Raw genomic sequence first — 144,179 nt, 5'->3', positions numbered from 1 at the left:
CACGCACACTACCTCACTTTACTGGGACAGGTCATTGACCCATCAAGTTTTTTTAAGATTGCGTTTTGAGTTTAGTGTTAACCACTGACCTCTTTTGAGGAACAGAAACTGTAAAACGTTCCATTGAAAGAAGAAAGAGAAACAATACATTAAATCTTGCTCTCCTTGTCTGTTCATGTCACACGTGACGTATTTAAATTCTAATTTAATTCATTTGATTGTTAACTATTTTCTGCATATTATGGCTTTGTCGAGATACGCGTTTTGTAAAGTTAAACCGAATAAACCCAGATGTCATTAAGTCAGATGTAAAATGTTATTTACTACTCTATACGGTTATTCATAAGGCGAAAAATCAATTCAATTAAAAATTTAAATAAATAAAGTTTCGGCAGGGTGGAAATTTAATTAAGGCCGACAAACTAAAATTTAATAATATATGTCGGCTGATGTACCCCTAAGATCTTTACAGATTTACTTGTACGAGTATCCTATATTCGCTATTTATTTTGCTATTAAATTTATAAAATTAAAATAAATAATTAAATATTATACTGGCATTCCACCGCTATTATTTCAGTGCTGAACTGATTATCTTCGATCGTAGCCTTGATGATGTAGTTGTACTTACACTTACGGCGGTAGAAGCGGCAATGAACCCCGCGCAGCGTAGAACGAGAGGTGCGTTGGGATAAGTGCATATACATATAATTCTTCGTGCGTCTGTCTGTCTGTCCGTCCGTCTGTCACAGTCTATTTTCTCCGAAACTACTGGACCAATTCAGTTGAAATTTGGCACACATATGTAAATTTGGCACACAAATGTAAATTTGTGACCCAAAGATGGACGTGTAACGTAAATAAAATGTATTTTAGAGAATTTGAAATACGGTAGCCATTTTTGGGGGGGGTAAATGAAAAAATTAAAATAGTAGTTTATGCAACAGTGATATAATAAGGGTTCTTAAAATGCAAGGGTCGTAGTTACAAAACGAGACGTAGTCGAGTTTTGTAAAAAAAGACCCGAGAATTTTAAGAACCAATTATGAGCTGTTGCATACATTACTTTTTCTATGACAGCTGCAAAAAAAAAAAAAAAAAAAAAAAAAAAAAAAAAAAAAAAAAAAAAAAAAAAAAAAATATTAAAAAAAAGAGTTATTATTAAAAAAAAGAGTTATTATTAAAAAAAAGAGTTATTATTAAAAAAAAAAAAAAGATATTATTAAAAAAAAGAGTTATTATTTAAAAAAATTGAGTTATTATTTAAAAAAAAAAAGAGTTATTATTGTAAATGAAAACATACCTCTTTCAATCAAGATGATCGGAACTTGTATCTTTAAAAAAAATAAAGCAGTTGTATTATACTCATAAGATGACTGCTAGCAGTCATCTTATGAGCCTATAGACAAAGCATTCAAATGACATTGCTTTAGATATCACTGTCAGTCATTTAATTGACACATTTAAGTGCTGGAGTAGAAAAAATATGTTTTTTAAACTATATAGTGTTACATATCAAATAAAAGAGCTCATTGTAAGAATCTCAAACATAACTTTTTTTATAATTTTAGGATTAATAGTTCAGCAGTTATTCATGAAAATAGGCAAAAAATGATCATTCTCCGCCCACTTTCTCCGAAACAACTGGATCTAAAATTTTGAAAAAAATACACAAAGTAGTTCTTTACCTATATATGTCAGGAAAATCTATAAGAAATGTGCAGTCAAGCGTGAGACGGACTTAATATACGGAACCCTTAGAATGCGAGTCCGACTCGCACTTGTTTTTGTTTAGCTCTTATTAGGTTTAAGGAGTTTTATGAGTGAAAAAAGAAGTTTTTTGTTTTATGTGCCCGCGTTATTGCCGATCGATTGTGTTTTAAACGATAATTAGACAAAAAAACTTGTTTTTCACCCAACGAATATAGATCCCCATGACACATCTTCCAAGTCGCCTTTGGATAGGCTTAATTTTAAAAATAATTGAAATAATGTTCTATATCATTCATACTTGCAAAAAAAGACTAAAAATAATTTACGTGACCAATGCTTATTATTAGTAAATATCTTACAATTTAATGTCTGATATATCACACGATACAAAAAAATGGCCGTAAAGTTAAAAGTTTATTTATTTACGTTACTAGTCCATCTTTGGATCACCGACTCTTTGTCATATGTGAAAAATGTGTACCAAATTTCAATTGAATTAGTCTATTAGGGGCAGACACACGAGTGATCTTAAAAGGGATTTTTTTCTTGAATGATTTGTATGTACTTACCCCAACGCACCTGACGTTCCACGCGGCGCAGCGTAATCAGTAAGTACCTAATAATTAGTGTCCGACCGAAACACAAATTTCTGTATATATAAATATTGTTGTCCTACTTGCTCGCCAACTTTTGGTCTTTGTCACATAGTTTAGTTTCATAATACGAAGTACTATTTCGTATGTTTCGGCCAGGCCGAAAGATTCGGCCGTTTTTTGGCCGAAACCGAAACTACGGCCGAAACATGATTTTATGGCCGAAACCGAAACCGAATCTTCGGTCGGACACTACGAATAATCACAATGGTCTTAAGTACCACAGACCCTACTGTCGCTTAAGTCCTTTATGACAATCTCTGCCTATTAGAACTTATAAAAAAAAAAGAAACCGAGTAATTATATCCAACTACCGAACCTGCTTACAAATTTTCTCGAGATATTTGAGAAATGTGATATGCAAAGGAGAACATTCGAACAAACGAAAGTATTTTTGCCCAAGCTGAAACGGAGACCTTCGCCTACGCTCGGTCAGTGATGGTTTAGGTACAGTCAGCTGCAGGTCACCCCTGCATAGAAGATTGTATGCAGGGGTGGTACCTTTTCTCTGCAGCTGACTGTACACCTATAAAAAATTGTTGTACCTGCTGCAATTTTATACCGGTACCGTACTTTATATTTCAACAGGTATAGTACCTTCAAAACGAAGCGGTATTGATAAATAATAACGGTACCGTACCGCCTATAAATAATAATAATAATTCAGCCTATATACAGGGTGGTCCAAACCTTGACGTCCAAAAATTTTTTTTTTAGATTCCTCACGTCGTGGGCTATCAGAATATACCCCATGTATGTTAGCCGATTTTTCGTAGTTATCGAGTTATGATTTTTTTTTACTTTTAACTTTTCATATGAAATTCCGGGGTTCCCATACAGAGTGGCTAAAAAATAACTGCATTTCCGTTGCCAGGGAGGTTTTGGGATTATACTGAGCAACTTTTACAATGGGGCCAACCCCGAAACCGCGAAAAAAAATTACCCTGCCATAGAAAATGGACTAGCCAAAATGTATAAAAAGCCAATTTTTTTTTCGCGATTTCGGGGTTGGTCCCATAATAAAAGTTGCTCAGTATAATCCCAACACCTCACTGGCAACGGAATGCAGTTATTTTTCAGCCACTCTGTATGGGAACCCCGGAATTTCATAGGAATAAGAATAAGAATAGAATAAGAATAAGAATTGTTTATTGCCACATACATGAACATAAAATAGAGTTAGAATTACTTACATAATAAAATAAAACAGTTGTTATCATATACAAAACAAAAGTGAGAAGATCTTTGTAGTAGGCAAAGGGTTCCAGTCTCAGCGTGTGCCGGGCCTAGGTGCCCGGCGCTGGTTTTCAGACCGGTCCCAGACTAAGGACGGTCGGAGAATATTACCTACATAGGAAAAGTTAAAAGCTTAAAAAATCATAACTTGAAAACTACGAAAAATCGGCTAACATACATATGGGGTACATTATGATAGCCCACGATTTTTGGACGTCACGGTTTGGACCACCCTGTATAGACAATAATCTCAACGCTAGCCCAATGCGGATTGGGGACTTCACACACAGCTTTGAATTTCTTCGCAAATGTATGCACTACGAGTATGCAGGTTTCCTCACGATGTTTCCTCCTTCACCGAAAAGCTAGTGGTAAATATCAAATGATATTTCGTACATAAGTTCCGAAAAACTCATTGGTACGAGCCAGGATACCAATGAGTTTTTCCTTACCGCTTATACCGTAAAGAAATAATGCAGTCTCTGCTTTGCACGATTATTGTGTGGACATAATTCTTATAATCACCGAAACATACATACCTCTACGCACAGAATGTCATTGAAATAAAACATTGTTTTTTATAGTAAATTAATATAACATTCGATTTATACACATAACAATAAGCAGGCCAGGCCGCAGCGATATTGGCCTGTAAGCTTCATCTCGGTCTCCAAATCCGCAAAACTCGCTGGTACTAAATGCTGGTCTTGCCGTTATTAATTATCTTGATTCTTGAAGATTATCAGAACAGCACGTTACGTAATCGCATACATAGACGGAACGAACGTCAACAAAGTAGGTGTAGACACTGCAAGTCTTTAGGTATTAAACGAATTACGCTTCGTATTAATAGATGAGTAATATTTAAATGAACATATAATATTCTCTAACATAAATACAAGATTACAATTAATTGACATCAAAAGTCATTGACGTACAGAAGTCATATACATTTTTATAATGACGCAAAATTGATACCAGCATAATGAAAATCAATCCCAATCAGTAAAACGAATCTTTAAACTTTTTTCATTTTAAGCGGGTTTTGAAGGAACAAGTTACTTAAATTCGATTGTAATCGTATTGTTTTAGGATAATTTACTGCTGTTTTCGACCGTTACGACCCGTAAATAACAACAACTCACATTTAAAATTTGACTGGAGCTCGACGTGATTATATTTATTTACCCTATTTTATGAAATACAATTTATCTACTGGTATACATTTTCGTATGCGTATATGATGAAATGTCTTTATTAATGTCAAAAACGAGCTATGACGATGTACACGTCTGCTTCGATGCAAGGCCAACGGCCATCTGACTCGAAGAAGAGTTTTGAGTGATGTCGTCAATGTATGGAAATTATACGAAAGTTTACATTTGGGATTGAATTTCTGTGTTGTATTTGTGAGTAAAAATATAAGTAGATAATAATCTGGTAGTTTAGTTATCTAGCCTTCAAAATCCCACAACAACTCAATTACTGTCAAAGACAAAACTGTAATGCGTCTTGCTCAAACGGAACTCCATATTTTGATTTTTGGACACTTTTAGTGTCGATTTGTAGAGAATTACAGGAAATAAAAAAAAATATGGCGTGAAGAGCCGGTACACGGCTTCTTCGTGAACAGATTTGCGTATAATTTAATGCAGTTATTAATCATTCATTGAACAAATTGATTGCACAAAGTGAGGTCTAAATCGAAAACGTCATATACCGTCCCCTTAAATCGAACATACCTTAGCGGTAGCGAAACCATTTCGAAATTGAGATATCTTTTTTAACTAATGTTGGTGTTCCAAATAATCCTGTTCGATTTCATTTCAAAATTATTACAAAAAATGTCATAAGACTTGACTCCGTTTCAAATATATCCGTTTATAACACATAGGTATTTTGCAAATATGTAAACAAGGCAGAAGGCACTAAAACGGGGTCGTATCTCGTCGCATAATAATTGATTGTCCTAATGTAATGTTACGCATAAAACTCTTTTCGCATAATTTTTCTCCAGCTGAAACAGAAAGTAGGTACTTTCGAAAATATTTTGCATAGGTTGTGTAGAACAGGGTAGGTTAGAGCCCGTACCATGAGTCACTGACAGTGTCAAAACTGACATATACGCTATCGAGAACATAATTTACTTTCTATACATCTCGTTCCCACTAATATGCGAGTACAAGCGAGATGTATAGGAAGTAAATTACGTTCTCGATGGCGTTTATGTCAGTGCGAAACTGATGGTAGCCGTATAGGTTAGGTTTCTTTTATAATTTCTCAGAAATGTTAATAATTTCAGCCCAATAACAATTCTGCGAAAAGAGTTTTATGCGTAACATTACATTAGGACAATCAATTATTATGCGACGCAATATGGACCCGTTCCAATGTAACATAAATAATTATACCTGTAAATAATAGCATGTATCAAAATCAGTATTTTTTTTGACGTCAACAACAACAAAACTCCAATTACAAATGTCAAACACGCTTACCTTACACTTCACCTAGAGAATAACACAGCTTAGACAGTTCCACGTAAATCATCGACTATAATTGTATGTCGGACAAGTATTTCCTAGCTAGCCTCCAAGGCTTGACCATTAAGAGCAACATGAATTAACTCTTGCCTAACCTGTTATTTATTGTTACGAGTGCTAATGGGGAATGTGTCACCCGAATTCCCATTATTGACTACTATGTGACCTAAATACTTTGACCTTCGATTGAATCACTATCACTACATAGTATAAAACAAAGTCGCTTCCCGCAGTCTGTCTGTATGTATGCTTAGATCTTTAAAACTTCGCAACGGATTTTGATGCGTTTTTTTTTAAATAGATACAGTGATTTAAGAGGAAGGTTTAGCTATAATTTGTTAACCCATGCGAAGCCGGGGTGGTTCGCTAGTTTTTTAATAACCCCGTAGTGTCACGAGTAGTGTGTCGAGTTTTGCCGCTCATGCGGGTATAAGGGATCATTTAAACATTACTGGGTGGCTACGACCAAGTCGTAGGAGTAACTCGCGCAGTGTAGATAAGCCTTAATACATACTAGGTATACAAATCTACCTCACACTTGACTAAATCCGAACAATGGGCGGCAGCGAACGGACGGCGAGATGAATCGGGGGAATCTGCATATCCGAGCCAGGGATGTTGCGAACATCCGCATCCGCAACCGCGGAACGTCCGCATTATTTTCAACATCCGCATCTGCATCCGCATCCGCATAAAATCGATGCGGAGCTTATGCGGATGCGGATGTCGAACAAGTCGGTACAGAAACGTCTTAGCGGCGGCGTATTTTGTATTTTGTAATGACCAATTTCCTTTATAATTTGACGATGCGTGTTGCGGATGACATATGTGACAAAATGCATTTTAATTTGACGAAGCCTGAGGTGGATGAGCTTTCTGTATGATTTGCTTTGTTATGAATTTCATTTCGCTTCGCAATAAATTCTTTTTTTTTCAAAAATTGTGTAATTTTATAGTAATAGAGACAAGAATATTGGATAAACATAAATATTGTAAACAATAAATGTTGTATTGTGTGTGTGTCATAAATTAGTGCTGTATGTTATTTTTTCTGTATTCTTTTTCATTATGTGGTACACAATAAAGAATCATTCTCAGCTCTCAGGTTAGTTTGCCAAAATTTGGAGAAAGCGTACGTACCAAGTGATTATATTCTCTTTGGTACGTACCTACACTGAGTTTTACTAGGACAGTATAAATTACCACGTGTACTTATACTTATAAAATAAAATCACCAATTTTAGATTAATGCCGACTACCGAGCTCTTGAAATAAAAACAACTTGCCTCAAACCTGCATACTAGAGTCTGTGCAGAAAGAGTAGAGTCGTGGAATGTATTGGGCCCCATACATTCCACGACTCTTCTCTTTCCGCACAGACTATAACATCGAAATATGTGAATTTCGCATCCGCAGTCCGCACCTCCTAATTTGATCGGTAACGTCACAATCTTACAATCGAATCAACCACTTTTCTCGTCACATTCATATAAATCGAAATCGTTTGTGATCCCTTTATAATTATCACATGGGTAGTTAGTGCAATATCTTACATAGGTATCGAAGTTATCGATATCATTTTATCGACATATTTTTTCTTTGCTATTCCTGGTATCATTTTATCTGTCAATTTCATGTCAATTTAGTTCGCGAGTTTTTGGAGCCGACTTTAGTGCGACCTGCCGGGCTAGCACATTGGCGCGACAGTATCTCGCGGCGAGACCCGTCCCTCTTTTATTAATATAGTTAGAAAAGGACAGGTAATCTATGTCGCTGCGAGATACTGTCGCGTCAATCATGTGCTAGGCCTACTGAGACTCCTACGCTACACGCGTTAATAAACCACGGTAGCTATCCACCATAAGTCACCGTATGCTTGTTTAACGTAGGTAGAGGTAGTATACACCGTGGTCTCGGGTAGCCCCAAAAGATTTTAACCAAGCATTAGCAAGGTCGTAAGGAACAAAAAATGACAAATTCTACGATAAAAAAAAATACGCGTGTGTGTATGTTTTCGGTACACGACACGTTATATCTTTTTAAATATTGGCGAAAAAAACCTTAACAACGAATAAGTTTTTTATACTTAAGTTGTGGAATTCCCTGTAGAGGTTTTCGGTTCTCGGTTTCTTCAAAAACGGTTTTTAAAGAGTCGGCAACGCACATATAACACCCCTATGTATATGCTGGCGTGCTGGCGTCCATAGACTCCATATGCTACGGTGGCCGCTTACCACCAGGCGAGTGGTATGCTTGTTTGTCACCAACGTCGTATAAAAAAAATCCATTGTTCTGTATTTACCCTAAAAACGACCTGTACATAGCCAAACTTTTGAATCGAAACATCAAAGTATTTTTTAAAGAGAAAAACTTTTACATTCATTATAATTAGTGTTGATTGTCATTATTTTTGTACTTTAGGTACCTACTATTTAGTTAATATGAGGCTGTATTATTGCGTCTATGTTTTCAAACAGACTTGTCATTCTCGCGCTCGCGCATGACAGACAGCTGAAGTGTGCGAAAGGGAAGCCATCAAGTATATGAACATCGCATGAGTGCGAAAGAGTCAGACTACAAATGAGAAAACGTGACCATTTTTGAGTTTGACGACGGCCGCGGACGGCCAAGAGCGTATCACCGTAATTTTCAATTTGAAAAATATACACAAATTCGGAAGAAAACTATTTGATAAAGTAATACAATGAAGATAGTGTCTTGTAGTGTACCGGATTTCTGTGTCACGGGGCCAAATAAACCTAGCAAATACTCATTACAGAGGAATAATGATATACCGAGCGAAATTTTCTTAACGATATTTTGTCAAATTAACAGCATAAAAAGTGTAAGAAGCCGGTTTATACAGTTGATTATAAGTTTTTCTTCCTTTATGTGCTAATATTTTATCATATTACTCAATAATTTAAAATATTTTGTGTAAAAACATAACCTGTTACTTTACGCTAGGGCTTGACAAAATGTTCAGATGACAGTATCGATCGGTATATTACTAGCTATGTAATCATTTCTTCACAAGACATAATTAAGATATTAACCTTTATAACCGACTTCAAATAATAACGATTGTTATACCCTTTTTGAAGGTGCAGATGTTTAGCAGTAAATTTAAACTTCACTTTCCAACACAGTCCAATCCAATCCAGTCAGTACAGTCCAATTCCGTAGCCACCTGGAAGGTAAGGCTAAGCTGGCATCGAAAAAACTCGGTGTGCTCAATAAAGCGAGGCGATACTTTACTCCGGGGCAAAGACTGCTGCTTTATAAATCGCAAGTCAGACCCCATATGGAGTACTGCTGTCACCTTTGGGCAGGAGCACCTGGATGCCAGCTTGGACCCTTCGACTCAATCCAAAGGCGCGCTGTACGAATCGTCGATGATCCCAAACTCACAAGCTAAGCTAAGTGCTAGGTAATTTCGTCATTATTAATGAAATCTATAATGAAATCGTCTAGATCCAGTAAAGTCGGCCAAGTTACTGTTTATTAAATATAACGCACCTATATTCTTGCTCAAATACTAAACGGTTCGTCTTTTTTAAATACAAAAATACTAAAAATGAAATATTTGACGTTTTCTCACTACCTAATCTTGACATCCGCATCCGCATCCGCGGATGTGAGCCTTTAAATATCCGCATCCGCATCCGCATCCGCATCCGCGGATGTGAGCCTTTAAATATCCGCATCCGCATCCGCGGATGTGAGCCTTTAAATATCCGCATCCGCATCCGCGGATGTTAAAAAATCTGCATCCGCAACATCCCTGATCCGAGCGAAAGGAAGACATCAACAGTGCTAAGTAACAGCAGATAAATCTCAGTCGGAGTCGGAGTCAACGTTTCAATAGACCATAAGTTGCATTGGAACTTTAATAATGTAAAAAAATATATATGCTCAATATTGAATTGAATCATTACTAATAGTTCGTACATACATACATATAATTATATCGTAGTTCGTATGTATTGATAAGTGCGAAATGTGCAACTGTGCATGAAAAATACGAAAATTGCTTCTAAAATGCGCAATTTTTAGAGCACTCATAGATTACATTTTTTTGTTGAAATTTGGAAAAAAAATTATAATTCAAAACATGATATCCGCGGTCCCGAGCACGCACATCCATCTTGCTCACGATTACGCACAGTGAGAGTAGAACACAAACCTACGGGGCCTTAAATGACGCTGGTACAGTCACGACACGGGATTTTTATACCATTTAGGGTCCTAGCTAAATTGGTTGTTCTTACTTACGCTATGGAATGTCAAATTTAGCTAGAACCCTAAATGGCGTAGCGATCGTGATGGTACATAGGTACCCGAGGCTCGACTTGTATCTCCTTCCTGATCTAAACGGAAACGTCAGTATCGATCTAAACTCGATATTGACGACGTGTTGGCGATTACCCATCGATTCACTTTCACCTCAATTATCGGCCCATCGAATAATCGTACCTTTCAATCGTATCTCCGGTGTGATAACGTATTCAACGCCTCTTATAATTATTAGGCTAGGCTAGACTAAAAGAGAGTACTAGTACTCTAGTCAAAAAGATCACGCGGCCGCGGTAGGCCTAAGAAGCGCTGGCTGGACGTCGTGACAGGGGACATGCAACAGAACAATCTCACACCTGAGGATGCCGAAGACCGGGCAAAGTGGAGAAGAGTAAGCAGGAAAGCGGACCCTGGCGCTAGGCCGGGAAAACGCTAGGTTGAAGAAGAAGAAGACTCTAGTCAAAAAGAAGTAGAGATTACATAAACATGTACTTATTTTCAAGCGTAGTAATTTATAAAAGGAACGATGCAGAAATGATAAACATGATCCTTGCGGCGGTAGCACAGTCGCATTTTTATCACTTGTCACCATGCCTGTCACGTTCTAACAAGTATGTAAGTGACAACGATTTGGTTCGCAAGCGAAAGTGACAGGCGATAAAAATAAAACCATATGCATACTATTTTAACCTTAAGAACAATGAAAATGGATCACTTTGAAACTACATACATTGTGAACCGTCTTCGTTGTCCTTGAATGTATATTAAAAACCTCATAGTGGAAAATCGACATCAGGTGTCTGTAGAAAATAATCTGTTTTTTACAAGCTTTTATTTTAGTTTCACCTGTCGGTCTGTAATCAAATCTTGCAAGTTAAATTTGATCCACTTCCCGGTTTCCGATTGAGCTGAAATTTTGCATGCATGTATAAATCGGATGACAATGCAATATTATTATGACATAGAGCTGATCTGATGATGGAGACAGGAGGTGGCCATAGGAACTCTGTGATGAAACAACGCAACCTAATTGTGTTAGGGGTTTTTAGAATTGTCTCGATGAGTATTAGTTGTCTGTCGTAAGAAAAGTAGGTACAGTCAGCGATAAAGGCTTGTACCAAAAATGAAATTTTTGCCAAAAACTTATTTATTCTGCAGAGTACAGACAAGCGTCCACCCAAGTGAGTTCATTCGCTTGTAATGCCAAAAAAAAGGGTTTGGCAAAAAAACTTGTTCTGCAAGTAACTTAAATCTTTCTCTCGAGTCATGGGGAAAAGACATTTTAATCAAGAGCACTTGTTGATTAGATACGCTTAAAAAGAAAACGAAGACCCATCCACATTACGTAATTAATTAAGTGGCACCCAGCCGTTGCATCTATCTAATTAATCTTACAAGCATAGATCAAACCGATCAAAGAATTACATCTGTAAGGCTGTAATCGAAAAATTCTTTTGTACTGGTCTTAAAAAGAAGTGATAGAGATATGAGAATATGTTTGCAACTACCTAGAGCCGCATTCGAACGATAAGTGAACGATAAATGATAATCATTTCAACAAGATTGAATGTTCATTTGATATTATTCAGAATAATCATTTATTTACAAACAAGATATATACAGTGTATTACTAAAAGAAATTAGAATGCATTTCGATCGTACTTATATATTGGCGACACGACTAGATGGGTTTGGCAACTGTCAAAGATACAAAACATGAATTTGACATTAAAGTTATGCTGGCGCCATCTGTAAATTACCTCTAAGCAATAAATAAAAAAGTCTACTACCGACAGTCCACAGATGGAGGTGATTTGTTGTAGCCAGGCGCTATATGCAACGATACATTGGGTGTGCAAAATTAAACGAACATCATGTGATCATGCACCTTACAAATAGGCATGTACCTATACAAAGCTAAGCAAAGCGTCGGGCAGGGTTACAATATTTTGATTTTACAGCTACATATACTTAAGTTTACATTCAAACTTCTAAGTAACACGTACACGTGGTTATCCATAGTTTATTTCGCAATTCAAACGTTTTCACGAAATCATAAAATCTTATCATACACTGATGACGTCATTTAGTTCAAATGATAAAACGTTGTGAGTGATGTGAGTAACCAGAAAATATATGGCGTATTTCAAAATACCATTACTACCATTAGGTAGGTACAGTCGCCATCAGATATATCGGAGCGGCCAAGGTGTTCACAATATCTGAACACGCACTCTGACGCCCTGACAATAGAGGAGTGTTCAGATATTTGTGAGCGCCTTAGCCGGTCAGATATATCTGAAGGCGACTAAGCTGTACGCAGCAACACTGACAGAGCAGTTTGGTAATATAATGAATATGAAACAGTACCTATCTACATTATGGCACATTAGTCTTAGATGCCGATGTAAATTGAAGATCAACGAACTCTGAAAGGAGGGCACTATTGCTTTAAAATTGTAAGATTGATTAGCTGCAAGATATCGCTCTTTAGCGTTAAGACCCCCTGTTGTTTAAACTCTAGTAATGTGTCTATTCTTTGCATAAATTTACTTGTTGCTTGAGGAGTTTAATTTTTGATTAAGTACGTACTTAAGGGGCCCACTGATTATCAGTCCGCCGGATGACATCAGCCAGTTAGAACCAAAAGTTGACAGTTCCGAACAACTGACAGGCTAATATCATCCGGCGGACTGATAATCAGTGGGCACCTTTACGAGTAGATATTGTATTGAATACAATATCGATTTTTTTTTTAATTAATTAAACACGATTTTTCAGTTATAGGCATATATGGGTTAAACAGTACAATTCTGTACGTATTATATTATATAGTCATTGGTATGGTGCACCGAGTTGTAGCTATGGCAGTGTCGACACAGTTAACCTGGTTGCAGCGTATATGGTACGGCAGACACTTTGTACCGCCGCACGTATGTGTTAGATGCGTGGAATACTTCATTAGGCACCATTAGGGTGTACTGCAAATGGAACCAGAACCCTTGTACCATCGCTCACACTGTTAACTTGTTCGTAAACCTTATTACAAAAGGCATTTATGGTCTACCGATGGACAGGTTAAGGGCTCATTTAGACGACGCGCGAACTTGCGATTTTAGTTACATTGTGGACCATTGCGATTACAACAATTTAGCCGACCGATCAAATGACGCAATGTAATGAAACTAGCATGCGAGCTCTCGCACCGCACCGTCTAAATGAGCCCTAAGAGTGTTTCTATTTGTACGAGTACACGAGGTAGAGGTAGAACGTTTGCCTCGAGAATAGGGTATATGACTGTATTTAAAATAAATTATTTTATACCATGCATGAAATAAACCACTAGAAGATTAATAGAGAAACGCTGATGGCAACTGTACTTTTATTTGAGGTTCGCTAAATACAACTCAACCGTAAATAATCGAAACATTATAGCAACCAAACCAACCTCACGAATACCATTATCAGTATTTATTGTCACGAGATTGAATATCCAAGAAACGTCACCTAGTGGACAATTGCTTTTGGAGAACTTGCAAGGAAGATCGTGGCTAATAAAAAGTGAGATGTACACGAATATTGAATAAAAACTATCATAGATGTTTAAGTAGTTGAATTGAAAATTGTTCCTACTTAAACGATTTTTTTTATCAAAAGCAAAGGAATACCCCTGAAGCGAGGTCAAGTGTTCACAGGTCTTCAACCTGATATTCATTATTCAGAATTAGATTAAAAAGTACAATTAAATTGCGATATTTGAGAGCGTGTGATAATTGAGTTTGCCGTTATGGTATAGATAGACAATACATTTACATGGTTCTGTTTCGCTTCAGAAATATTATTATTAAATGCCTAAATCGCCAAATCTGTTTTTAAACTTAGTTTCTTATCTTCTGTTTTGTATAACTTTCGTCTGTTCTTAAAAGGTTTTCTTTTATGTAATAAATATACAAAAAGACATTTACTTTATTAAAATCTGAATTTCAAATGTGAACATCGTCTCTAAACTCATCGCCACTGAACATAATTCAAAGTGACATAAACACTCCGCCTGAAATGTTGTTTACCATATGGCTGATGTTATAAAACTATCTACAGAATAGGTACATTCCCGATTTGTATCCACCGCTTTTTGGTGTCTTCCGCGTGCTATATTAGGAGGGATAAAAAAGGAATGAGGTCGCGGCGAGAAGACATCTACCGGTGAAGTAAAAACTGATGATAGTATAAATTATAATAAGTAAAGCGATTACTTTGGAAATAATAAAAACAAAAGAAGACGATCCGCAGATTATTAGTAACCAACTTCCTTAAGATTAAGATATAAGTGTTTAGATACATGTTAAGCCTTTTAGTGGCATTGGCAGGCAGTCCGATGATGTTGAATCGAATTAATTGGCAAAAAGTTGTTGTTCGAATCGCTAAGGGAGGGGTTTAACAATCCATCAATGTCTCGTGTCAAAATTCTTGTCCGAAACATCAGATGATAGTCGCTACCCTTCTACGCCAAATCTTACGGTTTACACAAACAACCGGGTAAACGCTCCAATAGGACAGTAATAATAAACAGCACTGGTTACCAGAATAATGTATAAGAAAAACGCTGGAGTCAACTCCGGAGAGGATCCCATCCAGAAAGAAAGGAGTGAGTGCTGAGATGACGCAAGATAGAGGAGAATGGAAGAGAAAAACATATTGTGCCGACTCCACATAACGTGCAGGAGGAAGAAGAAAAAGAGTTCATGTACTAAACGGATGAAATTGACACATATATACATGTAAATGAAATGATGATGAAGCAGATGCAAACTATTAACCCACATTAACGCCAAGTGATTACTAAAAGCGCATCAAAAGATAATGGAATTACCTCCAATAGTCGTAACATTTAACGTCACAATTTGATGTGCAATAAAGAAGGCCGTAAAATGTTTATTGTAAAACGTCTGACCGATTCATTAAAGAACATGTATTATGACCGAAAACGATTTCTCCGTTAATGTTCGCTTTTGATAATAAGGTCTTGATGTCTCCATAAAGCTAAGTTTTTGTGTTTACTACATGAGTGATTTTAAGTAAGTACTTTTACAATACATTAATAAAATAAAAACATATTCCAAAGAAGACAGTATACATAGGTAAACGTATATAAGTAGTTATGATTTTGAATTGAATTAATAATGGTAATGAAACTAATGAAGCTAATGAAATTCTACTTAATCTTTCCGGTTTGACCCATTGGTTGAATGGTAGAGAATGTCTTAAGGCATTAAGTCCGCCATTTGTACCTTCATGTATTGTGCAATAAAGATTAAAATAAATAAATATATACGATTATGTCCGGATTGTCCGGAGTATTTTCTTAGTCATATCTAGGAGGCCTCTATACTCGTACGACGGCCTGCGGGCTGGATCCGGCCCACGAACCCTTACTTTTGGGCTACCGCAAATGGAATGTGCTAGACCTAGACCCAAAAACCTGGCCGAGGCCAAAAAGTTTGGAGACAGTGAAATAGATACCTATACAACATACATAAACAAACTTTTTCTAACTTTGAACCGTTGACAAGATCCGATGGGATCAAGATGATATCAAGCTGGTATAAGATGTTATCAAGGAAATTGACAGTGACAACGCCCACAACGCTACAGCAGTAATGATAACCTTAGGGTTCAAATCAAAACCCTAACAATTACAATAAGAAGCATCATGAAATGCAAATGTGCAATGCCTTCCGGAGCCAGTTAAGGGGCCATAAAACGCCCAGGCCAAATCTTAAACGATCAATTCATTGTTTATCGCCTCATCTAACCAGTATAAAGTGGCCCCGCAGCAATCGCTATTTTTATTGAAGTGATTAAACGTTTCGCTATAATTTTGGGCCGATATTTATTTTGTGTTCCTTTTTTTTCAATAAGCGGTGGTGGCAGAGTGGATATGACGTCCGACTTTCAATCCGGAGGTCGCGGGTTCAAATCCTGGCTCGTACAAATGAGTTTTTCGGAACTTATGTACAAAATATCATTTGATATTTACCACTAGCTTTTCGGTGAAGGAAAACATCGTGAGGAAACCTGCATACATCTGCGAAGAAATTCAAAGGTGTATGTGAAGTCCCCAATCCGCAGTGGGACGTAGGTATATAGGCTCAAATTATTATTAATAAAATTTTTTTTCAGGTTTCGATAAAATTTGGCAATCGTACACAATATTAAGCGCAATTTGACCGCAGGTTTGTCTTAAAAAATCTTCCGTTGAGTTTCGAAAATGTATGGTATGGTATTCATAACTCAATTGTAAATCACAAACATTTTTTTCTGTCCTAAGATAGGATTTAAAAATCCGACAGCAAAATAAAAATCTTCAATACCTAGATTGAAGAAGAAAAGAATAATAACCCAAAAACATTGATACCGATTAATGAATGATCAATCGTACTTCAACCTGGAACGTCGCCTGAGCTGCAGAGATAGTTGCTAGGGGCACGGAAGTTTGTTTGCAGGGGGATCAACGATTGATCGTCTAGCTAGGGGTCTCAATGTGCCTAATTAATCTTATTTTGGGAACTCGTGAAGGATCACGTAGTCATAAATGCAATGGTTCACCAGAAGCGAAACTCATTGCAAAGACAGCTATTGGAATAAGGTCATGCCAATCATAACGATCAAGTCGAGCTAATGCATACCTTTATACAAAAAGGTCTTCAACCATTAGTGTCATTCACACGCATACGTCATTCTCTTTCTGTGACAATGTAATGATAATGGCAGCTATAAAACGTACGCGGATGATGTTATTGATTTCAGAACACCCAGTCGTCCATGCGGAAATGAGTTGAAGGGAAAGTGAGTGTTGGCAGTTATTTTAATATGCAGGATAAGATAGCGCAGCCTAGTTTTAGGACAATAAAAATTGTCATTATATGTTCGTGATACGTATTCAAAGTTTTTTTTATAAATATTGAACGCCATTTTAAACTTGTAGGTAAATTTTAAGCGATTTCAAAGAGTTTATATGAGAAAATAATCCGTAGGCCGGTACCTTACATATACATAGTGCATATTTAAACTGATGTGTCCGCCACTTCAAGCAATAATATACACACATACACAGTAAATCGTAGATCGTAGCTAGTGGAAATCCGTGGTGTGGTCTCTGCCTTCCCCTCCGGGAAATAAGCATGATTATATGTATGTATATATGTACATTTACAGTTGAAATGGAGTGATATTGATATGAATATTATGGAAACGAGATAGACATCACGGATTAGAGTTTCTAGATTTCCCTTTAAATGCGACGAGTCATATATGTTACTCATGTCACTAAAGGTCTGAGAAATCGTATAGTCCGTCTAGTCTAAATTAACTCTTAACCGACTTGGATGTGACAAAATGTGTGAGCACCATGATAAACGTCCGTTGTTCATAGAAACTTGACGTTATGACACTTTCACACTTTGTGCTAGCTTTGTATTTAGTAAATACACTGCAACATAATGCTGAACTGAGACTATCATTAATACACTATACTAGTCTAAATTCAAGGTTTATTTTACTAAATACCTACCTATCCTACACTGTTTTTAAGCATTGCCATTTCATGTGATATTGAATGTCAGTCTTTGCAGAGTTTTCAGAGTTTGGTCTGAATCTATTTAATAACAAGTATGGATCTGTCTTGGCGATAGGTATTTTGGTTGTTTTTTTTTATTCGATGCTTTTATGTCTTACTTACACATGATAATGATGCAGAAACCTAGTTTTTCTCGGTCACAGAGACTAATATAACCATAAAAAACATTGTATGGCGTAACCTTCAGAATACGGAACAACTGGCACAAGTAACTTGTTCACCCACACTGCGGTTCGAATTTTCTCTCACCATGTCGAGTTAGATCCTATCAAGGTTTACCTCACACAAATGTTGTGTGGATGTAAAATACAATCTTTTCGGCGAAGAAAAACATCGTGCGACCGGTCCCGTACTTCTGCTAAGAAATTCGAATGCTGCGTTTTATTTGCCATAATCTCCTTATATTTTTGTTATATGATGTTGCTACATATTTTCGAATATAACTACACCAAATATTATCAAATAAAGGGCCCAATGCCACATAGAATATTCACCGCAACCGTTTCAGCTTCATTGGGCAGATTAAAGTTCCGTTCTGACATGTGGCAGGCAAGGTTAACTATATGTAATTTGAGTTGACCAATGCTTACGTTAACTTAACGTATTGACAGGAGAATAATTATAATAATTATAATTAATAGCGAGTTGTGATTAAACGGGCCCACAGATTACCTTTTGCGTTTAACTGGGCGTTTATTTTTTAAGTTGTCCCCAACGCTTTTTTTTTCAAATTTGGGATTTTTTATGTTATTTCTACTCAGAATCACGAGCTCTTTCTATCCCAATAGGAGAAAAAAAGTGTCCCAAAAATTCCATACATTTTTTGATCTTTCCATTCCGCGACCGCCATACAAAGTCTACGAAAAATGGTGACGGAATGGAAATAAAAACCTTAGGACACTTTTTTTCTCCTATTAGGATAGAAAGAGCTCGTGATTCTGAGTAGAAATAACATAAGAAATCCCAAATTTGAAAAAAAGTGTAGGGGACAACATAAAAAAAAACGCCCAACTGACACAGGCTGATTTCGTCCGGCGAAGTGGTAATCTGTGGGTCCCTTAAAATATAGATAAAAAAAAATGGTGTGTCTTGGAAGTTGGAACACTCGGTTGGAACGAAGTTAAGAAAGACTGGTGACGTGTTCATGATCATGGTTATGTTATGTTCTTCGTGTCGGTGTCCGTCATCCTCATTTTCATTCTCATTAGTCTCACTACATATTTCTCAATAGCACACAATAGTATGGTCTGTGACGGCAAAATCTTACACTTTTTTTTCCTAGCCCCCATCCGTACAAATATTGTATATCACTTCTACGGTACACACGCTCTATGGTCGCAACAGTCGCAACATTGTCTTCGAGGAAACGCTCGATATATGTACGTAAATGTAATAGCTATTACAGAGAATATCGAGCGACACTTATCTCGACCACATTTTCCCTGTTAACTAGGAAGCCTAGTTAGTGTGGTCTATCGTTCTAGATAATGGTGCACTCTGGGAAATGGCGCGTAATATAATCATCAGTCAATAAAGCATGTCATAAAACTCATAGGTAATATAAGTGATATAATACGTCGTTTGGGTAGACTTTCGTTTTCGATTGAGACTTTGTTTATACGAGTTGTAATATTTTGCAATAATTCCTGAGACGACAATAGCCGATTTGAATATGCCTAGCCAATATGCCAATCGTTTGCGCCGCGCCGTAGCGAACGAAACGCTAACGTCTCTCTGCCTCACTAATATGGAAGAGTAATAGAGATCGATTGCGTTCGAACCCACAACCACCGGTGTCAAAGCATTTCTACACTAAACCAACTGCTTTTGAACATATACAATTTAAATTTCCGAGTTAACTTATTAAGTTATTAACAACCGTTCAAGTGTAAATTTAATATAATCACGGGCCCATTTTAATTAAGTAAATAAACGACCGGACAAATTCACATGTCACAGTCTCGTCAGAAATTAATCGGGCGACAAAGATCTCGTTATAATTAAACTAATGATCAAACGCTTAGATTATCGTTAAAATTACTCAGTCAAGGCTGGCTGCATATTAATTAGTGTTTGACTTTGCTGATTTGCATAAATAGACATCAAACTAGACAACAATGCGCGAGTTTCTTAGCATATAAAAAGGCAATTGGGGCATTGTGATACTTGCTGGTGCTGGTACAATCGCCATCAGATATATCGGAGCGGCTGAGGTGCTCAAAAACATCTGAACACGCACTCTAACGCCTTGACAATAGGGCGTGTTCGGATATTTGTGAGCACCTTGACTGCTCCAATATATGTATATCTGATGGTGACATCATTAGACAATTTTGTGTTCTAAGCACCTGTATAGACTAATATGTATACACACTATTAGGCATAGGTACGTACAGTTAGAATCTCACCGAGTGAAGGGAAATTAAAGAAATACTAAGTACTTGCAAACGTAATAAACTGGTATTAAAATTGTTAATTCCCTGTTGGAATTCATTGATTGGCAAGCTTTCTCATTAATTGGACAAGGATGTAGAATGAAAAGCATTACTTAGTGGGAAAACTGTGGAATCCTGAAAAGAAAATTGTAGGAATTCCGCATTACATCAAGCGTTTTATTTATTAACAAGCAACTTTAGATTAAGTACTCTATCAAACAAGAATGATTGCACGTCTTTGAATTAAATTAATTCGCAACCTCCAGTTTAGAAGCACCTTTATAGTTCGGCACTTTGTGGAAAAATATATAAACAGTATGTCTGGTCGGTCTGGCTGTCCGTCGTGAACTGATCTTATTTTGTCGTGTCGTTGTCATGTCTAATTTTGAATTTAAATGTCTGTAGTTCCAAATATGTATGTCAGTCAGCCAGTCAGTCAGTCAGTTGGTCTATTTCAGGTCGCCACGGAGGTTGGAAGCCACGACAGTAAAGTGTAATCAAAGCAAATGGGAAGGAAATCATCAATCAAGTCACAGTCCAAACATTATCTCGTTGAAAATGCGCAAGTACCTATTTCCGACAGCCGGAATTTTATGCAAATACAAAAGATTTCGTTACAATCTTACCTTGCACCTGTTACCAGCAACATTCGTCAGCCTTGCCAACCTGTTCGGGTTTCTGGGCTATTCCCACTGTTTACAGCCAATTGTCGTTGTAATATTTTAAACAGACTTCCAAAAAAGGAGCAGGTCTTATGTAAGTTTCAGTGTGAGGTTTGTTCTGCTAATGGAAATAGATACATACATATAATCACGCCTATTTCTCGGAGGGGTGACAGAGACCACGGTTTCCACTTGCTACGATCCTGACATACCTCTTTCGCTTCCTTCACTTTCATAACATTCCTCATACACGCTCGCCGGTTGAGGGTACTCTTGACCTGGCCTTTCTTCAGGATTTCCCTGATCTGATGAGAGAAAGTCCGCCGAGGTCTTACCCCTTCCAACTGCGTTCTATTTGCTATTGGAAATATTCCGTAAATTCGGATGTTTTTTGTTTTTCAAATGGAACGACCTCTCCAAGTGTTCCAAAAAGGTCGCGAGCTCGAGGCTCGGAAGTGTTAAAAAAAGGCGCGAAATTAAAATTTTCTATGGAACGATATCCCTTCGCGCCTACATTTTTAAAATTTGCCGCCTTTTTCTACTGACAAGATCTGCTTGACCAGCTATACTTACCATTATATATTATCTGGATCAGATCTAATTTTCAATGTTTACATTTATCAAATGTAATACGAATAACCCAACAATTCCTATTTCTTAGAGCAGGTGCGAAACTGCCCATTATCAAAAGCCTATCAACTCGTTTATTAAATCGTTATCTCTCAAATTTAAAGTTACGATAGAAACCGCAACATTATATTTTCAGCAACCTCTTATATCCAACTTTCTTCATTAGGATTTGTACTTTATTTTAATTGCGACAAGGTTGAGTTTAAAATGTTAAGAACGAGACAGAAAGTAAACCCTTTTATAGTTTGTGGTTACGCTTGTACTAACTCTTAAGTCTTAAACTCTTGAACCTTACGTCTTTCCAATAAGATTCACAATCAGTTATCAGTGTGATCGATGGTAATGCGCAGTTTCGCAAACGGCGCTAAAGGAATTCTTGACTCCAATTCCTCAATCTCTGAAATTAGGAGCGATTATATTATTTTATCGGAATTTAATTACAATTAAAACATGCTGCGTGAAATCCTCGTCTGATCGGTTTCTTGGAATAAAATTTGAAAGAATTATTGCATGAATTTAAAATACATCCCGAGTGCTGGTAAAAGCTTGAAATGTCGGGATGCAATTTAAATTCATGCACGAGATATCATTAAAAATTCACGAATTGAAGGAAATACGTCATCAATAAATCATAATAATTTCAATAAGGCCTTTTCATCTGGGTTAGGTTAGGTTACACTTTTGCACTTTACTCCTTTCTCCTTTGTAATAAATAAGGCGAAAAATGTAAACATCATCTTTGACGTCGACTGTACAAACCAACACTCCTAACTGTACATCGGTGGACCTTATTACAAAAGGCATAAGGGCCACCGATGTACAGTTGTGGAAGATTACGATACGCTTCAATAGATACGCACGCTGCTCTGCAGGGTAGCGCGATACATGTAAGATAGAGAGATTAAACTAAAGCATCCAGCACTAAAATACCTAAATGAGATCATAATAGAATAGTCGTTTATCTAGCTGGTATGGTACCTCATTAAAATTCAGAATTATGAGCCCACGTTAGACACGACAATGGGCCGATTTGTGTGTCCTATATGACGAATGGGCTGAGCTATTGTCATATTTAAAGAATAAGGTCGACTACCTGTTTAGCATTGCTTCCGTAAATTGTGATCATTGTTAACGATGGCAACATGTCAGAGGGTGACTTGATGTTAGATGAGATCAATGTCTATAATATGGATATTATTCGGTTTTTACAGTTTTAACCTTTTTTGGCTAGTTTAACTTTCCCGTAGCAAAAACCCCGATGTATGATCATCACGCGGTTTTTTTTCCTTGGCCAGGGCTCAAACACCATATGCTCGATAGTCTGAATTGTGTTTAACAAACATCATTAAATATTTCTACTAAACTAAATTCATGACAGTACAAAAATGACTTAAAAACTAGAATGACAAATGAAGCTACATCAGTGAAAACCAAAATGCTAAAGACCTGTTTCGATAGTGCTCAGCTAAGTTAAACCTAGTATGGGCGCCAATGTGACGTTTAGCGTCGCAGTTAGGGTTGGAAAGAGGTAGGAAGGAAATGAAAGTTGGAAAGAGGTAGGAAAAGGAAATGAAAGTTTAATTTAGAAAAGTTAAGTTAAGTCTTTAATAGGAGGCACTTTCCTGGGACTCTACTTCGCAGGCGGGCAGTTGTAGATGGCTCCGCTGAACAAAGCAGGCATCGCAGTCGCAGGTCCAGAGTATTCTAAGATGGCTCCGCACTGTGGTCCAGGATCCTCAGCTCGGAATGGAAACCTTCCAGATTGTGGAGCATGCGCATAGCGCAACCCGGGGTAGTGCAGGCTAGTGGGTTTTCAGAGTCAACCCCAGACTTGATTCCTAGCAATATTGGTCTTATTAGAATATGTACACAACGGTGACTGCGACATCCGGCCCGCAAGGAAAAAAATATCAGGAAAGTTAACCTTTTAGCATTTCTTTAGCATCCGTGAAGGATGAAGCAGTCAGAAAAGAACAGATTAGTTAACAGTATAAAAGAATACAACGTAAAATTATTCCCATTAGAAACTTAAATTAAATATTCGCAACACTTACCCGATCCGGGGAAATGCTAATAGGGCACGATCTAAATAATATCAAGTTAGATAAATTATATTATTTTAGAGATTTTTAGTATCTCCTTTGCATAAAATTGTCGACGATGTCATTAATTTTCTTCAAGTGACAGACTTCTGAAAACTATTTCAAAATGTATTCTAAATTTGTACAATCCGCCAGCACAAAACGTTTAGCGCAAACGAGGTTTTATAGCAAACCGGTACAATATGAACACATCTGTACAAGATCGGGTTCCACGACTAGTATATATATATACTAGCAAAAAGCAGAGCTTTGTAAGGGCTCGCGGAGTTTTTCTACCTAAACGTACCGTACCGGACCGCGACTTTGATACAGTCAGAGACTTGTTCCATGTTCGATAAGTCCGTTAAGGACGCAGCTATAAGTGAGAGCAAGAAAGAAATATACCTACTAATTGGACCCCAGTCGCTGTCCGGTACGCCTGTCTGTTACAGCTTTTACTTTGTCCATTAAAACGTGTCCATGACGACAAAATCAAATTGCCAAAATCATCCACACGTAATATACAATTTCATAAGCGCCTATACATCCTGCGCGGTCGCCCAGTAGTTTTTGTATGGAAGCCAACTGGCTTTCCTACATTATGTTGGGTCAGCGAGACAATGTCCTTGAATTTATTTATGCGTCCACGCCACACAATTGAGCGTAAAACTATCCCGTCTGGACACCTACTGGCGGTAATCATGCTGCTCCGCACATAAACTTACGTATAATTTGCTCTCTTAAGTGCTCATCAAGACGAGTGAGATGACCAAAACAGCGTGTGCCTATGTTACAACAAACGTGAGTTCCACTAAATACCTACTGTCAGGATTCAGCTACAGCTCTATCGTGCGTATCTCCTAACTGCGCAAAAAGACGAGTCCAGTCGGATGACTAAAATAGCGTGTGCCCATATTGTATAAAACCCGAGCTCCACTAGGTAGGTACTTACTGCCAGAGTTCAGCATCAGCTACCTTGGGTACTACTCTACCAAGTGATCATCATGACGAGTCGGATGTCCAAAACAGCGTCCCAGACCCAAACCCGACCTCCACTAGGTACTGCCAGGGTTCAGCATCAGCTCTATCTTGGGTAGTACTCTCCTAAGTGCTCATCAAGACGAGTGAGATGACCAAAACATCGTGTGCCTATATTGCAACAAACCTGAATTCCACTAAATACTGCCAGGGTTCAGCTACAGCTCTATTTTGGGTATCTCCCAAGTGCTCAAAAAAACGAGTCGAATGACCAAAACAGCGTTTGCCTATGTTGTACCAAACCTGAGTTCCAATAGGTACTGCCAGGGTTCAGCATCAGCTCTATCTTGGGTACTGCACTCCCAAGTTCTCATTCTGACGACTCAAATGTCCACAACAGCGTGTATCTATGTTGCACCAAACCTGAGTTCTACTAGGTACAGCCAGGGTTTAACATCAGCTCATCAGCTCTATCTTGGGTACTGCTCTCCCAAATGCCCATCAAGACGTGTCGGATGACTAAAACAGCGTGTACCTATGTTGCACCAAACCTGAGTTCCACTAGGTACAGCCAGGGTTCAGAATCCGCACTATCTTGGGTACTGCTCTCCCAAGTGCTCATCAAGACTTGTTAAATGACTAAAACAGCGTGTGTCTATGTTGTACCACTTGCACCAAACCTGAGTTCCAATAGGTACTGCCAGGGTTCAGCATCAGCTCTATCTTGGGTACTGCTCTCCCAAGTGCTCATTCTGACGAGTCCGATGTCCAAAACAGCGTGTATCTATGTTGCACCAAACCTGAGTTCTACCAGGTACAGCCAGGGTTTAGCATCAGCTCATCAGCTCTATCTTGGGTACTGCTCTCCCAAATGCCCATCAAGACTTGTCGAATGACTAAAACAGCGTGTGCCTATGTTGCACCAAACCTGAGCTCCACTAGGTACTGCCAGGGTTCAGCATCAGCTATCTTGGGTACTGCTCTACCAAGTGATCATCATGACGAGTCGGATGTCCAACCCAGTGTGTGTCTATGTTGCACCAAACCTGAGTTCCGCTAGATACAGCCAGGGTTCAGCATCAGCTCTATCGTACTGCTCTCCCAAGTGCTCATCAAGACATGTCGAATTACTAAAACAGCGTGTGCCTATGTTGCACCAAACCTGAGTTCCACTAGGTACTGCCAGGGTTCTGGGTCATTTTGTTGAACTGCACGCCGACGTTGCAATTGGCGTGCAGTCGGCGTGCAGATTCCATACAAGTTGCAGTCGGGTTGTAGACCATCTGTATTGTTAATACAAACTTTAGTGATTTAGGGCGGATACAGACGGCCTAATATGCTTATCTTTATTTATAATTTTGGCAGTTCCAAGCACAGCAATAGTAACACTAAAACTGTTTCTCGAACTGAAAATACCCGATTTAAGGTTGCTAACACAACATGACTGATCAGTTCATCGGCGTCACAGAACAGAACATACGAGTAAAACCTCCGCAGTGAATATACAGCAAGATTGAATGTTCCCAATTCACAGAAACTTAATTGCTAAATTGGGAATCAAACCAGCGAAGCGAGATGGGTCAGAATCCAAAAATTTTACCCTTTTTAGGGTTCCGTAGCCAAATGGCAAAAAACGGAACCCTTATAGATTCGTCATGTCTGTCTGTCTGTCTGTCTGTCTGTCTGTCCGTCTGTCTGTCCGTCCGTATGTCACAGCCACTTTTCTCCGAAACTATAAGAACTATACTGTTGAAACTTGGTAAGTAGATGTATTCTGTGAACCGCATTAAGATTTTCACACAAAAATAGAAAAAAAAACAATACATTTTTGGGGTTCCCCATACTTCGAACTGAAACTCAAATTTTTTTTTTTTCATCAAACCCATACGTGTGGGGTATCTATGGATAGGTCTTCAAAAATGATATTGAGGTTCCTAATATCATTTTTTTCTAAACTGAATAGTTTGCGCGAGAGACACTTCCAAAGTGGTAAAATGTGTGTCCCCCCCCCCCCCCTAACTTCTAAAATAAGAGAATGATAAAACTAAAAAAAATATATGATGTACATTACCATGTAAACTTCCACCGAAAATTGGTTTGAACGAGATCTAGCAAGTAGTTTTTTTTTAATACGTCATAAATCGCCTAAATACGGAACCCTTCATGGGCGAGTCCGACTCGCACTTGGCCGCTTTTTGTATTCATCGTTGTTATTGCACGTAGTACATTAGCACGAATTTTAATTCATAATTTTTCGAACAGATGGCGCTAGTAGTAATACAAAGTGTTATTCCTTTATTTTATTTTTTTAGGTTTATAAAATGATATTTTTATGTTTGATAACACATCTAGACATGAATTTAAATTACTATGTTAAATTTCAAACCTATAAGTGCGATTGTTTTTCCGTAAAGTGTACCACAAGAATGCATAGTTTGTCGAATAGTGATAGGGCTCGCTTCGCTCGCCCTAATTATTGGGGTGGTATCGGGCCTTTGAGTGTCACGTCGACCAAGTATTGATCTATTGTGACGGCCCTTTAAAGTTCATTACTAATGCCCGTTGCATCCAGAAAATTACAGATGCTTTGGGCCGTAACGTTCTGTAGTAGTTCTGTAGTAAGTAGGTACTTCTTTTTGACATTAGTGGTCCACAGGAACAGAGAATGTGCATTGCAGTCTCCTCTGACTCCTGGCAGAACCTGCATGTCGCATCTTGTTTCTTGCCAATTTGAAACATGTGCTTGTTCAACTTACAGTGTCCAGTCAGTATTCTAGTACGACCACGACTAGTAATCGCCAATTCCTAATGTACTGGGATTGATGCAACTTATTATACCACATCGGTGACAAAGAAGCATATGACCCACCTGATTATTAGTGCTTACTGTTGTGACTGCCCGCCTATTTTTCAAACCCTTAAAAACCTGTCACAAATATTACAAGTATCCTCTATTGTCAAGGTGTTAGAGTGCGTGTTCAGATATTTTGAGCACCTTGGCCTCTCCGATATATCTGATGGCGATTGTGCACTCATTTTTTTAAGAAGACCACAGTGTAGTTCCTGAAACTCAAAACAACTTCGGCAAGGAGTTCATACCACGAGACCAAAGCCGGAGCGTTCGCGGAAGTAAATGTACTTGTATTGCTAAATACTGTAACCATAATGAAAAGTGAGTTCTCATGTTCGCCCTTACTCCGCAACTTCTGATTTTCTCCTCACACGGTTTGTTATTATGCACTTACGGACTATGGGCGCAAACGCAAACCGTGCTCGGTGGGTTTCAATTTATTTTGTACTTTCGCTGTATCTTGTACACGAGAGTGCACTTAAACTAAACGGGAATATTATTAACAGTATCTTGACTTAACGAAGTTTGTACCTGTAGAAAAATATGTATTACAATAACTAAAGTTCCGGCACATTAAGTGAGGCCGCTAAATAAGCACGAAGAATTTGGTTCATTGACAGTGACATGCCATTTCCTATCTATATTGTATTGCATAAAATATTGCTGTCCCGCCGATGATCCGGCGGTCAATACTGTGTGAGCGGGACAGACGTTTCAAATGTTTCAATGTCCGAAAGTCTTCCTGCTTATCGTCCTTACAATAACAAGCAACGCCTCTGCTCCAATTACTAGACTCCGTTATGTATGGTGATTGGTGTACGCTGTACGATTTAATGGGAGAATCGTTACCTGAAACAAGAAAAAGTTTTTTATTAATATTATTGTTTAAAACATGGCAAAACTTCAGATAAGACTTAAAGTTTATGGCTCATGATAAAATACCAGTAACGTGAACAGACAGACCGCTAGCCAAATGTGACCGCGCTCTTATCAAATCATGGTCATGTCATGGTGATCTGAGGACTGGGTCTTCAATTTTAAATTGTATGCTGCGCTTGCAGCTCGACTCGTGATCATTTCCGAATGAATATTTAACTGAGTTTCGAAAGGGAAATGAGCGAGCTTGTCTTGTAAACTCTGTAAATTAATTACGTTGGTTCTGTAACGAGCTAACGACACACTCGACACAGGCGGGGCAACTGCAATTCCTCGTCCTTTAACCTGCGCCGTAATGAATTTATTAATAAAATTAACATGAAATGTGATTTAGAATAGAAATGAGTGCGTGGGCCTTATAATTGATTGTGTAATATACTTAGCTTCCGTTACATAAATTCGGAATTCATGTTTATCTCCATTCATAATTTTTTCCTATAGGTACATATATTTTTCTTAACCTAACTAGTAACTATGTTGTTATCGTTGTGCTTGTAGAACATAGTTTGATTAAAAAACCGGCCAAGTGCGAGTCGGGCTCGCGCACGGAGGGTTCCGTACCATCAACAAAAAATAGAGCAAAACAAGCAAAAAAACGGTCACCCATCCAAGTACTGACCCCGCCCGACGTTGCTAACTTCGGTCAAAAATCGCGTTTGTTGTATGGGAGCCCCACTTAAATCTTTATTTTATTCTGTTTTTAGTATTTGTTGTAATAGCGGCAACAGAAATACATCATCTGTGAAAATTTCAACTGTCTAGCTATCACGGTTCGTGAGATAACAGCTTGGTGACAGACGGACGGACGGATGGACAGCGGAGTCTTAGTAATAGGGTCCCGTTTTTACCCTTTGGGTACGGAACCCTAAAAATGATTAATTTCGTACGTTACTCACTCAGAAGAGACCTGATTAAAAGGAACTTAACCTTTCTCAAAAAATTATCACAATTTTATCACAATATCATATGGCTTCCTGAAAATTAGCAAGTGCAGTTCTAGTTTCAATGGCACTACGAGTAGATCCACTGCTCACAGCTCAACAAAGACGTAAGCCATTAGTATGCAATTGAGCATGTTCCGTGGCCACTCTCATTCTGCTCTTGCCACTTTATTCATCGTTGTCGTAGATCAGAAAAACATTCAACATTCAAAATAGGTATATTTATTTCAAGAAATACAGAAGTTTCAATAAAAGTAATACAGTGATCCCCACACTTATTATTATTTTTTCACCTCAGCAGCTCGAACAAGGGTACTTTGATTCTTAAAAACAGTGAGCAAAATAGCAAAATGCGATTTTGCTCACTGAGTGAGACAAAATGACATTCAAGTGACCTTTATAGTCAAATGTCATTTCAACATGCGGGGTCTAATAAAAGTTCGAAATACTTGGGTTCTATTATCTCTGTCCCTTTCACACTGTTAGCAAAAAGAAACAGACAAAAAAAAGTTAAAACGACATTCAACAGTATACAGTGTGTAAGTCAAATACGGGCAATAAATTAAACCAGATATAGAATTTACCCGTCTTATCATTAATTAAGATGTTTTTTTAAGTTACACTTAATTATGACCCCGTGATTAATTTTTTCCACATGTACCGAGCAGCAATGTACTGTAAACATTAAGAAACAAGATGATAATGACATTACGAGATACGAGCTTTTCATAGTAACTGCCAACAAGCGTTGACAGTTACTTTAAAAAGCTCGTATCCCGTAACGTGTGTGGTATTACATTGCGGGCCGAATTATTTTGTATGGTTATAATTTTCAATGCATTTCTAAGTAAAATCTATCTCAATATACTTTTTAGGTCCTATGCTAACCACCGTTTAAATATTCGCCCGTATTGGATTTACACACTGTATTCACGGTTTATAATAGACCCCCGAAAAACTTCAGACCGCATCGTTCCAAACCACGTACGAGTATGAATTCTTAATAATTAATAAATAAAAAAAAAGTTTAAGATTTAATAAAAACTGATAAAATACTATATTTTAGGTATTTTATTGTACAATTAAAATATCGAACTCAAAAAATACACAGATCATCACGCAAAATTAATTATTTTACTTTTAAGAATTTCTACCATAGTTGACAAATAGTACGTATCCGCAATTCGGACCGTATCTTACAAAGATTTTTTTTTTCAAAAAAGTTGTCGATTGAAGTGTCAGTTAATGTTTGTTATTTCTATATTATTTTAATGGAATTTATTATTACGTTTTGTTTTTGTGTTCCATTGCGGTAATTAAACTTAATTGTTTGTATATCTTAAGAAAACATGAGTGCAGGTATTAAGTGATGAACAAGGATTACATTTTTCAAGTTGTCTAATAGGTATGTTCTCACTGCGTTGAGGTGAAAAATGTTGTGTACTACACGAGATCAAAGTTATTTACATCTCGTGCGCTTTTGAGTCCCTTACTACGCTCAAGATTCTAAATTAGATTCACTCGCTACGCTCGTGAATCTATTATAGAATCTTTCGCTTGCACGGGACTCAAAATAAGCACTCGAAGAAATATCAAACTTTGATCACTTGTTGTACAAATAACTATTGACGCGTGTCGAGTTTTCATGAATGACAGCAAAAATTCTTTATAAATAGCACTTTGTTAAGGGTTTCTTAAGGTTAGTTTTTTTTTGCTTTTGGTAGGCGCAGCATGATACCTAATAAATAATCCCAAATAAAAATATTGTATTTTACCTACTCGTCATTTATTACAAAACAAAATTTCGCAATTCGCAACACCTAATAAATTCTACTGTCAAAAAATGTTTCCACACGACTAGTTCATTACCATAAAAACAAAGGCGTTTTGTTGGATTAAAGGCGTGAATTACATTAACGTTTGCTGCGCCTAATTGCATAAAAACGCAACTTTTTGCTTGCAGACTCACAGCTGACAGTCGTTCCGCGTTCAAAGTAATACTACAAGCTTAAATATCATAAGTATATGTTGAATGTTATAGGCCTCTGTCCTTTCGGTTCTGTGTTCGAGGGTAGGAATTCTGCACACACCCAGTTTGGCTGAATCTAGAGTAGTACAGAGCATTAAAAACTTATAAGGCTTTTATACCAATGTTTGTCTAGTTTTTAATGAAAAACACTAATTTTTATGTTCCGCATACCGTTTGAAACCAAAATAAACCCCCCCCCCCCCTCTTTTATTTGGGTTATATGATTTCGGGTTGCATTGAGGGTTGGTCATCTCAAGGTTAAAATTCACGACAAAAAAGAAAAGATCAATGACAATCTGTGACTTCCTTCTTCCTTGGTACCAATCACGTCCATCGATTTAAGGAAACCGTCACTATAAAAAGGAAAAATGCAGTAACTGGCTACATAAATATCTCACACACTTGTAAAGCATCTACGGCATATACCTCTATCTCAATTTCTGTAAATTTTGCTTTCAAAAGACCATAAATATGGGGAATAAATTTTGGGATTATACGATCAATACGGTCATTTTCACTGAGTGATGATCACAATTCACAATCGCCACAAAACTGACGGTCAATATCAAACACACTTCAAATCGTAAATCGCGCTTTTGAGGTATAATATCTTTAATATTCTCATATAAAATTTTAGGACTAATCAAATTTAGATGGCATAGTTACATTTTTCAATATATTTTTTATAGGCGCAGTTTTCTAAAGGACTTCAATAGAGTCCGATTCCTGCCTCTCGCAGCCCTTTTAAGTAAACTGCACGCACCCAAGGAGGTCAACAATTCTAGCCCGTTGACTGCCGTGAATAACCGAGTGAATAATGAATAAATAAATACTGATGAATACCTACTGTTCTGACCGCATAGAGAATTACAGACCAGTTCAAGCTTGAGCTCCGTCTAAGAATATTGATTAAGAAGTTAGGGATCAATTTATGATGAGGATGTTGAGGATGGGCTATAAGACCAAAGGTTTTTCTGAATAATTAGGTTGAAGTGGATCGCAGAGGTCAGTCCCTTCACTGTGACATGGGTGTCTCCGATGTGATTTTAAAACGACGTATGTGCTCGGGAGATTTAGAGATCCATGTAATGTATTGGAATTCGGAATGTGGGAGTACTTCCCTACGTAAATTGAGATGTTTGGTCAAGTACGTTTAGGTTATAAAATACGATTATAAGTCGACAAAAATGTTTAAGGTTATAAATTTGAGATTACGCATAAATGTTTTGAGATATGTGATAATGATGATTTGATAATTAGAAATAATCCTTTATAATTTTAAAATTATCATAGGTCGATGAAGCGGAGCGAAGTGTTTGTAGATGTACCTTATCATTATATATTTTTTTATTTATATGAAGAAAATTAAGAAAAGTAGACTAATCTACGAGTTTTTTTATGCCTAGGTACACGAATACCTAAACGTTTACGTCTTTGCTAGTCAAAATCGGAGATTCCGACCACAATGACAAATAGCAGATGACAAAATCCATGTTTGTTAACATTCAAAACTACTATAAAAGGAATGTAACATCTTACGCAACCAAAAATCAATTTAACTCTGACCGATATTTAAAAAGTAAAAACATATAAATCTGTCGTATGACAAGACAAGTATCTGTAGGTCCAAGTACATTTATATCGCGCTTGGAGTTTTATCGCGCGATCGCGACAAGCTTTGTCGCCGGGATAAGTCGAGTGAAAGTAACGTGACCGATGCCACCTGTCACTTTTAATGTGTAAACATATTGTTCTTACTTTACCAACCTCGTATCACGCGAATCTGAATATTAAAAAGCAACCTTGCTCGTTGGAGATAAGGTCGAAATTTCTGTGTCTAGAGAGATATGAGTTGGATTCCATAGTTTATACCATCGCGTGCGCAGTTCAAAAAGCAAAAAGCGTTATGTAATGTTCGGTAATCATGCGCGGGCATGTCATGATGGTTGTTTGTTTTTTAAGCGATTAAGCTTTAATAGTAGTTTAATTGGGTTATTTTTTACGAGAAAGCTTATTTTTGCGTGAGTGACATAATGGAGAACGTTTAAGCACATGATTGTCAAATTTCAATGGATTGGTTTTGATTTTGACATAATAGAAGTTAAGAACTCAAAAGGACATAACCGTCGATGGAACGCTACTAGAGTACGTAGACAGCTATATTTACCTGGGTAAGCAGATATCATTCAGTAGTCAACGAAACGAAGAAGAAGTAGACCGACGAGTAAAAATAGCTTGGAATAAATACTGGAGCCTAAAGGAAATCCTGAAAAGTAATATGAATATGAAAATCAAGAAAAAAGTTATGGATATATGTATTTTACCTTCACTGACTTATGCAAGTCAAACCTGGCTGTTCACTGCAAAAATTAAATCAAAAATAACTACATGCCAGAGAGCGATGGAGAGAAGCCTGCTAAACATAAAAAGAGTTCAAAAAATACCACATATAAATATAAGAGCTGTAACAAAACTAATAGACGCTCTGGAACACGCCAAAACACAAAAATGGAGATGGGCTGGACATGTTGCCAGGCTGTCAGACTCGCGCTGGACCTTGAAAGCTACCACCTGGAAAGGACCTGCAGGCAAACGACGCTCCGGGAAACCTAACAGCCGTTGGACTGATGACATAAATAAAACAGCCGGTATAAACTGGAAAGATATAGCTACAAACAGGGATAGATGGAAGTCCTTGGAGGAGGCCTTCACCCGATGAGGGGTTCTTGTCCACCACAAATAATTAATACTTTGTATATTTATAATATGTGAAAATTGACTTAACAATAACAATAAATAATTCTAATTGACATTATACCTAAAATAAATACTTATAAATAAATGCTAACTTATACTGTTGTAATGAAATGAGTGTAACAAATTGGACTTGAAATAAAAGGCTTTTTTATTTTATTTTATTTTTATTTATAATAGAAGTTAAGGTAAGGTCTCAAATCGCCGCTTTTAATAGTATAATCAGTTATGACAGTTTTATGTGACACCGAGTTCATTGATTACTTTGGCCTAATGAGCCTATTAAGACTAAATCAGAGGTCAAATTAGATCAGTGCCCTAAGCATGTAACTTGTAATACACGTGGAAGTCCCTTTCTAACAAAAGCTATCAAAAAGGGACTTCCACTTGTGTTACAAGATTTACAAGTTACAAGCTTTTGATAAACAGGGCACAGATAATCTTTAGGAGCAATCACATCGGAAGCTTCGTCAGAGTTATCGCCTCCTAACTTTTAATGTCTTTATTCGACACACAATGACATATCATAAACCCTTTTAAGTACTTATATACCTACGTTCAAAAACCGCAAATTACGGCCAGCATAAAGATAAATATTTCCAGAGAGGAAAATAGCGACTACGTTTCTATGAAGCGGTCGTCCCCTTCCCTCTTAAAACACTCGTGTGATGTACAAAGTATGCCAACAATCTGATGCTACATGCCGTTGCATTGCAACTAGCAGCCAATGAAGAAACCTATTCAACAATGGGCGACATACTTGCATGTCACTTTCGACACCATCACAAACGATATTCGAAATTTTAAACAACAACTTAGTAACATGACTTTGTGAAAACTGGTGTCAAGTGACATTGGAATTATTGAAATATGTAAACTACGTGTTGAATTAAATTCTTCTGTAAAATCATATTCTAGAAAATCTAGAACAAAACCAGACATCGTGTTTCCTTAAACTGAATACATAGAAGGTCCTGAGGCCTGTGTTATAGCAAACAAACAATTTCAATGGCACCTTTATCAAATTGTTACACCAGTTTCTGATGTTCCAAAGAGCCACACGTGTTGATTTGAAGTGGTATAGGTAATAATTATTTCAGGAAAACAAAGCTCCCGAAAGAGACTCATGCTGCTTGCAAGCCGTTATACATATAGCGACCTCTGTTGTCTAATCATTGTGTAATGAATAATGAACTTGTGAGATACATATTTCAGAAACTTCCTGTCTCGCACAGGTAAACTGTGGAATGAACTGTCCGCCGCGGTATTTCTGGACCGATACGATATTCAAACCTTCAAGAGCGATCTTGCAACCCCCTCTGGTGTTGCATTGCAGGTGTCGATTCGTCTTCTCCTTTGTGTTATCATAAAAAACTGCGAGACTAGGATTAACAACCGTAAAACCTCCCAACTATAGTCCAAAGCTCCCAACGGTGGTCCAAAATTAACTGTATTTTTTTCGTTCAGGTGTATTTTACTGGAAGGAAGAATGGAAGAAAAAACTGAGTAAACCAAAAAGAACATTGGTATTTATACTTAACTAGCGACCCGCCCCGGCTTCGCACGGGTTAACAAATTATACATAAACGTTCCTCTTGAATCACTCTAATATCTATTAAAAAAACCGCACCAAAATCCGTTGCGTAGTTTTAAAGATTTAAGCATATAGACAGACAGACAGACAGGGAAGCGACTTTGTTTTATACTATGTAGTGATTTCCTTTTGAACTTGTGGATCATAGTTGCAGTATTCGACTAATAGTTGAGAGGTTTTACGGAACTTAACATTAACAGACATACTTCATTAGCAATGTCACCACAGCCTTGCAGAGTTGCAACACCAAGTCGAATACCGCGGCAAGCCGATAAGTGCAAATTCGAGTAAGCAGAAACAATAGGCGAGGAAAGACTTGTTGGAAAGCATTGTGCTATTGAATCGTCATTTCGACTTGTTCAAGGTCATTGCGACACCCACTGTCAATTTACGATAGATAAGCGGTAAGCGGAACGGATTTTCTGATCTTATTGTGAAATAATTGTAATTGTTGTGAATAGCAATTGATCGTGAATACTTCTGAACTTCTGAAAAGCGTTGGTAACCTAGTGGTACGGTACGCGACTTTCAATCAATATTATAATCATTTGATATTTACCAATCGCTTTTCGGTAAAGGAAAACATCGTGAGGAAACCAGACTAATCCCATTAAGGCCTAGTTTCTCCTTTGGATTGGAAGGTCAGTTGGCAATAATAGTCGCGTCGCTTTCTAAAAACTATAGTGCCTAGGCCCTGCAAAAATTTCACCCACAGCTAGACTACCACGTATGAAAATTACAAAATGTTGGACAATAAGCTTTGAATAGTGTCATATTCACCTGTTCGTTAAGATTATTTATCTAGGACATTCTCTTGTAACTTAGACCAACTGTATGTATAATATCTATAACATCACATCTCTACTCTACTTGACGTGACGATCCTCCCCCTTTGGCCGGTTTCGCTGTATTCCATTATGTGTTGAAATTGACATTGAAATACTTGCATACATCTAAACTGGCAGTAGTATTATATAGGTACAGATACTACAGATTGAATCACATGAACTGGCTGAAGAAATCACTTTATTTTATATTACACAAAAAATTTCCAGATTTGCAAAAAACGCTTAATTATAAAGTTTTTTACACAAATTTTCACGACGAAATGAGGAAGAACTACGGAAAATTTGAAAGTACGCACATTGGCGGGGAATCAGAATCAGAGCAAATGGAAAAGCACGGCAAAGTAGGCCAATACATAGAAAGAATAGTAACACCACAGGGACTAGATAAATCTTATTCATTTTTAAAAGAGGTACATCTACAGTTCTACACTCTACACTTCTGGCAAAAGCTTCCACAATTTGATTGAATTTAACACATCGAAAACCTTGCAAGAAAACTCTTCCACTCCGAGAAAGCAGGAGTCTGCGAGACATTCACCGTTACCCAGTAAGCCGCATCATTCTATCGATCCTCCATCACACACCCTACAATCTATTAGCAGTGTTAACAAGGGACAATCAACCTCCGATAAACTATAGCCCGCTCAGGCAACTTTCACGGGCCCGCTTCCTCGAACATCGAAATACGAAATTTCCTCTCTCTATCGCTCTTGCTTCGAAGGATAGAGAGGAATGGTGGTTCGCTGTTATAGCCCATGCCCGCGGCATTGTGCAGATAAATGGACAATTTAACACCATGCAGACGTAAATTTACATTTCATTACGGATAGTTATGATACTTATGATAAACTCTTTCATTAGCGGGTGATGAATGTTTCGCTCGCCGTTTATTGTGATTGAAGTTCGCCTTCTTTGTAAGACTGTAGGTGCCGCCATTTTGAATATACATAGGTAAAGTAAATTAGATGTGAAGACGTTTCTCAAGAAGTGATTTCTCACTTTTCTAGTCTGGTATCCAAGTGAAAAATCGGGATACGTTAAAAAAGTAAAGGTTAATAATGTATAATTCATTCTTTAGGAACAACCCGGGCTAGTACATCTCGCGACATAGACTATCCGTCTTTTTCTAACTAAGATAGCTTATCTCGCCGCGAGATACTGTCGCGCCAATCATGTGCTAGGGGGTGCATGATAGTGTTTTTGACCAACCGGATCTGCTTAAAGTTTGTTTATTTATTTAAAAATCATGGAAGCGACAGAATCTTTGGAGAAAGGAGACCACTGGCCAGCGCCAATAGAATAACAATCAATTTTATATCCTCGTGCGTTACGATGCCTCATTTTGCACTAGTGTTGTAATTGTAAGTGTGAAACATCGATAAACAAGGGAACTAATCAAATTACTATATTACATATTTTGTGTTTTATTTTATAGCAGTCACACATATAACTAAACAAGTGACCCTCCGGGAGTCTCAGCCGATACTATTATGACACCAATTACAGTTTATAATCAATAGAAAATTGCAACTCGTATCGTACTAGATAACTGATGTTATACTTAGTTGTTGTGTATACAACTAGCAGGTAAAAAGTGAATGGGAATGTATTCTTGGAAAACAAATTGAAGAGAAACCAGAACAGAAGAATAAAGAAATTGACGAATAGGTAATACGGCGACGTGGAAATGTTGACGGTAAAAGCGTCTAGGCTTGCCGTGTAGGTTCTAACACTTATACTGTGATTACTGTGTCTGTTCTATCGACATTTATATTGGATCGTTCCAGCCATCACTAGGAACGTCTGCGATGCTCGTGGAATACGTAACATGTCACAAAGCCCGAAGGCCGCGGCGCCGTACCGATGGTGATCACAAGCGATGTGGATATTTTGACGAAGAGGATGCATCGCTTTGCAGTGTAGTTATTAACTCTTATACTGTGTCTGTCCTATCGATATTTATATTGGATCGTTCCAGCCATCACTAGGAACGTTTGCGATGCTCGTGGAATACGTAAAATGTCACAAGGCCCGAAGGCCGCGACGTGCCGCCGAATGGAGGTCACCGACGATGCGGATATTTTGACGGTAAAGGTTGCACATTTCGTTTATTACAGAATCTTAATGAATGAACGCAATATTAAAGCTGCTACGCTATAATGTCAATATGCGATGCAAAATAATCTAAGAATTAAGACGTCAATTCACGAAAACATCATAATTTTAAGGATAATTAAGGAAAAAGAATTTAGACACAATAATTATACATAAGATCTGATGTAAATAAATAACGAGATATTTCAAGAAACGGCTGTTATCAACGTTATGTACTTTTAAACATTGAATACTTGTAGCAGAAAATAGAAGCAACAAAATTCATGTTAAAGATTGCTTTTAAGGAGCGACAGACGAATTATTCTTATTGCTACCAACTGACCCTTTGAACCCTGGGTTAGGCTGGTAGCTGGCTGCTATTGGTTGGTTCCCGCACGTCTCCTCTCATCCCCGACTCAGGGAAAAGGCAGACTTACACTCCAGAGTAAGCTGAAATATGTCATATGTCATAGATATCCGCCCAGGACAATATTATTAAAGCATCACAGAAATCAATTTCCTCAACCCAATGTCCACATCTCGAATAAAAAAAAAACAAATAGTACAAGCACCAATATCCACTCACCTATCAAATCGGACGCAGCATAAAACGGGCCTAAATAACAATTTAAGGTCAATGAGCCACGTAACGCTGAATAAACTTAATCCGATCCATTCTATTCGTCACGGCTACATAACAGCTAGCACAGACTTATCCGCAGATAGATATGCTATGAAAACGTATAATCGGGAAATCTTATTATAGTTCGTTTTTTTTAGCATTTGAATGAAGGTAAGCGATTTAGACATGTCTTTTAATTGAAAACACTTTTTAAAAATCAATAACTATTACTTATGAAAGCAGAAGACTATAAAAGATCGTATTCGATTCATAATTGTTACATATTTACTGTAACTTATTTTTAAAATGTGTTTTTCAACTAAAAGACACGATCAAGATTGTTTACCTTATTTCTAATGCCAAAAAAAACGAAGTATAGTGATCCGTCAAAAGACGTTTTCACAGTGTCGTTACTAATTAGGAAGCATGTTTACGTGCCAAACATCTCTATATAAATAGAATATAGCTGTCATATAGATACTAATTAATAAATGTCATTTCCTTATTATAGGATTCTACATTCTAGACCGCATCGGCACTTACGGTCAGGTGACTCAGGTGAGATTATGGTATTTATGGTCAAATGCTTAGGTACTTTCATAGAGAAAAAAATAAGTACTTTCATAGAGTCCGCTACTCGATGCTAGATGTAGGTAGACTACGAAAACAATAGTCTTTTTGGTACTAAAACTGATGTATGGAGTGAGCAGAGCACTCAATTCTTACTATACATAGTATACATATATTTCTCTATGGTATTTTTATTCAATAAATAAATATGACATCTATTTTCTGTTTTTAGTGTTCAGTACAAAACTTTGTTCACGGAACACTTATGGGATCACTTAAATTCGGTCTTTATTTAACCTTTTTGGTCGCCACTGCAACGACGGTACTTATGCGCTCTACTCACTTACATGTCTGGCACTCACACAGCATGTAAGTTAATTACTGCTAATCAATATGTAGGTGAAAGTGATGCTTGCACCATTTAACAGCAGTTCCTATTATGTGACTCGGTAAAAAGGAGTTGTATTTGCTAATGCTTTGTGATGTGCGAAAGGTTTAATGGATTATGCAGAATATGCAGAGAATATTTAGTCTTGTGTCATATTTCCTTTAATATATTTCCAAACAGTCGAGCAGTCTGAATATGCGTTTGCGTTTTACCCTCTATTTATCCAGGATCTCATCAGCAGATGTCCAGACTACAGACAGAGAGCTGTCACAACCCAAATATCCCGACAAATTGAGAAACTACTACTAATTTAAAAAGCGGCTAAGTGCGAGTCGGACTCGCCCATGAAGGGTTCCGTATTTAGGCGATTTATGACGTATACAAAAAAACTACTTACTAGATCTCGTTCAAACCAATTTTCGGTGGAAGTTTACATGGTAATGTACATCATATATTTTTTTTAGTTTTATCATTCTCTTATTTTAGAAGTTACAGGGGGGGGGGACACATTTTACCACTTTGGAAGTGTCTCTCGTGCAAACTATTCAGTTTAGAAGAAAATGATATTAGAAACCTCAATATCATTTTTGAAGACCTATCCATAGATACCCCACACGTATGGGTTTGATGAAAAAAAAATTTTGAGTTTCAGTTCGAAGTATGGGGAACCCCAAAAAATTATTGTTTTTTTTCTATTTTTGTCTGAAAATCTTAATGCGGTTCACAGAATACATCTACTTACCTAGTTTCAACAGTATATTTCTTATAGTTTCGGAGAAAAGTGGCTGTGACATACGGACGGACAGACAGACGGACAGACAGACAGACATGACGAATCTATAAGGGTTCCGTTTTTTGCCATTTGGCTACGGAACCCTAAAAATCGGTAAAAACTGAAAAGCGAGCTCCTTAAAAACCTCTTTTGCAAACAACCTGTTTTAAAAATCCGTCTGCTTAATGAATGACCTTAACGTCTTCATCTTCTAACCATCATACCCATAATCATAATCATTTCTTTGCACATGTATACTACGGTCGTAATATCACAAACATATTTACAAAAATACACTTACACGACTTAATTTTCAGTGTCTTAGAGGCGTGTCGAAATATTTTTGAAGTCAGCTGCAGAAGTTGCTAAGCGGGCCAGGTGTTCAAAATGATCTTGACGCGACTGTATTTTTATGAGAATAAGAGCGTGTCAAGGTGAGTTTGAACACCTCGCCCGCTTAGCAACTTCTGCTGCTGCCTGTACAAGGAAATCCATCCGCAAACATGTAGGAAATAGTCATAATCCATATTTATTTCCAGGTACCAATAAAATTAGTGTAAATAGTATAAATTCACTAAATGCAATAAACTAATAATATTTGGCAATAAAGCATCGGAGTCGGACGTCCGCGCCGGCTTCCTGCTCGAACTCGAAACAAAACACGGCGCGCGCGCGCAGCGGTGAATCACACGCGGGCCTATTCAAGTGTAGCGTATCGCTGACACTACTTGTTTTTGCTACTTTTTGTTGTTTTTTCATCTTTCATGGAAGTACGTAAGTTTGACGTGATTAAACTCATATCCAGAATAACAGGTTGGCTCAAAATTATGTTGACTGAACATTTACTTAAGTATACGAATGTTATTATTACTAACGCGACTTTTACAAAATGTCAGTGAAAATTAAAACTACAATCATTCAACTGACACAAAATGTGTTATCTTCATAGTTTTCTACTGACTCTACTCTGATACACAAACGCAAACATTTGTTAAAATTATTATGCACAGTAAAAAATCTTTGTCAACGTATTTCGGGCCACCCTGTAGGTAGACTGCTGTACCATTAGTCTTTGCCTGTAATAACTGGTTAGGCCTAAACTTAACTATTTTATCTAATCTTTTAATTCTAAGACTTACTGCATCACCTACTCACATTACCTACTTGTTTTTTAGGGTTCCGTAGCCAAATGGCAAAAAACGGAACCCTTATAGATTCGTCATGTCTGTCTGTCTGTCTGTCTGTCCGTCCGTCCGTATGTCACAGCCACTTTTTTCCGAAACCCCATACTTAGAACTGAAACTCAAACATTTTTTTTTTCATCAAACCCATACGTGTGGGGTATCTATGGATAGGTCTTCAAAAATGATATTGAGGTATGTAATATCATTTTTTTCTAAACTGAATAGTTTGCGCGAGAGACACTTCCAAAGTGGTAAAATGTGTCCCCCCCCCCCCCCCCTGTAACTTCTAAAATAAGAGAATGATAAAACTAAATAAAATATATGATATACATTACCATGCAAACTTCCACCGAAAATTGGTTTGAACGAGATCTAGTAAGTAGTTTTTTTTTAATACGTCATAAATCCCCTAAATACGGAACCCTTCATGGGCGAGTCCGACTCGCACTTGGCCGCTTTTTTTGCCTTGTCTTCACTACCCAAAAGTTGTCTGCAATAGATCCCTCCTTAGCGATATTATATGCTTAATTTGTATGTCATGTTTCTTTTTTGATATTGGTGAGCAATTAAGAATATAAGTAGTTTTTATTGTATTTTTAATGTACATATTTAGTTTCCAAAAAAGTTTTACAGGTCTATTACATTTATTAAAACGAGCACTCACGTATTTTAAGTCGAAGATTGCTCAACATGTTTCACTCCTTAACCAGGAACTTCAACGGGAGCACGCATTGGCACATTGGCAGACAGACGTGACGTGAGTGACCCGTTTTAATACACTTAATATGTCTGTGTCTCACGGGAGTTTTGTTATTTCACAGGCCATTGCATTTTAACCTCCGTCCACCGTTATAAAATTCATTACTTCCCATTGAGTTATTATTACCCACAAATCCCACAATACCCACTATACCTGTATAGAAGCCATACTAAACAATGAAATTGTCGCAATCGCAACCTGTACCACGCGACTGAAACGTCGTAAGTGCCGCAAAACTCATGGCGCTTACGCGTTTAGTTCACGAGAATCACGCTCCGCTTCTATGGTTTGTTCAGTTTGTTGTCAAAACAACAACAACTCCTGGCGCAAAATACTGGTTCTGGCACAAAATAACCTAAACTATCTAAACCTATATTTCTGTTCCACTAAATCGTAGGTACCAGTTTAAACATTGTAAAGTAGGTAATTTATAAATTCAATCACGTTCAAGCTACTTGACCATAAAAACAATAGAACACTGATTATTAGCCATCATTCCCAAGTTCGGATTAATGAGTGAAAATTATTAATATGAGTTTCCGGTGACCATACATTTATGTTAACTACACACGTACAAAACGTTCCGATTCAAGGCCGGACGCCGATAATCGGGGTGATAAACAAAATACTACACAAGTGAAAAGGAACAAGAAGAAAATGCCAATAAAAAGGAAGTAAACTCCTTAGAAAGTGTCCCAAAACACAAACGACAGTTTAGCGACAGACGGATCTTTAGTACACCCAACGGCGCCAACCACCCAAGATTGAAAAGACATATCTCAGCTCGACTTGCAACCAAAAAGCAACTTTATCACAGAACAAATAAAGTCTAAAACCAAACAACTTACAGCTTTAAGGAGTAAATCGACGCATGAGTCATACAAATAAACGTAAACATTACGGCTAACGGAATAGACGTCAAATTTATTTGATTGGTGGAGCGCACGTGCACTTCCAGCTTCCTCTGAGCTTCTTAGATATAGCACATTCGGAGTAATAGGGACACGTGTGACTGTGAAGTGTTGGATAGATTGATGCTAGGTGATGAAGATAAACAGTCAGTCCGGTTGCAAATCATCTGGAGTATTAAGCATTGACGCGGCGCAGTGTTAACTTAATAATAACTGTCACTAGAAATTTAGATCTCTCTCAAGAGAGTCTCGACGCACATCTCCATATGTACCTACTCAATTATGTATTCACTTGACTCCAACAATCGTTTGAAAAGATATTGCGTCCAATGATGATGATTCTCTCCTTCTCTTCTGAATCATAACAGCCAATAAGACATACCTTTATAATCGCTCTTAACTACACATTAAGTAATTACAAACATCAATTATAATACGCAAAAACAAGACGCGGCTGGAAGCAAACTTGTACTTGTACAAATTAGTCCAAGGGGGCAATTATGTCACTTATGGAAGGCGAGAGGTCAGTCAGCAATGATCACACGTGTAGGTGATGACATCCGTGGAATAATTAAATGTACCCAAATGTTTCAAGATTTTTTAAAATCATCTTGTTCTCTTGTTAGTTAGACACATTACATTAGATTGAGAAAGTCAAATGAAGACAGCGAAGGGGCGAAAGGATATAGAAATTTGCAATGATGAGACCGGAATATTAAGAATTGCTACGGTATTTATAGAGAATGGATCGAAGAATTCTAACAAAAATAGCATGAGAGAAAAAAAGGAAAAGCTAGCGATCACGAATTATGTGGAATGAACACTAGAACTAGTCATCCTAACGCAAAATTTACGCCTCTTAAACAAAATGCTAAAGATGAAATACTGACAGAATTGTACGATTCTCGGGATCTAAGCAAGTATAAATCCAAAACCTCTAAAACATGCGCTAATACAAAAATCGGATATTTTATGTGCCTTTATTGAGAAGCCAAAAGTAAAAAAATTGGAAGCAACCTTTGCCTGAACAGTCATCGTACCGAATTAAATTAAAAATGGTGTACCTAATACTAAGGTAACTTGTGTGTATTCCATTGCACCACATGACACGCGTCCCGACCACGACCCTTAGACATAGTTAATCATGGGGTTGAAGACGTAAGGCGATATCGTCGCAACAAGATACGTCGCACGTTAAACCGAGACATATCTAGTTAGAATTCCTATAGGGTTTCTATTGTTTTCATGCCATGGACTAACTACAGTGGTTGAGGGCAGCGAGTTTGACGGTGAACTGAAAAATAAAAACCTGCCTGATAATATAATTTTTGTTGAAAATTAATCACGTTATTAATAAACGTTTATTAAATGTAGCAAACCGTTGATAATCGTTTGTCAGAAAGAGACAAAAGTTAACAGATGATTTATGAATAAGGGGGTAAATGAATCAAATGATAAAGCGTGAAATTAGTTGAACTAGTTGTAGCTTATTTGATAGGTGAAATTGATGCCATATAGTGTAACAAAAACTTGTAAATTGTGACACGCCTCGCTGGTCAAACTCTAGTGTTGTTGACTTTGATGATTGCATGTTATGTTACGTGATATCAGTAGATAAAGTTAATTGCGCTGATACTAATGGTGACAATGTCCCACATGTACTTAAGTACAATGGCACGTGTTACCAAGCAAGCATCACATGGCGAATTTAGCCCTAAATCAACCGGCATAAAATGGGGATTACTAGGGAAAAAGACTTGAAACGTTGTCAAAGACTCTTTATAAAAAAACAAAACCCACCCTGAAAACAATCAAGAGATGGCCCTGATTAAGACGATTAATCGTATGGCGTTTGGTATGACAGTAATCAGAGAACAATATCGAATTGGGCATGCCATGCCACATCATCATCTCCCACAGGCTAAGCAAAGGCCATCTCCGAGTGGGTTTGGTCCAAAGAATATAATACTCACCCTAGTGAGTTCACCACCAGTCCATAATCCATAAACTCACAAACACAATTTATTTACAGCCTTTCGCAGATTTGCGGGTTTCCTCGCGATAATTGTGACGTTTTCCTTCACCGCAACTAGTGAATATTGAATAATATTGCGCAGTATCCAAGTACCGAAAACTCATTGGGACGAACCCAACAGGTTTGGAAGCCGAATGCCTTACCGCTACCAGCTTTAACGATGATATGTTGAAAAAGTAAACCAAATACAAGTTTGTCGTTCGACCAGAATGCGTTTAAAATCGATATTACTGCATTATTCATTACTCGCATTTCATACAAATCGTTTCGTACGTCGAAACGAGAGTAAATAAATTAAAGCTGATTAAAAACGAGTACCCAATAATTAACGAATGCTTGGAATATCTTAACGTGGCTTATTCCGAACACGATCGTGCAAAACGCGACTGGTCCGTCCAGTTGTTCGGCAAAAACGTCTAAATTGAATCACGATTATCACGGACGGGTCATTCTGCGACATCGGCAGTCGGCACAGACCACCTCAACTACTAGATGGAGCGCATAAGACAATCACACGGAAATGAAGATGTATAGGAGATACTATTCGAAGAGGGGAACAGACTAACGCAACCATCGCTTTCGGTATCCAAACCGCTGGAAGGAAGCCATGGCTCTGGGCGTCGTACACTCTTGGCGACGGTCCGTCGAGAGCGAAATGAAGCGAGGCCAGAAAGGTCACTGAAGATGGGAAAAGGCGTGGCGCGAGCTGGTGAAGGCCCTGGTCACCTCTGGGAGGCACCCCAAGGCATTAGGACAACAATATAAGACAATCGATATCACCTCCCGTAACAATTTTAGTTCGGGAGGGCGACCGCTTATTTCAGTTGCGCCATGTGCGCCCACAATTACGACCAGTACCCTACTCGTGTAAATTAAAATTAATTACAAAAATTAAGATTTAGGGGTATACCTGGGCTGTTGTAGTATAAAATGGTGTAGAATACAACTCAGTGGGGTTGCTGAGAATCTGAGATCTAACCTCGTGTTCTTTGTAAACGTTTCATATGTCCGAGTAGTCTGTGGCCATCGGGTAAGAGCACAAAAACTGGATAATCCTAGTGCAAATAGAGAACTAAGCAGTAAGCACTGGGATGCCTGATAGCTGCATTGTCCTCGGTAAAACACTAACACTTACTGTGATTAATTATGAACGTTTAAGACGTTTTAAGAATACTTAGCATGTTACACGGGCATTCTGCAATATATTGATTCATAAACTATCAATAGAACTTCATAATAAACAATAAAAATTCCTTAAGAACATAGTCTAAGGGGCTCATAGACATTCTGTTTTTACTCTTATTAGTTATATTAGTCTTTACAAATATAAACAGCGAAATGAAACAGATTAGATGAGCCCCTTGAACTTTGAAGGTCTATGATGGTGCCACTTTATTCTCTATCGTGACATGTTATTAGAAAGTGGCGAGTAACGACCACGATGATAGATGATAAGCGCAACCATATGTAGGGATAAGATGATCGGCTCTTTATCATTTGTCACCATGGCTGTCACGTTCTAACAAATATGTAAGTTCGAAAGTGACGCATAGCATGACAGGTGATAAAAATGCGACCATGATAGATCTGCGCCCGAATTTATTTCAGACTAATTATACATAAACCTTCCTCTTGAATCACTATCGATTAAAAAAACCGCATCAAAATCCGTTGCGTAGTTTTAAAGATTTAAGCATACATAGGGACAGACAGACAGCGGGAAGCGACTTTGTTTTATACTATGTAGTGATAGATCTTCTATTATCAAAAGGCGCTAGAGTACATGTTTAGATATTTTTGAGCACGTCGGCCGCTCCGATATATCTGATGGTGACTCTACAATACTCTACATGTAATATAAAAGTATAGAGACACATTTTCACATACTTCCGTTTAAAAAGTACGAAATGTTAGAATACAGCTGTTTAGTGCGGTTCTAAATAAAGATGTTGAATAATCAGGGTGAATTGGGAAGGTCAAGGACCTCGCGAACCGGCTCACCGAAGTGTTCTTCATATACAGGGGTGAGCGAACACCACTGACACTTCATTACGCTTTAAAATTCCAAATATGTCAACAAAATAAAATTCGTAAACTTTATAGACATAATAAGATTAATAAGTCCAAAGATGGTCAATTTTGTGCTGTTAGTAGTGTTAGTACCAACAGCAACACTAACTGTCCATCGGTGGACCTTATGCCTTTTGTAATAAGGTTTACGAACTGTCAGTTAACAGTGTGGGCGATGGTACTTATAAGCCGAGATAGGCGTAAACATTAATCAATCAACTTCAGCTATAAAAAGGTCTGTTTTTGTTCGGATCGAGACATTTTCGGGCGATAACCTTTTGGTTTTGGGAATTTTAACAATAGCTCTTTATGGACCTAATAGGCTACATGACTAATTTTCATTTATGGTATCAATCGATCGGGTTAGTTTTTAGGATCAAATGTCTATATGGGACCCATTGCATTAAAGTAACACAAAAGTCAGAAATTGTAGTCAAAGGCCGACAGTCGCACTTCACTCGCGAAACGCCCTAAACAAAACGATAAGGGAACGTGACGTCAAGGTCTCTGGGCGCCCATCTTGTAGTATGGACAAAACAAGAAAATTGCGTTTTTGTCGGTGAAATATTGCGTTTATATAGTTGCTATACAATATTTTTTGGATGAAATGTAAGGAATCACATAGTACCCTTACTTTTATCGTTTTTGGAAGTTAAAAAAAAACTTAAATTTTGAAACTCAGGTCCTGTATTTTTGTAATTTTTCAATGTTTTATTTTAATATCCACATTATTGTGATAAATTGCTCGTTTGCTATCTATTCTACTAGATTTTGTTATAAAATTCAACATATGTCATCATCCCTATTTATTGGTTGTTTTATGACGTTTCTGCTAATTTTCTTAAAATGAAGAAACTTTTATTGTTAGCGATTCTGGAAACTTTAAATATTTTTTATGGATGTATGTCACCTCAGCGACAGATATAGCTGAGCTAAGCGGGCCTGGAGGCGTATTCTAATTGTAATAACTGGTTATAACCTACGTGTCAAAAGTGACGTTTCTGGTTGATTGAAATGTCACTATTGACAATTTGACACATATCAGATCCAGAATAATCCAGATCAAACTCATAACCTGTCCTGTTGAAAGTTTCTCGCCTCCTGGACTGTTCAAAGTTTCTGTATACCAATATTATTATTGTTGAATTTAACGTCCCATCACATTAGCTGTACTCTTAACACTTTCAGTGTCAAGCAGCCGACTGCCAACACAAAATGAACACACCTAGCGTGTTCTTAGCAGTGAATGTGTTAAAAAGTATTACTACAGTGTAAGTGTAACCAATAAGACAAGGTCAGTTTTTATCACCCCGCTATCATTAATTTATTTGACGAGTTACCCTATTATGGTATTGCATTCGTACAAATAGAGACACTTGGACATGCAGTTATCTGCATAAGGAAGCGTCGTATCCTCGCTAGTACATTTATAGGCTTGGAGGCGTGCCAACGAGTCCTTATAGCTATATCACGCCTTTGTCATAGGTCTGAGAAGGAATGAGTTGGTATCTCACGAGGTATCAACTAAGTTTGGGTCAAGTGCAAATTAATGTGATAAACGAGGGCCGATCGAGCTTTATAGTCACGAGCTTAGCAATTTATAATCTTTTCCTGATATTCTAAAGAAATCATTTCTTTTTCTAATCAGATATTTGTGGGCATTCCAAGTACTAGATATTATTGGAATTACCCGAATTACCTGACATTCGGATATACCTTACCGTTTTACAAGATACCTATCTTTCGATAGTAAGATTGGCAAGGCTGACTCACAGGAGTGAGTAACGTGGGATTATGCCTGAATGTAGCAAATCTCGGAACATGATTAATCTGTGCCAACAGTTTTTAGACCTGCCTGACTAATTCTGTATCTATTTCCTCTTGAATTAGACACCTTTTCAGGGAACCAGAAAAGTAAAGATAAACAAACGTCGACAGTAGACACCTTTGCCGTGTTTGCTGTTTTTTGTTATAATACTTAAGTAGGTACAGTCAGCAGCAGAAGTTGCTAAGCTGGATTTCAAAATTACCTTGACGCGCTCTTATTCTCTTAACAATAGAGTCGCGTCAAGATCATTTTCAACACCTCGCCCGCTTAGCAACTTCTGCTAATGACTGTAGGTGGCAAACAAGCATGATGGTAAGCCATCAATTTTGCCCATGTACACCTGCAAATTGTGATGTCGAAAAGGAATGAAACTATATTTGTTTCACGTACCTAATCCGCAAGAAAAATATTCATTAACACACATGATTGACTAAAACGTTTAAATTGCCCACATATGTAACAATACATGTTTAAATTTGAAATGCGCAAAAAAATATTCCTTAATACCTACACATGATCATGATTTACTAAAATGTATAAATTGCCCACATATGTAGCAATAAATGTTTAAATACGTATTTAGAATATTATATTAGTCAATCCCACAGGGAAGGAAATATATAAATAACCTTTACCTACTAAATTATCGCGAACCAAACTGACATAATGCTAACATAGTGTAATTGTATTTAGCTCGAAGTTTTTCTGGCAAAAATAAGATCTTATTTAAAAGCAACTCCCTCGGGATGACATGTCAGGATTTTTAATCGTTTGTCAGGTTTGCAAGCGAACTTGGCGAGTGTCAGGGATTTTTAAAGACCTCAAAAAACCATATGGATGGCGAATTAAGGGGCTAATGGCCCATCGAGTCATTTTTGGAGAAGTATAACCATCCAGAAAATGTCAGGATTTTTAGGATGAAGCCCGGACTTTTGTCAAGATATTCGATTTTTTTCATATGACAACGCCATCCGTAATTCGATTCATTCAATAACATCATTTACCCCATTCGCCTAGCTCCACTTGCGGGACCTACACCAGTATCGTTCCCAATAACCCATTGATCCGATTAGATAAACTGCCATCACAGAAAGGAAATAGGCGTCTGCAGACTGCCATTACCAATAAACAGATATAGGACAACGACAAGTAAACTGTAGTACTGATGTTCCGTCGGAAATTTTCTAAAATTGCGATTTTTCCACATGAAATAATTTCGCAATCTGCTCATATTTTTGTAGACCAACCTATGCTTTTCTACAATGAAAAATATCTTTGTTTTCAGTGAAACTTTCCTGAAAGTTCGAGAACATTTCCAACATTTTGTAAACTTTCCGCAACTTGCACATCTGATCCATATAAATAGATGACCTGAGTTGACCTAACCAAATACATAGAAGAATTCAAGCCCTATGCTAAACCAAAGTACGCAAGTAATTTACCGACGATCGAACTGCAACACGAACCGATTAACAATAACATTACCTCATTTCAGCCTGTACCGACCACACACAATGAGGTATGTGAGGTTTGGTGTTATTACAACAACACTTAGCAAAATATCGCCGATTACGTGGCCGATTGTAACCTGACGCTTGAATGGAATCATTCTTCGATCGAACAAGTTTATATTTCCGTTTTGTCAATATGCGTAAATAAATGTATTCAATTTCCAATATGTGCGTACTTACGATACGAAACGACAACTTTTTCCTAAACATTCTGGAAGGCAGAATAGAAAAGACAGCCTGAATCATATATCTCAGCCAAGTGAAAAAGAATGCATCATACGAGCAAATCAAAAGACTGACCCATCAGGAAAGAAAGGATTAAAGCGAAGATAAGGAGCAAAGCTCTTAAGTTATGTGCTTTTCTCCAGAAACTTCCTGCCTCGCACAGCTCAAGCTGTGGAATCAGCTTCAATCCTTCAAATCTTAAATGCCGTGAATGCACTTGGAACCTCTGGTGTTTCAGTTCTCCATGGGCGACGCGACGCTGACGGTAATTCCTTGCCAGCCGATTCGCCTGATGGTTAGCCTCCTATATCCTATAAACAATCTATAGAATTAAGTATTGTCATTGGTCGAATAACTGAGTATCGTCTAAATCGTCTATCTTGTTTACTTACATTATTTTAAGATGGACTATTAATAGCTAAACTATAAGCTGTATAAGCAAGATACCAATTCGTTTTCAGTAATCAGATACAATTGTGTATCTCGCAAACCGAACGTAACACGAGCCTTCCGTTCCTGTTTATTTCTCTTGGCAAAATTTTAACGTAATAGGATAGGTAATATGGTATATCAGTAGAATTTCATTTCCTTATTCATATTCTTAACCTTTTAACCGCCGTAGACTGATATACATATAAGACATACAAATCAAATCGGGCTCATTTCGCCGCGGTCTGATAAAATAAGACAAAATTTCGTGTATCTTCTTACCCCCCGGCGACACGAGCACGCTCGATGACAAATTCTACGGCGGTTAAAAGGTTAAGTCGAGCAAAACAAATAAAGCCACACCCGTATCATCCTTTTTACCAAGCCACTCAGGCCATTTTCGATCCCTTTATAACTTGCGCTGCCATGTGTCAGGATTGCGGGGGAACTTGGCGCGTGTCACCTTAGCTTAGCTTGGGTAGAAGAAAGGGAAGGTTATGTATGTACAGAATAGAATATCATAGTGGCCCACGAAAGGTTTTGGAACAAGTGATAATGGACGCTTCTATACTTAGGTATACCTATTCGAAATTTTCATGACACCTTGTAACTTTGTTCTAAATAAAGTTAGAAGACCAATTTTCTGTCAACTAGGTATTTTACTTAAAGTAACATGGCAAGTGGCATGAATACTCAGTATTATTTACTTGAAGCAGGAACGAAGCAGCGTAGTATACCTGGTTAGGAAACATGACGTCACCAACCTGGCGGAATATTAATTTGGGACACCGGAATCCGATATCCCGCCTCGACTCCGCTAAAGGGGTCATTCATCCCTCAAACATTCGTGCCTGCCTACGTAAGTACGTACAGTCGTTATCTGATATTATATCGGAGCGGCCAAGGTGCTCACAAATATGTCAACACAGTTAAGGCGCTAGAGTGCGTGTTCAGATATTTTTCAGCACCTCCGCCGCGCCTATATATCTGATGGTGACTGTACGACATCCACTATTGGCCGAAAATAAACCTTATTGCAAAGACAATAACGTCCACTTACGGTCTAATGTGGAGTTTGTACTTAAACTTGAGCTTAGGTGGTTTTAAATGCCTTTTTGGTTCATCACCATCAGCCCTCGACAATAATTTCAGTTCTTTTATTTACTTTGTACGATTTGTGTTGAAGCTTTGATAAAAATGGCGAAATTGTCTTTATTTAAAAAACTCAAAATTTCTAAGGATCAAAGAGTGCAACTCTAAGAATCTCAATGTAATAGGGTAATTTTAAGAGTTTCAAATAATAATACACCTACAATTCTACATGCCAAATTTTATTAAAATCGGAACCTATTTTGTCGGAACAATATGTACCTGGGCTATAACCGAGAATATCGAAGTTCGCAAATTGCGAGCATTTTTCTCTGTCACTCTAATTTACGCCTTCATTGGAGATTTGGAGTAAAAGAGAAGGATCCCCGCAATTTGCGATTTTCGGTTTTCGCGGTAGCCCATTGCAGTGAAATTATTCTAACATCACATATTTGACAGTTATGAATTCACCCTTATATATACATATATGACTTTAAGGCTATCAGTTAAACGGTAGATCTTAGCATCATATCTATAAGGGTGAATTCATAACTGTCAAACAGGTATGTGATCTTAGAAAAGAAACACTGTAGTTACTTTCGCATCTCTAATATTTGTATGGATGATTTCAATTCAATACTTCACGTAATATTACTACACAAATCTTCTATTGTATCCTAAACGTATTGTGTCCACAAATGTTTAGATTTAGATACGTTTTTACTCACCGACTCGCAATATTATCGTAAGCGGGATCGCAGCTGGTTCGGGACGGCTCGTGTCTTTCAACAGTTCCAAAGTGTATTCACGGCACTTTGTAATTATTTTTTTCTCTAAGGGCGTACCGACCGCCAACACCGAAGTTCGCAAATTGCGGGCATCTTTCTGTTTTACTCCAATTATGGCGTAATTAGAGTGACAGAGAAAGATCCCCGCAATTTGTTCGGTGTTCGCGGTAGCCTTTTGTTGGTGATGGTGAGCGTGAGCTCTTTCCAAAAGAAACTAAGTTTGTACAAATGTACAGTCAAAGAATTTAATTTGCGACCCATTTCGTACCTTGTCACAGTGACAATCAATATGAAAGTCGCTAGAGGGACCCAATTTTGCTTTAGTTTGAGAAAAATCTCATTAGATCCCTATCCCAGTTGCTACCCTTGTTTAGTAGAAGTGTATTAGAAATAAAAAGACCAGAAATGATTGAAATTTCATTTTAAACAATTCAAAACCTCATTGATTAGTATATCAAGTAAGTATATGTCAACAATGTTCAAAACCTGATTAGAACTTCAAAATACCTTGAAAATTAAACTAAATGGGTAGTCGTTGTAAATCTATGGCGTAGGTACCTATTTCCCACACGAAACCATGGAAATACATAAAAACCATACGCACACAGTTACTTGTTAGCTTAGAAAGATAAATCTATCTATAGACCGATTAGGGGTTGCAGGCGAGGGTCGTAAAGTGTCTAATAGGACCAGACGGGGTAGGTTGGGTAGGTCAAGAAAAGATAAATGATTTCAGGTTAAAAAGAACCAAATTATATAGTAAATACACAGCGAAATTTGTGCAAATAAACAAAAAGTAACAATTAACAAATTTTGAGTCTTAATTTTACGTTACCTGTTAAAAATAAGCGCCGCTCTTCCAATTACCAAATGCACGCACAATAAATCACAGCACTAACACAGAAATCACACACAAAAACTCAAAAAGTTGATTATTTTCAATATTTTGATTTGTTTTGCTCGCGATGTCAACGGTGTCCTTGAGTGGACGCCATGTTTGATTCCGGCGGTGTCGGGAGCGATCGCGTGCCGACTGCGCGCGCAACGCGCCCCTGCCGACGCATGCGCCACGCACCCCTCGCGCCGCGCCCAGCCTTCCTTGTTCCTCATTCGCGGCGCGGTGCAGTATATGCAAAATTTGGTATGCGGGCTGTGACGCATTGAATGCACTTTTTATTACAAGGTTATTTTAATATTAAAATATTCTATATAGGTTTCGCTACGACTGAATAAAATTATTGTATTTTTAATGTGTAGGTAGTTTTGTGGTGGGTCGTGTAACTCTTTATAATGTGTTTTACTAGCCCATTTGAGTGTCCCACAGACCCCACAGTCCCACTGCTGGACAAAGGTATCTCCCGATTGTGAGTGATTTCCATGATCCCTGGTTTATTAAATTTGGTAGGTAGGCATAAGGACCCTGAAATCAAATAGGTAAGAGTTGACAAACATTGTGTATGTCAACGAAAAGCTATTTTTAAAACAAACGGAACGAGCGCACTCCCATCTCCCATCTTAAATGCCGGCAACGCACTTACAACCCTTCTGGTGTTGGACACTCCCATGGGCAGGGCCGGATTAAGCATGTCGGGGCCACTAGGCAGTGCAATGCTCGGGGCCCCCGTACAGTTAATTCTGCATACATAAGTTCAGTTGTTCAGTACAGGCAAGTAAGTTTGCGGTTTTAATTTCAACCTTCAGGTGTCGGTTGAGCCGATCCGAACATGCCGAATGTTTTTTTCGCTCTTGCGTGGACATAAAGGTTTTTTATATTAGTTTTTGCCGATTCCTCCTTGCGTCCAGTGTGGGGAGAGCTCTTTTTTCTCAATAAGTAGTTAAATATTTTGCGAGGCTGAACAGCGATTGTCCGACCATATGAGCCACATGATTAAAATTAACCTAATAATAAAGATTTTACATGTGTTTAAATGATTATTCATTAACCAGTCAAACTAGCATGTAAGTACAGGGTAAATCGGAAAAGTAATAAAAATCGCGAGCGCAGCGAGCGCGAATTTTTTTTGTGAAAAAATTGTGAAAGCGTGTTAAAAAGGCCTAAAAATCCGAAGTTACCCAGTGAGGTGAGCTTTCATGCGAGGTCAAAGCCGTGCTTCAGGATAAGCTCAGCTAGATCACAGACGACAACCAATGTCCATTGTATTAATAAGCGAGACCGCAGGCCGAGCTTGGCGCAGCGAGGCCAAAGGCTAAGCTGAAGAAGAGATTTGGTAGGCGAACCAAAAATTGAGGTAAAAAGTGAGGCTGAAGATTGAGCTCAGCAATCTCCACATACTTAACAAGCCCGAAGCGTACTTAACCAGCGAGGTGAGCTTTCATGCGAGGCAAAAGGCTAAGCTTCTGAAATCAATGAATCAAAGCAGTCACTGATACGAACCAATCGTCAAATGTTACTCAACAATAATATATGTGTCATACAAGAGTTACTCGGAGGGCCGAAGTTTCATTAAGAAGGTTTTAGGCCCTCGGAAGCCTGAAATTCGAGCTCGATTTACAGACTTTAAAAGCTATAAAATAACATAATTTACATAATCATTTGATGATTGTGTGTCTGAGAAACTGATATTGGACATTAGGTATAAGTAGGTATAGTTTGTAGCTTTCTAATAGACCCCGAAGGCTAATCCTATTGTCTATTGTTAAGAAAAACCGCTCGTGCCACGTGCCACAACCACCTGCATAAAAAATCGGTACTTCGCGGTTACTGAGTGCTGGCGAGTCGAACGCTACAGAACCAGTCTAAAATGTGTCATCGAGATGCGTAACAAAGGCGCGTTATCGGAGAGCGCACCTACACTGGTTTTTTGAGCGTTGGACTAGCCCGCGCTAAGGTGTCAAATAGAATAATTAGGACCCTTTTTTGCAGGTAAGTAGCACGTGCGGTTTTACTGAACAATAGACAATAAGATAAGCCTTCGGGGTCTACTAGAAAGCTACAAACTATAACATAAAAAATATTTATGAATTTTGGCCATATGCCAAACTTGGCAAACACATTTTTTTTTGGCGCGCGCGGGGCCACCCGGGCCCCCTAGCCGAGGCGGGGCCCATAGGCAGTTGCCTACTCTGCCTTAGGGTTAATCCGGCCCTGCCCATGGGCAGTCGGTTTGGGCGGCGGTAATCGCTTACCATCATCAGGTGATCCGTCTGCTCGTTTTCCTCCTATACGGAAAATATTAAACCTATATACCTAGTTGAAATCGATAAATTTAGTATGTAATGTACCTACCTAATTATATTGCTTACATCCGATTGATGCACATAGGTAGGTACATAAGCGCATTACGGAATCACTCAACGTATTATTTATAATTTTAAACACGTAAGCTATTTGCAGTGTATTTAAAGAACATTCATTGATTCCATTTCATACATATGTATAGTTCGGCCAGCCGTAGATATTATAACTACAGTTTTATTTAAATTCACATGTTAAGGGATTTCCCATTAACCGAGCAAGCACGAAGAAATTTTGTTTCAAACATGCTATTTGCGGGATTTTATTTACAACAGAACCACTAGAATCAGATTCCTCCATTTTGAAACATAAAACTTCTAATCGGCTGATACGTGCAGATTTTTTAAATCAGATACTGAAATAAAATACTTATGATTTAAAACATTACACTTTGTTTTATCTGCTTTTAACAGTTTTAACGTATACTACGCCGCTATTGTCGTCTGCCAGACGGGTGGCCTACGGGAGAGTCGGGGAGAGTCGGGAAGAGTCGCCCACTGCCCGCCTACGCCATATTGCTGCAACAGGATTGCTAACACAGTAGAACATAATTAATAACGTAATTAGTCCTTTATTTTTAATTTAACTTTGATATTTAAGCAATTGTAAATTAAAAAAATAATACTATTGTAGTTATGTAGTACCAGTGGAGCGACACTGCTCATTTCGGGATTTCTCGGCTCCGTTCGGCTCAGCATTGCTACGAGCAATTATTAGGGTTGGCACAACTTGACGCCCCTTTGCCTGCACAATCACAGATAAGATAATGACTTGAAGTTCGACAACCCTAAATAGTCGAAAGGGATAGTGCCATACATTAGAAAGGGACAACTTAATTCGTCCCCGAATCGCTGTCAAACTACGGTTTTGTAGGAAATGTCATGTCTGTACGCTATAGCTGATCAAACAGATCTTGTCAGTAGAAAAAGGCGGCAAATTTGAAAAATGTAGGCGCGAAGGGATATCGTCCCAAAGAAAATTTGAATTTCGCGCCTTTTTTAACTGACAAGATTTGGTTGACCAGCTATAGTACTATTATTTCTTCTGTTGTAGTACCTACGTCCGTTGCCAGAATGAGCGACATAGCGGCGCGGCGGCCTTCAATCCTTCAAGAAAAGAGCGAGCGTACTCCCATCGTAAATTCCGAAAACGCATTAGAACCCCTCTGGTGTTACGGATGTCCATGGGCGACGGTAATCGTTTACCATCAGGCGATTCGTCTGCTCGTTTAAAAAGCACACATATCCCCGAACAAGCAGCAATCCAGTCCCTCAACCGATATCTATGGCACCAAGCTTTGAAGCCTTTTACATTACTTTTCAACCTCACTTAAGCCAAAGTGTACCCTAACGCAATGTAAGAAGGGTGTCATTGTCTGCACGTCTAAGTTGGCTCATTTGCTTGTTGATGCAGTGATTCTCCAGATGGAGTGGAGTTGCTCTTGTTTAGTTGTTTACTATGTTCGTATGTCGTATGCATCTACCTTTTTAATCTTTTTATACAGAAAACTTATCATAATGCCAACAAACTACCAAACATGGAAACTTGTAGACTGGTTTTAACAGCAAGGAGGAAGTTATCGTAGCCGGAGCATCTGTTTGTAAATCGCGCTTTTACGCGCTTTACCTTTCATGGTAAATTGTTAATCTTGGTATAGTTGGTCAAACCAATTTGTCAATAAGAACAAAAAAAATATACTCATCCCTTTCTTTTGGGTGCTAGTACTAATAGTGTAGACAAAGATAGTATGATTCTCTCTATGTTTGAAATATACAGTCCTTTGATAAACTATACCTTTCGTGGTAAATTTGTAATCGTGGTATATTCAAACTGGAAGTGTTGTGGGATCTTGGGTTCGAAACCTGGATCATAGCACCAAGTCTGACACACATTTGGATATTTGTTATAGGTATAGGTGAACCAGGATCTACTGAGGGTGCGCCATGTTGCGGAATTTCACTGGAACTAATTTTTTCATACTACACTGATTTGTCACCCTATACATGAGAATAACAGCGCCCTCTTGACAATTATCATATATTACTGGTCAGGCATAAGTACACCAGGGCAGAGTACTTTTCGGTGAAGAAAAACATCGTAAGAAATAGTGGTTCGCAATATTTCCACCACAGATTTCCACAAAGCACAGAACAGAAAGGAAAATAGTAGGTACAGCTGGTCAAGCAGATCTTGTCAGTAGAAAAAGGCGGCAAATTTGAAAAATGTAGGCGCGAAGGGATACCTATCGTTTTTGTTGGTATGAAGAGGGTGGATATGCAATTGACACTGGCTTGACACATTTAATTTAAACATAGAAGCTCAAGTTTGAATGATGTTTAATTCAAACTTGAGAATGTCAATTACTCTACTTCCAAAAGCCGTCATGAAATGTTGTGTTTGTGAATTAAATAATGTATTGACAAACTAAAGTGCCTTCCAGTATTTATAATAATTATAATAAACCTCCAAAGACCTCCTGCAACCTTTAAGAGTTTTAAAGAAAATTTGAATTTGCTTGACCAGCTAGGTATACTTGGTCAACCAAATCTTGTCAGTAAAAAAGGCGCGATATTCAAATTTTCTACAGGACGATATCCCTTCGCGCCTACATTTTTCAAATTTGCCGCCTTTTTCTACTGATAAGTTTTGGTTGACCGTCTATACTTACTAATTACTACCGTCCAGAAAAGAAACTTCCTACAAAACCGAAGTTTGACAGCGATTCAGGGACGAATCATGCTGTCCCTTTCTTATGTATGGTACTATCACTTTCGGCTATTTAGGGTGGTCAAAATTCAAGGTATTATCTTAAAGCCCTAACACACTATCGCACCGCGACCTTGGTGCGATGCGGTGTGGTAGTGTGTGATGGTTATTATCTGTGGTCGTACACGCAAAGGGACGTCAAGTTGTGGCAACCCTAAACCACATTCATATTGCTTGCGCAAATAGCCTGCTTTAAAATTATTTTTTTCAGGATGCACCGTATGCAAGTTAAATTTACATATATTTATGGTCAGTCAAACAACATTGTCAGTAGAAAAAACCTTGGCGCCAATTTTTTTCTACTGACTACTGACGGAAATGGCTAGACTATAACTTTAGCAGTTTTAACCTTGCCTTGAACAGTCCAGCATGCGTGTGACATTTCTTTGACAGTTGACATCTGACATAAAATAAAAACGTCAACGTCAAATTTCCTAACCTCACCTCACGCTTTGTGGATATACCCAGCTGCAGCTGCTGTTTTAAATATCCAAAATAATTAGTTAACACAAAATGCCGGATTCTGAATCAAAGAAAAATCAGTGAGTATCAAACATGTTTAAAAGTAAAACAATCCGTTTCATCGGGGAATGTTTCTGGGAGAAGTTAAAGTTGAAAATTTGATGTTGTTTACTTCTTTTTTACATGTTATCTTGCTTTCTATTTAATATCTGAAGTAAAGAGGCTCAGTTTACTCGTAAACTATAGATTCACAGAAGTTTTGATGTACTTCTGCTAGAATCTGGAAGAAAAATATAAACACATCACATTAAAAACATAAATTATTAATTTTCAGGCAAAAGAAAGGAAAACACGATGCTAAAGAGCAAAGGAAACCTCGACAGCAGCGGAGCCAAGGCGCCGGTGAAAAGAAATCTGAAAAAAGAGCAGAAGAACCTAAAGGTATGAACCGAAATCATTATTATATATTGATTTAAACTAACACGATTCTCACTCATACTTTTATAACTAACGCGGGACTTAATCGTGTAAGACTTACGTTTATTTATGGCCTGACATTTCGAACGTGACCATAAATAAACATAAGTCTTACACGATTAAGTCCCATGTTAGTTAATCATTATTAGTAATATGAAACATGGTTTGCAATATTCATATTAATTAAATTAACTAAAAAGCAGACAGAGTAAATTGTCAAATGACATTGAATTAAATACAAAACCTATTATTATTAATATTGTAACTCTGTTAACAAAATCCCAACTTAGCAATCTTGTAATTACCAAGTTTTGAACTGTTTAGGTGACAATGGTTTCACTCACTTGAATTTTTAGTTACTATTGGCGACATGTTTCAGGCCCTTTGGGGGTCCTTCATCAGGCTCGATGCTCGCGGCGCCTGCAACTTGTGCACTGAGCACGCCACCCGCCAGTAACAGTTTAAAATATGTCTCACGAAACTTTAATATCAATTACCAAGTTTTGGTTGTTACCTGAGAAATTACTACCTTAAAATTTCAGTGGCTGCTCCTGAAAAACCAGCGTTTGAGGAGCCTGGGCCAGAATTCTACAAAGGCTTAAAGAGAGAAACAGATGACATCCTCAAAATAACCGAGGATGCCAACTCCAAGTACAAGAAGAAAGAGATTAAAAGCAACTGGTCCAAGTATGAGGTCCCGATAGAGAGTTATGATGATATTGAGGAACAGGAGAATCTGGGGGCTGATTATGAGGTGAGATATAAAATAAAATAATTATGAGGTGAGATATAAAATAAAAGAGCCAAGGAATTATATAATCTGTGGCCAAGGTCAATACAGATATTCATAAATTACGCCATTTCAAATTAGGGGGGGGGGGGGTCTGGTAGCATGACGTAGGAGGAAACGGGGTCATTTGAAGCATGATTTTTGGATGATTTTAGGGGGGGGGGGGTCATAAATCATCAAAAATCGATGACGTAATTTATGAGCAGCCCCGAAGACCAACATATAAAATTGTTGGTCAATTGGGAATATTATAAATTTATTTAAACTTTATTGCACAAAAGAAAAACTCATCGTACAAATGGCGGACTTAATGACAAGAGCATTCTCTACCAGTCAACCTTGAGGCAAAGCAGAGATTATGGGCGGTGCTACTGCTACTAACAAAATATAAACCGCAACGCTAAAAAAATGTGTCACAAGAACTCTTTTATTTGTATCACATCACTCAGAGACAGAAACATGAGAATAACAGCACCCTCTTGACAATAATCATGTCATATATTTATTATACTGTTGTTGCCTTATGTGTCATATTTATTTTGTTATTGTATTTTTCAGAAACTCATACAAGCACCCATGTCACTTGGTGGCCATTTCCAATTCAAACATGAGAAATCCTGGGACATTACAACAGGCCCATCTCTATATGATAAATACTTTGATGTTACCGGAAATGATCTTGCCACTGCACTCTGCACCATACCGTTTTATGAAAGAAATGGCATCGATAAAAGTATATTCTCTGAGAATGACATACAAACCATGGACCACCGCACATCTAGATATAAACATAAGTACTTCAAAATAGCTACAACCGAGTCTGAAATTCAAGATAAACTAATAAATAGTTTAGATTTAAAAGAACAAAAAAATAATTTAGATGAAAATGTTCGTGATGAGCGCAAGTCTGAATCGGAAGTTGATAAAAAGAATGAAATTAATTTCGAAGAATCAAAACTGCCTGTGTCTGCGACATCTAGTAATCAAGTAGAAATATTATTCACAAGTAGTCAAGATGAGCATAAAATGGAAAAAATAGTAAAAGATGATAAGGAATGCAGTGAAATAGATGACATTGATGATATTATTGTCGACACAACTGAAAATTTGAATTTAAATAAGAAGCTAGAAGTAACCAAGTCCAACTTTGCACCTGAGAAAGTTGGAAATACAGGTGAGTTTCTAAAACGATTATACAGGGTGCTCGAAAGGGGATGCCAGGAATCAAGCGTAATCTTGCCATCTTTTAAATAAAAAATAAATAAATAAATAAAAAGTAATTTATTGTCGCAAAACACAGTAACAAAATAAAACAAACAAGGAAAAAGAAAAAAAGACACAATAAGCACATAAGTCCAATAGGGTTGCTGACTGTATAAATATATATATGTTTAATTATAACTATGTAGAAGGAGGAGTTAATTTGAACGTGACGTCGTGTGTGCGTTTCATATACACTAGTATCTAACCGTTCCGACAGTTCGAGAAAGAAAAAAAAAGAACTTGATTTGACCTGACAGTCAACCACCCTATAAGGGCAATAAGCATTAATTACAGCAGCAGTAAAGTAGCGATAAGTATACATACATCTATTAATAACTACTTATATAATAGGTATAACATTTAGAACTATTTGTTAACATATAAATACCTACTACATATTTAAGTGCGACAATAGGCTCGGGACTCAGCTTGTGCCGCGAGTCAGGTGACTGCACAGCGCTGTTTTTCAGCCCGTACCTGTCTCTTTGCGTATATAAAAGAAAATATGAATTGCTAGCTATAGGGGAATACATGCCTTCAATCTTTTAACAACATCTTAGTGTTAAGTGTGAGGTTTCTCCAGATCACCCTGTATAATATCATAAATGTTCTATAATGATAGGTACTGTAATGTAGTGATTATAGTGGATTGGTTGTTTGAAACTGCCAAGTAATTATACACTCAAATGCAATGAAACCAGGTCCTTTTGTATGGATATATCAATACAAAATAACATTTTTTCCAATACCACGTTGGTGGTAAACAGGCGTACAGCCTGCCTGATGGTGAGCGGTTACTTTATGTTATGGACGCTTGCAACTCCAGTGGTGTCACATGTGCGTTGCCGACTATGAAAACCTCATCATTCCTCTCTTGTGTAATAACCGAAATCGTTTTTTTATGAATTCCATCAATTATTTTCATTTCGGTAGCTAATGTAATCTTCTAATGATTTTATTATTTTCAGCTCTACCGACTCCTACAGAACCCAAGAAAAAGCCAGTTATTGAATCTCCCGAGGATCTTGAAAAATGGCTTGATGACTTCTTAGAAGAATGAAATAACAATCATAGTCTAGGAAAATTTTCGATGGATATTGTAGGCGTCAGATCTATCGGAGCTCCCAAGATGCTAAATATCTCATCATGCAGTCTAGGCCAGTCTAGACGAGATGATCAAATTGTCAATGTGGTCATAAAAATAATTGGCATTTCTCTCGTCCAGCCATATTCGAACTTAAGGATACGTCATATCTTAGATATAGAAACGATATGGATCGGATATGTCAGTTTCAAAAGTGACGTTTCTTCAAACAAAATGGTCACTTTTGACACTGACATATCCGATCCATATCGTTTCTAAATCTAATAGGTATTATTGACGTATCTTAACCTTTTGGACGCCAATGACCGATATATCCACACCGTAGGTTCAACGCCAAAGACCGATTAATCGGTCACAGACCACAGAGCAACATCGACCTACGTGCATATACATAAAGTTCAACTTCAGTTTTGACACTTCAATGATGTGGCGTCTGAGTGACAGCTTTTGTGTTTGACATGGCGGGGAAAAGGTTAAAGTTCGAATATGGCTGGTACACACTGTTAACTATCCATCGGTGGACCTTATGCCTTTTGTGATAATAGTTAAGTGTTGCTGTTTGTACACAATTTCATAGTGGAATTAGCAAGCCAAAGTTCTTCAATTTCATTTTTGCGTTCACGCCGTCTGTGAAATTGACAATTGATTGCCCCACCCAAATAATTGTCTGGATTGGCCAGAGGCGTGTTTAGATATTTATGAGGGTATTGGCCGCTTCGATGTATCTGATAGTGACTGTACAAAAAAATCGGTTTGCTTAAAAGTTATATTGTTAATTTTATAAATCTTGTTATAATTGTACATACAATACAATGGTATAAACTGGTCCGTCTATTACTTTATGGTAGTGGAATCTAAAGTGAAAATAAGTTCCCGGTTCGTTCACCAACTATAAGTCACTCGAAAAACCACGACACTATGGTGACTTCATACCTTCATAAATGGATTATGTTGCGTGAGTGGTCCTTCCAGCCGGATAATTCTTCAAATTATGCTTTATGAAAATTGTGAGAATTCTTCAAGACAGAAAGACATGACGTTGTCAAGGATACCTACGATGATGGTGGTGGGTAGGTACAGTACATTGATCGCTTATCCTGTCTCTTTCGCACTTTACTTTCATATTTAGGTACTTGTTAGAAAGTGACGACGTCCTATGATGATAGCCGAAAAAGGCGTGTCCATGCCCGCAGAATAAGCTTGGGAACAAGACGAAACATTAAAAGATATTTTACAAGAGAGATCTATTTGAAGTCTTTGCTATATGTACTTATATTCAAATTAACAATAACAATTGATATTTATAGGTACATTAACCTTTTCCACGTCATGCACTATGGTATGTGTTTGTCAAAATCGTTTAAATATTCATTGTGTTTTGTGATGAACGGAATAAACATGGTGAAACCTTACAAAACCGGCGTGCGGGAGTTACTTTTCCGCATGACGAATAATTTTACACTTGTAAAAAGTCAGCACGAGGCGATTCAAGCTGAAAAACGACAATGTTTACAAAATTTGGAGTTGATGACGGGTAAGTGGAATGAAACATCTTAATACTTCACCATATGTACCTACTTAGATAATATAATATTGGTTTAGACTAAGGTTTCACAGCAAATTAAACACACCTAATAGGTATAGGCATACTTATGAACTTCCTCTAACATTTCGAGAAACTCATTGGTACTAGCCGGGTTTTGAGCTCGAACCCACAACCTCCATGCTTATGCTCACGGCATCGGTACCTACTAGTTAAAGCTAAAATTAATTTTTAATATATGTTTATTGTTTTAATGGTTTATTTCGTTTTTCCGAAAACTTTAGTTCGCAAATTGCGGGCAATTTCTCTGTCAATCTAATTACGCCTTAATGGGAGTAAAAGAGAAAGATGCTCGCATATTGAGAACTTCGGTGTTCGCGGTAGGCCCTCTGTACCTATTTCCCGCCGTCGCGGATATTACAAAAGCTTATTAATTTTGATGAAGCCAAATGTCACATTCTCCCAATATTATTTATCAATATTAGTATATGTCTACATATTAATAGTGACATCTATTGTTGGAATGAAATTTATTTTACCATAAAAATTAAGCTGTGCATACAGCTTAATTGTTTCATAGACGGTAAATATGGTAGACATTTCACAAGTATCAAGACTATTTAATCCATTTTCTGTGGTGTTGTCGCATACTGATTTTTAAAAACTACTTTTAATCTAGCGCTGCAGACTTTCTTTGGTTTGTCTCTAGTAAAAATAGCTAAATACAAATATATATACCTTAGTCCCATTAGGCATTCTATAAATTAGATTTATTTATGGGATGTGAAAAAAATCACAATAAAGGGACTATTCGTACCTCAGGTAAATAGGCAGCAAGTACCTACTTACAATCTGCAGTTAGAATGGGGTTGGCCGGTCGAAGTATTTTACAGATGGCGCCAGCATAGCTTGCCCTGTCAATTCCTTGTTTTTATTGGGAATTTTATCCCCTGGATGCCAGCCCTCTAAGCCAAATCTCATAGAACAATACTCGATACAGGGGCAAGTTATGGTGGCGCCATCTATGCAAACCTTTGACAATTGCTAACTCCATTAGAGCCGTTTCAAAATCACAGGATTTCATTGGTTACCCAAATTCGAAGCTATAATACCTATTACTTAACCTGCTAAGTAAGGGTGCATACAAATTTTTGTACCTACATACCTATTCCAAAAATATTTTAACTTTCATTGAGTAACTACGAGGGGCGTTCAAAATATTCTCGGTATTGATATCTTACGACCTCTTCTAAAATTTCTTTCGTTACTGGCCGCTAAGGTTTATTCATTGACATTAAAAAAAAGTATAATTCGAACCGAGATGGTCTTTTGTTTTTCTGCAATTGCTGAACAAACATGAACATCATGTGCGAATTGACAATGTTAACTAAATTAGAACATCGATGCGTGATAAAATTCTTGACAAAACAGGGTAAAAATCAAAAAACCATAAAAGAGGAAATGGATTGTGTTTACCGTGAGTCTGCTCCTTCTTTATCTACCATTCAAAAGTGGTCAAGCGAGTTTAAACGCGGAAGGGAGAGTATTGAAGATGACCCTAGACCTGGCCGGCCTGTAGTAGCTACTTCACAAGAAAATATTGATAAAGTGGAAAAACTTATATTGGAAGATGGTCGAGTGAAGGTAAAATCTATAGCACAAGTAACCAATCTCTCTATTGGTACCGTACATGATATTATACATGACCATCTTAATATGTCAAAAGTAAGTGCAAGATGGGTTCCGCGAATGCTGACTCGGCTTCAAAAAGACATGCGTGTAGCTTGTTGTTCCGATTTTATTGACCTGTGCGGTGAAAATCCTGATGAGGTGCTGCAAAGAATAGTTACTGGAGATGAAACCTGGGTTCATCATTATGACCCAGAGAGTAAACAAGAGTCCATGCAGTGGCACATTAAGGGTTCAGCTCATCCCAAGAAGTTCAAGGTCATCCCTTCAGCTGGCAAGGTCATGGCCACGATATTTTGGGATTGTGAAGGAGTATTACTAATCGATTATAAAGAAAAAGGTGTAAATATCACAGGACAGTACTACGCTAACATTCTACGTCAATTAAAGGATGTAATTAAAGAAAAGAGGCGAGGAAAGTTAACCAAAGGTATTCTGCTTCTGCATGACAACGCCCCCGTCCATACTGCTCATATTGCCAAGGCAGCTATTGTTGAATGTGGGTTTAAAACTGTTACTCACCCACCGTATAGTCCGGACTTAGCCCTCAGCGACTTCTTTTTGCTCCCCAATCTTAAAAAGGATCTGCGTGGAAATAAATTTTCTGACGATGAAGCATTGAAGGCGGCAGTGGAGGAGCATTTTTACACGAAAGATAAAAAATATTTTTACGAGGGATTAAAAAAAATAATTGATCGATCTTTTAAGTGTATGAACATAGGGGGGGAGTATATTGAAAAATAAAAATATCAAACTTTTCGTACTTGTTTGTTTTCATTCTCATACCGAGAATATTTTGAATACCCCTCGTAAGTGTAAAGCCCAAGTGGACGCTCGAGTTGGGCGTGCAGCGGGGCGGGGCGTGCGGCGTGCATGTTAAACAAATGCAAGCGTATAGGAGCGGTCTTAGCGCACGCTGCTCAAATCACTTGTGAGCCCGACGCCACGCTGCACGCCCCGCCGAACGCTCCGCTTCGAGCGTCTACTCAGGCCTTACACTAAGGGTTCCAAATTCAAAAACAAAACAAATGCTTCTGGGTCTCATGAGGAATTGTATTGGTGTAATAATATACGGAAAAGGCGTAGCAACTCCACAGTGTCACCGCCATTCGTGGTTAGATGATGTCTTCTATTTCCCAGCGTCCTTGTACACTACTTGTACCTTGTACTCCATTCTTTAGGCTGTGTAAGTTTGACAACTCGCCACTCGCGACGTTATGGGCATCCTTTGCGTTGAAAGGGTTAAAAATACAAACAAAGGAATCCATTATACTAATATTTATTTTCATATGAAAACGTCTGTTATCAGTTAGCTGGAAAATAAATTGCTCGAGCCTTGAGCTGAGCATCTTCAAATGACAAACTACCCTAATGTCGGCAATTATCAGATCCAATCATTGGGTAGTTTACCCTTCGTTAAAGTAAAAACTAAATAGGAAAACCATGACGTTTTTCCCATAAATGTGCCTATGTCAAAACCACCATTTCAGTAGTTTAACGACTCTTATTCACCACAGATTAACCTTTTGGACGCCAGTGACCGATATATCCGCACCGTAGGTTCAACGCCCAAAACCGATTAATCGGTCACAGACCACAGAGCAACATAGACCTACGTACATATGCATAAAGTTCAATTTCAGTTTTGACACTTCGGTGACGTGGCGTCAGCGTGACAGCTTTTGTGTTTGAAACGGCGTCGAAAAGGTTAATAATTAGTTAATTCGTTTTTAAACAGTCGTTATAGGGTGGTATTCCACTTGTCCAATGTCATTCTCACTCTCATTAAGCAAAATCTGAGACAAAATACACATTGGACAGGTGGAATACCACCCTTATACACGTTACCTTAAGGACATACACTTAATCGATTTCGAATATGATTTTATTACTATTACCTATTAAAAATAACTGGTATATTCCCATCCCATCTGTCCCCCCACCCCGCCTCATGTGTGGCGGTGGTCACGTGGGAATACACCAAATAACTCATTCAACTCATCAGGCATAATTAAACGAAACTGAAAACTTACTTGTAAGTATCGCATTTAGCAAATTAGCACACTTGATAGAAAAACAAAAATAAGCAACTATACATGTATAAGTATATCCTAATTATTCTTAATTTACCTATCCAAATAATGCAAACAATTTTGTGACTGCAAATAGGATATTTCCCCCATTCAAGTGTGAAAATTACTGATTTTAATGAAGACCAACAATCAGCCTGGCTTTGGAATTGCCACCGTTGGAAATTAAGGTAAGTAAATCTCCAGAGGCGTATAAATATTAACCAAAAGGTTAATAGCGATAATTATTATAGTTATTCTGATACTGCTGATCGTAGTTCGGTCGTCTCATATATTGGTTAGCGTTAGGGGGGACAGGGTCGGTCTGTTTCAAAGTCTTCGCCCGAGCGGCCAGCTGCGAGACGAGCTGCGCCGGCGTCATATGAGCGATAGAGATAGGCGCACCGTCCGCTATGCTGCCGCTCGGAGCGAACACCGCTTTAGAACTCATGAGGTCCTGCTCCACCACTTGTGTATGGACTGTTGAACAGAAATGCTCCGCGTCCACACTGGTGCTCGCGTCGGAGTGCCGCGTCGACGCCCGGATCTCGCAGACGTCGCAGTACGGCTTGCTGGTCTGACACGCCGCATCCCTCATGTCTTTAGGCACCTTTATCTTCTGTCTCCCAACCACCTTCTCCAATCCTAGCGTGTTGATGATACTATTCACTAACTGCTTGTTCTGCTGCGCTGTGGCTCGCCCGCTCATCTTCGTGAAGTGGAACTCGACGGCGCCTTGACGTTTCAGCGGAGAACAGTATTTAGGGACGAGGCTCTTCTGCTCCGGGCCCACCATGCTGTTGTTCATCACCAGACGGTTCGGCAGCATCAAGTGTGACAGCTTGGTCAATGACGAGGTACACCGATTCAACACTGGAAACACAAAACGGTCACTGGCTTCACGACACAGTATATGGTGAAGTAACGATTCACTGGCTCCGTAGGAACGTTTGTTATAAGCCGAAATAAACATAAAATATGTAATTGCGAATATATTATGTAAATTCTTCCATTTTATTTCACTAAACACTTGATTGAGCCTAATGAATATAATATAAAATGTTAGCTATAATATGATATTTACACCAAGTAAAACATTCATTTAATTATGACGCGCCAAACGGAATATCCATGGAGCTCCAACACTGCCAAGTTTGAACTTTGAAACAAAAAAAAATCATAGACAAGATGTAAAAAGTGAGGTTTAAAAGTGAAGAAATTAAATACACACCCATTACTCTTTTGTTTGTGTCCATACTGGTGACTGCAACAAAAATAATGCTAATTTCAAGAAATGTTCACAAGAGAAAATATTTGTAGAAAAAATGCATAAACATAATAAATATGATTAAGTTCTTATTTCTTACCCTTTGTTGGTGCCAGCTTTAAATAGTCCTCTTGGCTAATTTTGCCTTCTGCCACTAACTGAAACATTAAGACACAATATTCATATGTTCACAAAACACTTACACACTATGGGACATTATTTACAGTGAATTAATTTGATCAACAGAATGAAGTCATTGTAAAAAATGGTAGTAAATATTAAAATAATTACTTGAGCCAGTGCATCAAACGGTTTAGTGACATCCTTAATGGGAGTGGGAAGTGGAGGTTTCTCTGGAAGAGGTACTTGTGTAGGGGCTGGGACCATGGCCGGGGGAGGGACAGGATTCATCATTGGTGGCACTGGGTTCATCATTGGAGGCGCCACAGGGTTCATCATTGGAGGCGGCACCGGATTCATCATAGGTGCGGGTACAGGTTGAGGTGCAGGTGCTGAATTTGGAAATGTTACTTGAACGCCCGGAGCCAGTGGCTGTCCAGGAGCCAGAAAGTTAAACGGAGGACCAGTATATCCTGGAGGATATTCCTGGGGCATCTGGGGGTATGGATATCCCGGAATTGACCCAGGATGTATTTGAGAGAATTGTGGGTCAGGAATGTCAAAAAGTGGATAGTCAAGTTTAGATTCTCTGGGGTAAAGGAAGCTGTCTCTGTCTCGTTCTCTGGATGAGGAGCGTGAGCGCCGGGAGTAGCGGCGCGGCGGCGGCGAGCGTGAGTAGCGCCGGCGGGGGCTGCGGCGGGGACTGCGGCGGGGGCTGCGGCGAGGGCTGCGGCGCGGGCTGAAGTGCCGGTTCATAGGGTGGATCCAGCGCGGCTTGAAGAACTGGTGTTTCCCGCGGAAAGGTGACGCGCCGCGTCGACCCGGCGACCATCTAGGACTGCGCCGAGGGCTTCGGCGTCCAGGGCTTCGGCGTCCAGGGCTGCGGCGTGCTGGACTACGTCGTGTCGGGCTGCGACGCGCTGGGCTGCGACGGGGACTCCTCCGTTGGTGTTTGACCGGTGACTGATGACGCTCTTTCGATCTCGAACGCTTCTTTTTCTGCGGCGTCTCCTCCAGCGGTGGTTTTGGTGCCTTGTTTTCTTCAAAGAAGTCGTCCAGCTCCGTACCGGGTGGCTTCAGCTCGTCCGTAGCGTCCAAACTCTTGGCGAGGAACTCCTTGACCTTGACTTCCTTGTCGCGTTTGATGGCTTCCTTGGTCTTGTTGGGGTCGCGGCGACTGCCCGGTTTAATGTACTCGTCGAGGTCGTCCTTCAAGCGCTGCCGCTGGGGGCCGTGGCGGTCCTTGCTGTGCCGGTCGTCGATCAGCTCACGAAGATCCTTCACGCTGTCCAACGCCTCCGTATCGATGCGCGACATCCGGCGTTTCTTCTCCTTGTCGTCCCAACTGTCGATCACCTGCAGACCCTCCATGAACTCGTCTTTATTGAAATCGTCGAAGAAATCGCTGGGAACATCTTCGTCCGATGCATCTCCTTTTGTTGTTTCCATCTCTACTCTATTGCTTTAAAGTAACTTGTATCTGTCTGTATGATTATTACTAAACCTAACACATTGTATTATTTATACGGCACGGCACCTACACGAAAAAACACACCTTAACACTTCAAATCAATTTATTAACATACAAATTGATCTAATTGACTCAACAAAGCGAATATTTCGATTTGCTGTAAACAAATAAAATGTTTTAGGTTATAAATAACAAGTACAGTGATCAACGGTTTGACGTCTACTTGCAACCATTTTGCTGCCATTATTTCTTTTTTTTTATGCCGCTTATTTCACTCATAAGTTGTCTATGGTTAATTCATACGTTTGTGATGTTTTTGTAACTTTGCGTACCTACTTAATACCAATGTCCGTTCTTGCTTTCCGTATAAATTCAGTTATTTTATTTGCACAAAATAGGCAATCCATTAAGAAAATTAATATTTTTTCCCAATAAAAACTTTTGTGTGCCGGTACGCCGGTACTTGACATTCATGATTGACATTTGACACTAATGACAGTTTAAATAAAAAGCGGAATACGCGGATGCGTCGTGTTTGCCGGGAAACTTCTACTAGTTTTACTATCGTTCAATGTTAATCATATGGATTATTAATTAGATCTTCATCATGGAGATAGAATGTACTCAAAAGCTTGAGTGTACCCAGGAGCTAAATAACACGCAAATAGAAAGAACTGACCCCGAACAGGTTAGTATTGTAAGGCTTGTTTACTAACTACATATTAAGGGGTTTGGCGTCGATTGCTGTCGCTTTTAGAATTGTGAACGAACTAAACCATTACAAAACATAGGCAGGTTGACCTGGCTGACTATTATAGAACCGTCGATCATATACCTACGTAAAATTCTATGCGTATTTTATGTACAAGGCTGTTCATGTACCGACAGTGATGACTATGTTTACTTACAAGTATACAGGTACTGTCATCCATTATTTAGTTTAGATAACTGATTTTATTTCATAGATTGGCTTCCTGGGAATACAGGGTGCCACATACCCCATAAAAAGAGGTCCCAACAAAATAGGCAGAGATCCACAAGCATGTAGGATTTACCTGAACCTGAACGTAAGTATCAACTTCAGAATTTGTAACATGCATGATTTACCCGAACCTTAATGTAAGTATCAACTTCAGAGTTTGTAACATGCATGATTTACCCGAACCTTAATGTAAGTATCAACTTCAGAGTTTGTAACATGCACGATTTACCTGAACCTTAATGTAAGTATCAACTTCAGAGTTTGTAACATGCACGATTTACCTGAACCTAAATGTAAGTATCAACTTCAGAGTTTGTAACATGCACGATTTACCTGAACCTTAATGTAAGTATCAACTTCAGAGTTTGTAATGTGCACGATTTACCTGAACCTTAATGTAAGTATCAACTTCAGAGTTTGTAACATGCACAATTTACCTGAACCTTAATGTAAGTGTTAACTTCAGAGTTTGTTTACAACTCTTCCTATACCAAACTTGTATTTTTGTCAGTTGTGTATCTACATAAACTCCTGAATTTTCCTATTTGCCTTAACACAAATCTATTTCCATTAAATTCCATTAACTATTTAATATTCCAATTTATTTATTGACATTATAATCCTGAATTAATTTATGTGACTATGTAGATGCTATTTTATTAAATAATTGGTAACTTTAAATGATTATATTATATAACCTGATAGAATCATATAAAGTCCTATATAACTGTAAATAGTACCTACTATTGTGTGCCCTTACAGGGTGTCATGAACTGGCCTCTTAAATTGTAACACCTTATTATGTACATGACAATGCAATATTGAATAAATGACTAAATGACTATTAATTGATTATTTTAGATGAAACAGGGTGCCTAGCCAAGATGACGAAACGAAACGCTATTATCTGTATATTACTCTTCCATTTTCGTTTTGTTTTTCTGCGAAAGATTGTCATCTTGGCTAGGCTTGGTTAATTTTGTATATTTAACTAGTTTTTTTTTTATTCCCTGGAGGATATGGGGAAAAGAAATATGGGGTACTTATATGTAATTTTTTTTGTAGTCAATATCCAGGCAACATGCGGTGATAAACGTGTTGAGTTTGAGCGACATAATGCTTATGGATTTAGATTCTTCCAATAAAACAAAAGTACAAGGTGTAAGTATGACTTGCTTTCCAAAATTATGGCCTTACGGTCTTTTACTTTAACACATACTGTTTTTTAGTTATTAAACCTGAATATTGAGAGAAGATCAGATAAAAATGATGTATGTACAAGTTATAGGAGGCAAAGCAATATGTTACCATAGCATTTGTTATCCATATTAAATCATACACAACATTATTACACAATTTACACATATTTTAATATAAATTATTGCTTATCATTTGTTGGAATCATAATATGATATTTTTTTAAATTATTACTTAATCTTACTGTCTAGGCAATTTGTAAAGACTAACAATAGTACATAATCCGTAATTACTAACATTTAGATTTTGAAATTTTTAGTTTTGCATTCAAAAAGATTGATATAGGCATAGTCAATTTATCCATTGTTGAATTTTTTTTATTTTCCATTTTTTAGAAAACCTTGCAGCCATACATACCTTACCCGCTCAAAAACGGCGACATGGTCCAGTTTGGTGCCATATTCGGTGTGTTCAGGTTGCTCGAGGATGACAATGACTTGCCGATGACACAGGCTATAGATCTGCCTTGTACTCCGGCCCCGGTGCCCAAACAAATGTCTAGGCTGGGGGCTCCGGTTTTGGTGCCAGAGTCGCCTGAAGTCAGTGACATGGTGAGACAATTCTTTTTTCCGGTTTGATTTTGAGTTGAATCTCACTGCTGGGCAAAGGCTTGATCTCAACACCCGATTCACTAATTTTTACAACAAGAAAAATGCTACAATTCTCAAATTGTGTACAGTCGCTATCAGATATATCGGAGCGGCCAAGGTGCTAACAAATATCTGAACATGCCTCTATTGTCAAGGCGTTAGAGTGTGTGTTCAGATTGTGTGAAAACCTTGGCCGCTCGAATATATCTGTTGGCGACTGAATAATGGCTAATCACTTGAAAAATCCTAAAACAAGGCCTGTGCCTTTGAGATGGTCAGCATGGTATTAGTTTTTATAAAACGCCTAAAAAGCGCTATATATTATTATATTGTTTAATACACTAGCAGCTGAAAGCTGATGCGTGTATATCACTGCACTTGTTTTTTTTAACGATTAATGTTCATATGTAATGTATGTTTTTTGTATATGTTTATGTTTATGGAGGGTTTGCGCTATTTTGTATAAAATAAGTTCCGCTTTTCTTGTTTTCAGGATGACTCCTTTATAATGCCATCACAACCTAAAAAATCGTCAGAATTCAAGAGCCCCATGAACAAATTTATAAAACCTTCCAACAAAACTGTTGCTATACAACCAATGGGCAGCAAAACAATAGACAATGCTTACTGGGCCTCTGCTAGGAAATCAGACTCATTTAACTTCCAATTAGATGATTCAGGAAGTTCTTTCAATGACTCATCTGTTTCAAACAAATCAAATAAAATTGTTGAAGAAAGCAATGATAATATCCATGAAATGGAAACCCAGCAGCCTTTTAAAGCTAATGATAGTACAGATTCTATTTATACTGCTAATACGCAAGTAGCTTCGCCTTCCGTACATTGTATGGAAACGCAGCCACCTGTCTTAGATATTCATGTGCAAGACACGCAGCAAGCGCCTGACATTCACGCTCTGGACACACAAAATGTACCTGACACTATACATAATTGTGACACGCAAGCTCCAATCACAGATAAATTACCTGAAGTACGCAAATTAGATGACCAGGAAAATTTACAAATTGATCTGTTCTTAGCAAATAAAGAAAATGAGAATAGTTTGGACAATATATTTAATGCAGAAACGCAAGCGTTTGTTGTAGAAAAGGAACCAGTTTTGGTTGAACCAAAGAAATCTGAGAATATTAATAAAAGTGTTGATGAATCAACTAAAATTAAGGATGACTCTGATGAAGAAATTGCGTTTGAAGAACTGAATTCACAATCATTCCATGACGATTTTGAGTCGCAGCCGATTATGCTGTCTGGCAAAGTTTCCCCACCAATAGAGAGGATAGAAAAGATTGAAGTAAGCTTGAATAAAATCAGACGAGAGTCCGGCAGTTCAACTGATTGTGAAGATATGGATATCTTACCAAATCAAAAATTATCAACTGATATTGACATGTTACCAACCCAAAAGATTATAGTTGACTCGAAAACTGAGAAAATAAATAGTGATATTGGTGTTCTGCCAATTCAAAAAAATGTTGAGGATATAGAGATGCTGCCTACTCAAAAAATTGTGAATAATGATGATGATAACTTAACCGATTGTGAAGATGAAGATGAATTAGTCAAAAATGACGCCAAAGTAGCAAACGCTAGCGCGAGCCCGGAAATAGATTTTGAAGATATGGCTACACAAATTATTGGGGAAGACGTAATAGAAGCTGAGATAAATAAAACTGTAGACAGTGTAGACCAAACTGATGGCCTCAGTAAAGGAATCAGTTTTGAAGAGTTGCCCACACAAATAATTACAGATGACTCTAAGGAAGAAAATTTCGAAGAATTGCCAACTCAAATTTTAACTGATGAAGGAGAAATTGATAAACCAAATGAAGAGGTTTATTCTGAAGAAATGATTAGTCCTTTTAAAGTACCTTTCCGAACTCCTTTAAAAGCTAAGAAGACTCCCACGAAAGCGTCAACTCCAAAAGTTGTAATAAATGTTGATGATGATGACGATCCCAACTATTATGCAGCCACGCAAGATTTATTGAATGATCTCTGTACTCAAAGAGAACCATCAACAGATTCTATCAAAGAAAATTCGTCAAACCAGAAAGAAAAAGGTGATGATGATGAATTAGTACCATGTTCCGTAGAAGGTTACGAAATGGGTGATAGATTTAGACACATAGAAAGTGATATGTCGCCAATAAAGAAATCAGAGAGTGGAGGTAGTGATTCTAAACTTAATAAAATTACCAATGAAAAATCAACTTCAAATGCTGTACTTAAAACACCCCAAACTCTTAAAATAATGAATATTGATCTTCCGGATAGCCAAGAAATAAAAACTAGTGTAACTTTAAAACATAATTCTATTACAGAATCTTCCAGTGACACTGAGACGGAGGAGGTGTCTGATCAGGACTCTGGAATCACCCACATTAAGAAGCGGAAACCAAGAGTACATGCCAAACGAGATCTCTCTAAAAAGCTCGAAGAACTACCTTCTAGAGTTATGACGAGAGTTCGTAAACCTACTCTTAAAGTACGAGAATCTCTCAAGATGGCTGATAGTGATGATAATATTGATGCAGATATTGTAAGCGAAAATATATCACGTTTAAAAAGCAAAACAGTCAAAAAGAAAGAGAAAGAAGGTGAGCAGTCTAAAAGATTAGACGAGCCCACAAAAAGGCCTCATTCGCGGAATGAAAATAAGAAAAAGGACAAACCAATTGAAGAGTCTGTAAGTGACAGTAAGGGTAGAAGTAGTCGATCTAAAACAAAGAAATCCGAGGAAACTAAATCAAAAACTGACGATCATAAAGACTCTGATGATAAAACAGTTAGGAGTACACGAAGTACAAGAAATAACAAACATAACAGTAAAGACGAGAAATCAAAGGGCAAAGAACAGAAGAGCAAAGAGGAAAAGAAATCCACATCAAGAAGTGAATCTAATTCAAGAAAAGATTCTCATTCTAGGAATCATTCTAAATCTAGAAGCGATTCTAAAACCAGAAGTAATTCTAATAACAGAAGTGATTCAAAAACTAGAAGTGATTCTAAAAATATAAGCGATTCTAAGAGAAGTGATTCTAAAACCAGAAGTGATTCAAAAACTAGAAGTACTAGAAGCACTAAAGAAAACAAAAACACATCAAAGTCCGAAGACAAAACCCCAGAAACAGAGATACGAAGAAGCTCACGACAAAAATCTAAAGAAATCACACCAAAACATGAAAACAGTACTGTATACTTATCCTCAGAGTCCAGTACAGAGTCGCCTAAGAATTTAAAAAGGCCAGCGACGAATGAGTTGGAAGTGCCAAGTCCTAAACGAACAAGGTCTTTGCCAATTTCTAAGAGTTCATCGACATGTTCAGCCAGTACGTCTGTACAGAGCACTCCGGTTAGGGCTGAAACGCAATATGTTTTGTTCACGGCGTTTTCTAATGATGATGTGAGGAGTAAACTTGAGAAGTTAGGTAAGCTGTTTGTGTTATTATAGAATTATAAAATGTTTGCTGCCATGTTTCCAAATATCTTAAAAGTTCAATTTCCCTAGACGAAAATAAAAACAAAGTTGTTTCTTCTTTTCCCGACGGATCTGACTAGGAATTTCTGTTTGAAATATTATTTATTTATGTCTCTCATGGCAAATTTACTGTGTCTAAGTTTTAACACCATATTTTACATTTTGATACAAGCCAAAAGAGGCAGGTGTTCAAAATTTTAAGTCTTTTGGATGGGAGCTTTGGCAGAATTTAATTTAGAACAGAAAATAATGTATTTCGATCCACTCTGTGACTTAGGGTGGTAATCCATCTGTCCAATATATTCCTTATTGAGTGTGACGCAATGCACATTTGACAAAGAAATTGGACAGGTGGAATACAACCCTTATGTATAATTTTACCGTTTTTCAGGAGCAGTAATAGTCACAGACGTGATGTCGTGCACGGTTCTGGTGACGCTTCAAATAAAGCGCACGTTCAAGTTGTTGTGCGCGGTGGGGCTCGGGAGGCCCATCGTCGGCCCCGAGTGGGTGCAGGCCTGCGCCGACACCAACACTATAGTTGGTAAGTTTTATTCAAATATCGGGAAAACCAAAAAAAAACTTTAGATTTTTTAGATTTAGATTTAGATATTTATTCTCATAATATGAAATTACATTATAAATTATGCTAAACTAATCTACATGAATTTATATTATGATCGTCATTAACATTAACATGATATTATTTATTAGATACAAATTAAAAATGTCTTAAAAATAATCAATCTTCTGTCAACAATTTTATCAATTCATGTCAAAACAAAATACGGGAATAACTAAGTACGAGTATCTCTTAATGATCGTCATGTTCTAAATACAATAAATATGGTATACATTACGTTGAATATCAATAAATGAGAACATGTCAAATTTACACGATTCAATTTACAATTTCAAATGTTAATCCGCGGAACATCATTTATGGGCAGTTTAGTTAGTGAGAAGCGCCGGCAATGGATTTTCATACAACTTTTCTGGTCTATACCGACAGAGCGTCATTAAATTTGCGGGTGTTTTAGTGACAATCGCTAGCAATGGATTTTCATTTAATATTGCTGGCCTAAGCCGATGTGATAGTAGCCTGCGATGCAATATATTGGGGGAGTTTTACTCAAATGCGCTGGCAACGAGTTTTCATACAATATTGCTGGCTTAGGATGGTGAAAGCGGATCTTAGATTACACATTGGTTACTTTTAGGTTTATTATTACTAAAAAAAGCGGCCAAGTGCGAGTCGGACTCGCCCATGAAGGGTTCCGTATTTAGGCGATTTATGACGTATAAAAAAAAACTACTTACTAGATCTCGTTCAAACCAATTTTCGGTGGAAGTTTACATGGTAATGTACATCATATAATTTTTTTAGTTTTATCATTCTCTTATTTTAGAAGTTACAGGGGGGGGGACACACATTTTACTACTTTGGAAGTGTCTCTCGCGCAAACTATTCAGTTTAGAAAAAAATGATATTAGAAACCTCAATATCATTTTTGAAGACCTATCCATAGATACCCCACACGTATGGGTTTGATGAAAAAAAATTTTTTGAGTTTCAGTTCGAAGTATCGGGAACCCCAAAAATTTATTGTTTTTTTTTCTATTTTTGTGTGAAAATCTTAATGCGGTTCACAGAATACATCTACTTACCAAGTTTCAACAGTATAGTTCTTATAGTTTCGGAGAAAAGTGGCTGTGACATACGGACGGACAGACAGACGGACAGACAGACAGACAGACAGACAGACATGACGAATCTATAAGGGTTCCGTTTTTTGCCATTTGGCTACGGAACCCTAAAAAGCACTATACATACATCGATTAGAAATTAGAAAAGGGACCCTCTTTATTTATAACTACATCGACCCCAATAGCCTCAACATTCAAATTAGTATTTATATCTAAATTAATCCTTTCCCTCCAGACCCATGGCTGTACCTAATAAAGGACTCGCAAGCAGAGAGGCGGTTCCAGTTTAGTCTAGAGAGGACCCTTAAGGGCGGGAGGAACTTCCTCGAGGGATACCACGTGTCGGCCACGCCCAGCGTGATGCCTTCCGCGCAGGAGATGAAACGTGAGTTACACCAACATGACGCGCCGCGTATGATAGGGGGGCATTCAAAGGGTTAACCCTTTTAGGGGTTAATTCAAGGTTAGGTTAACTTAAACGCGAAGAAAGTGACGGGGTTTTGGGCGGAAGTAGGGGTTACAAAACCGTGCGTATTTTAGAAAACCGGTTTTTTCGGTTTTTGTGAAGCTGCAAAACCGGGTTTCCCGTTTTTTCGGTGATTTCGAGTTTATGTATAATTTGTATAATAAACAAGTATTTTTAGGATCAATGCTTTCATATTCAGTCTTCCACATTTCTATTTACTTTATCTATTACCAAGACTATCATAAAGTTTCTAACAAACATGTCCATTACGATGATGTGATGGTCAGCAATTCTAAAACTGAATGCCTAAGCAAAATATTACGTGACAACGGTGGTGAGTACACATACATTTTCTCCTTCAGGAAACACACCGCTGATGATACATACTAAACGAGGTTATGGCGCTATCGCTCGAAAAGATTGCACCATAATATACTCGAGTAGATGGCGTTACTTTATGATATATAACAAATTAAACACATATCAGTGAAAGAATAACGATCAAAGTCAAATGGCGATATAAAAGTTTTAATATTCTGTCGAAAGATGACAGTAAATTTACTTTGAAAATCCGCCTATATTTCAAATTATCTGTGGTATAATGTATTGTATTGTTCTATTTGTTCTAAATATAAACTCTGAAGTAATTGTTTGCTCATCAAAATAATTAAACTATGTATATAAAAGTGTAAAAACTCGAAAAAGCCGGTTCTATCAAAGTTAAAACCCGGTTTCGGCAATTGGCTGAGAAACCCGGCTTTTCCGGTTTTTTCTATTTCGGTGAAACCGGGTTTGCGACCCCTAGGCGGAAGGGTCATGTGCAGGGGTCGGACAAAAAGTGCGGATGACGTCAAACCACTTATAGGATGATTTCAAATAGTATTTTTGATTTTCATAAACAATTATCACTTATCATTTATCAACCTCTTTATTAAACGATATCGCCACTTGAAATGAGTAAGTACGTTTTTGACTGACACATTGTCAATCAGATGAACAATAAATTGACTTCGTTATTGTTTAGCTATTGTATATTCACGATTATATTTAGCTAAAATTTATATTTACTAATGTATAAGAAAACGCTCTAAAATGTCATCTTTACTCGAATATTGTGGCAAGTTTCGTGAAATTTATTTTATTCACTACATCACCCTACCACCTGTATTATTAATTCCATGGATTTATTTACGATTATTTTGTTACTTCATTAATACTACTTTGTTACTACATGTCACACGGAAGTTTAAATACAAACTCAAACATCCTGTGTGCAAGATTACGTCATTTTTACGTCATCCGCACTTTTTGTCCGACCCCTGGATGTGTATTTGGTTGGGCAGTGATCGTGGAGTGCTCGGGCGGGGCGTGGCAGGCCTCGGGGCCTAACTGGGTGTGCGTGACGTGCGCGGCGGACCGCGCGCTGTGGGGCGCGCTGCGGCGGCGCGGCGCCGCGCTCGTGTCCACCGAGTTCATCCTCGGCGGCGTGCTGCGCCAGCGGCCTGACGTCGAGGACGCTTCCTTCGGGTGAATACCGACCAGTGTTGGCCGAACGTTCATTGCGATTGGCCATTAACCGGCACCACTGACAATCCAACCTCTAGACTGAGCATAGGCCAATTCTTTCATGAAACCGATGCTGCCAAAAATACGGGGGCGCGGGGGGACGAGGTGAGCGAATCCCGTGCCGTGATTGGTCCGTTCAAAGACACGGACCAATCACGGCACGGGATTGACTCGAAGATGGAGTAACGCTACCGTATGTGTGGCAGAGGGGGTAGCGCGACTATGCTATGTCTAGAGGTTGGATTGTCTGTGACCGGCACTAATTGAACCGTAAATCGTAACGGACGGTTACAGTTTACGGGTCAATTTGTAATGGTTAATGGTCAATATTGGTTAATTGCATTAACGTTTCGATCAACACTGATACCAACAATGTTTCATGATTAAGGCTACCTGCGGTTTTCATCGATTTTTGAATCGTATCTCCTACTTTTACACCACAGACAGAATTATAAGACAAACGGCTCTCGGTTCTTCAATCTTTTATCTCCATTTTTGTCTACCGGATTTTGAAGGAAATGAATACTCATTTAAAAAAAAAAATTAAACATTGTCTAAGAAAACACTTTTTTCGTAACTAGATTGCTATGAGGGATCTTAGATATACAAAATCTACATATTTGAATTCGTCTTTGACGTCTCGAAAAACGTTTCTAGGGTTTTAATTTTAAAACAATTAACACGAAAGTTATGGCCAGAAAACCCAGTTTTTTGGCCTAAAATTGTTCAACTTTGATGCCAAATATCTCGAAGACTATGAACTTTGAAGTAAATATGGAATACTATATTGCTTAAAGCCGTTGCCGTTCATATAAGCTACAAAAACATTAGAAAACTCAGGGATTCCGATCGAAGGTCATTGGCGCGCCCATATCATTCTAATGTCAGTGTACGTTAGTGTAAGGCCTGAGTGGACGCTCGAGTTGGGCGTGCAGCGGGGCGGGGCGTGCGGCGTGCATGTTAAACAAACGCAAGCGTATAGGAGCGGCCTTAGTGCACGCTGCTCACATCACGCGTGAGCCCACAGCCACGCTGCACGCCCCGCCGAACGCTCCGCTTCGAGCGTCCACTCAGGCCTTACACTTAGAATTTACCTATAAGAAGCGTTTCTACTTTTATTTCAGTTACTATTTGCCAACGCGATATCTTCTAGTCACACTTGAAGAATAATTTTATTGGCTTCAATAAACGAATCGTTATTTCTTGCATGCCACATCACAAACACTTATAAAAGCTAAAGTTGCTTCAAACAGCAACTCTTAAGAGCCAACAGGAGCTAAGATTTAAATATTTTAGGTAAATATACCCGTCTCCCTAACGGAAGCGGCTCCTAAAACTAGTGCGATAAGGACAAGGCGAAAAATCCTGCGTAAAAATATCAAAAATCGAGGTTTCGTACTCGACTGTTTCCTCCTCCAAAACTTAACCAATCGTAACCAAATTTGCAAATCTAAATAATTATGACATTATCTGTGTCGGACCGTTTTGCTTTTTCGACTAATTGATGTCAGTTTTGAATAGCACGCCTCTCATTGCGGCATAGTCAATTAGGCCATTTTTGAAGGGCTCTAGCGCCTTAAAAAACAAAAATATCAAAAAAAGCAAAACGGTCCGACACAGATATTGATAATATTAATCTGTGTTGAAAAAATCATTGCTCTAGCTTTAAAACCCACGGAGGAAACAGTCGAGTACGTTTGTATGGAGAAATGACCACTCCTGTTGGCTCTTAACTGTCCATCGGTGGACCTTATGCCTTTTGTAATAAGGTTTACGAACTGTCAGTTAACAGCGTGGGTGATGGTACCGACGCGGCTACGGCTGCACTAACAAATTTTTTGGCCGCTTGGGGTAGTATTACTTTATTCTTTGGGTATAGTTTGTAGCTTTCTAATAGACCCCGACGGCGAATCCTATTGTCTATTGTTAAGTAAAACCGCTCGTGCCACGTGCCACAACCACCTGCATAAAAAATCGTTCGTTCACTTTACCCAGGTAATTGAATTACAACTCCTATGGAAATTGCAATAAGATTCAAAATGAACTAATGGATAAATATTTTGTTAGGATGTGTGTGGTCCGTTCAACTCGCCGGCACTTCAGTTCTTCGGTTACTGAGTGCCGGCGAGTCGAACGCTACAGAACCAGTCTAAAATGTGTCATCGAGATGCGTAACAAAGGCGCGTTATCTGAGACCGCACCTACACTGGTTTTTAGAGCGTTGGACTAGCCCACGCTCAGGTGCCAAGTAGAATAATTAAGACCCTTTTTTGCAGGTAAGTTGCACGTGCGGTTTTACTTAACAATAGACAATAGGATTAGCCGTCGGGCTCTATTCGAAAGCTACAAACTATAGTATGGTGCAAAGCATTCTTTATTTATATTCTCTGTATGCATGATATGATTGATTAATGATTAAGGTAAACGTACTAGTGCTCGACATGCTAATGCCCAATAAATGACACCCTGCTGACACCGCTATTGACAATGACATGTTTCAAGATGCCGCGTCGAGCACCAGTACATTTACCTTACCTTATATGTTTAACACAAACACAGAGAGTAGAGTTATTTTAAATTTCCACAGTGATATAAATCATTTTAGGAATATTAGATATTTTTTAAATCTTTCAAGACTAAAACCATGTTCTTGTTTTTAATTCAGCCCTGAATATCTATATTCTCTAGTAAAGGCTGCTGTGTTTCTTGTATATTGGGGTATTGTAGATATATCATAATTACTTACGACGATTTGCTTATTATTATATTCGATACCATTATAACGATATCTTCCGATTTTAACGGTTATTCTTACAATTGTGAATTTAAATAAGTTCTTTAAAATCAAACATTGAAATTTTGAGATAGGCATCCATAGTTTCGAATACTTTCGATATTATTGACTTCAATCTATCCTTTTGGTCGCTAAGTCAAATAAAACCGCATAAGCTGTAAAAACTTTATTTGTTTCGTATTTTGTTTATGAAAGAGTAGATGTAGTTAGTAACTATAATATATAACTATTTTTTATACTAGTTACTAACGAGTAATTAATATTAATTTTAAAACTGTATGTCTTAGTTTCCGAATCAACCTGTATTTATTAGTTATATTTTCATCAGAGACTCAGATTTTCTTTGCCGTTTCTTTATCCCGAGTAAACTGACATTGTACAAATACAGTCAGCAGCAATAGTTGCTAAGCGGGCGAGGTGTTCAAAATTAGCTTGACGCGCTCTTATTCTCTTAACAATAAAGTCCCGTCAAGATTATTTTGAACACCTCGCCTGCTTAGCAACTATTGCTGCTGACTGTACAAACTAGCTTTAATAGTTGTTAAAGGAGATTGTCTTTGTTACCTTAGGTTCCTTAATTAGAATTAAGCACCTAGATTACATTAAAATGTGTAAATAGTTTTAATTACTTATCTACATTCGAGTTACTCGTTGTAACATGTTGATTATTAAATACGTTTGAACTAAGTTTGCTTTGTTATTGTAGTTTTTAGTAACTTAAAAATAAATTGAATAAATCCATAGTTCAGTTGAAATAAAATTATGATAATGGTAGGTTAGCTTACCTACGTAATAGGAAAGAAACATAAATAAAATTACTTACATATACATAATAAAATAATCAAACACAGAAATCTGTCTAACACTAAGTTTTATGGCATATTCATTGTTTACTGCTAAGTGCTAACCCATTTAGGGTTATTTTTTAGGTTCAATTAACATAAATTGGTTGTCGAACGAAAAGAAAACCCGAAAGGGACAGGGACTTCAAATATTTAAATATTTGAAGTAGGTAGTAAGATTACACTTTTTTGCAGATTTGACAATCCTTATAAATTGTATTCTTTGATTCTTATGGTATTTCTAATCAGTTCTATTAGGAGAAAAAGCATCCCACATTATTATTTTTTCGTTCCTTCCATTCCGTTTCCGTTAGCGTAGGCATCAAATTCGAAGCACGGATTCTTACGGCTCAGCCACGATATTGAGCGACTTGCGATGGCGGCAGCGATAACCATAGGTTGGAGCGAGACACAGCGATCGGACCTTTCGTTCCCACCAATGGTTGTCGCTGCCGCCGCCGCCAGTCGCGTAACGTCGTGGCCGAGCCGTTAGACTTTCCATCATATGCGATTAATATATGGATCTTTGTTTTATGCCTATAAATACTTCAATACTTACAGATGTGCGATTTGCGGAAAGTTTTTGAAAAGTTGGAAAAATTCTCGGAAATTTCAGAAACCAAAACAAATTTTTATTTTGAAAATGGAACATTTCAATTTCTACAAAAATATGAAAGTTACCTATCGAAATGCATCTTTCTAGAGTCTGTTCGAAAAGAGATGAGTCGTGGAATGTATATGACACCGTAAGATTGTGAACCCGTTAGTTTATAATCTAACGTAGGTTAGGTTAGGTTAGATTATAATCTCCCTAGCGTCAGTTTATAATGTAACTAGCGAGATTATAATATGACGAGTGTTTACAATTTTACGGTGACATATACATTCCCCATACATTCCACGACTCTTAATTCTCTTTCCGCACAAACTCTAAGACATCAGGCCGCGTAGCCAAGACGCCAATCGCTTACGCTTCGTAGCGATCGAAACGCAACTGTCACTGTCGCACTAATATGGAAGAGTGATAAAGAGACACAAATCGTTTCGTTGTCGAAGCGATAGCGATTGTAACCTTGGCTAGGCCGGCAGTACTCATACTATCATTATCATCATTATTATTAAACCAGCTCGTCAGAACCAGTGCGGTACCGCACCGACCGGACCCAATCATTTGCTGCGTCCTGCAACACCGTCGACGCTGCTGTATGTGTCCCGTCTACACTACCTTACGAAGGTCGATGATATCGTAAAGTATGTGAAAGTAAAAACCGGATTCATCCTGAGGGTCGCGAAGTTGGAATCTCGACACAATGCGAATTTTAATTCGTTTGTGGTGACCGTTCCGACTGAACATCTAGCGACCTTCACCAAGGAGGAGTTTTGGCCGAAGGGTGTCAAGTTTCGGCGGTTCCGCGGCCGGTTCCCTGACACTGCGGGGTTTTTTAGTATTTAGTTATATTTTTATAATATGTATGCTAGTTTTAAGGTATTTGTGTATGGGCCACTAGTTGCCTGAAATAAACGATTTCATTCATTCATTCATTATCATCACTAGAGAGCCCACGGCACGTGCAGCCAAGAAGGAACCTTCCGGAGACCTTGTATCCACTACAGCAGCCAGGAAGCCGGACTTCATATGCCCCGAGTGCGGCCGACGGTGCCTCTCTAGAATAGGGCTCACCTCACACGCCAGGTCACACACCAAAACCTAAGGCCTTTTGACCACCACAATTGTATTTGTATGTTGTTACCATAGAGAAATAAAGACAAGAGTGCTCACTCCATACATCAGTTCAGAGTTCAGACTATTAATTTCAGTGTCTACATCTAGCATCGAGTAGCGGAACTATCAGTACTGCTACTTGACAATAGATGTAGCACCGACCGGAAAGTCTTATCTCAACAGCATAAGACTTTCCGGTCGGTGCTACATCTATTGTCAAGTAGTAGTACTGATAGTTCCGCTACTCGATGCTAGATGCTAATAGTCTTTTTGGTACTAAAACTGATGTATGGAGTGAGCACTCTATGTATTTTTTTTCTCTATGGTTGTTACATAAACCCAATAATAAACTGTATTAGGATGAGTTAAGGTTTACTTTATGGCGTAACTTTTGTGACGTTATGACTGTGGCGGTTAAAGGGTTAAGAAACAATACACAAAAAGCTAAGGATCCATAGGAACCAGCAATAATTATGTACCTATAATGTGTCTTCAGTGGTTCATCTGTACATATAAGTAACATATCAGTTTTAATAGTCTGGCATGACAGACCAATTTTGTCTGTAGAAAAAAAACGCTAGCAATTTCCACAAGCTCACAAGTACACTAAGTACAGTCGCCATCAGATATATCGGAGCGGCCAGGGCGCTCACAAATATCTGAACACGCTTCTATTGTTAAAGCATTAGAGTGCGTGTTCAGATATTTTTGAGCATTTCAGCCGCTCAGATATATCTGATGGCGACTGTACCTATGCGATTTTTTTCATTTCTACATTTAAATCCTACGCTTTAATTAGTTTTTTAAACATCACTATTGTGAAATTATGTAAAAATCTGTAAAATAAAAAGTATGATTATTAATTTTGTTTTTTTTTTACACAATCGGTTTTTTGATTTTGCACTTTGTGTTTGTTCACTTACGAAAAGAGAAAACACCATAAGGGTCTTTTGTTCCGTACAAAGTACCCTAAAAAGGGATAAATAATACAAAAACAAAGATTTGGTTTATCTTTTAATTAACTCTGTTATAAAAGTTACTTTCACATGACAATTTACACAATAATATATACACAGTACACAGCTAAAGCCATACCAGGGAGAGATGATCATATTTCATTTGATTTTTATTTTATACAAAAATCATGTTATGCAGCTAAATATATTTCTATAAATTATACACTTTTTATCATCTCGTTGACTAACTACTTTATACATATAGGTATAAAGCGCTTAAAGGAATGTTACAGATATATATTATTGCAAATATATTTTATAATAGTGACATTATTTTAGAATTATGTACCTACTTGGCTGTACATATGTTTACGAGCAGGCAAAGAAAAATTAACAAAATAAACATACAAGTATGTGATGCTTAAATTCTTAAAATAATACTTCAAATTAAACAAATTATAGCTAACATTGAAGTAACAAGTAATATAAACCAGTATATTATAATTATCAATTAATAAATGTTGTAACCAATATAGGCAACCAGGCAACCACTGTAGCAGGCATATAGACCCTTGTTTTTTCTGACAGTTAATCCATTTCATTTCAAATAGTCGTTTGGGTATTTCCAACTGTCATAATTCGTGATTGGCCGATCGGGCACTATACATACAATAAATAAATAAAATGAACATAAATGATAATTCAATTTCAATTCAATGTATTTTAAATTTTTAACATTAAATCCGATAATTCTACAAAATTCTAACTTAATCTGGCATCTGGCCGTTTGTTTCGTCAGGTGACAACCAAAACTCACTACTTAACTACAAAAAAATGACCTTATTTTATTGCTAGTACAAACAATTAATACAACTAGTACAATTAATACATCTTTACAAATTATGAAATGCATCTCTCATATAAGGCTGCCTGTCCACTGGAGCAGAGTGAGGCAGCGGAGCTGCGAGAGATCCAGCGATAGAATTGCGTACAATCTCCGCTCCTCTTTGCGCTATTGGTGGATTTTTATCTTGCTCTCTGCTCCCGTGGACAGGCAGCCTAAGTAACATGTACCAAATGCATTTATAATTTTATTAAATACGTAATGAATTCACTTGAAAATGAAAACTGACATTGCAACGGCCAATAGTTATTATAGTAGGTATTATATAATATTTAATTCTTTATTGCACAGTAACAGCACACAAACACTGCGGACTTACTGCCATAAGGCATTTTCTAACAGTCATAGCCCTTTTTTGTACGTATCATCATAGAGAAATATAGTAAGACAAGAGTGCTCACTCCATACATCAGTTCAGACTATTAATTTCAGTGTCTACATCTAGCATCGAGTAGCGGAACTATCAGTACTGCTACTTGACAATAGATGTAGCACCGACCGGAAAGTCTTATCTCAACAGCATAAGACTTTCCGGTCGGTGCTACATCTATTGTCAAGTAGCAGTACTGATAGTTCCGCTACTCGATGCTAGATGCTAATAGTCTTTTTGGTACTAAAACTGATGTATGGAGTGAGCACTCTATGTATTTTTTTCTCTATGGTATCATTGAAAATAAAAAGTATTACCAGGCCGCACAGCTCAGATGCTGAGAGACGATGGAGTCAACATCTACCCGGGACACATACTTTGAACGGCCCAGTTTTCTGCAATTTAATTGTAAAAGTAAATTGTAACTTAATAAATATTGTTTCTTGTGATTGCTAAGTGTGATTGTGATGTCATTGTCACTCGGATCACTAAACGAATAGATAGACAATTCATTCTCTCTAAGTCAGTATATATCCCTTATGCCTTTTGTAATAAGGTCCACCGATGGACAGTAGAGTGTGGCTTGTACAATCACTGCAGGGGGTAACATAGGTGTAAGGCCTGAGCGTAGACTAGGAATCCTCTAGACGGAGTTTAGAGCAATTATTTCATGAAACCGATGCTGCCAAAAATACTGGGGTGCGGGGGACGAGGCGAGTCCCGTGCCGTGATTGGTCCGTTGAGACACGGACGTCACACAAAGACACTTTGACTCGAAAATGGAGTAAAACTACCGTATATTTGTGGCAGAGGGGGTAGCGCTACTATGCTCAGTCTGGAGGATGTCTTGTCTGTGGGCTTGAGTGGACGCTCGCTCGGCACGGCGTGCAGCGTGGCTGTGGGCTCACGCGTGATGTGAGCAGCGTGCACTAAAGCTTTGGATTCCTCCGAAAACGGTGCCGTCATATTACGGCCGCTATATATTACGGCCGCTATGTATATGGGTATATGGGTACTGCCTGAAATAAAAGCTTTTTATTTATTTTATTTATTTATTTATTTTATATAGCGTTGACTGACGTCACTAGAACGTTGTCTATGTAAACAAGATGGCGCGGTTTCCTAGACGGCGTTACGTTACGTTGATTGTCAACGTAACGTAAGATGACGGCCGTCATGACGGTGTCGATAGTTTCGTGAACGTTTTATTAGATAGCGGTGACGCCATTTTGAATAAATGACACGAGATTTGAATAAATGATTCCGTACTACGATTATTTTCCTCTTCCGATGATATTTCATCCTCCAAGTAAATTATAGATGATCGAGCAAATCTTGTCAGTAGGAAAAGGCGCGAAATTCAAATTTTCTATGGGACGTTATCCCATCGCGCCTACATTTTTCAAATTTCCCGCTTCGACCTTGGTGGATGACGGTGTGTTATGACGCCGTGGTACTTTCCACATGTCGCCACCGTGAAGACGGCCGTCTTCTGCGGCCGCTATATGACGGCACCGTTTTCGGAGGAATCCAAAGCTTTACACAGAGTGGCGGTGTAAGTGTCAGGTACAACCGGTCCGAGATATCGTGTCCGTGAGCGGTGTCTATGTGTGCGTTGCTCGAGCGCACTTTGTATGTAGATTGATTTATGTACTGTATCTGTTTTGTGGTGTGAGTGGTACCTACGCCTCCGGGTGGTCGGCCATGAGCGCCAGGTCGGCGCGCACCATGTCCCGCACCAGCTCCGGGAACGACACGCGCGGCGACCAGCCCAGCTTGGCCTTCGCTTTGGATGCGTCGCCGAGAAGCAAGTCCTGGAACAATAGGGATTTCATTTCATATCCCGTTGGCAATTTGTCGTGGAAAAGCGGCCAAGTGCGAGTCGGACTCGCCCATGAAGGGTTCCGTATTTAGGCGATTTATGACGTATAAAAAAAACTACTTACTAGATCTCGTTCAAACCAATTTTCGGTGGAAGTTTACATGGTAATGTACATCATATATATTTTTTAGTTTTATCATTCTCTTATTTTAGAAGTTACAGGGGGGGGACACACATTTTACCACTTTGGAAGTGTCTCTCGCGCAAACTATTCAGTTTAGAAAAAAATGATATTAGAAACCTCAATATCATTTTTGAAGACCTATCCATAGATACCCCACACGTATGGGTTTGATGAAAAAAAAATTTTTGAGTTTCAGTTCGAAGTATGGGGAACCCCAAAAATTTATTGTTTTTTTTTCTATTTTTGTGTGAAAATCTTAATGCGGTTCACAGAATACATCTACTTACCAAGTTTCAACAGTATAGTTCTTATAGATTCGGAGAAAAGTGGCTGTGACATACGGACGGACAGACAGACGGACAGACAGACAGACATGACGAATCTATAAGGGTTCCGTTTTTTGCCATTTGGCTACGGAACCCTAAAAAGCGCTGGTGGCCTAGCGGTAAGAGCGTGCAACTTGCAATCCGGAAATCGCGAGTTCAAACCCCGGCTCGTACCAATGTGTTTTTCGGAACTTATGTACGAAATATCATCTGTCAAGTCGAGCGCGAAGCAAACACTGCCGTACCATCCTTTACTGGAACCAGGCGCGGCTTGCCTTAAGGAGCGCTTGTGCGGTGCACTCCCATAAATAATCAAAATGAAATTATGGTACCTATTTAATATATTACTATTTAAGATCTATCGTAAAAAACTCAGTACCAATTAAATAATAAACTTTATTCATTATAAGTTTATAGACAGCTCACCACTACCTACACGGCGTACTCCTATAATTTCATAGAAATCAAAGGTAACGCGCGAGCGGAGCGCTTTGGATTGCGCTCCTATGGAAAAAGATTTAGTACATTCGATCAATAGGAAATTCAATAAGAGCGAAAGAGAAGAATCGCCATAGCTACGCACGTGAAACAAAAGATTTTCTATGAGGGAAGAGGCAAAATCGGTGCGGCGCTCCGAGCCCGGTTGATCTGCGCGCGCATCCCGCGCGCCATGTTGATGTTGTTTCTAAACAGACCTTAGCCAATTCTGCCAATTTTAAAGTATGTGCGGGAATGCAATTTTGGCTTTTTTTCATTCTAAATAATGAAACAAGAGTTTAAACAGTTAAAGAACATAATTTGTTTGTTGTCAGGTGTTTAAAAATTAATGAATTTAACGTGAGAATGTGAAAAAGTTTACAAAATAGACTTGAGTTAAATTATGGACGACCTTGAACTTTCGTAGCAATGTTAGTCAAAAACAAAAACTTATATATTTCTTAAATCAGATCAATATGCAAAAACACCGTGGTTGTGTTGTGTGATAAAAGTAACTAGCTTATTTTGTTTTTCGTGTTAACTATATGTTTTGTGTTTGGCGCGGGCGCGGTCAACGGCAGTGCGGTGAGTTTGTTTGGACCGAAACAGGTGTGTTAACAATTTAGCACATCTTTCCATAAAATTTAAATAAAAACATTATATCCATTTGTAAAATGAACTGCAGTTGGCGTCTATCGGTCGTCAAGATATTCGTAATACCGAAAATCTATGAGAGAGTTCAATGACCGGGTGGACGGAAACCGACATCTAGGTACTTTGCGACGGTTAATTGAATGTGTAGGTTTAGTTTTTGTTTTCTATTGTGAGTGAACACCCATAATACATAGCTACCAGCCGCTACTGACTGGAACCATTTCGCCGCATTTTCAGGCCCCTATTTGGGAACCTATGGATAAGACCAGATCGCAGAAATTTTCGTCATCCAGTAAGCAATAATCACATACTTAAAATCCAAAATTTCAAGTCTGTAGGTCACTTAGTTCCGAAGTTAAGCGAAAGCAAAGTTTCGCATTTATGACACTCATTCACTCACTCATGATCATCAGAATAGAATTAGTACTTCCCATAAACTCAGAGAGCTGAAATTTGGTACAGAGTTAGGGTTTAATGGCCACATAAAGGGTAAACCTAAAAATATTGCAATATCAGTCACGTTTTAAAGATCTGAGAACTGCATAAGTAAGTTTGTAATCCCATATAAATATATGATATTACAAAGTTACTGTTGCAGTTCCTACAAATAGTAGGTAAAGTAAAGGTACACTACGATGTACGATGTGAGTATGAATGAAGATATGTTTAGTTATGATATGTGTATACATAGTATGGGTATGAGTACCCGAAAAGAAGGACTGCCTACAAAAAGAGATGAGATCCCATCAAAAAGTCATTATATGTATTACAAATTAAAGATATCTTATTGATACGGTTTTAACACCCCCTGGCACTGATTAAAATAACCGACTTGGTTTCACATTACATCTCAAAACTTTTTTGTAGTAAAAGCGTTGCGAGACTTGCACCTTTTTACATGTAATGTTTTTGATGGGATTTGATATTTACCAGTCGCTTTTTGGTGAAGGAAAACATTGTGAGAAAACCGGACTAATTCCAATAGGGGCCCAGTTTACCCTTTGGGTTGGAAGGTCAGATGGTAGTCGGTTTCGTAAAACTAGTGCCCACGCAAATTCCTGAGATTAGTTGCCTAGCGGACCCCAGGCTCCCATGAGGCAACAACGCGAGGAAGATGATGATGACACGGTGTGGATAGACTGGTAAAAAAACTAAGAAACTCACCACTTCAGTAGGCCTGAAGTATTTCGGGTTCACTTTGATCAGCAGCTGGTCGGTTGTGGCGTCGTGTCCGGTCTCGTCCACACCGGCGCCGCGCCACACGACCGTCCGTCCGACGACCGCGATACAGTATTACTATCTCTGTCACTCTTAACTTATAAATATAATGGTCAAATAGTAAGAAACTCACGACTTCAGTAGGTCTGAAGTATTTCGGGTTCACTTTGATCAGCAGCTGATCTGTTTCAGCGTCGTGTCCGGTCTCGTCCATACCAGTGCCGCGCCACACGACCGTCCGTCCGACGACCGCGATACAGTAGTACTATCTCTGTCACTCTTAACTTATAAATGGTAAAAAACTAAGAAACTCACCACTTCAGTAGGTCTGAAGTATTTCGGGTTCACTTTGATCAGCAGCTGGTCGGTTGTGGCGTCGTGTCCGGTCTCGTCCACACCGGCGCCGCGCCACACGACCGTCCGTCCGACGACCGCGATACAGTATTACTATCTCTGTCACTCTTAACTTATAAATACAATGGTTTGAAACTAAGAAACTCACCACTTCAGTAGGCCTGAAGTATTTCGGGTTAACTTTGATCAGCAGCTGGTCGGTTGTGGCGTCGTGTCCGGTCTCGTCCACACCGGCGCCGCGCCACACGACCGTCCGTCCGACGACCGCGATACAGTATTACTATCTCTGTCACTCTTAACTTATAAATACAATGGTTTGAAACTAAGAAACTCACCACTTCAGTAGGCCTGAAGTATTTCGGGTTCACTTTGATCAGCAGCTGGTCGGTTGTGGCGTCGTGTCCGGTCTCGTCCACACCGGCGCCGCGCCACACGACCGTCCGTCCGACGACCGCGATACAGTATTACTATCTCTGTCACTCTTAACTTATAAATACAATGGTTTGAAACTAAGAAACTCACCACTTCAGTAGGCCTGAAGTATTTCGGGTTCACTTTGATCAGCAGCTGGTCGGTTGTGGCGTCGTGTCCGGTCTCGTCCACACCGGCGCCGCGCCACACGACCGTCCGTCCGACGACCGCGAACGCTTTCTCAACGAATTCGCGCACGCTGTGCGTCTCTCCTGTGGCCACTACGAAGTCTTCCGGCTCGTCTTGTTGCAGCATTAGCCACATTGCCTGGAAAAGGATAGGAATATTAGGATGGTTTGATTCGAACCGATTCTACAGAATAAGTAATAGTATTATCATACAGAACGGACACGCACCGCCCCGCCCCGACTCGGATTACCTCGCCCCGCGACAGGCCGCGACATGAATGTGTGCGTAAGTCGCTCTACTGAGAGCATGCCAGAAGTCCGTCAGATACACAATGACGCGTGTACAGACGTGCCGCGCACACATATAAACGCAAATCATTTTTGATGTATTTTTTATTTTATTTTTATTTATTTGTTATTATTAATACATGAATACTTATAATCTAATACAGTTCCCTGCAAAACTGTTTGCACAGTTTGACTGCAGGCGCGAGTCTCTGTTGTAATCTCTGTCTCTGTTATTTGTTATTATTAATACATGAATACTTATAATTTGTTCCCTGCAAAACTGTTTGCACAGTTTGACTGCAGACGCGAGTCTCTGTTGTAAGTACTTACATAATCAACGTAATTAACATATTAAAAATTAAAACTAACATCGTAGCTATAACTAACTTCACTTGAGTGACATTTGCAGGCACAGGCATACAATTGTCACCCAAGTGTTTTCAGTAAGTGCAGCATTAGTGCTTTTTTAAATTTAATTTTATTGGGCTCGAGCTTGATATTTTCAGGCAGACTATTTAAAAAATACGGCAACCTTTTTCTTAATGTTCTGTCTCCATAATAGTTAGTAACGCGGGGTATTTCATATTTTTGCACAGCCACTGATCTTGTATTATGTTTATGTTCTAATCGTGTCGAGATATGCACCCTATTGCCATGGTTGTTAACTGCTAAGAGATATTTGTGTGTGTGATGTATGGCGTGTCCGCCCTGTGCCGATTCTATACAATATTATTTATTTTTGATTTGGTTGCCATAATAGTTGAATGTTGCCTTGCCAGTTTCGGATGATCAATATTTAACCTTTTCGACGCCGTGTCAAACGCAAAAGCTGTCTCTCAGACGCCAGGTCACCGAAGTGTCAAAACTGAAATTGAACTTTATGCATATGCACCTAGGTCTATGTTGCTCTGTGGTCTATGACCGATTAATACGTCTTTGACGTTGGACCTGCGGTGCGTATATATTGGTCATTGGCGTCCAAAAGGTTAAATTAAACAATAATGTACACATTTTTCATCTGAAGTGTTTTAACTATAATATGTTGACTAAGTTTCAAATTTTGGGACATTTGATGAAGATTAGTTTAGTTATTAATTTTAGACTGTAATTTTATCTGTTGCCAAAATTAGTTCACATTAAGGGCCAGTTGCACCAATCACACTTAACAGAGTGATTAACGTCAGCCGGCGAAACTTTCCATACATACAAATTTAGCGAACACTTTAACGATACGAACGGTTAATTTGGTGCAACCGACCCTTAATGGCTTGTTCGTAAATTTAGGTCTACATAATCTGAATGGATAAGCGACTACATGAGCCCTAATGTGATCTTCGCGACGCCTCGGGTGATCTTCCTCAAGACAGTTCTCGTCAGGGACTCTCCTGGTTGAAGAGACCTAAAGGTATTAAATAAACTAACATATTCACCTCGACATAATCCTTGGCATGCCCCCAATCCCTCTTACAGTCCAAATTCCCCAGCTCTATATACTCCATGAGGCCTAAAGCTCTATATATATCTATATACTCTATAGCTCTATATACTCCAAGAGGCCTCTTTTTTTTTCTTTTTCCTTGTTTGTTTTATTTTGTTACTGTGTTTTGCGACAATAAATGACTTTTTATTTTATTTATTATTTATTAAAGTAATCTTCGCGATGCCGCGGGTGATCTTCCTCAAGACAGTTCTCGTCGCGGACTCTCGTGGTTGGCGAGACCTAAAGGTTTAAAGAAAGAAACTAAAATAATCACCTCAACATAATCCTTGGCATGTCCCCAATCCCTCTTACAGTCCAAATTCCCCAGCTCTATATACTCCATGAGGCCTAAAGTAATCTTCGCGATGCCGCGGGTGATCTTCCTAACCTGTTCTCGTCAGGGACTCTCGTGGTTGAAGAGACCTAAAGGTTTAAAGAAAGAAACTAAAATAATTACCTCAACATAATCCTTGGCATGCCCCCAATCCCTCTTACAGTCCAAATTCCCCAGCTCTATATACTCCATGAGGCCTAAAGTAATCTTCGCGATGCCGCGGGTGATCTTCCTAACCTGTTCTCGTCAGGGACTCTCGTGGTTGAAGAGACCTAAAGGTTTAAAGAAAGAAACTAAAATAATTACCTCAACATAATCCTTGGCATGCCCCCAATCCCTCTTACAGTCCAAATTCCCCAGCTCTATATACTCCATGAGGCCTAAAGTAATCTTCGCGATGCCCCGGGTGATCTTCCTAACCTGTTCTCGTCAGGGACTCTCGTGGTTGAAGAGACCTAAAGGTTTAAAGAAAGAAACTAAAATAATCACCTCAACATAATCCTTGGCATGCCCCCAATCCCTCTTACAGTCCAGATTCCCCAGCTCTATATACTCCATGAGGCCTAAAGTAATCTTCGCGATGCCACGAGTGATCTTCCTAACCTGTTCTCGTCAGGGACTCTCGTGGTTGAAGAGACCTAAAGGTTTAAAGAAAGAAACTAAAATAATCACCTCAACATAATCCTTGGCATGTCCCCAATCCCTCTTACAGTCCAAATTCCCCAGCTCTATATACTCCATGAGGCCTAAAGTAATCTTCGCGATGCCGCGGGTGATCTTCCTAACCTGTTCTCGTCAGGGACTCTCGTGGTTGAAGAGACCTAAAGGTTTAAAGAAAGAAACTAAAATAATCACCTCAACATAATCCTTGGCATGCCCCCAATCCCTCTTACAGTCCAAATTCCCCAGCTCTATATACTCCATGAGGCCTAAAGTAATCTTCGCGATGCCGCGGGTGATCTTCCTGGTGACGAAGTTCTCGCCTCGCCGCGGACTCTCGTGGTTGAAGAGGAGGCCGTTGCAGGCGAACATGCCGTAGGCCTCGCGGTAGTTTATCGTTATCCAGTAGCCGTAGAGTTTTGCGCAGGCTGTAATTGTAATATAAGGAAATTTTATATAATACTTTAAACTCTCGCGTTCTGTACACCTATTTAATTTCACAAACGGGTCTACAGCGATATAATTTCATTGTTTTTACCTTAAATTCCGACGTTACCCTTACCACAGCTGCTGCAACTCAGCTGAAACGTTGGAATTTAAGGTAAAAACAATGGAATTATATCGCGGTAGACCCGTTTGTGAAATTAAATATAGGAAATGTTATGTTTATAAGAGAATAGAGCTTAAATTAAGGATTAAACTCTTTGAACGCTGCCATCACGTAAACCTTTTCGGATTGCACGAAGGTTGATATAGTTGGTCAAACCAAATTGTCAGTAAATAAGAACTTAAAAAACTATAAAATACTTCTTAGATACATGGCCAAGGCACACCAAGAATATACGGGTATATCGCTCGTTTCTTCCCAGATCGTGCAGAATGTGGAATGAGTTGCCTCCTGAAGTATTTCCTTTGCGCTACGACATGGGATTCTTCAAGAAGCGGGTATTTAGGGTTCTCAAGGTTCGGCAACGCTTATACATGATTTTTTCTTTTTGCCCGAAATTAATATATGTATCACATAATTGTTTGCCGTTTCTAGGAAAAATAGTAAAAAAAATGATATCATCGATTTTCACTGCGAAATCAGTGTTAAAAGTTGCATAGTCTAAATCATATTTTTGGAAATATAAAGCTATTAGTAAGGGGTATAGGAAAAATCTTAACTGCCAACAGAAAGGTACACTATTTGTGATGTTTCTATGATAAAGTTTGTAAATATAAAATAATCACAAACCCCGAAAAATCTGCCCAAAATCACATACTAAAAATCATCAGCTTCCAGGTTTTTCCAAGTTTTCCGACATTTTGTCTATAAACAAATGTAACTTTTATAAATTAAAATACTGCGTAAATTTATGTAATAATTCGGAAAATTTATTAGTTTTACTATTGAAATAATATACAAGAACAAATAGAATTTGTTTAATAATGCATAACATTTGATGTTTATGTTGTGTGTATAAATGCATCACTATACATTTAAGGGTTAAGTGGCTCCTGTGATGTTGCTTATGTCCATGGGCGACGATGACCGCTTCCCATCAGGCGGCTCGTCAGCTCGTTTGCTGACTAACACATAAAAAATACTCATTCTTTTCTTTTGGGTGCTAGTACTAGTGTAAGACGAAGATAGTACGATTCTCTGTGTCTATGTTTGAAATGAGACAGTCCTTTGACAAACTATATTGGTCTGTAGCCGCGCACGTCAGTTGACATCTTTGGCGGTCAAACCCTTTGACTTGGATTGAAACTGCGATTGTGACTAACTCGTTTAAATGTCTAAGACCTAGAAAAAAATCGTGCTTCGAGTTTGGCAGCTAAAGACTGCAGGTGCGGCGGCGCCGTATTTTGTGATAACAAAATTGTTAAATGGTAACTTTTTATAATTAGCGCCACTTGCACCATCCCACTAACCTGGGGTTAACCGGTCAAACCGTTAACCCAGGGTCAAATTGTACTGGTGTAAGTAGCCCTTAGACTCCTTAGAGTTCTAAACTTCTCATATAATGTACGGAGCCGTATAATGCCATCTAGATTAGCTGTCAAATTCAGTCACTCGAGAAAAAGTGTATCATACCAATAAAAGCTATTTTTGCTGGTTTTTAGGGTTCCGTACCCAAAGGGTAAAAACGGGACCCTATTACTAAGACTCCGCTGTCCGTCCGTCCGTCCGTCTGTCACCAGGCTGTATCTCACGAACCGTGATAGCTAGACAGTTGAAATTTTCACAGATGATGTTTCTGTTGCCGCTATAACAACAAATACTAAAAACAGAATAAAATAAAGATTTAAGTGGGGCTCCCATACAACAAACGTGATTTTTGACCGAAGTTAAGCAACGTCGGGCGGGGTCAGTACTTGGATGGGTGACCGTTTTTTTGCTTGTTTTGCTCTATTTTTTGTTGATGGTGCGGAACCCTCCGTGCGCGAGTCCGACTCGCACTTGGCCGGTTTTTATTCAATACAATAGTGAACGGATCCGATTGCGAAATCGAAAGAATTTACCTCCGTAGTACAAACAGCAACACTCTTAACCATCCATCGGTGGACCTTATGCCATTTGTAATAAGGTTGTGTTTACCTTGGCGAATAGGCAGAAGAATCGAAAGACAAACGTCCGAGAATGTATGAAACATCCGGAGAGCATCCATTATACTTTCTACTCAATACTGGTTTGCATTACTGGGTGATATTTGAGGTAAAAATCAATTCTAATAATGGTTAATACGATTTAAGACTAATGTCACCACGACTATTTAAGTTTTGTCCTAGTAGGATAGAAATGTTTGAGAAAACAATATCATTTTAAGTTTTGACACATACTTTTTTAGGTAAAAAAACATACTACTCGGTGAAAGAATTCCTGGATGAATGATTAAATATGTCGAAACCATAAAATAAATTTATATAATATAAGCTAAGCTATCTTATAATAATTGTAAATAATGTTTGAATCTGACGATGTACAATTAATACAAATAAATATATTCTATTCTATTCTATACCTATAGATAGGTATACCTTAAAAAATTAGTAAGTAAAGGGTATCAAATACAAAATCACTTAAATTATGTCGTTTCGTAAGGAAACTCCTATTGCTTTGATATCAATTCTAACAGAAATGGGTACATACTAGAACAAATTAAATTATTTTGAGAAAATATTTTAATTTGTTATTATTTCGAGTAGTCCAGCCTGGGGCACTAGAGGCTTGGATCATTTTTGGGGTTCCGTACCCAAAGGGTAAAAACGGGACCCTATTACTAAGACTCCGCTGTCCGTCCGTCCGTCCGTCTGTCACCAGGCTGTATCTCACGAACCGTGACAGCTAGACAGTTGAAATTTTCACAGATGATGTATTTCTGTTGCCGCTATAACAACAAATACTAAAAACAGAATAAAATAAAGATTTAAGTGGGGCTCCCATACAACAAACGTGATTTTTGACCGAAGTTAAGCAACGTCGGGCGGGGTCAGTACTTGGATGGGTGACCGTTTTTTTGCGTGTTTTGCTCTATTTTTTGTTGATGGTGCGGAACCCTCCGTGCGCGAGTCCGACTCGTTGGCCGGTTTTTTTCTTAGTATATGACATTTATTTCAGTTTAGAAATGGATACTGTGGAATGAACTACCTCCGGTATTTCCGGACTGTTACGACCTTCAAACCTTCAAGAAAAGGCATCTTAAAGGCCGGTAACGCACTTACAACCCCCCTGGTGTTGCGGCTTTCCTTCTGCTCATTTGCCTCCTATATCATAAAAAAACCGGACAAGTGCAAGTCGGACTCTCGTTCCAAGGGTTCCCTTCATTAAGTCCGACTCACGCTTTACTGCAGATTTCTAATAGGTTTTCCTGTCATCTAAAAAAAGAACTAAAGGTAAAGAACTATTTTGTGTATTTTTTTTAGGTTTAGGTTTAAGATGTTTATTTCTCAAAAGATTACAAGAATAATCACTTCCTGAGAAATACATGTTTACACTAACATAATACTTCAAAATGTAAAATTTCAAAATTTAGTCCCAGTAGTTTCGCAGACAAAGGGGGGAATAGTCGGACAGACAGACATACGCACGAGTAAAGAACTATTTTGTGTATTTTTTTTAGGTTTAGGTTTAAGATGTTTATTTCTCAAAAGATTACAAGAATAATCACTTCTTGAGAAATACATGTTTACATACAACAAAATTTAAAATTTCAAAATTTAGTCCCAGTAGTTTCGCAGACAAAGGGGGGAATAGTCGGAGAGACAGACATACGCACGAGTGATCCTATAAGGGTTCCGTTGTTTCCTTTTGAGGTACGGAACCCTAAAAAAGAAATATTACCGCTTACCGTAAGGCGATCGTGGGTAGAACGGCGTTTTTTCCGACTGCGGGACTTCTACAACTTTTCCATACAGCTCCGAGGTCGAGGCTTGATAGATTCGCGTCTCCTTTTCTAAACCCGCGGCTCTAACTGCCTCCAGTAGCCGTAGGGTACCTAGTGCGTCCACCTAAAACATAGAGTTTGGTTACTTAATGTCTTTAAATTAGAGATGCAACGGATAGTTGTTTGGCCGGATACCGGATATCCGGCCTGGACACTGGCCGAATATCCGGTGTCCGGCCGCCGATATTCGGCCGGCGGAACTATATACCTATATTTTGAGTTTTGCAGGTGCGCGTCGTGCAGGTTTCGACCTGTTTCGTAGTGAACGTTCGCGCGGACACATTTCTAGGATCGTAACGAGTTTTATCATGTCATTACGTAGTAAGATCGTTTATACTTTATTTATAGTTACAAGTGCGCGCGCGTATTTTTATGTAAACAAATAAGTGTATTGTGTGACATTGGTTACGTATTCATTTCTATCTACAGTGTCGTTAGCATTATGACCGTGACTGTTTTTTAGATTCCATTTTTTACCCCAAAATGTGTTAATTTTACTATCCGGTATCCGGCCGGATAGTAGGCCACTATCCGGTATCCGGCCGGATACTAAAATAACGGCCGGATAGGCCGGATACCGGATAGTAACCGGATATCCGGTGCATCTCTACTTTAAATAACTTCTAATACTTAAAGAACTGACTTCACAAAACAGTATGCCGTTAGCACTTCACATACTGTCGCTCGTCGAAACAAAATACAAGACTTTTAGACTTAGGTTTTAGACTTTAAAAAATACCTACACAAAGAATGTGCATAAAATATTTCAAGGTTTTGATATCAAAACCTTGATATCAAAATCATATGATTTTTTGATAAATTTTTCAAATAATGTTTCGACGATAGCCGAGGAAGGCTCCTAAATTTAAAAACCGGTTACGATTAAACCGAATTAAACCTTGAAATTATGAAGTCGTTAAAAAACCGGCCAAGTGCGAGTCGGACTCACGCAAAAAGGGGAAAAGACCCCACTTAAATATTTATTTTATTTTGTTGTTATATAGCGGCAACAGAAATACATCATCTGTGAAATTTTCAACAGTCTTGCTATCACCGTTCATGAACTTCATGAGTTACATCTGGACAGACAGACAGACGGACGGACAGCGGAGTCTTAGTAATACGGTCCCGTTTTTACCCTTTGGGTAGGAAACCCTAAAAATTTACAAGTTAATTATAGAAGTATATGGGTAAAACTCACCTGCGCCGTGTATTCGCTCAGTTCAAAAGACACTTTTACGTGCGACTGCGCTCCGAGGTTGTAGATCTCTTTTGGTCGAGTCTGGAAGAAATTATGTTATACTTAATTAACCTTTTATTACGTATACATCAAATTAGCGAATGCACGTAAAAGGTTACGTATAAAAAGTTGTCTAGAAGAGATCGCTCTTTACCGAGAAGACCGCCTGCGATGTCACGGCTAGTTTTCAATAAGCGTAACATATACCTACCAAAACCTCTCGTAAAAATGACCACAGCTCGAAATTATATTGAATCATAAACCATATCAACATGTACCTACGGTTAGCAAACACCGATTCGTAAGCCGTAAAGCGTGTAATCACACTATTGTTCAGGTATGAAAGCCGCACTCAACCTTGCTGTATTTATTGAAATACATTTCATGCTATAATAGGCAGAGCCTGTTAAGTGTCCTATATATTATACTAGCTACTCATTACTGGTAAGGTGTGATCGGAAATCACTACATAGTATAAAACAAAGTCGCTTCCCGCTGTCTGTCCCTATGTATGCTTAGATCTTTAAAACTACGCAACGGATTTTGATGCGGTTTTTTTAATACATAGAGTGATTCAAGAGGAAGGTTTATGTATAATTTGTTAACCCGTGCGAAGCCGGGGCGCGTCGCTAGTGTATAATAAATACATGACGCGAGCATGGACACTTAACATATTCTATTATCTATTTTATTTGTTAATTATCGGTTATATAGTTTAAACTCTTTAGCTTGGACTAGATTGGATTGATGATAGTAATCAAAATGGCGGTTGACTAATTAGGCAATTAAAAACAAGTGCGAGTCGGACTCGCCCATGAAGGGTTCCGTATTTAGGCGATTTATGACGTATTAAAAAAAACTACTTACTAGATCTCGTTCAAACCAATTTTCGGTGGAAGTTTACATGGTAATGTACATCGTATATTTTTTTAGTTTTATCATTCTCTTATTTTAGAAGTTACAGGGGGGGGGGGGACACACACATTTTACCACTTTGGAAGTGTCTCTCGCGCAAACTATTCAGTTTAGAAAAAAATGATATTAGAAACCTCAATATCATTTTTGAAGACCTATCCATAGATACCCCACACGTATGGGTTTGATGAAAAAAAAAATTTTGAGTTTCAGTTCGAAGTATGGGGAACCCCAAAAATTTATTGTTTTTTTTCTATTTTTGTGTGAAAATCTTAATGCGGTTCACAGAATACATCTACTTACCAAGTTTCAACAGTATAGTTCTTATAGTTTCGGAGAAAAGTGGCTGTGACATACGGACGGACAGACAGACGGACAGACGGACAGACAGACAGACAGACATGACGAATCTATAAGGGTTCCGTTTTTTGCCATTTGGCTACGGAACCCTAAAAAAAGACACAACTGTAGCGGTGTCATCAGCTAAATAAATAAATTGGTTTTTGTCAGAGTTTTTTTTACATATTGTTAAACAGTCATAGTTCTGTTCGTATTCTTGTTACCCACCTTGACAGTAATGCTGATGAGTGATGAGGCAGGTATCTAAAGTCTATTTTTTAATTCGGTAGACTAAAATGACATTTCATAGTATGAACGATAGCATGAATGATAGCATCATTGTCAAGGTAAGGAGTACCTTGACAATGATGCTAATCAAGCAGGTAGTGTCCGTAAGATCCCCGTAGTGCAAATGCATGCGGCCGCCAGTGTGACACGCTGGTCTCTCGTTAGAGGTGCTGGATGCGGCCCGTGTTGAAGAAGGAAGGGATGATACCGCCCACTGGTATAAGCCAAGAGTTGGAGGGAGAGAGAACGAGGCATGTGACAGAGACACGTGGACTCCTTACCTTGACAATGATGCTAATCAAGCAGGTAGTGTCCGTAAGATCCCCGTAGTGCAAATGCATGCGGCCGCCAGTGTGACACGCTGGTCTCTCGTTAGAGGTGCTGGATGCGGCCCGTGTTGAAGAAGGAAGGGATGATACCGCCCACTGGTATAAGCCAAGAGTTGGAGGGAGAGAGAACGAGGCATGTGACAGAGACACGTGGACTCCTTACCTTGACAATGATGCTAATCAAGCAGGTAGTGTCCGTAAGATCCCCGTAGTGCAAATGCATGCGGCCGCCAGTGTGACACGCTGGTCTCTCGTAGAGGTGCTGGATGCAGCCCGTGTTGAAGAAGGAAGGGATGATACCGCCCACTGGTAGATAGATAGCTGGTGGTTGGAGGGAGAGAGAACGAGGCATATTAGACAGACATGTGGAGCGACTCCTTACCTTGACAATGATGCTAATCAAGCAGGTAGTGTCCGTAAGATCCCCGTAGTGCAAATGCATGCGACCGCCAGTGTGACACGCTGGTCTCTCGTAGAGGTGCTGAATGCGGCCCGTGTTGAAAGAAGAAGAGCGTCTGAGGATGCCGTGGACGGTGTAGCCTTTATCGATGAGGAATTCGGCGAGGTAGGAACCGTCCTGGGGGTCAAATGATACAATGAGTATGTGTCCGTTACGCCCATAGATCTAGAATGTACAAGTTCTGTTAACGATAAAAAACGCGAGGAAAATTGGAATCATGTCGAGTGTCAATGAAAGTATTGTATTCAGAAATACATATGTGATTGCGTAATTATAGTTATGCACATAGCACGCAGCCCGTAGAAATGTAGACAATACAAATAATTAAGACAATGCTAATGTTTTTAACCGATAAACATTTTTTTTTATTCACAAACTGTTTTTATTATACTTTTTATATTTCGGAAGTCTCGATCGCGATGAGTTTTTGGGTTTAAACAAAAAAGTTTCATGGCAATAAATATTACAAGTACAAGGTTTGGGAGGAAGTTAACTTCTCTATACTTCCGCTTTCGCATTTATCAGCTACTAAAATAGAACTATTTAAACGGTTCAATATAGGCAGTGGCGTAGCTGGGCATAAGCCAACCTTTTTATTACCTTGGGAACAGTGCCGGCCCGAGCCCTTAATCAGGGTAGAGCAAAATCGGGTTTTGGCGCCCTTCGTTGAAGTTTTCAAGCGTATTTTACACCCCCCCCTCCCTCGCCACACTCGCGTCTTTTAAAACTTTTTTTTCTCATTTGCCATTTTGGCGCCCCCCTTGCCATCCGGCGCCTAGAGCGGCTGCTCCACTCGCTCTACCCTAGATCCGGCCCTGCTTGGGAAAACACATTGGAAAGGGCCTCGCAGATGTGGTTTTCGCCCGCGGCTAGATTGGTACACGCTACTCCGCTACGCCACTGAAGATAGGTCTGGAAGATGTCCTACGCGGCATAGAGCATTAAGATCTATAGAAATGTAGCAACTTCCTATACAATGTAACGTGGTATGTAGCGTACGGTGTGAATCAAGATATTATCCATTTACTAAAATGTGTATTATAATTAGGGCGCGTCCGGTTCCCGTGTCGGTTAACTTGTGCGTAAGAGCGACGAATTGAATTACTCGTGAATATTTACTATTAGTGTCTGATGATTGATTAAATATTAATGGATTATAAATATTAAATATTAATGCCAATTACTGGGATTAGTTGCCAAGCGGACCCCAGGTTCCCATGAGCCGTGGCCAAAATGCCGGGACAACGCGAGGAAGAAGAAGATTGATTAAATATTAATAAACCCCGTTCGTTTAGTATGCAATATAAGATCAGTTTACCATTCAATAATGGTACTTATTAGTTTCAACTCAAATGGCCCGAGGTTGGTCCAACATTAATTCCATACCTGAGTTGAGCCAAGATCCACAGATCTGGACCAAACGAAGATTGAAGCCAAACACAGATTTGAAAATGGATCTTGACGTTAGACTCTTGTTTGTAGTAGCAAAGATATGCGATGATTGCCTAAGCGAATTATATGTACCTAAAGTGTAATTCTATGGAACTTGCTAACTATGTAAACAAACCACCATATTAAAATTGTCTCTCAATGTTAATTTACTAAGTGACTTTTGTTTAGGTACATAGTTCAAGTTCCATAGAATTACACTTTATATAAAGTTGCTATTGTTGTTGGTGGCTTGAATGGCATCCCAAAGCTTAAACAGCTATGAAATATTACTCATAATGGTTCCTAAATGTGAGGGGAATTTCCTATTAAAAGAATATTATAATAGCCTGAAATTCCTTGGGAATTTTACTCAATATCTATATTAATTTTACTACTATTGCGTAACCGATAACACGTGAAAACCCGTATATATGTAGTGAAATGCACCAACAAACAGACAACCCGCCTATCCTAGCCTAGCGGGTTGTGTGTTAATAAACAAAATAATGTTTAAAATGACTTCATTTATAAAATTCCTTATCATAAACAACAAACGTTTAGCAACAGATAATATTAGAATGTTAAAACAATTTAGTTTAATAAATACATATTAATTTAAGGAATATTTACCATTTCAATAAGAGTTGAGGGAAAGTTATATACTTATCAGATGTCTAAAATTGCTATAGGATTGTAATGTGCATTACAAAAAACAATGCTTTTCTTCTTGGAAAAACCCAAAACCTCGTAAACGAAATAAATATTCAAATACCTGTCCTGTGATACCGGTGATAAGAGCCACCTTCTTGTTTCCACCACCGCTTGAACCTTCTCCGGACATTTTGTCTTTTTTATTATAGAAAGAGAGTAATATATTTAAGGCACAGGGCGTAGTGTACACGTCCTCACCGCGCGAGCCGGCGACGCTTGGTGCGGATTGATAAGCTTATCACAAACACTCATACTCAATTAACATTATCGTGCGAAATAACGGTTTACAACCGATAGTAATGGATTTAAGAGATGATATAATAAGTAATATAACTTTTAGTATAGGAAATGCACGCTATTTAGGAAATTAGAGTGTATAAAAATATAAATAATCACGAATTTAAGAAACAAATTCGGTTTCTGGGATCTGGGAATACGTTTTAAAATACTTGTGTCAGTTTAGTGTCAGTGTCATTGCAAAATGTGTTTGAGCAACTGAATTAAACGTTCAGAATGTGTATACAATGAACAACGCACCTATACATCACCTATGGTTTCAGCGTGTGCTAGTGGCTTTATAGTGAGGATTTGATTTTGACGGAAAGTATTTTTATGTCAATTTAATTTATTGCCTGTAAGCCTGCAACATTCCAATTATTGTAATTTTATGTGTTTGTTTAATTTATCGTCGTCGTCGTTTCAAACTGTATTATTGTACAGTGCGCAATTAAATCTATATTCTCTTACATTCAGAAAAGTGCTGACTTATTCAGGACCCGCGCGCTTACATCAAACAGCTTGTGATAAGACGTAAACTTGTAATTGATAAAAGAAGAGGTTATAATCACTTGTGAAGTACAGGTAGTTACTTCATTGTATCGTATCCGAGCATACGAATAATTTTAAAGAGTTATTAATGACTACCTGCAACAGATAACCTACTGCTGGGCGGTAATTTGTTTATGTGAAGGTGGACCGCATTATTGCGCCATCGTGTAGAAGCAGGTTAAAGTTCGTGTTGCCGTGATGCCTGACATCAAGATTACCCCGCTGGGGGCGGGCCAGGATGTCGGCAGGAGCTGTATTCTTTTATCCATGGGAGGGAAGAACATTATGCTAGACTGTGGAATGCATATGGGCTATAACGACGAACGCCGCTTCCCGGATTTCTCTTACATTGTCCCTGAAGGCCCAATCACGAGCCAGATCGATTGTGTCATAATCTCGCATTTCCATTTAGACCACTGTGGTGCTCTGCCTTACATGTCGGAGATGGTCGGCTACACTGGGCCGATTTACATGACACATCCTACAAAAGCCATCGCTCCTATACTCCTAGAGGACATGAGAAAAGTTGCAGTAGAAAGAAAAGGTGAGTCTAACTTCTTTACTTCTCAAATGATCAAAGATTGCATTAAGAAAGTTACTGCGGTAACACTGCACCAGTCGGTAATGGTAGACAATGATTTGGAAATAAAGGCGTACTATGCTGGGCATGTGCTGGGTGCTGCTATGTTTTGGATCAGAGTTGGATCTCAGTCTGTCGTCTACACCGGTGACTACAATATGACTCCAGATAGACATTTAGGAGCTGCTTGGATCGACAAGTGCAGACCCGATTTGCTCATATCAGAGTCAACTTATGCTACTACTATCAGAGATTCCAAAAGATGCCGTGAAAGAGACTTCCTTAAGAAAGTCCATGAATGTGTAGAAAAGGGTGGTAAAGTCCTCATCCCTGTTTTTGCTCTCGGCCGAGCCCAGGAACTCTGTATATTGTTGGAAACATACTGGGAACGGATGAATCTTAAGTGCCCAGTGTACTTTGCTTTAGGCCTCACAGAAAAAGCAAACAATTACTACAAAATGTTCATCACATGGACAAATCAGAAGATCAGGAAGACTTTTGTTCAGAGAAACATGTTTGATTTTAAACATATTAAACCTTTTGATAAGACATACATAGATAACCCTGGTGCGATGGTGGTTTTCGCAACCCCAGGCATGTTACATGCTGGACTGTCATTAAACATCTTCAAGAAATGGGCACCTTACGAACAAAACATGGTTATCATGCCTGGATTCTGTGTGCAAGGAACTGTTGGTCATAAGATTTTAAATGGAGCCAAAAAAGTAGAATTTGAAAACCGTCAAGTGGTGGAAGTCAAAATGGCAGTAGAATACATGTCTTTCTCTGCTCACGCTGATGCTAAAGGCATCATGCAGCTGATTCAGTATTGCGAACCTAAGAATGTCCTTCTAGTACATGGTGAAGCACAGAAAATGGAGTTTTTGAAGGACAAAATTGAAAAGGAGTTCAAGATTAACTGCTACATGCCTGCCAACGGAGAGACTTGCACCATTACAACTCCAACTAAAATCCCAATTGATGTGTCTTTAAGGCTGCTGAAAGCTGAATCAGTGAGATACAATGCTCAGCCACCAGATCCAAAGAGACGGCGTGTAGTGAATGGAATTCTCTGTGTCAAAGACAATAGACTTTCTCTCATAGACATTGATGAAATGTGCGATGAAATTGGCATTAACAGGCATGTCATCCGTTTCACAAGCACTGTGCGTTTGGACGACCCGGGTCCAGCCCTCAAGACTGCAGAGAAGCTGAAAGGATTACTAACAGAGAAGCTATCAGGTTGGTCTATCACTATATCTGATGGCAACATCTCTGTGGAATCCGTGCTAATTAAAGTTGAGGGTGACGATGAAACTACAAAAAATATTTACGTCTCTTGGACTAACCAGGATGAGGATCTTGGCAGTTACATATTAGGATTGCTGCAGTCTATGGTTCAATAATTTTGTGATAAGGCATGAATGCATGTGTGCCTGAAGGCATAGGAATAAGAATAAACTTAAAAAGTTACAAATTGTACTGATATAAAACTATTTTGGTACAATCATCAGCAGATATATCTGAGTGGTCACGGCTCACAAATATCTGAAAACGCCTCTATTGTCAAGGCGTTAGAGTATGTTTAGGTATTTTTGAGCACCTTTGCCGCTCCGATATATCTGATGGCAACTGTGCAAGCTAAAAAAATTTGTAATGTGAAAGAGATTCAAATTCAATTTCCGGTTTAATTTTTAAAGTTATAAAACTTATGCAATACCTAACTGATATTCAATTCATACCTAATCAATGTGATTTATCTTAAACAGTGTGATTTATCTCTAGTTTGTACAGGGTATGAAATATGTAACATTTGTAAGAGCAAGTTTATTAAATAGCTTAAGTGACAAATTGTTTTTATGTACACCAAGTGCGGTCGATGTTGCACTTTCCTTGATACCACAGATGCTGTAGCTTGTTGGCTGCACTGAGAGTTTCCAGATGCTTGTAGTCCACTTGTGCTCCTGGTTGCTGAAATTTTAATAAATGGGATTCCTTATCATTCTCTTCTATGGAACTTGCTAACTATGTAAACAAAAGTCACTAGTAAATTAATATTTTTTGTTGACAATTTCAATATGGCGGTCTGTTTACATAGTTAGCAAGTTCCATAGAATGACACTTTAGGTATTGTGCAAATATCAGTATGGCTACCACGTGCTTGTCACTGACCTGACACTGACATACTACGCACTAATATGCCAGTACGAGCGAGATGCATAGAAAGTAAATTACGCACACGCTAGCGAATATGTCAGTGACAACTTTACAAGGTCGTGGTAGCGCTACAGTTTTAGAAAGTTGTAAACGCGCACGCTAGATTGGAGGAACTATAGGTTACTTAGCTTTGATCAGCTTTAGAAGAAACTTCATAGAAGTTATTATGAGGATTTTTTTATCAGCTATTGCGTGCGGTAGGTATAAGAGAAAGCGGCCGCAACATTGACTGCATCCGGGTGCGGCAGCACTGTGTTAACCAACGAACAATAGAATAATCTCAAATCTCTTTGTACTGACTATAAGTATAATGGGTACATTATACTTATAGTCAATATGTATTTATTTCAACATTTTTCCTCAACAACAGTTCTGATTTATGATGATTCTCGATTTAGAACCTGTAGAATAGGTAATTACGAAAAGAAAACGCTTGTAAAAACAATTTTGATATTCTCTTTCATCAGGCGCGTTCGCGGCAAGAACTTGATCGCCCTATTATCTTGGGGTATAATCTAAAATCCCTTTTATTTTAGTGCTCCCAATGAGCCCTAAGCAAGCAATTAGGTAATGCCTCAACTGGATGTTGATCGTCGCTGTGTCGCATTTTTTCCGAATATTTTTATGATCAGGCGCTTTCTGGTAGACAAGCAAATTAGTAAAAAGAAAATCTTACCATCGGTGGAGGGTACAATCTCCTAAAGTCCCCTTTGTGTAATTGCTCCCTATGAGCCCTTAGCAAGCTATGCCTCAACTGCTTGCTGATACAGGGTTTGCAGAGCCTACAGATGAGAAGCGAACCTTCGCAGTTGTCCCTACAATAGGTGTCGCACTCCTTCCCCCACACTGCTAGGTTCTTGTCGGTGGATACCATGTTAGTGGCTGCCGATTGCTCTCTGAAAACGAAAAGTATTAGTTGGTTAAGTTTGTTGGTCAAAACGTTATTGAATAAGTAAAGTGGGTACGTTCGTATGAAAGGCGATTTCGCGTGGCTGTCCACTTTCGTCTTAAGTCGAAAATAAATAAAAAGTCTAGCAAGAGTTAAACATAAGCAATCCTACGATTATAATATAACTTTAACGTTTTCTAATTAGGGCTTGCAAATATTCGAAACTTTCAGATATTCGAATATTCGACTTTTTCTGACGACGTATTCGAATATTCGAATAATTATTCGAATATTATAAAAAATAAGAAAAGGAACGAGAAATCGGTTTATTATCGTTTTATTCAAAAGCTTTTTTCACATATTGCTAAAACTAAGGATATTTGGCAGAAATCCACTTAATTGACTAGATTTTATCATCCTACTATTTATGAGATGCCCACATTTATAAAAACAAGTAAAACGCCAAAATTAAACGTCTATAATATTTCTAGATAAAACTTATTATAAATGCGTCGTTGCGTGAAATAATATAACTTTAACCATCCAAACACCTAGGTATGTAAGATATTTTTTTTAGTAGGTAATTATTTTCCGATTTAAATTAACTTGTAATCACTCAAAGGCCTGTAAAAAGGCCTTTAATTTCATTGTATTTTGAATCTTTAAAGACTTTATTTGTTTTGGCAAGTTATTATTCCTAATGGTCGGCTAATTATATAATATTGGAATATTTAAGGGAAAAAGTTAGTTGAGTACTGGGTGGATTATTCGTCAGCTAAAGGTGCATGGTTAGATTACCAAGTTGGGCAGGTTTGGTATGATTAATTTTGAGAATTGCGATAAATGGCAAGGTTTAGACTTCAAAAATTCGCTTAACGTACGCTTGTACTGAATAAACAGAATGACCCTTTAACTTAAAACTTACGCACCGTAAAAATAACATACTTTTTGATTTCGTTTTCTTTTAAATTGAGTTAGGTTTCACTGTATTCACGAAGTCTATCGAGAGGAATACAGTAAAAATATTATATCCTTCGTATTTGGGTACCTACCGTTCCTCATTCACTGTAAATACCCGTAAAACACACAGAAACTGTAACTACAGCGGATGACATAGATTTTTTTATAGTAATAAAAAATATTCGAATATTCGAAACCTGAACGGCCGAATATTCGAATATCAAAACAGGTCGAATATTCGACAAATTCGAATATTCGAATATTCGAATTGCAAGCCCTATTTCTAATATAACATTTCTGTAAGAGGTTGTAGTCGTCTCCCTCCTATACTTCGAAAATAAACTAACTTTAATTTAGTTCACTATCGCCTTGATACATCACACAACTTATACTCGTAACTGCTATTGCTATTTGTAATACATCTCATTACAAAGTTACTGGAAGTCGGTTCGTGGAAGTCGTATTTGCTCAAGTTCAATGAAGATATCTTGGAATAAAATACACATTCGCCCACACGCAATATGTATCAATAGATGTTATCGCTAATATAGGTACTTAGCTTAAGTAAACGTGTAAGTTGTGTATTAGGATGGTACGCCTTTCGTAATAAGGTTTACGTACTAACAGGTCTTCGTCAACTAACAAATACGCTTGAAAAAACTTCAAGGAAGGGCGCCAAAACCCGATTTCGCTCTACCCTGTTCAAGGGCTCGGGCCGGCACTGTATTCCTTCATATAATCCGCCACTCCAGTGACGCCGAACAGTTGTACAGTACTTGCTCGTACAGCAGCTGGTTGGGCGGGTAATGCGCGCTCAAGTTGGGCGACATGTTGGCTTCTTACCTCACATCAGTACTATTGTATTCCCTCATATAATCTGCCACTCCAGTGACGCCGAACAAGTTGTACAGCACTTGCTCGTACAGCAGCTGGTTGGGCGGGTAATGCGCCGAGCTCAAGTTGGGAGACATGTTGGCTTCCAACAAATATACTTTCAGGTCTTCGTCAACTACCAGGTCTACTCGCATCAGCTCGAAGAAGTTGTCTCCAGACGGGTAGCTCTTTAACTGGAAAAGAGGATTTTAAAAACACATAAAACAGCCATTTTAGTACAAAATTGATAATATTGATATACATAAATAAGGTGGCCTTTCCACTGAGGCGGAAACGAGTGGAGATGAGAGGAATCAAGTAGGTATCTATCAATGGCTAATAAACCCACGAGATGTTGAAAAAGAGCTAAAAGTTTACTATTAAATCTATTAAGAGAACAATAACCGTGACAAAAGGGCCTCTACGTATTGGCTTCGGCTCCGCGCAAGCCTGCAAAATATCCGGATCACCATTGTTCCGTGATAGGTAACACATACAAAATCAAAAATATATTTTGCCAATGAAATATGAAACTAATACAGAGAGAGATGTTAATCCCGTGGCAATGATAAATTGTATTGGACACATTCATTCACCATCCCACATACCTACGTGTCTAATCCATCTAAACCAAAGACTATACCACTTCAGACTCCGCTTTAGATTTGACTTTAAAAGAAAAGAATTAATTTAAAACCAGATAATATGGAAAAAATGATGACTATCTATTTTATAAGTAAAGAAACGAATGGAATACCTACTTTTTAGCACTAAAACAGATTTAGAACACTAAACTATCTGGAAGACACCCCCCCCCCCTTTAGCGAAAAGGCCGCCTGTTGTTTACCTCCACGTTTAAACTTCTTTAATATGTTGTGTTCTAATGAGAATTCAAGGATGTCACGAATATTTCGGCCTCTGATTGTCACGTAGAGTAGAGCGATGTCGATGGAGAGAAATTAATGCTCTATCTAGAGGCATATGTACAGTGATCTGTGATCCAAACCCACATATTTCATTCACTTGCCTTCTTGGTACCTAATATTGATAATATTGATATCTATAATACGTCACAGACTAGTTACAATACAGTTTGATCTCATTAAATATCATCAGTTCAATAACTAATAATTATCAATGAAAGTATTATAACATGTTGAGTTGATGAATGGCATTATATTCAATTCACTTGGATAATTAGTTAGCATTAAGTTTCCGTAAATAGTACAGTACTTAATGGTGTTGATCCTATACACGCCAACTAGCTCCATGAGTAGTAACAAGAATGATAAGGGGCCGATTTGAGTCGAGAAAATTTCAATTTATAATTATTTTACCATTTGGCTATTACGACGATTGTCATGTGTATTGTGTATATGAGGCTAGAATGTAGTAGGTATATTTATATTAAAGGAAAAATTCACTGCTTCGGGCAAGACTCGAACTTGCTACCTTTTAGATCACCTCTTAATAAACTGAGCTACCGAAGTAGAATTTTTCAATTGTTCCTTTAATATAAATAAAACTAGTACCTATATGACTGGCATATCTGCTTGATAAAAATATATATATGATATAGTAGGCAAAGACATGTCAGCTGTCACCTGTCACTTTGAATCTCGAGTCAAATCGGGCCTTAGGGCGTAACTTACGGCCCGATTCGAACAATGCTTTTTGGTTGAAAAAATGCCACTGTTCACACTGACAGATCAGAGAAGACCGTCTAGCATGAGTTGTAATCTCGCAAGCGAGGCCATACTTGAAATCGCGCGCGAGAACGCAACACAAAAAGTAGCCGAAAACACCTCGCGTGATTTGTGCATAACCCCTTATTCATATTCATAGGTACTTACCGCTTCAATAACATGTTTCTCCTTCAACTGAAAGACGCCCGCGATAGCCTCCTGCACCTCTTCCCACATCCTTAGAGGGTCTTTGCCCTGGAAACATTCAAATGTCAAGGTGAGTTCAAGAAGGGAATATTGCTTTTAATATAAAACCAAATACACTGTGGGCTGGAGTAAACCGACATATTTTAACATTTTTAACCACGCATTCCTGAGGTTCTAAAGCAGCAAAAATGTTAGTCTACATGTTCGGAAAGAGAAGAGTCGTGGAATGTATTGGGCCCCATACATTCCACGACTGTTCTCTTTCCGCACAGATGACATTTTGTCAAATTCGACAAAAAATATGTAAGAATAGTTTTTAGTGTTCAGTACAAAACTTTGTTCACGGAACACTTATGGGATCACATCGGTCTTGCAAATCGGTAAAATGTGTTTTTCTCAGAGACCGTTTGATGTAGATAGCTAAAATTTGGAACAGTTAATAGCAATTACCACCACTAACATTATTTTTATTTACAGAAAAATTTTGCGAATTTCCCTTAAAACTAAAGCAAGTCACATAGTGACAGCGACGCAGAAAAAAGACGTCACTTATTTAACTGTAGTTATTACAGAAACAAATTTACACAGTGAAGGCACCTCCACGTCGGTCAGGTTGGTTAGTGTTGACTAAGGGGTCGAAGGGGTGATAGTGATGACGATAGGCTTACCTTCGACGTGGCATAGATGTCGAAAGCATCTTTCATGCTGGACCCGAGCTCCGTGTAGCTGTGAGCTAGTGATGGCACCTTCCATGTCGGTAGGTAATCGTCGCCGATCACGTACTTATCCAAAACTGAGGCGTCGAAGGGGTGGTACTTTTCAGGACAGTACCTGAAATGGAAGTGATCACAAGTATCTGAACAATGTCTTTATTACTTGGCTCCGCCATTAAAAAAAAAACCAATAACGGAGTCGACAAAAAACAATTTAATCATCGAATCAATTACTTCTCAAGTTGAGACTTGATAGTTGCGGCCTGTACGAGTAGAGGAGAACATCAGGACATACGAAAGCAGTTTTGCCCAAGAAGCTGAAACGAAGATCTTTACTAACGCTTGTGTAATCAAGATTCAGATATTTTTTAGAAAATATTTGGCGCTCCGATAAATCTGATGGTGAAGTGGGCGATATGTTCACCGCTCCGTGACTGTTACGCCATTTAGGGTCCTAGCTAAATTGGACATTCCATAGCGTAAGTATGGAACAAGCTAAATTAGCTAGGATCCTAAATGGCGAAACAATCCCGTGTGGTGACTGTACGTACAGGCCTTCGCGCGAAAACCATAAATATTACCTAAGTTTACCTCTCGTGTATTATTAAGAGTCAGAAAAACTTTCTCAAATATTTCAGTTATTTTTAGGCGCTCATTAGATCACTAGACCATAAAAAATATTCCACCGTAAGAAATACTGTTTAAATTCAGTACCCCATCAGGTTAATTAATTGACGTTGAGAGATCTTGCTACAACAGCATGAAATAAGTAACAGTACAGATGCGATAGGTCTTTGCGAAAATAATATTATCAGTTCTAAACTGGGTCTAAAGCTTTTGTAGATAGTTGTAGTTAATGTTATGCGTCTTTCCTCATCATCTTCCTCTCGTTTGTCCCGGCTGTCGCCACGGCTCATGGCATGGAAGCTTGGGGTCCGCTTTGTAACTAATCCCAAGAATCAAACTAATCTATTAACATACAAAACTAAAAAACTAAAGAATCTCAAGAATTGGAATTAGGCACCGGTTTTTACAAAGCGACTGGCATCAGACCTTTCAGCCCAGTGGCCTTATTGAGTTGAATCCACGACCTTTTATATCGAAAGTCACACGCTCTTACCACTAGGCTACCAGTGCTTTTTTTGCGTTTTTCGCATCGAAATTTTTAGCTGTAGCCGTATAGGGCTTGGTCAAATCTTCTACTACTGATGTATGATAAAAGTTTTAGTCTTAGTAATATTGTCTTCGGTTACCGCGATAGTTACTCATGAAATAAAACAATTCGTTAGTCTCAGTAGTTTGTCAAAAAAAAATGCAATTTTTCCATAAGGTTTTTAACCCAATCAGTCAATAAGTAATGTGTAGAACAGTGGTTCCTAACCTTTTCAGTTCGGTTACCCCTATGACTAACTAGGGAACCTGATTTTACCCCTCCTCCCAATGGTAATAAAAAATAAAATGTGTACGTGTTTGTTGTATTGTTATATTAGGTTAGCTTATTACCCCCGTAAAATACCAGTTTTACCCCCACGGGGGTAATTACCCCCAGGTTAGGAACCACTGGTGTAGAACATTACACAGTAAGTATTCTTTATTTATTCTTTATTCTTTATTATATTGCAGTCATGTTCATGTTACATTAGGTGTTACGATTTGAGAATGGTAGGTACATGACACCCTGTAAGGGCACTCAATATTTCTTAAGTCTAGGTAAGTATATGCATGCATCTTATATCAATAGCAATAAAATCTATTCATAATTTTGTACTTTATCGACCTTTATGTAGTATTCAATGTCACTCCTTTTATGAGAACAGTAAAAAATAATGAATTATCATGCTAATTAATATTAAATATAGATGTCCAGGTTAATATATAAATAGATTCAAAGTACGGGAGATTTATGCTCAATTTTTTTAACGAGAGTCAAAGGGCAACTAAAATTGTTAATTTTTTCATCATCACTTACCGAAACAGAACATCGCCTTTGTACCAATACACTCTCAAAGGATCCACAGATGTCAGCACCACATACACGCCAATATCGAACTTATGTCCATCCACCAAGAACGGTTTCTGCACATACTCCTGCACGAAACTTTCCCCATTCGACAAGTCAATCTCACTCACGTTTTTTAAATACACTTTTCTGTGTTGATTATGCTTTTCTACAAATAACGCGTTTTTGTTTTCAGCTGCGTATTTTATGAAGTCTTCTTTGTTTTTGGACAGTTTGAAGGCTTTCGGGATGTATTTATAGTCTGTGGTGGCTAGATCTACTTTGTTTGTTATAAAGCCTGTGCCTGGGAAGTGGTTTACTTTTTGATGTGGTTTTAACTTGTGTAAACTAGGGTATAGAGCCCTAAATGGGTAATCGTGGGACCAAAGGAGACTCCACGGAGTTTGATTACTGCTTTTCACGTAACCAACTCTCTCTAAAACTAAATGCACGTGTTTGAGAAGACCGTTTCTGTTCTCAACGTCGCTGTAAGCAGAATAAACCCAGTATCTGCTGACAGTCTCATTTGTTTCATCTTTGCACGATCTATTTTGAATGTTTATTATTTCTAATACGATTCCCAGAGACACACCAATTATACAAATTAGCAGGAAAATGTTTGCGCTCGAGTCTTTGGTGTCTTTTTTGTTTCGTTTATCTTTGGCGTTCTCGCTGTTTACTCCTTGATTTTCCTTTATTTGGTTGACCTATAAACAAATAATTTGTGCTTGATATTAATGAATTCATTCACGTCACGGGAATATTTGAATTTTTATTCAGGAAGTTTATAAAGAGTCTGTCAATGAATATTGTTAGTTAGGTATGCATTATTCGGGAAACGAGCCGAAATTTCTTTAAAAAAAATTGCTAAATTTAAATAAGCACGCGGATAGGAGTTCAGATTATTTAACTGAAGTAAATTAATTTCTGGATTTAGTCAAAATAAGTACTTAACGCCACTTGCACCATTTCAATAACCCGGGGTTAACCCGTTAAACCGTTAACACAGTGAACATTGTACTGGTAACCATCGTAACTCCAGACCTGGAGTCCAGGTTAAACCGGTTAACCTCGGGTTAGTGAGATAGTGCAAGTGGCGTTTTTAGGTAAGTAAGTTAACATATTATTTTATACAAGTTTACGTCTCTGGGTTAGGTATAGGTACACAGAATATACCCGAAACAAGAATACTGGAGTCAATGATGATATTTATCATATAAATAAATACTCGTAAGCACTTGAATATTAAGCATAAACCAATACTCACATTTTCATTGTCTTCCATTTTTAAAATAAATTTATAACTATTAAAAATACCTAAATAAACAAAACTACTGTATCTCGGAAAACTTTTGAAGCATGCGTGTGCGCAAAGATGTACGGTAAGACTGATGGTCCATAATATGAGGTGAAAGAGATGCAATATGAAATGCTATCTGTGCGAGAGAAGGACAAGCAACACTTTCTAAAAGATGGTAAACTGGTATGGCGCATTTAAGGTCATATGCAGTATGTAGTTGCCGGCAAATGTATGTTTACAATTTTGAACTTTATTCCATTGTTTTAAGGTGGAAATTATTAACTTTGACGTTGAATATGGACTATAATGTACATATTGTACCTACATTTTGTATGTTAATTTCATACCTATCAGTTGTGACAAATACACCACTGTGTTCACGTCTTTTCTGTAGACATACCCAAAAGTTAAAGACTATTAAAGGTTACTTTTCTTATACATGAAAAGGTAGTCCTTTTATTTGGTATAATATGATATAATATAATATGATATAAAGCGGTGGTGGCCGAGTGGATATGACGCCCGACTTTCAATCCGGAGGTCGCGGGTTCAAATCCTGGCTCGTACAATGAGTTTTTCGGAACTTATGTACGAAATATCATTTGATATTTACCAGTCGCTTTTCGGTGAAGGAAAACATCGTGAGGAAACCGGACTAATCCCAATACGGGCCTAGTTTATCCTCGGGGTTGGAAGGTTAGATGGCAGTCGCTTTCGTAAAAACTAGTGCCCACGCCAATTACTGGGATTCGTTGCCAAGCGGACCCCAGGCTCCCATGAGCCGTGGCAAAATGCCGGGACAACGCGAGGAAGATGATGAAGATGAGGTAGCTAAATACTACAGTAATGAAACCTTAAATTGTCGTCTAAAAAAACAAATTTCCTTAATTATGAGTATAGTAATTAGCTGCTAATTACTCGTAGCTTTTGTATTTTACGTTTGGTAAATAAAGGGACGTCTGTAGGTCGCGGTGCCTTTCCTCGGAGGTCGAAGTAAAAGTAAATATACTTTATTACACCACAAAGAAAACATTAAAAACAGATTTACAATGTTAATAAAGGTAGCAACAGGCAGTCTTATCGCTGTAAGCGATCTCTTCCAGACAACTATATATTTTTCTTATGTATCTCTTCTTCCTCGCGTTATCCCGGCATTTTGCCACGGCTCATGGGAGCCTGGGGTCCGCTTGGCAACTAATCCCAAGAATTGACGTAGGCTCTAGATTTAGAGAAAGCGACTGCCATCTGACCTTCCAACCCAGAGGGGAAACTAGGCCTTATTGGGATTAGTCCGGTTTCCTCACGATGTTTTCCTTCACCGAAAAGCGACTGGTAAATATCAAATGATATTTCGTACATAAGTTCCGAAAAACTCATTGGTACGAGCTGGGGTTTGAACCCGCGACCTCCGGATTGCAAGTCGCATGCTCTTACCGCTAGGCCATCAGCACTTCTTCTATTATTTTTATATTTTTCTTATGTATATCACCGGAGATATTGCTTAAGCCATAATTTCGCATGCGGAAAGTCTAGCAGCGTTCATCACGTACTTCACGTAGCCCTAAATATATTCTAAAGGTGGCTCCGGTTCGTTATTTCATTAGGCTTCCGTTTGTAAAAATATTTACTGTTGCTAGGCGAACTTTAATGCTAATCACAACTTACACTTTATAAAAAAAGTCCTCCGCCGCGTCTGTCTGTTAAGGGGTCATCCATTAATTACATTACACGAATTTCTAGGTTTTTGACCCCCCCCCCACCCATTGTCACAGCAGAGCCCGTACCATGAGTCACTGACAGTGTCAAAAATGACATACGCTATCGAGAACGTAATTTACTTTCTATATATCTCGCTTGCACTAATATGCGAGTACGAGCGAGATGTATAGAAACTAATTAGAAAGTAAATTACGTTCTCGATGGCGTTTATGTCAGTCCGAAACTGATGGTAGCCGTATTGGTCACATTTGGCAAACCCCTCCCCCCTGGTGTGACGTCACATTCTTTTAAATAAAATTTTAATAATAGGAACAAAAATCGAAGAAGGTTTATGTGCCTATTATTAATATTTTATCAAAATATTTTTATAAAAGAAATAGGAAAGAAAATTATAAATAAAAATAAAATAAAAAAGCCTTTATTTCTAGTAATTGGAAAAAATGTAAGAGGGCGTTTTCTAAAATAAATATTGAAAACCCGATTCTCCCAGATCCTGGTGTATTTGGGTTCTTTCAACTCAGAATCACTAGCACATTCAATCCTGTACGGATATGATGGTCGTTCTTGTCTACGTGACAGCGTGATAAAACGGTGTCCGTCACTTTCTTTCCCACGGTGTTAAACAGTGACAGTTATTTTATCACGTGGATAAAGATGGATAAAGCTATCCATAATAGGCTGGCTGATGATAAAAAAAATTGTCCCAAAATTTTGTATGAAAATTATACATTCCACTACGTCACGTTACATACAAGTGACAATTTTTCTCATACTAAAAACGTGACATAATGGAATGGACATTTTGGGACATCTTTTTGTAATGGTAGGATGGAGAGTGCTGTCGATTCTGAGTAGAATGAGCCCAAGAATGTCCAGATTTGAAAGAATCGGGTTTTCGATATTTATTTTAGAAAAAGCCCAAGAAGGTACATCCATTTTATAATATTAGCTAGTTAGTTTTAATATTACATTGCATTGTTTCTATGTCAAAAATTATGATTAGGTATGTCGAAAAAATGTAAGCTTACATTTTATTTAGGTATTTAATAGAGGAAAGAAAATTAAACGATTAAAATGATTATCTTTCCAAAAACTTGTTATTTAACTGTAGGAATTAAATAATTTAAATAAATTAAAGTGACGTCACAAAGTTTGTGACTCCCCCTCCCCCCTGTCACAACATGTCACATTTTCTTGACCCCCGCCGTGTCAACGTGTGATGTAATTAATGGATGACCCCTAACCTACTACAGTGAAACCTGGTTATGTGGGACCTGGATAAGTGAGAAACCTCTATAGCTGGGACACTTTAGCACTGAATTACCTCTGTTAGTGAGATAAAACGAACCTCTATAACTGGGATTAGTTGTTGTGATTTTATAGTCACATTTACCTCTATAATTGAGACAGAGAGTGTATTATACCTCTTTTACTGAGACTATATTTAGAAGATTACATTTTCCTAATTGTTTTTTAGAATTTTATAGAAATTGACCTCTGTATCTGAGATAGCGATCTATGACTTCTCTAACTTGGACTTTATTGATCAATTTCCGTATTCTTACTAACTCTTAGTCTATCCACAAATTCCGCATTTGCTTAATTGTGTCTAAACGACTTCAAGTTTCATTTAGTTACTTTATGTAGTTAAAACTATCGAAACGAAAGCTGAAATCTAGATAAGTAACACGAATAAACAATTTTTCATTTAGTAAATTTCTAAGACGCAATGAAGTCCGTATCAAATTTAATTGAAAAAATCTATTCTTTGGAGAATCATTCAAAATAAATTTAAAGAAATATTTAAACAGACTTAAAAAATATTTAGGGACAAGGATTATTTTACCTTGTTTATTTTTAAAGATTTACAAAATACCTTATTAACCACCTCTATAACTGAAATATATCCTCTATTCTCACCTATATTAATGGGACCCTCTGTAAATGAGACAGAATTTTATTTGTACCTGGCTAACTGAGAGCCTGGGTAAGTGGGTAATTAAGCGAGACAAATCTGCTCGTCCCGTGAAGTCTCACTTATCCAGGTTTCACTGTATATGAATGGAGCTGCAAAAGTCCATACCCACTTAATGAATGGAATTTGGGTGTGCATGTTTGCAGCTTGGCGTATTAAAAATTAGCCGCCCATACACACGCACCACCAGCTATAGTAATAACAGTGATCATTAAAAAGCTCTCCTCTACTCTTATCTACTCTACAAGGGGGGTGCATATCTCCGAATAGTGTTTGTTCGACGGCAGACAGTCTGGCGGGCGCCAGGCCCCCGAGGTATGTAGCTGCCAAGTCTTACAAATGTTGAGAAAATGGAGATAACTATCATGGAAGCATATTCTGATTTTAATAACAGGTTATAATTTGTTTTGGATGTGATCTGTCAGCGCCCTGAAACGAGTTTTGTTTTGACCGTCACCGAGGTCGGACGCGTCCCGGGGTGTTTTACAAGGGTGTACGCTATACCATTTTGTCGCCAGATGTGCGGGCCGGGCCGGACCGTGCCTTTTTTTTGTATATAAATGACCGCGCGCGTTTTGTGTGTTTCGGTTTCGATTCTATGATTCTATTCATTTCTATTAAAATATCTCATCCCGATAAATGCCGGTTTAACGTATTTTTTATTATTTTAAAATGTGTAAAATCACTGCGCATACGCCGAAGTAAACCTCAGCGAAGTCGAGACATGAGTACGAGTTACCTGGTGAGAGATTTCCATTTTACCTCCAAATAACATGCTCATGTGGATTGAATCTCTGTATAATTGCATTGTCTGTTTTAAGCAGGGTAGCAGTAAAAGCAATACTTGAACTATGTTGAGTACCTGTATGTTGCTGTCTCTTTACGAGCAAATGTAGACGATTACCTTCAATCTTGCCCCAAAACAGGCAACTACATACTAGTATACCGAAAGATGCAAGTTGATAAAACGAACTCTATGTTAATTTCGTCGTTACAATACCATTCCAATTTTGTTCTAAATTAACATGCGTCACGACTCACGAGGGACGCTGCTTGTACACAATTTTTTTTCCTTCGCACGAGTTTGGTTGGTGGAAGTTGTTACTTCAGATAATGTCGTGGCGGTCTCATGTGCCTACTGTATACCTATAGCGGCAACTTTATTTTATTCCTAACAACTGGACTGGGTTAGGATAGAGGTAATTGAGTAAGAAAGAGATGCCTATGCCTGTAGGTGGGTGTAGCTTAAAAAGGGAAAGAAGGGACCTCTTACGGAACCCACTGATTTCAATGTACAGCGAGACATACTGGGCGATTGTAAAGGGTTGTAAAAGGCGAGCAAAATACGCAAGACAGTCGGCTCAAAGAAACGAATCAAAATACAAAGGCCCGCAGAAGTAATGGCGGACACCGCTTCAGAATTATTTTTTATACTATCCGGCTTCAAGGGTCTTACAGCCCATAGCAAGATGTGCAGTTGCAATAAATGCCAAAAAAAAAAGGGTACGAGGCACGGCTACTTTCACCACGACCACGCCGGGGCGCGAGGAATTGAAGGAATGTAACAGGTATGCTGGTAGAGACTTCAAAATAATACCATACAATTGTTTTATATATTTATATCGTCGATATATGAATTGCAAACTAAGAGATACCTACCAAGTATAACCGTAAATGGAATATTTGCATTGAGAAATATGAAGTTAAGATACCGGAACGGGAAGAGGGTGTCATGGGTCTTTAGCCCTAACTACCAAATAATATTCAGGTTTAACAATCAATTCAAGTGAAACTCTATTAATATATCTTTCTGTAATTTTTATTGAATTGTTTCGTTTGTGTGTTTTTTTTTTAATCAAAGTGATAGTGCAATTTTCTCATGCTCGAAGTAAATATGTAATATGCTGATGTGCAAACTCTGTGTTTTTGCGGTTTTATTGTGTTAGAAGTGTCTGTGTTCTGCAGTGCTAAAATCAAGTTTTGTATGTCCTAGCGTGATTAAACTACTATCTATCTTTATTATTATTTTATATAAAGTAAAGGACCACGGAACACAATAGACGGTGCAGGCCGGAATTCAGGCAGACCGAAAAGGAGATGGCGGGACGACTTGGACGCATTCTACCCCAAATGGTGGGAAAATGCCGATGACAGGGTCGAGTGGAAAAAACGAGGGGAGGCCTTTGCCCAGCAGTGGGACACCAAAATAGGCTAGAGAAAAAAAGGACCTCGCAAGTTGTGATTTTCTTTTTGTGCCTACTGAGTAATAATATAACAAACGTCAACCATTATACCAACCGGTAGATATTACTTACTCGTGCCTCCTGGGAAAAAAAAAGGTCCCCCTAGAAATTCCTATATCTACAAGCTGCGCTACCTGTGCTACACTACACTTATACAACAGGACAAAATCCTTCGTCCACCTTACCGAAGCTCACCGTACGCTACGCAAGCACATACTTGGTCGTCGATCAAGAAACTTAATGACCACTACCTGCCTTCTTCATTATCGCAAGAAAACGCAGCACTCCACGCAGCTCTGGAATATAAAGAGAAAGAGAGGAAGGAGGGACGCCCGATATATACGTGGGAGGACTCACTTAACCACGACATTCGACACTATATTTACTAACCGACCCCGATCCTATTGGGAGTACATATCTGAAAAAGAAGCAGCCTAAAAAAAAAAAACAAGCTGAAAAAAAAAAATATACAAACAACCGGAAACGGACACGGAATCAGAGCCAGAGGAAACGGAAAACGGTGGCGGCACTAGCGGTAGGATATCTAATACGGAGCCCCAAGTGACCTAGCACGCTTTGATTAGATCAGAGATTACGTAATAAAGACAAGATGAAGAAGAAGACATGAAGAAGACAGGAAGAAAAAGCAGTCATATTCCCTCACAACCAAGTATTTATTACACACCAAGTATAGTATCTATCTACCCCATGCTGACTTCACGATGCCTGTATTCGGGTCGGCTCAAAATTTCCCGTCTCTCCTACTATCCTGACTGCAAACCCTACACTCCAGTCCTATCTACTGGGTGCTCCGGTGTCTCGGGCAGGCTGCGGGCGCCTACGGAGGGGTGGCAGGGGTTGTTGCGTAATAAGCTGGTTTGCGCGCGTACTTTGTTTGATTTCGCGTTTGAGGCTTAGCCGGTGTGAGGTGACGCTGACACCTCCACTGACTCGATGCCGCTTAGGTTGAATCAGCAGAGTCATACGAGCTTACAGGGCTATTTGCCTCAACTACGCCTCCCCCCTGTAGTCTCCTCTTCCTAGTCCTTGCTGCAGGATCTGCTGGCTGGAGTTACCCCTAGTATCAGTATCAGTATCAGTATCAGTGATCTGTCAGCGCCCTGAAACCTAGAAGCACTTGTTTTGATTTTGAATAGCGATGTAATGATACCGATATTAGGCATCGCTGATTTAAATTCACCCGATATCACATTTTGAATAAATTTTGTTTCCTCAACAACAACTGATTTTGGTTTACTAATGCTTTGATTGCTTGATGATTGATGTTATAAGTCAGCTTTCTCGCGCAAAGGATTGCCATCGCTATACAGCGCGGGAATGCTGCCTGCGTGATGGGTACCTTGTCGAGGGGCCTAGGTTTAGAAGGTAGGTTTTAGGGATTTTTTTTTATTAGGTTTAGTTTTATATTTAAGTATTTTTTCCCTGTTTTGTCAAGAATTTTATCACGCATCGATGTTCTAATTTAGTTAACATTGTCAATTCGCACAAAAATTAATTACAATTTAAGTATTAAGTTTGTATTATTTACGTCTACAATATATACGATACGGTGGTTAAAAATCTAAGAAATTTGTTTTTCAGTTTTTACAATTCACAAAATCGAATAAAATTAAACATAAGTATTTTATGCATATTTAGAACATAATTGTTTATTTATTCGATTTATTCACTAACTAAGCTGCAGACTTTTTCGATGCCACCTCGGTTTTGAGCGGTCGCACAGCTCTTCTCCGGTGGTCGCTCGCTGGCCTCGAGACATCGAGGAACCCTCGAAGCGAATTATTTATTTCAAAAATCGGTATCGGTATCGTATCGGCAAAATCATGTACGAGTAGGTATCGTTACATTATTCTAAGGGTTTTAAATTAAAAAATAGGGATATTTTTGAATTTAAAACCCTTATATTCCTTAGAATAATAGTTTAAAACAGATTGCAGAATGTGTACAAAATTTGTACGCGGGGTACAAATTCAATTCTATCTTCAATTCTATCCTGGCCCAGGTCAGGACCTGATGGATGCCCTGACATCCGACGTAGTTACCTGGCATAACAACCTCAAAGTTGTACTCTGATTGCCTAGTCGTGCATGCCATACGATTAAATAATAGATGATTAAATCGTAAGTATTAGAGCTACTTACCACCCCGCGACAGATCGGCGCCGCGTTGTCTCCGGACATCGATCGCACGCACGACAACTGCGACTGATAAATCGGAGAGTCTCAATCGTACAGTGCAGGGTTGTCAAAACTAACGAACGTTATTGTTTGTCGGAAATATAATGTAATTACCGAAAGCCAATTCGCTATGAAATGCAAGGTGGACTTTGATGTTTCAGTTTTTAAGTCTAATTTTATTTACGCATGATTTTTGATACTAGGTACTTAAGCCTACTTAGGTAATGAATTTATGCTATACATACTATATGTGACGTCCAGGCGCCGTTGTGTACTGGGTGACCAAATGAAACAACTGTTATCGCTAGGTACCTAACAAATTAATTATATATAAATATATTTATATAGATTATTGTTTGCTTAACCTATTCACAAGTAAAACTAAATATACTTGACGTGGTACCTCTACTATGAATAGAGTAACATTGCTACTTTATTTGACATTGGATTATCTATAAGTATTATAAATTGCCTCATATATATTAACATCATACAAGACAAGTAAAACTGAGTCAATCTTTAATGTGAGATTCAAACTTTGCGTGTGCAAACAACATGTGCAATCTTTAATCTTATTGCAATCAAAAAAACGAAAACTTAAAAAGTAATGGCTCATGTTTAGGTATTTTATGACAATAGGTTCTTGGCAAGATGACAGAGAGAGAATAACAGAATCCTCCTACAAACGATAAAGTAAAGTAATAAAGCAAACACTAGAAATAGTGCCTAAGAATTCTCACAAACAAAATTCTTTAAAGCTGGGTATTGACCCAGCCTGCCCTAGTAGCACGGTCGCATTTTTATCGTTTATCACCATGCCTGTCACGTTCTAACAAGTATGTAAGTGCGAAAGTGACGGGCATAGTGATAGTCGATAAAAACGACGGCCGTGCTGAGCCCGCTGGTTACCATAATGGCTACCGTAGGTACTGTACAATAAGGGAAAAAAAAGGAAAATATTATGATTTTTAAGTAAGAAGACCTTATTAAGGTTGATACACATCGCAAATACATGCTGCCGCTCCAGCATCATGCTTATAAACTCACGCATGCACTCGCCTTTTGTATTGTATGAGATTATATGCAAAATGTCACATCGGTTGTGTTCGGTGCCTTCTGAATTAGTTACCTAATCTTTATAATCGCTCGAAAAACCCTTGCTTACATAAAATTGATTACCCTACCTCTATGATTGTCTACTCATGCTGCCATTAGGTACTACTACTAGGTACAATATAAAAGTTTCATAAATAGTAGTAGGTAATTAAATTTTTTCTGCAAAATGCCGTAAATTTATGATACGGGTACAAGTTAGAGGAAGGTTAAATTGTAGTACTTTACAGGAAATATTTTTTCCAAATATATTTGTAAAATTGAAAATCTACCTGAATCTATATTAGTAGGTATGCCTATTCCCGAGGCCATCCATCTATACCTACGCCTTAAGTGAACTGGAACAGTAGGCAGAGGCACCAATTATATAATTTTCGCTGCTTATTACATAATTTTGAATTAAATAAATACATAGCAGGTTACTCTACTAACATATATGTAGTTCCGTTTCAGTCTGACGTGAAAAACCTTGGTCTTATTGTTGACAGTGGTTTGACTTGGACCTCCCAGGTGTCTGACGTTTGTCGCAAAGTTACCAACATGCTGAGATCTCTTTATAGGTTCAAGCACTTTCTCCCCGTCAGCACTAAAACACTTATTATTCAGGCATTGGTGTTGCCCGTGATTGATTATGCGGATGTGTGTTACTCTAATATTAGCCAGGAGTTACTCAACAAACTAGACAGGCTACTGAATAGTTGTATTAGGTTTATATATGGGCTTCGTAAATACGATCACGTATCGGCCTTCCGCCGCAAACTGAACTGGCTTCCCATTCGTGAACGTAGGTCACTAAGAATTCTTTGCACCCTCTTTTCTATATTATTTGATCCAGCCGCCCCCGACTACCTTAAATCTAAATTTAATTTTGTAGCACCGCGTCCCGGTTGCGAGTTACGTACATCTCGAAGTCTTAAACTGACTATTCCCCATCACCGCACTAGCTTTATTTCCAACTCTTTTGTCCTTCAGGCTATTCGTCTATGGAATGATCTCCCTCTTCCCTTAAGGCAAGCACAGAGCAAATTTTCTTTTAAAGTCAAATTACGTAAACATCTCACTAACTCGCTTAAAAATAAATGATCCGCATGTTACTTGTATACTTGGGTACATAATATAATATAGTATAATATAATATATTTATTTATATATGTATTTATGCATGTTTGTAGGTATATGTGTAATATTAGAATATATAGAATATATATTTATATATATGTGTAAGTGTATAATTAGAATATTGTTTAGAATACTTAACTTGATTTGTGTTTCATATTTCTTCTCTTTGTCTACAATCCTGCACTAAGTATAAGTTTTCTGTTTGACCCATTGGTTGACTGGTAGAGAATGCCTTAAGGCATTAAGTCCGCCATTTGTACAAATTTTATCGTGCAATAAAGTTTAAATAAATAAAATTATGTCAGTTTATTACTATTTTGCCTCCCTATTAAGTCTAATGGTGGTATCTGGGACATTTTGGATGACCTATGACAAGATCCTATCGTTAGTACCAACCAACTCTATATCGCGTCTACTAGACTTGTTACTAGGTACATTTGACCCTTTTGGCTTGTTAGTACTGGGTAGTTGAACATAATACTAATTATACCTTGTTTATATCGTAGGTAAGCGTTATGATTTCGCTGTATCATTTATTTTATTTTGCTAGTACCAGTGGAACATTCAACCTACTACTTATTTATTTTGCCAGTACCAGTTGAACGTTTCAATTCAACCTACTAATTATTTGTTTTGCTAGTACCAATTGAACAATTTCAACCTACTACTTATTTGTTTTGCTAGTACCAGTTGAACATATCAACCTACTACTTATTTGTTTTGCTAGTACCAGTTGAACACTTCAACCTACTACTTATTTGTTTTGCTAGTACTAGTTGAACGTTCCATCCTACTAATTATTTGTTTTGCGTCATTAGTAGTTAATTATACCAACTGCAGCATAGATGTGATGTACAGTTTACTTCTTGTAATTTATTTTTCTTGTTAGTCCGACTCCGACTTACTACTCAATTCATTTGATGCTGAGTTTACGTGTCTACTCCTACAGTAAAACAATAACAAAGCCCTCGGCATTCATCAGTCTAAGTACATATCTATACGATACGATACGATACGATACGATCATTTATTGATAAAAATATTTTTACATGTCAAGTCTTAATACTAGGTACTTAAAATATACTTATCACTTACTTAGTTTGGTTAACTAACCAGTAAAGTTGCCATGAGTTATAAAAATCAATTTAATGTCACATACATATTTATATTGCTTAGTCTGGCACTCGAAAATAAGCGTCCAACGAGTAGTAGGCCTCAGCCACTAGTTTATTTTTAAGTTTATTTTTAAACGAGCAGTAGCTAGTGGTATTTCTTATTTCTTGTGGCAATGCATTGTATATCTTGGGCCCCATCGTGTGCATACATTTTTTTGACTTGGCGAGTCGTGTTCGAGGAGGTCGCAGTTCGTCGCACCTCCTGCTATTTGCCCCACGTGCGTCACCACGGGTAGGAAAGTGCGAAAGATTACGTCGCACGTACTTAGCTACCTCGAGAATGTATACACACGGTAAGGTGAGTATTTTGGTGGCTTTAAATAGCTCTTGAGCTGGATGGTCCCATGGGACCCCTGATATACAACGGATCGCGCGTTTCTGCATAAGGAATGGTCTCATTCGGTCAGCAGCATCCCCCCACAGGTCTACACCATATGTAAGTAAGGAATGGGCGTAGCCAAAATAGGCTTTTCTGACATTGGCCGGGTCGAGACTAGGTCGCAGTCTACCTAGTGCGAAGCAGGCAGACGACAGGCGGTCACATAACCAGTCAATGTGTGGGCTCCATGAAAGTTTGCTATCTATAAGAAGACCGAGATATTTTACTTGATCAACCTGTGGGACGAGCTGGCCGCCGCACGTGATGAGCAGCGGTTGGTCGTTTTTACCACGCAAACAGAAATGAACTATATTCGTTTTGTCTACATTAAGTATCATACCGTTGACTGAAAGCCACGATGCTACTTGGTTCATTACGGTAGGAAATCTATAGTTCTTGACTCACTTGACATCGTAACGGTCCTTGATAATTTTACTGATCCGTTACCTGCTAGCATTCTTTATTGTCATAACATACCTATGTATATATAAATACATGTTAAGTCGACACCAAGTTAGGTAACAGCGATTCATACCATTTCAATTGATTATAAGTAGGTATTATAACAGGTTATTTTAATCGAACAATATTTCTTTTAGGACATAAGGTCCCTAAAAATTTATACAACTATACCGACTTAATATGCAGGTTTCTCAATAGGTTTCCTTATGTAAAAATATCTTAGTAATTACACAACTAAGTAGGTAGGTATATTTTAAGTATGAACGGCAAATACACAACAACTCATAATAATCGTGATTTCCGCGAAGATAGTTTGATTATTTACCCTTTATATCATATGAATTCTAATATACGGTTTTGAATCAGAAAATAAACCATGTACCAACTGTATTTGTAACACGCAAACCATCAGCATATTCGTTTCTGTCACTTCATGGAAAAATTAATACACCGGTGCCACATCATTCTAATAATGCAACATGAGTACATTATTTTTTGTAGGATTTTCCCAATTATTGATCTATCTTGCATTGATTGCACTTTTGGATTTACAATTGGTAACCAGGCTCACGAACAGTAGCTACTGTCAAAGAGTTAGTGTAATAAGCAAGCGCATATTTCTTCTTTGCTTGGTAAACATTCCTCCCGAGCTACCTACCATCAATTACTCACTAAATAGTTGTAAAGTTAACTACTGTTCTTATGTAAACAGTCGACAAAATCAACTGTGCATATACATAATTGTTTTTATTAACATTGATTGTAAACAAAACTATAAAATTAGGTATTTATATTTATTATTATTGGGGTGGTATCGGGCCTTTGAGTGTCACGTCGACCACGTATTGATCTATGGTGACGGCCCTTTAAAGTTCATTACTAATGCCCGTTGCATCCAGAAAATTACAGATGCTTTGGGCCGTAACGTTCTGTACCTCATAGGGTTGCAATACATGTCGCCCTAATTAGGTATAAAATTAGGTATAGGTACAAGATCTACCTTTTTACAGTTTTGCACTAATATTTAAATTCTGCACTAGTTTCTTTAATACTCCTCTGACGTGAGTTTGGAATTTCATAACCTAGTTACGTAACAAAGTCGTTGCAATTTTAATATTTCCGTATTATGTACAACCGTACGTCACTCGTTACAATATCACCTCGCCCAAACTTTTGTATTGCCTGAATACAATCGGGAGCTCGGGAGCAAATGGACAACTACGGTAGCTATTAGGTTAGGGTTTCCATACCTTAGGTATTTTGTTTTTTTTCCGCCACCGTTACCTTTCCTTTTCGTAATTTTTTTTGGTGATGTTTTATCCTCGTCGCCATTTGTGACGTCCAGGCGCCGTTGTGTACTGGGTGACCAAATGAAACAACTGTTATCGCTTGTGCACTCCGCAGCCACGCGCACGCCATGACACTTCCCTATGGAGTGAAGCTAGCGGGTAGTTGCGTCGTACTGTTTATTGTGTAACCGTCACACTATACATACATAGTAATCTAAGTAGTACACCCTGCTTGTAAACATTACTGAGATTTAATGCAGGTAGGTACCTACCTGCTGATTAAATAATAACCAATCTACCTCCTACCTTTAACTATCTGATGATTAATGATAGACCTCAAGTTAGACCAAACTCAAGCTATAAACAAGCCATTAATTTTAAAAGTTAAACGAAGGGACATAGATATGATTAATATACATTAAATTGCGTAAAAATATTTTCTATAATATTAATGTCCGGAGAGGAAAATGGGGACTACGCTTTATGGAGAAGCGGTCTTTTCCTTTCGTTTTAATCATCTGTAGTTTTGGCAGCCCTACGAAGTAGATGGACGCTCCAGACTCTTTTATGCCCGGATGTTTTATTGTGCGTCTGCCTACATTTTAAGAGATTACTAAGCATAAATAGAATACTGCGGTTGGGTCGATAATTATGGTTTGAATTTCTGGCGGAGACTGCACTACTAGTAAAAATTATGAATAAAATTGTTAGGTGTACCTTTGTTTTATTTTCCAATTTTCATACTTTCTCATTTCATTGTAATTAGTAATTAGGTAAGAATGTATTTCTTACTGATAGTGTTTATTCCACAAATTACGGTACCTTAATTAATACCCATCCTAAAACCTCATTAAGTCATTAATATCAAATAAATTTATTTAATTTAAGATAATGTCATTCACCCTTCCGCAAGGGACAGATCTGGGGGACCTAAGATAGGTGGGTAAGTTTTATTAGTTTTAATTTATATATTTTATACTTAATTTTAATAATAGTTGATAATATAATTTCTGACTTTACAAAAAAAAAAAATAAGAAAATAACTATTAGGTATTTAAAAGTGGAAAAATTATTGTCTTGGGTGAGACTTGCACTCACGGCCTCTGGATCGATACTCCAGCGCTCTGCCATCTAAGCCACCAAGACCTCATCCATAGCCAGCAAAACAGACCCAAACTACATCAAAACAGACCCAAGACAGTAATTTTTCCCACTTTTAAATTTATGGCTATATAATGTATTTAATGTATGTTATTTAATTTACTGCAAACAATTCTTTCACGGATGCTCTACCGTGGAAGTGGAATCAATTACCTTAAAATTACTTACTCTTTATGAAACTCTTTCTTATAAGTATATACGAGGGGTATTCAAAATATTCTCGGTATGAGAATGAAAACAAACAAGTACGAAAAGTTTGATATTTTTATTTTTCAATGTACTCCCCCCCTATGTTCATACACTTAAAAGATCGATCAATTTTTTTTTTAATCCTGCATAAAAATATTTTTTATCTTTGGTGTAAAAATGCTCCTCCACTGCCGCCTTCAATGCTTCATCATCGGAAAATTTATTTCCACGCAGATCCTTTTTAAGATTGGGGAACAAAAAGAAGTCGCTGGGGGCTAAGTCCGGACTATACGGTGGGTGAGTAACAGTTTCAAACCCACATTCAACAATAGCTGCCTTGGCAATATGAGCAGTATGGACGGGGGCGTTGTCATGCAGAAGCATAACACCTTTGGTTAACTTTCCTCGCCTCTTTTCTTTGATTGCATCCTTTAATTGACGTAGAATGTTAGCGTAGTACTGTCCTGTGATATTTACACCTTTTTCTTTATAATCGATCAGTAATACTCCTTCACAATCCCAAAATATCGTGGCCATGACCTTGCCAGCTGAAGGGATGACCTTGAACTTCTTGGGATGAGCTGAACCCTTAATGTGCCACTGCATGGACTCTTGTTTACTCTCTGGGTCATAATGATGAACCCAGGTTTCATCTCCAGTAACTATTCTTTGCAGCACCTCATCAGGATTTTCACCGCACAGGTCAATAAAATCGGAACAACAAGCTACACGCATGTCTTTTTGAAGCCGAGTCAGCATTCGCGGAACCCATCTTGCACTTACTTTTGACATATTAAGATGGTCATGGATAATATCATGTACGGTACCAATAGAGAGATTGGTTACTTGTGCTATAGATTTTACCTTCACTCGACCATCTTCCAATATAAGTTTTTCCACTTTATCAATATTTTCTTGTGAAGTAGCTACTACAGGCCGGCCAGGTCTAGGGTCGTCTTCAACACTCTCCCTTCTACGTTTAAACTCGCTTGATCACTTTTGAATGGTAGATAAAGAAGGAACAGACTCACGGTAAACACAATCCATTTCCTCTTTTATGGTTTTTTGATTTTTACCATGTTTTGTCAAGAATTTTATCACGCATCGATTTTCTAATTTAGTTAACATTGTCAATTCCCACATGATGTTCATGTTTGTTCAGCAATTGCAGAAAAACAAAAGAACATCTCGGTTCGAATTATACTTTTTTTTAATGTCAATGAATAAACCTTAGCGGCCAGTAACGAAAGAAATTTTAGAAGAGGTTGTAAGATATCAATACCGAGAATATTTTGAACGCCCCTCGTACCTAGTAGTACGTAGGTAGTAGTAGCTGTAGTAGTAGGTACGTATAGTAATAAGTAGTAATGGTAGCATGAGTAGATAGGTAATAATTATTTTGAAGCAAGGGATTTTCAAGCGATTAAAAAGAATAGGTACTCGTAACTAATTCAGAAGTCATGCAACACAACCGATGTGACATCTTGCATATAATCCCATACAATACAAAAGGCGAGTGCGTGCGTGAGTTTTTAAGCATGATGCTGGAGCGGCGGTATGTATTTGATGTGTAACAACCTTAATAAGGTCTTCTAACTTAAAAATAATTTATTTTCCTTATGTACAGTACGGTAGCCATTATGGTAACCAAGCTGGGTCAATACCCAGCTTTAAATAATTTTGTTTGTGAAAATTCTTAGGTACTATTTCTAGTGTTTGCTTTATTACCTACTTGACTTTATCGTTCGTAGGAGGATTCTGTTATTTTCTCTTTGTCATCTTGCCAAGTATTGTCATAAAAGACCTAATCTTAAGAATTTTTTTAAGTTTTCGTTTTTTTTATTGCAATGAGATTAAAGATGAAATGAATGTTGTTTGCACACGCATCAAAGTTTTGATCTCACATTAAAGATAGTGTGAGGTATTTATTGTGATTCTTATGCAACCTAATTAAATGACTGGAAGAGATGAGAAGAGAATGCTTGAGTTGAGTTGTTATAAAAGAGTATTTCTCTGTAGGTATGTCCCAAATATTGTCTAGTTCAGTGGTGGGCAAACTTTCTTCATAGGGGGCCAATGCCATAAGTAGGTATATTAATTATTTCATAGGACCGGCGGCGGGCCGGATAAAATCCATTCGCGGGTCGGAGCTGGCCCGCGGGCCGTACTTTGCCCACCACTGGTCTAGTTTGTGTTTGAAGAAAATGATCCGCGAATAATTTTTGGCATCAATTTAATGATAGCCTATAAACTATTGTTGATGGATTAAATAAAAGAAGACGTAATAATTATGAAAAAGTTGATTTATTATTATAATTATAATAATTATTATAATACAGTTTACAATAATTACAAGCGATCACCAAAATGGTGAAAGAAAACGGCGTATTAAATTATTTAGGGCGTCTACACACGCGCTCGGAACGTCGCGGGCGCGCGGCGCGTCACGGCGCGGCGCGGCGCATCGCGTCGCCGATGCGATTGCACGCAGAAAGCCTATTTGACTTAACGGTAGGTATTTGTATAGGGAAGCTATGTAACATGATAGAGAAGCGTAACGTGCAACCGCAAGGACTTCAACTCAGATAATCTATACTAATATATCGCTTGGTAAAACAAAGACTTATTCTTTTATAATTGTTATACACTAGATAGATGTAGACACGTCTTTACTCATCCAACGTAATACATTACTATAGATTCCCTAAGTATATCACCCACGATGTAACCAGCGATTCGCGAGTAGACGACCATTAATTTTTATTCGTTTAGGATATAGTCTTTCGAACGCGAGGAACAAAATATTACACATGTCGAGAATATTATTTATAATCGAGTCGGATAATCTGAGTCGAGAGCGGCAGAAGCGCGAGCGGGCGCGGTCGCGGGCGCGGGTGCGGCAGCGGGCGGTGGCGACGCTACTATGTACACACGCCAACACACACAGTTACACCATCTGGAAGGATAAACAAATGTTAACATTCTGAACAAACAAATAAAATGTCTTAGGCCCATTTGCACCATTCCACTAACCCGGGGTTAACCGGTTAAACCTGGAGTTACCATGGTAACCAGTACAATTTGACACTAGGTTAACGGTTTAACCGCTTAAACCTAGGTTAGTGGGATGGTGCAAGTGGACCTTATTGTCTTATGCACACGGAGTTCTTGAAATTAGAAAAACTAATTTGTTTAACATGGTCACCGCTTGGGACGCCTTAATACTGGTCGCAATGAGGACTATGTACTTACCCTACACTAGCGTCTCTCGAGCGTCGGCGTCTAGTTAACTCTATGGCTGCTGCTCGACGCAACGTTGACGCAACTGCACAGCAACGCCATTTTCCATAGCGCTGACTAGACGCCGACGCTCAATGGACGCTAGTGTGGTGTGGCTCATACATTTGTTGTCGGCGCCAGCGTCGAGCGTGCGGTTTATGACCGGAGCGTGTCGTTTGCTATAAAAATGGTTAGGGGCTTACAGTGTTAAAACAGCGGGCTACGGGCACTCTCCACACGACCATCTCGGGAAGGTCGCGCTTGTCGATATTGTAGCGCACAAGTGGATGATAGACAGACATAAACTGCCAAGTATATAGCTTACAGTGTTGGTGGCTACGGGCAGTCGCACTCCTCCACGACCATCTCGGGGAGGTCGCGCTTGACGATGTTGGAGTCTGCGCCGAAGTAGATGAGCGACAGCGCCGAGAAGCGCACCGGCGCGCAGCACGCCGCACGCTCCAGCCGCGCCGCCTCCACCACCTGCGCACACATTAGGTACTGAATAGTACTGAATACTGATCATCGTCATAGCTCCATAACGGCGACCCCGCGAGCTGAGGCGAGCTGATCCTTTAAGTTTTGGTGAACTTTATGCCTTTGTGGGGACAAACCATGACATGCCATGGTTGGGGAACCATGGTTATAAAATGAGGAGACTCGAAAGATTCGGCTGAACTGTTTAGACTTGACTGGATGCATTATGTAACCAGTTGTCAGTCTTTCATTTTGCAAAATCAAACAGATTGAAACAATGGCAAAAGGTCAAGAAATTTTGACAGTTCGTTTTGAGAGCCGCTTGGGAATATAGATGGAATTCGACAATGTTCCTATGTTCTACTTAAATCGCACTCCATCAGATACTAACTGGTTTTGTAGTAAATGGTGGGTAAGCCTGGGGTTTTACTCTCACAGAGCATAACCAAAAAAGTTTACTTCGAAATGTCATAGTTAAGTGGTAGATGAGTGGTAATTGTCTCACCTGCGAGTGGTAATTAAGGAAGGGTGCACAAGCACCGCGGCAATAGTTCGCGTAGTAGCCCTCCGGCGCGACTATCCAGTCGTCCCAGCCGAGCGCTCGGAAGCTCACGTAGTAGGTCTGCCGGCAGCAGCGGCCGTGCGAGTTGGCGTCGCAGTCGAGCGCCCGGCGGCGGCGTGGCGGCGGCGGCGACAGGCGGAGGCGGAGCAGCGGCCGCGCTGCTTGACCGCCGCCCAGCCGCAGCCGCACGCGGCCCGTGCAGCCACTGTAAAACATACATTAAAAGTCCCTTTCAGGGGTGTTCAAGCCCTTGTCCCTGGTCAAGAGTTATGAAGAAACTGATTGCTGTAACCACACAGTAGCAATGCTGGAGTGGCAGTAACAGAGACCTTTACAGGTGACAGTAGCGACAGTACCCATGTGTAATATCTAGAAACCATAAAATTAGAGGGAAACCCAAGGGGAGTCATGGTAGTATAACAACTCAATAACCCTTAGGTACCTAAAGACACCTCAGATATTGAGACTCTCTGCTACAGACAATTATGTCGTAAATCGTAAAACAGTGACGTAAATGTATGAAGGTTTTTATACATATTAGAAGAAGAAATAGAGGACAATAGGTGGTGTTGAATAAAGCCTTGGCATGTCACACTTTGGGAGTATAAACCTAAGGTGAGGGCTAACCCAGTGCAGTCAAGCAGTAGCCTGAGCGGCTGGTGCGCGCCCTGCGCCGCCCAGCGCCTCGCAGCCGCCGTGACATCCAGCCGCTGCCAGCCGCCCTTGAGCCGCGTCACGCCCGCCAGCTCGCCCACGCTGCCGTTCCCGCTCACGGTGAACGCCCACAGCGTGTACTGAGCTCGCGGGCCGGCCTCAGCCAGCACCAGCAGCTCGGCGGACGCGACAGAGAGACTGTCGCCGTCTCGCTCCTCCTGGCCCAGGCGGAACTCGATCAGCCGCTGGCCGTTTAGGATGTCACCTGCAAGAATACGATCTTCGAAAACTTGCTCCAAACCCGAACTGATTAGTGGGAACTGCTCAGCACAACTACCACACAACTACCAGTGCTTGCAAAAATTCTTAAGAAGTGTTAGTATTAGAGTTTTTCAGCTTCGTGGAGACATCCTTGACAGATTGAACGGTAGATTATGAAGGCATTTCTAGTTATTTGGCAGAGACTTAATTCTTGAAATACCTTGACAATAAATTTATACAAAAATGTGTCCACAGTCATTTGGCAAACGCAATCAGTTGTGTTGAACAAGAACCAACACTCTCACAGCTCTCAAGCTTACTGCCTAAACCCTACGTTTCCCTACGGTCCCTACCTACAGCGAAATGACTCATAATAGTGTAGCGGTTATGACGAGGGAAGGAAGGGATGGGACCGGTAGGGTACGCTCGGTGGTCGCCCTTGGCTGTAGACTACGCTCACCCGGTCGCTTCGCTCGCTCGGTTCGCTTGCTCGAACGAGCGAATCGATTCGTGCTCGCGCTAGCCGAGCGTACAACCTACTTTACATTTTATATCCTAATGTATTAAGGAGTATTTTTTTTGCAAGTCTTGTGCTAAGACGTCACAACCACGTACACGGCTGTTGTGATAAGAAGGTATATAAAGTTGTTGTTTAAATACTGATCCATTTTTCAGTCGATGTGGAGCGGCTGCTGGTCACCTCAGGTCCTGTTGAAGAAGAAAACTAAGTCAGTATTAAAGACTTATTAGGATACGTACCTATTAGGTATTAACCTTTTACCCAACAGCGCAACACAAAAGAGGGTAATGTGTTCATCAGTCTAGGTATATTTGTAACTTTGTGGTACTCTAAGAGATCAAACGCACGTGTTGTTTTTGATTTGTTTTAATTGTTTACGAGTTTAGGACTCGTGTGTTACTAAAAACATGGAAGTAAGAATTTAACAATATCGTTACAATTGGATGGTGTATTGTAAAAAAAATGGACTTGTCGAGTAGGATTATGTATTCTTAATAAGGTTTTTTCTTTTAAATAAATATTATTCTTATTCTTCTTTTTTATTCTTCTAGGATATCGTTTTGGCCATGGAATTGCCATCTATTAGGATCTATGACCATTTACAGATTTTTTTTGCCTAACTTAGTTTATTCGGTTTGTTGATTCATCGGTATAGGGATATCGCTTTGAACTCATAAATGTCATAATGTAACGTTCAAACCCATAGGCACGTTAGGAACGTATACATTCGTGTAACGAATGTGTGTAACCCGGATATTTCCACTGACTGGCGATCAAAGCGCTGTGCATTGTGACCCCTCGTCTGATTACACTGGCTGCAGTAGAACCTCGATAACAAGCTCAAGGGAAACGGTAATAAGTTCGTGGTTAACTTCTATAATGTATATTATGACATCTACTTTAAATTATTAAATTAAATTTTATTAAATTAAAATAGGTACATACATTTTACAGTAACTTATAAAAACAAAATCTAAAATAATATTCTAGTTATTTATGTCCAAAAATAAACTTTAAATTACGTATAATTTTAGTTTAGTAGTGTGACTTATAAAAAACACAAATAAAAATATTAAAAAAATAATTAGATTTAGTCCATGGTTTCACTAACGATTTTTCGTTTTATACCTAAGGGGTATCGATCGACTATAGATTTTTCACCATAAACAGTTTTCGAGTTAGAGAGTTAAAAATAAAAATTAGGTACTAGATGTATAATTATACAAACAAAACCGTAAAGTATGGTCTTATTGTTTTCTTCCATTTATAGAAATCTGTTTCTAGAAGTCAACTCTTATGTTTAGAGAATTTCGAGTTATGAAGGTAGAAATCGTACCTACATTTTGTTAAGGCCGGGGCATTTCGCCTTATCCACGTTCCGTTCGAGTTATCGAGGTCACACTGTATTTCCGTCCTAAATATAACAAGAACTTTTGTCACTAGGACAGTTCAAGCCAGTTATGCCTTTTTTCTCCTAAAGCTAAGAACATATATCTTGGACACGTGTAAGCTCGCAGTTCTATTAAGTCATTATTATTTTTAGAATAGAAACAAACTTAGTAAGTAAATAAAAAATATCGGAAAAAGCTACTGTATGTTTCTTTGCTCATTCAATAACTATTCTAGTACAGATTGAGCCTAAAGATAACTCAACCAACTTTAACAACATATTTCTATACATAATTTGCATAGGTGAAAAACTTGCCTTAGGTTCAGAGAGCGGAGTTTTTGAAAAATGGTAAGTACCTCTTTAAATTGCAATACGGTTGCAAAAAAATTAATTAGCTATGTTCAGGATTTTCTCTATAGACTTCAGAGATTCGAACTCCGGCTTTTTGAATTTAGAAATTTACGAAAAATTACGTCCGTACTTGACAGACTGATCAACCTGGCCCGGCGCGCCGCGGCGGTTTTCTATGAAACTTTCCATACAGTCAAATTTAGCGAACTCTTTAACGATGACATACAGTTTGGTGTAGCCGACCCTTAGTGCATTGCTCCAATCACTTGTGAGCCCGACGCCACGCTGCACGCCCCGCCGAACGCTCCGCTTCGAGCGTCCACCCAGGCCGCGTAGCCATAGCCAATGTGCCAATCGCTAACGCTCAGTAGCGATCGAAACGCAACTGCACTATCGCACTAATATGAAATAGCTCCTCTACACGATGGGCCAACGCCGGCCACTCCAAGGGACGCAGCCATGCGGTATAATAAGATAGCAATAAGTATCACTTGCTCCCTCTAACGTGTAAATGCGTCCCTTGGAGTGGCCGGCGTTGGCCCATCGTGTAGAGCAGCCAGAAGAGTGATAGAGAGATACAAAGCGATTCGATGGAGAAGCGATAGCGATTGTCACCTTGGCCAGGCGGCCTAGACAAGGTGACGATCGCTTGCGCTTCTTTGTGTTGCTTTGTCAGTTATCACATCTATTTATATTAGTGCGACAGTGACAGTTGCGTTTCATTCGCCACGTAGCGTTAGCGATTGGCATGTTGTCTACGGGGCCTACAGCCGTAGCAACGATGGCACACAGGCACAGCCTTGATTTTTACCACCATGGCCGGACAGAATTAGCCCCTTCAATAATG

At 38.5% G+C, this 144,179-nt stretch overlaps 7 protein-coding genes across 7 annotated transcripts; 3 read left to right on the top strand and 4 right to left on the bottom strand.

The window, feature by feature from the left end:
• The first annotated feature begins 60,540 nt into the window (after positions 1 to 60,540).
• On the top strand, positions 60,541 to 64,200 carry LOC134653618 (uncharacterized). The gene is made up of 5 exons (XM_063509013.1): positions 60,541 to 60,656; positions 60,911 to 61,017; positions 61,596 to 61,807; positions 62,402 to 63,017; positions 64,075 to 64,200. Exons 1-5 carry the CDS (start codon positions 60,628 to 60,630, stop codon positions 64,164 to 64,166), a joined length of 1,056 nt encoding a protein of 351 aa, XP_063365083.1. The 5' UTR covers positions 60,541 to 60,627; the 3' UTR covers positions 64,167 to 64,200.
• Positions 64,201 to 69,724: 5,524 nt separating this feature from the next.
• On the bottom strand, positions 69,725 to 72,598 carry LOC134653319 (uncharacterized). The gene is made up of 5 exons (XM_063508644.1): positions 72,455 to 72,598; positions 71,071 to 72,353; positions 70,880 to 70,937; positions 70,744 to 70,776; positions 69,725 to 70,385 (listed from the first exon to the last, which is right to left on the bottom strand). Exons 2-5 carry the CDS (start codon positions 72,346 to 72,348, stop codon positions 69,745 to 69,747), a joined length of 2,010 nt encoding a protein of 669 aa, XP_063364714.1. The 5' UTR covers positions 72,349 to 72,353; positions 72,455 to 72,598; the 3' UTR covers positions 69,725 to 69,744.
• Positions 72,599 to 72,851: 253 nt separating this feature from the next.
• On the top strand, positions 72,852 to 87,785 carry LOC134653678 (uncharacterized). Its single transcript, XM_063509071.1, has 10 exons — positions 72,852 to 73,058; positions 73,336 to 73,437; positions 74,418 to 74,513; positions 74,945 to 75,160; positions 75,693 to 77,388; positions 77,542 to 78,648; positions 79,090 to 79,242; positions 80,641 to 80,790; positions 82,215 to 82,398; positions 87,629 to 87,785. The coding sequence occupies exons 1-10, from the start codon at positions 72,978 to 72,980 to the stop codon at positions 87,783 to 87,785; spliced, it is 3,942 nt and encodes a 1,313-aa protein (XP_063365141.1). The 5' UTR covers positions 72,852 to 72,977.
• A 2,558-nt stretch (positions 87,786 to 90,343) lies between these two features.
• On the bottom strand, positions 90,344 to 108,983 carry LOC134653318 (GDP-mannose 4,6 dehydratase). The gene is made up of 8 exons (XM_063508643.1): positions 108,627 to 108,983; positions 106,346 to 106,540; positions 104,054 to 104,134; positions 102,757 to 102,916; positions 98,618 to 98,850; positions 95,584 to 95,799; positions 91,709 to 91,840; positions 90,344 to 90,421 (listed from the first exon to the last, which is right to left on the bottom strand). The coding sequence occupies exons 1-7, from the start codon at positions 108,693 to 108,695 to the stop codon at positions 91,709 to 91,711; spliced, it is 1,086 nt and encodes a 361-aa protein (XP_063364713.1). The 5' UTR covers positions 108,696 to 108,983; the 3' UTR covers positions 90,344 to 90,421.
• A 250-nt stretch (positions 108,984 to 109,233) lies between these two features.
• LOC134653316 (integrator complex subunit 11) lies at positions 109,234 to 111,451 on the top strand. The gene has a single exon (XM_063508642.1). It carries the CDS (start codon positions 109,592 to 109,594, stop codon positions 111,377 to 111,379), a length of 1,788 nt encoding a protein of 595 aa, XP_063364712.1. The 5' UTR covers positions 109,234 to 109,591; the 3' UTR covers positions 111,380 to 111,451.
• A 332-nt stretch (positions 111,452 to 111,783) lies between these two features.
• On the bottom strand, positions 111,784 to 120,801 carry LOC134653677 (probable tubulin polyglutamylase ttll-15). Its single transcript, XM_063509070.1, has 7 exons — positions 120,784 to 120,801; positions 119,487 to 120,223; positions 117,473 to 117,635; positions 116,766 to 116,852; positions 114,883 to 115,106; positions 112,867 to 113,086; positions 111,784 to 111,944 (listed from the first exon to the last, which is right to left on the bottom strand). Exons 1-7 carry the CDS (start codon positions 120,799 to 120,801, stop codon positions 111,831 to 111,833), a joined length of 1,563 nt encoding a protein of 520 aa, XP_063365140.1. The 3' UTR covers positions 111,784 to 111,830.
• A 17,322-nt stretch (positions 120,802 to 138,123) lies between these two features.
• Positions 138,124 to 141,739, bottom strand: LOC134653676 (inhibin beta chain). The gene is made up of 5 exons (XM_063509069.1): positions 141,687 to 141,739; positions 140,784 to 141,143; positions 140,100 to 140,361; positions 139,443 to 139,600; positions 138,124 to 138,794 (listed from the first exon to the last, which is right to left on the bottom strand). The coding sequence occupies exons 1-4, from the start codon at positions 141,737 to 141,739 to the stop codon at positions 139,454 to 139,456; spliced, it is 822 nt and encodes a 273-aa protein (XP_063365139.1). The 3' UTR covers positions 138,124 to 138,794; positions 139,443 to 139,453.
• Between the last annotated feature and the right edge of the window lie 2,440 nt (positions 141,740 to 144,179).

The sequence above is a fragment of the Cydia amplana genome, chromosome 13 (assembly GCF_948474715.1).
Source record: "Cydia amplana chromosome 13, ilCydAmpl1.1, whole genome shotgun sequence".
Taxonomy (NCBI): domain Eukaryota; kingdom Metazoa; phylum Arthropoda; class Insecta; order Lepidoptera; family Tortricidae; genus Cydia; species Cydia amplana.
The sequence above is the reverse complement of the archived record's forward strand: the minus strand, read 5'-3'. Positions and strand labels throughout refer to the sequence as shown.

Bases quoted from the DNA above. Each gene is read 5' to 3' on its own strand.
- LOC134653678 (XM_063509071.1), top strand. From the start codon at position 72,978: ATGGAGATAGAATGTACTCAAAAGCTTGAGTGTACCCAGGAGCTAAAT. The intron at 73,059-73,335 runs GTTAGTATTGTA...TTTATTTCATAG, and splicing joins AAAGAACTGACCCCGAACAG to ATTGGCTTCCTGGGAATACA. The intron at 80,791-82,214 runs GTGAGTTACACC...TTGGTTGGGCAG, and splicing joins TTCCGCGCAGGAGATGAAAC to TGATCGTGGAGTGCTCGGGC.
- LOC134653677 (XM_063509070.1), bottom strand. The intron at 115,107-116,765 runs GTAAGTACCTAT...CCTCTTTTCCAG, and splicing joins AGAAACATGTTATTGAAGCG to TTAAAGAGCTACCCGTCTGG. The intron at 111,945-112,866 runs GTAAGATTTTCT...TTAAAATTTCAG, and splicing joins GATTGTACCCTCCACCGATG to CAACCAGGAGCACAAGTGGA.
- LOC134653676 (XM_063509069.1), bottom strand. From the start codon at position 141,739: ATGGATCAGTATTTAAACAACAACTTTATATACCTTCTTATCACAACA. The intron at 141,144-141,686 runs GTACGTGGTTGT...GTTGTGTGGTAG, and splicing joins CTTCTTATCACAACAGCCGT to TTGTGCTGAGCAGTTCCCAC. The intron at 139,601-140,099 runs GTGAGACAATTA...ATGTGTGCGCAG, and splicing joins TCCTTAATTACCACTCGCAG to GTGGTGGAGGCGGCGCGGCT.
- LOC134653318 (XM_063508643.1), bottom strand. From the start codon at position 108,695: ATGTCCGGAGAAGGTTCAAGCGGTGGTGGAAACAAGAAGGTGGCTCTT. The intron at 104,135-106,345 runs GTAAGGAGTCGC...AATTTCTTCCAG, and splicing joins TGATTAGCATCATTGTCAAG to ACTCGACCAAAAGAGATCTA. The intron at 91,841-95,583 runs GTGAGTTTCTTA...CTATTGTTCCAG, and splicing joins ACTTCAGGCCTACTGAAGTG to GACTTGCTTCTCGGCGACGC.
- LOC134653316 (XM_063508642.1), top strand. From the start codon at position 109,592: ATGCCTGACATCAAGATTACCCCGCTGGGGGCGGGCCAGGATGTCGGC.
- LOC134653618 (XM_063509013.1), top strand. From the start codon at position 60,628: ATGCCGGATTCTGAATCAAAGAAAAATCA. The intron at 60,657-60,910 runs GTGAGTATCAAA...ATTAATTTTCAG, and splicing joins TCTGAATCAAAGAAAAATCA to GCAAAAGAAAGGAAAACACG. The intron at 63,018-64,074 runs GTGAGTTTCTAA...TATTATTTTCAG, and splicing joins TGAGAAAGTTGGAAATACAG to CTCTACCGACTCCTACAGAA.
- LOC134653319 (XM_063508644.1), bottom strand. From the start codon at position 72,348: ATGGAAACAACAAAAGGAGATGCATCGGACGAAGATGTTCCCAGCGAT. The intron at 70,777-70,879 runs GTAAGAAATAAG...TTTTTGTTGCAG, and splicing joins AAAGCTGGCACCAACAAAGG to TCACCAGTATGGACACAAAC. The intron at 70,386-70,743 runs GTGTGTATTTAA...TTGTGTTTCCAG, and splicing joins CACAAACAAAAGAGTAATGG to TGTTGAATCGGTGTACCTCG.